Genomic DNA, 140,518 nt, shown 5'->3' with positions numbered 1-140,518 from the left:
AACTGGGAATACAAAGGTAGGTCAAGTCTCTGCCAAGAAGAAACCTATCTGGTGATGGAGAAAGATGATAAAGAATCATTTTAAATGAGTGTCCTTAAACACACCCCAGGTTGCTTGCAATCAGATTACTTTGTTTAGTCCCTTTAGTATCCTGTTCACACTGTGCTAGTTGTCTTTCCCAGCACATCTATTCTCCCCTACTTCTTAGAAATAAAATCCCCCAAGTTTTAACTGGGCATGTGGCTTCGTTTCCTAGTGTCCTTTGCCACTAGGTGGAGCCAGGTGACTGAGGAGTTCAGGCCAATAAAATGTAATCCAACTAACCAGTGCGTGGTAGCTGCCCAGAAACTCCTCTTAAAAGAGAGCTAGCCAGTTCTTTGCCCCTTCTTAATCTCTTCCTGCATCCAGCTGCATGGAATTTGGATTGTCACACTCCAGGCAAAATCAAGTACTAAGCTCAAAGTAAACGTGATTACTCGGAGCAACCATAACAATCCTAGGCTACCTGCCCTTACCTCCTGACTTCATTTACACAAGAGAGACAATTATTTATTCTTTACGCCACATTTATTTTTAGAGCACTTATCACAACTGAAGTCATGGTGTGCAACTACTTATTTATTGTCTGAGTTCTCACTAGCACATAAGCTTTGCATGGGCAGAGACTGTCTAACTTGTTTATCATTGTTTTCCAAATGCTGTAACATTAGGAGGTAGTCAATAAATATTTGTTAAATGAACAGAAGAATGAATGGAAGTAACTGCATCAGAAAGTGTCTGTTCAGGACAACAGACTTTGTTATCTTAGTCAAAGGGACTGGATGCAGGGAATTGATAACGTATTCAAAGGGCTGAAAGAGCATAGGGGAGAAAGAATAAGGTTGTAGTAGCAAAAGGGAGAAGGGAGTTATTATCCAAGTATCATGAAGGCACTACTCCCTCTACATTAGAGTCCACGAGCACACACATGTGGAGCTGCTGAGGGGAGCACCTATACCGTTAGAACTACACCATTGCTTTGGAGCAGGAACTTGTATTATTTCCTTAATTTACTTTAGCTTATTTTGAAATATTATAATTTTCATCTGATTTTGTGGGCATGTCTTTCTGAAATGTTTTCATATCATTAGGGATACTATTCTCCGTGTTTTCATTTTTCTTATAATAGCTTCATTATGAGATTTGATTGCAGTCCTTTCTGTTACTCATTTTTATGTGAAATTAGTTTTCCTGCATATTTAGGAAGGAGGGGCAAGTTAGGACAGCTTTACTAAATTCAAGACTCTACAGCTTCTTTTTCTGTTTTCATGAAGTGTCCAAAAATATGGCTTCAAACTTTCTGAGATCTCCTGGCTCTGTGCCCTTCCCCCACCTTCATCTGACTTGCCTTTTCTTTGCCCCAAATATCCCTGCCCTACTCTATCTGTATTCTATTCCCTGCAGTTTCTACTCTAGTGTCCTGGAAAGATACTTTTGGCTGGTTTTGAGAATTCTCAGGACCTGGGCTGCTCCAACTTCTTCAGACCTTACTTTGGACCCCTTGCACTCATCAACTGCAAAGTGGGTGGTGCCAAACTGCCCCCAAATCTGGCTGTTGTTCTCCTATTGGTCCACTGTACTTTCCAGGGAGTACCTCTTGGCTATTTTGAGGTTCTCTTATTTTTAGATTTCTCAGACACCCAGCTGCTGCTTCCCTCTGCTTCTTTCCACAAAAAAAATGCTGATACCATGCAGGTCTTTGAATGACTAGTGGTTCCACATGCTTGAATTTTGGGGTTTGTGGTGATATCTTGTCACCCAGTTTTGTTATAGATATTTTCCATAGGTTTTTTGGCTTTGCTATCCCAGATGCTCTGGTTTTGGGGTGTGTGTGTGTGTGTGTGTGTGTGTTTTAAGATTTCATTTATTTATTCATGAGAGACACCGAGAGAGGCAGAGACACAGGCAAGGGTAGAAGCAGGCTCCCCAAAGGGAGCCCAATGTGGGACTCAATCCCAGGAATCACACCCTGAGCCGAAGGCAGATGCTTGACCACTGAGCCACCCAGGCATCCCCCAAATGCTCTGTATTAATGGAAGAATTTGGGGAGATTCAAAAAATGCCATTGCCATATTCCCAGAATTATTTTCTCTTAAATCTCTTTCTTTTTTAAAGTAGGTTCCATGCCCACTGTGGAGCCCAATGAGGGGCTTGAACTCATGACCCTAAGATCAAGAATCAGATGCTTAAATGACTGAGCCACCCAGGCACCCCTTAAATCTTTACATGATGCCAACCAGTGAAATCAAACTGACAATGGAAAAACCACCATCCATTAACTTTTCTAAAAGCAGAGGTTCCAAGTGTAATAATTATCTATCTAAAATAGTTATCTATCTATTCTGGTTTCATTCATGGTGGCCGTGTTCCCAGCCAAAGAGCATTTCCGAGCCTTTCTTGCAGTTAGGGATGAGCACGTGATCCACTTCTTATCAATAAGATAGAAGCACAAGTAAAACTGCTAATTTGATTAAGCTATTGCTTTTTAGGGTTCTTTTACAGTTGAATACAATTCATAAGTGCTTCACAGGGGTCCCAAGAGCAGAGGCTCCTAAAAGGCAGTTGTTTCATGCTGGTCAGTTCATGAAATTTTCACTGATATTTGGTAGGTGAGGAAGAAAATGAACAAGATAATCAGCTTTTCAAAAAGCTATACTTATTCAAGTTTTTAGTACTGACATTATGTTCTTCGAGATTACTTGACATTATAGTGTCCTCTCTTTTTATAAAATAATGGTGCTAATTTATGGTGCTGGTTGTGTTTAAAATCCTTACTTAAAAGTTAAATCCTGACCTCTGTATTAAAGAATCTCTAAACATTTATTTTTATTTTTTTTAAGATTTTATTTTGTTTATTCATGAGAAACAGAGAGAGAGAGAGAGAGAGAGAGAGAGAGACAGGCAGAGGGAGAAGCAGGCTCCATGCAGGGAGCCTGACTCGGGACTCGATCCCGGGACTCCAGGATCACACCCTGGGCCAAAGGCAGGTGCCAATCCACTGAGCCACCCAGGGATCCCTTAACATTTTTTTTTTTTTAAACTTTACTAGTTACACCACACTTACAAGTGCTCAGTAGTAACTAAATTCCCTTTCAAATGTGGATATTTATATGTACTTGGGGAAAACTCACTGCTTTCCTTCACTTTAACACTTACACTTCTGTGCCAGGATATGTGGTTCTTCCACACCTAGACATTAACTGCCTGGAGGTAGTGCAGAACCCAAAGGGTAATCACACAGCCTCCCACTTCAGATGTCAATTGCAAGTAGTTACCCATGATTTCTGTCCCACTTAAATACAAATTGGAGGTTCCCACAGCTCCCTTCCTGGGTTTCATAATCTGCTCACAGAATCCAGGAAAACTCACTATTGCTGATTTATTACAAAGGATGTTTTAAAGGATATAAATGAACAGCCAGTTGGAGAGATACATGGATGAGGTCTGGAAGGGTCCCAGTGCAGGAGCTTCTGTCACTCTTGGAGTTGGGGGTATACCACCCTCCTGGCAAGTGGATGTATTCACCAACCTGGAAGCTCTCTAAACCACATTCTTTTTTTTTTAAGATTTTATTTTTATTCATGAGAGACACAGAGAGAGAGAGAGGCAGAGACACAGGCAGAGGGAAAAGCAGGCTCCATGCAGGGAGCCCGACATGGGACTCAATCCCAGGTCTCCAGGATCACACCCAGGGCTGAAGGCAGCGGTAAACTGCTGAGCCACCCAGGCTACCCTCTAAACCCCATTCTTTTGGGATTTTTATGGAGGCTTCATCACATCAGCATGACTGATTATTACCTCTATTTCCAGCCCCTCACCTCTTTCCAGAGAATGGAGAGTGGGGCAGAAAGTTCCAACCTTCTAATCATGGTGTGGTCTTCCTGGTGACCAGCCCCATCCAGAGCCCCACAAGAGTCACCTCATTAGAAAATAAATAAATAAATAAAAATGCTCCACTACCTAGGAAATTCCAAGAGATTTGGGAGCTCTGTCAGTATTACACAGGAAATAATAAGCGTCTTAGCAGCTCTGTCAGAAACTGTGGCAGAGGCCAATATATATATATATATATATATATATATTTATCATTTCACAATATACTTCTCTTCTTTATTGGAGAAAAATCCTGCCACTTTTGGTAAAAGAAGGGGAGGTAGCAGACAGCCTGTACAGGGAATTGATGGGATCCACATGTGTAAGAATCACTGCCTTGAGCAGCAGGAATTAAGTGTTAATGAAAGAGCACCAGGGTACTAGCTCAGAGGGTGACTAGAAGGTACAGACACCAAGTTCTCTGAAGAGTCCTTGAAGGCAAAAGAAACATTTAACTGGAGAAGACCCAGGGGGCACAGAAGAGCTGTTTTTGAACATCTGAAATCAACAAGGGGAAGAGAGCTCAGACTAGATCTGAGAGGCCCAGGGGTAGAGCTCAGACCAAGCAGTGAAAGTTGCAGAGGCACACACACAAATTGTTGTTCCAGGAGGAGTTAACGGCCTTGGAGATTGATCATGTGACTGTGGGATCCAGGGCATCAGGGACTGTGTCCATTCTGTTCACTGCTCCAGCCTCAACACCTAGAACAGTGATCAGCACTTAGTAGGTGTACAACCTCTATTTTTTACATAAATTAATGGGAGGGAGGATATCCTGCATTTGATGGGAAGTTTGCCAATATGACCTTAAGCTCATGGTAGCTTGAATTTGTGCACATCTTCCTTTTTTTGTGTGATCAGCCTTTTAAGTCCAAATGTGTCTTTGGAGCTATCTCAGAAATACACTGGAAATTCTTGTCCTGAAGAGGACAACAGAAACAGTAGGGAATCAGCAATCCTGAATTGCCAGAAGCCCAGCCTCCCAGATGATATGTATTTTGAATAAAAAGTATAACAAAGAATTTTTGAGGTGTCACTGGTTTCTCCCTTTAGTACACTCTAGCCAGGAATCATGTCACTTTGAAGAGGTACTCAAAGTACCCTAAATTTTTTTCTAAAATCTGTGTGTCAAAATATGTTGTAAGTGATCATGTTCTTCCAACCCTCTGTTCCATACTTATAGGAGAAAAACCTCCAATGTCCATTTTAACCCCCAACCCCGACAATTAGCATATTAAATAAATCAAGATTCACAACAGCTTCTCGCATACTAAAGATAAAACATCAAGGAAGAAATGCAGACAGACATTCTATGAGGTATTTATTTTGCAATAATTAGGTTCGGTTGCCCAGTGTCAAGTCACCAAAGTCAAATTTTCAGGCTCCCAATGAATTCAAACCAAAGTCCATACATTTTGGCCACTGTAGGATGGCAAGCATTTGGAGAGAAGAGGACCACCTTAGAGGAACATCTGTACACAATTCAGAAGAAAGTCCTCCCAAGTTAGGATGGATCCACTCACACAGTAAGTAAGGGCGGACCTAACATGAAGCATGTCATATGACAGCGAGAGGCAAATGGAAGGCACAACTACCACATTCCCTTGTATTTTGTTCCAAATCAGTGTATATAGTTCTGATGATAACTGACAGGTGAGAAAGAAGAGCTGAAAGACACATGTACTGAATAACATTTGATTACTGTTTGTTAAATTAGGTGATTAGACTTCAGTGTGGCCCCTTTTAGATGCCAGAGGGTGGTGCCATCCCATCAGTTTTCCTGCTGGCTTGGTCATTCTGCTTTCCTGCAGTAGATGCCATGGCCGAAAGAACCACACTCCAAAAAATAGAAAAGAGAACTGAAAAACAAAAAGAATAACTTTATGAAAAAGACTCCCCAACTCAGAAAGGAGCTAAACTGTAGGACAGGGTATTTGTTTGTATAGCTTCAATACCAGACAGACTTGAGCCCTGATTTATGAGCTCTCAAGAAGACTTATTATTAGAGGGGAGATGACATATTTAAAAATTTTCCTCTATTTCTTTGGAAACCCACTGATTTTTCTCTGCCAGATCCCAGAGCTACCTTGACCCATCCTTCTTTCTCTCTCTTCTTTGTGACAGCTGTGTTAGGTGCTAGAGGAGGAATAAAGTAAATATGGAGGGACATAAAAAGATTTGAGAACAGGAGAGCTCTTGGTGGTTGTTGAAACATGAGGTTATGCAGGGGACAATGGCAGGATACGAGGCAGGACAAATAGATTAGGAAAGATGCTGGCAATCCCGGGAGTTTAGATTTTATCTTTTAGACAATCAGGAGTCAAAAAAGAAAAGAAAAGAAAGTTTTTAAGTAGAGGAGTGATACAGTTTTGTAATTTTTCAAAAACCACTTTGGCTACACATAGGATGGACTGGAAGAAGGAAAAGAAAAGAGATAGAGAAACCCATCAAGTTACTATCACAGTCCAAATGTAAGATGATTGGACCATGAACACCGGGCATAGTACTGATAGGACACATCTGAGAAATATTTCAGTAGAAAAGACAAATCATGCTGATAGATAATATGTGGAAGGTAAGAGGGAGGATTCTACATTGATGATGAAGTTTCTAGCCTGGGTGACTGGATGGATTTTTTAAGTAATCCAACAAACACTGATTAAGGACTCATATGTCAGATGTGTCAGGTAAGTGATGAATAAGGCACACATGGTCCCAACTCTCAAGAAACTTACCATGTGGCAGTGGAAACTACATGGTAAACAAACACATAACATATTACGTACCTACAATTGTAAGGTACTGTGAGACAGGATAATAAAGAATCAAACGTGGTCTAAAGTCAGGAACAGTGTGGATGGTAGTGCCACTCACTGAGACAGGAAACTATAAGGAGGGCCTGGTTGTGGGTGAGATGAGTTTAATTTTGAAGATAATAAATTTGAGTTATCTGTTGGTACACCTATTTGGGAATTTGCAATAGATGGGAATTTGGAAAGAGAGGCTAGAGATATAGTGAAATCCAGGTCGGGTTTTAAGAAATGTGGCAGAGAGGCCATTTCCTAATAAATGGCCTTCACCCTAAGAGAATGTACCAGGCTGCCTTAGAAACCATCAGGCGATACATCACAAGTCGGAAGGTGGGGCTAATGCAGGGGCATCTGCCTATACCCGGCTCTAGAAAAGGGAAATGATGTCAGTAATGTATCTGTGAAAAGTGGTTAGAGAAGGATGAACACTGTGATTTGCTGGGCTGGAAGAACTTAAAGTCCTGACTGGCCTTCTGGTAAACATTAGCTCAGGTTTCTGAAATGCTAAATAAAGGTAGGGACAAACAAGCCCACAGGACAGACACTAAAGAGTTCATTTTCATAAACATGCTCTTTTCTCTCATCTCTCTAGCTGTTTGTTCCAAATTAATGTCAAGACCAGAGGAGTGTTTGAAGACAGAAAATGCACTTGCCCTGCTGCCAATGTTTAGTAGGTAGCATGGAAGACAGAGACTGGGGCTTCCTGGGGCTCAGGCCAGAGGGTGGCAAGTAAGAAGAGATGGCCCTTTGTGCCGGACTCAGTCCATAATGCCACTATCAGCCAGGGAGAGCTCTCTAGCCTTTTCCCCACCTAGGACTCAATTCCTGGCCACTACTGGCTCCCTACCTGGCCCCACTGCGGCAACAGCCTGCCCTGTGCCCCTTCGTGGTGGCAGCCCCTCACCCAAGCCTCTTTGGGGTGTTGCAATCCAAAGTTCCCAAAGTTAGGATTCTCTCTTGAATTCAGTAGGGCCTTCTAGTCTGTCTGATGCCTGCGATAGAAAATTGGGGTGTAAAATCAGGGAAGGTAAGGACTTATCTCCATTGTTCACCCCAATCACCCAGCAGACAGTAGCAAAGGGTGGGCTCTCAATCAATGAACAAATGAAAAGTGCCCAAGTAACCTGGCAAACAAACTGAACAAATGTGTATGTGACATGTGTATCAACTGTCAGTTGTGCAAAATCAAGCTTTCCCCGAGATGCCTGCTGGATGCTATGGTTATAGTGGTAAATAAATTACCACTCTCAAGGAATTCTTAGTCTATGTCACAGTTAATAAAAGAACCCTTTTATTATGTATGCCCTTATGGAGGAACACACAAAGAGCTGTAGGAGAGCACAGAGTAGTAAGCCATCCAAACTTCCTCAAGGACAGGGTATCTGAAGTGGTCCTCAAGACTAAATAGTGGGCTTCAAAGTAGACCAACCAAGGAAGGGAATTCCAGAACTTAAAAACCTTAAGGGATCCCTGGGTGGCGCAGCAGTTTGGCGCCTGCCTTTGGCCCAGGGCGCGATCCTGGAGACCCAGGATCGAATCCCACATCAGGCTCCCAGTGCATGGAGCCTGCTTCTCCCTCTGCCTGTGTCTCTGCCTCTCTGTGTGTGTGTGTGTGACTATCATAAATAAATAAAAATTAAAAAAAAAACCTTAAAAGGTTTTAAAGCAATATTTCCAGTAATTAATGGGAATGCTGTCACTGTGATTATTGGACTGTGGTGAGTTCCTGGATAAAACAATTAAGTACTTATGTGATAGTCCAAGTCTATCAGTGCTGGTATTGTTGAAAAGTGAGATCCTCTGTAGGTGAGAAAGGAGATACAGATAGAAGATAAAAGCAATTCTGAAAAAAATCTGCAGTGGTAAACAAGAATAGAAAATATGAGTATGAACTCACAATGGATTTCCTTTAAAGAAAACAAATCAAGCACACAATAGATGTATTTCCTGACTCTGAACAGTGGAAAGGCCTGTGAGCAACAACCAAGCCAACGGCAACAAAATGCCACCAACACCCAGACTGTGACCTGGTATTACTATCTCCCCACTGAACAGAACCAAGACTCCTTCAAGAAATGATTCAGTCTGGGTCTGGGACAGGAAATGTTCAGAATGAGCCTAGAAAAACCTGGAAAATGCTGTTGTAACAGATAACAAGGTAGTTATCAGAAACTCTTAGGGCCATCAGGACTTGGGCCAATTTGAAGAGGTTCCCATTAGCCAAAGAAGGGACAATTTCAGTATTGTTAAGTGTAATACTTGCAATGGACTGAAATTAACTGGTCATTGTTGCCGAGTGCTAGTTGACCAACTACTGTTTTGAAAATAGGTGAAAAAAAAAAAAAAGAACAGAATTATTTATCCTGCTTTTCTGCAGAAACTATATCACTAGATAGCCAAATAGTAGATAAAAGGGGGAATATTTTATGAAAGAAGTATTCTAATTAACAAAGAAGCAAAGATAGATTTGAAATATCACCATTTTGAAAATCCTAATGACTTAACAGATGTAGGCATGGCTTATTAATGGTCACTAGTATAAAAAAATAAGATAATTGTACATTATGAATTTATGGCTGAAATAACTTAACACCACATATCAAGTAGCTTTGCCAAAGCCAATCAACCAACCAATGCTGAATCTGATCAAAATTTAGATACAACTGCCAGTTTGCAGAAAACAAAAGACAGAGAGCAACATGGTAAACGACACCATAGAGATATAATCAGCAAAATCCAGATAGTGAGAAACTATAGGATAAATGATTCTTCAACAAATACATGGTAAAGGGAAAGAGAGAAGGGGGAATGGAGTGGGAATCTATCGTTTACAGCATATTTCAGAGATACATCCAGAAACTGCAAGATGAAATTCAAACAATGAAGTATATACAATGCCTCAGAGAAATGGTGGAGACATTCCAGACCATGGCAATAAAGTGGATACCACAATAAAGTGAATCAAATGAACTTTTTGGTTTCCTAGGGCACATAAAAGTTATGTTTATACTATACTGTAGCCCATCAAGTATGCAATAGCATTAGGTCTAAAAAATGTACATACTTTAATTAAGACATACTTTATTGCTAAAAAATGTTAGGCATCAATGGAGTTTCCAGCAAATCATAATCTTTTTGCTGGGGGAGGGTCTTGCCTTGATGTCGACGGCTGCTAATGGATGAGGGTGGTGGGTGTGAAGGCTAGGGTTGTGGCAATTTCTGATAAGACAGAAATGAGGTTTGTCACATGGATTGATTCTTTTCATAAACAATTTCTTTGTAGCATTTTACCTGCAGCAGAACTTCTTTCAAAACTGGAGTCAATCCTCTCAGACCCCGCTGCTACTTTATCAACTAAGTTTATATGATATTACAAATCCTTTGCTGTGTCCTTTCAACAGTCTTCATGACATCTTCACCAGGAGTAGATTCCATCTCAAGACAACACCTTGCTCAAACATAAGAAGCAACTCCTCATTCGCTCAAGTTTTATCCTGAGATGGCAACCATGCAATCCCACCTTCAGGCTCCACTCTAGTTAGCTTGCTCTTTCCACCCCATTGGCAGTTACTTCCTCCCCTGAAGTCTTGAACCCCTTCAAAGTCATCCATGAGGGTTGGCTTTCAAAGTCCTACTCATGCTGATATTTTGACCTCTTGTCATGAATCATGAATGTTCTTCTAAAATGGTGAATCCTTTCCAGAAGGTTTTTAATTTACTTTGCCCAGATCCACCAGAGGAATCACTGGAGCAGCAATTGCCTTATGAAATGTTATTTCTTAAATAATACATCTTGAAAGTCGAAATGACTCCCTGATACATGGGCTGCAGAATGCTTGTTGCGTTGGCAGGCATGAAAACAGTCATCTCATACATCTCCATCAGAGCTCTTGGGTGACTGGATATACTGTACTGTCAATGAGCAGTAACATTTTGAAAGGAATCCTTTTTTCAGAGCAGGTCTTAACAGGGGGCTTAAAATATTCAGTAAACTATGTGGTAAACAGATATGCTGTTGTCCAAGCTTTGTTGTTTCATTTACAAAACACAGAAAGCATAGATTTAGCATAATTCTTAAGGGTCCTAGGATTTTATGGATAGTAATGGAGCACTGGCTTCACGTTGAAGTCACCATCTGCATTATTAGCCCCTAACAAGAGACTCAGCCCGTCCTCTGAATCTTTGAAGGCAGGCACGGACTTCTCCTCTCTAGCTATGGAAGTGCTAGTTGACATCTTCTTCAACTATAAGGCTGTTTCATCTACACTGAAAATCTGTTGTTTAGTGCAGCCACCTTCATTAATGATCTGAGCTAGATCTTCTGGATAATCTGTTGCAGCTTCTATACCAGCACTTGCTGGTTCACCTTGTACTTCTATGTTATGGAGACGGCCTCTTTCCTTAAAATTTAGGAACCCAACTCTGCTAGCTTCCAACTTCTCTGCTGCAGCTTCCTCACCTCTCTCAGGCTTCACAGAATTGATGAGAATTAGGGCCTTGCTCTGGGTCAGGTTTTGGGGTAAGAGGATGTTGTGGCTGTTTTGTTCTTCCATTTCAGACCACTCACACTTTCTCTACATCAGCAGTAAGGCTGTTTTACTTTCTTATCACCTGTGTGTTCACTGGAGTAGCATTCTTAATTTCCTGCAAGAACTTTTCCTTTGATTCACAACTTGGCTATGTGTTTGGTGCAAGAGGCCTAGCTTTGAGTCTATCTTGGCTTTCAGTATGCCTTCCTCATTAAGCTTAGTCATTTCTAGCTTTTGATTCAAAGTGAAAGACATGTGGCTTTTTTTATTTGAACACTCAGAGGTCTTTGTTGGGTTATTCCTTGGCCTAATTTCAGTATTATTATGTCTTTAATAGGGAAGCCCAAGAAGAGGGAGAGAGATGGGGGAATGGCTGGTCAGTGGAGCGATCAGAACACACATAACCTTTATTGATTAAGTTTACCATCTTAAATGGGTACAGATTGTAGTGCCCCAGACAATTACAATAGTAACAACAAAGATCAGTGATCACAGATCACCATATCAAAAATCATAATAATGGAAAAGTTTAAAATATTGCCAGAATTACCAAAATATGACACAGAGACACGGAGTGAGCAAGCACTTTTGAAAAAAGGATGCCAACAGACTTGGCTCGATGCAGGACTACTAGAGACCTTCAATCTCTAAAAAACACAATTAACTGTGAAGCTCAATAAGCAAAACTCAATAAAATGAAGTCTGCCTATATTAAATAGTTACAATTTTTTTAGATGTGACTATGGTATTGTGATCATGTTTTTAAAAGTGTCTTTTATAGATGCAGAACTTAAATATTGATGGGTCAAATAATAGGATGTTTTAGACATGTTTCAAAATAATATAGGGGAATAGATGGGTGTATGGGTGAAATAAAGTTGACCATGAGTTGACAACTGTGCAAAGTAGAAAAGGGTACAGAGAGATTCATTCTACTCCTCACTCTACTTTTGTCTATGTGTAAAGACTTTCCACTAAATAAGTTTTAAAAAGAATAAAAAGTTACTGTATTGCCCCACTCTCCACCCCAAGTTCTCCCAATTTACTTTGAAGACAGAAAACCAAGAAGAAAACTGACAGAGAAACAGCACAGAAAATGGAAATGGGTGCCCTGAGCAGGGAAACTGCAGACATGGTGTAGACAAGAAGAAGCAGTGTTAGCCATGTGGGAAGTCATACAGTCCAGATGCTGTGTTAAAGAGGATTATAGCATTGAGTTAAGACTGATTTCAGAATAAAAGAACTGATGTGTATAAACGTAGTAAAAGGGTTTGTAGCCTTGGCTCATAAAATGAACTATTAGCGTGAGTGAGTGAAAGGATAATTGTACATAAGCCCTGTGTATCAAATCAGGAGGGTTTTTTAATTACAAAGGAATCTCCTAAAGCCCTTTGCTCATCTCTTATTAAAGCCCTATCACAGTGCAGTATAATAACCTGCTGGCCACCCTCCTCCAGACAGCCCCACTTGTCACCGCTCCTGGGAAGGCAGCCCTGCTCTGAATGCGGTCTTTCAGATACTCCCTCCCACAAGCCAAAGAAAGACTCTCAGGGTACAGTTTCTAGGCTTCCCCAGGGTCTTAGCTCAGAGAAGAAATGGCACTGGCCCTCAGATGATAATTTAATTTTTAAAAAATGAAGGAAAAGAGGGAAGAAGAAAGCTGGATATTCTAATATCTCAGTGTAGTTTCCCTGATCACAAGTAATTGGAGGCTCCTCTATGATCCTGAGTTTCCAGGGAGAGAAGAGGTGACTGTTCCTCCAGTAATCCATGCCAGGCTAAGCCCTCCAATGTGCAGATTTACATGAGGAAGGTTATCTGCAAGATTAGAAGCCATTCTTTTTCAGTGAAAGCTAGGAGCCTGGAGATTACAGCAGAAGGCACAGGCAGCTCATAAATCTGCAGTGCCTGGGGCTCTGGACAGCCCTCTCATTGGTAAAGCGATTGATGCTTCTGCCAGGGAAGCTCCCAAGAAACTGTTCATCACTATCTCATTTGGAAACTTGACACCCAAATGGAGACACTGACACCCAAGCTTATAGATCTAAGCAAAGCCCAAAGGTGTCAAATCTGTATAAATCAGGATGGGAGGTCTGTAAAGGCCCTGAGGACTAGGCTTTTCTCAAATGCCAGCTTGTGACTCTCTGAAGGTTTACAGCACCTGGGACATTGGCCTGGAGCCTTCATAACAAAATATAAGGAAGGAACTCAAGTTATAATGCAGGAACAGGCTACAAGAGCCCCTCACCAGGTCCATGTCAGGTGTTCTCAGTGAAGGCAGAGAGACCCAAGCAACTGTTGCCACTGTGGTCTCTAACTTTGTCTTCCAGCTGGGCTCAGATTTTCTCATTCTCAGTGATGTAAGCCCACATCACATCATTGTGTCCCAATGAACAACCAATCACTTCACCTTCCCAAATGCCATGGGAAGCCGACTACTCTCTTCAGAAAAACAGGTAATTGGTTGCTTCTGCTCAACCTTCAAGGCCTGGCTCAAACAAGACCCCTTCCATGAAGCCTTCCCTCAGGCCAAATGAGTCACAGCTTCTGTGCCCTACCCTCCATGCTCATCAATTCACAATCTGGGTAGGGCACTTCTCACACAGTCTGTTTATTATCTGTTTAGCTGTTTTACCCACATGCCAAGGCTCCTCAAGGCAGACTGTATTTGACTTTCTAGGTCCCCCATGCCTGGACCATGGAGGCCACAGAATAAGCTCAAGTTAGCACTGAGCAAGAGAGTAAATGATGTCCGGGACTGTGAGCCAAGATACCTCTGGTAAAAGCCCACATCCCACTCTTGCCTTAATCTTACAAAGGGTCTTACCTCCAACCAACCAACATTAACTGAGCACTCTGTCTATGGCAGGCAGGCATTAGGCCAAGCACTGGGGAGTTCAAATCCAATCAGACTCAGCCCCTTTCCCACGGGACCTCAATCTCAGGAAGAGCCCACCTCGCCCCAGGGCCTTCTCTGCTAACAGTCAGTGAAATCTATCTGCAAAAGGAGCTGAACAAGTATGTAGACAATCAAACATAAGGCAAACAAGCTACCACATGCTCATTCTAAAGCAATGGGCAGCAAAAACCACCCCCTGAGGTAATGAAAAAAAATTTTTAGAACTTCTATTATTAAAAAAAAAAAAGAACTTCTATTTATTTTTTATCAAAAATATTTATTTTTTATCAAAAAGTAAGAAATTAAGCCTTAATAGTTACTACATGGATTGACAACAGAATATGCAAATCCTTCAAATATACACATATTACTAGGGTGTGTGCTTGTGACAGACATACTGTAAAATGACCTCCACACAATGTATGCGTGTATCAAATCATTACGATGTATACTTTAAATATCTTACAGTTTTCTTTGTTAATGATACCTTAATAAAGCTGAAAAACAAAATAAAATAAAAATGCCTTCTGATAATCTCTGCCTCTAGGTATTCATATGTTAGGGTAATCCTCACCCCTGAGTGTGGGCAAGACTTGTAACTCACATCTAATCAAAAGAATACAACAGAGCTGCTAGAGATCATTTCCAGAGTTACTTCACATTATATATCTTTTGTCTTCCTAACAGACTGTCTATCCATTATCTCCATTTACAGCTTTGATGAAGTCGGCCATCCTATGGAGGAGCCTATGTAGCAAGGAACTGGGGATAGCTTCCAGTTGGCAATTAGCAGGGATGCCCTCAGGCTACCAGGCCATGAGGAAGTGAATCCCACCAACAACCTTGTGAGCTTGGAGGAAGATCCTTCCCCAGTCCAGCTTTCAGATGAGACCCCAGCCCAGGCCAACACTTTGTGTGCAGCCTTGTAAGAGAACTCAAAGGAGGGAACACAGATCAGTAATGCCCAGAATCCTGAGCCACAGAAACTGAATAAATGGGAATTGTTTAAGGTGCTAAGTTTGAGGTAATCAGTAGACAGCAATGGATAATTAATACAGTCCTCAAATTCTTAACTGAGAGGTTGTACCATCAAATAAGTATGGATTCTCTGAACTGAAGCATCTCTAGAAAAACAGAGAGGGGTTCTAAAAAAGAGGCCGAGGGAGCCTACAAATTTTAGCAGTAAAAAGATCATCAGCCTTAAAAGTAGGAAAGTAGAAAACCCTAAAGAATTGGCTTCAAGAACACCTGGGTTTCAGTCCCAGCTCTCTGCCTCTAAGAGTAAGTGATCTTGGTCAACTCAGACTTCTTAAGTTCAACTTCCTTATCTATACAATGAGATCAAGCAGGCTGGTGACAACGGACAAAGAGAGAGTGATCTAGAAACTATTTTGTAGAATGGAATGTGATATACACATTAGTTCGCTACAAAACTCTGGGAAGGCCTTGAACAAGGCACTGTTCTCTCTTGGCCTCAGCTCCCTTATGATAAGGAGGAGAAGCCCATCTTGTCTCCAAGGGCTCTGACCTTTGATTCTAACATCACATCCCCATGTGAAGAGAGGAAGAAGGGAAGGTGGGCTGTACTGTGAACTACAATACTTCCTAGGCATTCCATTGAGCAGGGCAACTGTCTTACCAACAAGACCACCAGAGGTGTCTTTGTTTAACCAACCACATCTTGTCAACTTGCAGGCTTGCAACCCAAATTCCTCATCTAAGAGGGAAAATCTATTTGTTTTACACAAAGGAAATAAAAGGTCCAAGTAAAATCAGTGAGAACCACCAAATTTCAACACAAATGTGGACCTACTCTCAGGTGGGCAATAGGATTGATTCTGTCACTGAGCACCTTAACAATGTGCCATCATAAACATGATCTCTAACCTTCACCAGTTTTATAGTATAGGTTATATCATCCTTCTTTCACAGTTAAGTTGGCTGAGGCTCAGAAACGGTAAGCTCCTTGCCCCAGGTACACTGCCAGTACATGGCAGGGCTGGAGTTTCATTTTAGTTCCACTTGACTCTAGAGGCCTTGGTCTTTGCACTACCCCCCTGTTGTTGCTCAGGAAGAGGAGCAAGTCACCCTCTGATTACAAAACAGACTAAAGGTTCTTGTTCCACAAGGAGATCACATGCATAGTGTGGCTTCATTCATTCACTCCGCAAACATTTACTGAGCACCCACTGAACACCAGGTCTCGTGGTAAGCAATGAGGATGCAGAGTAATACTCACTTCTTGTTCTCATGTTTCTGAGTCTAACTGGAGAGGCATACCAGTCCATGGAGGACAAGTGAATCAGTGAATGAGCAAATGAATATGCAGACAGACACACAAACAGTGAGCAATTAGTGCTTCGAGCACTAACATTCGAGCATTAACAGTGATGTATAATACAGGGTATAATGGGATCACAAAGTACGTGATGACTGTCAGAAGACAGGTAACATTCCAGGCATTGAAAGAGAATGCAAAGGCACATGTGTTCTGGCAATGGCAAGAAGTTCAACTAGAGCACAGAGGCAAGGAATGAGCCATGGAGGAATTGGCTCTTCTTCCTGTGCTCTCACCTACTGAGCTAACCACTGCAGTAGAATCATCCAAGAGGACAGAGAGCAAACCAGGCATGGGTATTTGTAAGCTTTGGAGAATCTATGAGTAAGTCAAGAGAAGTCACACTCAGGGTCTGAGGCCAGGTTGAGAGGCCACAGGGAAATTAGAAAAACCACCAGGACTGTAACCAAATAGAACAAACCCATACTGTGCTCTTGGGAAAGGGACAGAGAGCAGAGCAGAGGGGAGGCTGGGGCCAAAGGCAGGAGCTCCTCTAATGAAGAAGCTAAGAGCTCACATATCCCAAATCTATCAAGCCAGGACCATGTGGATTTCATGATCGAGGCCTTCGGCTGAAGGGACACATATATACAAACATGCTCGTGCACAAACGTCATAGTGAATCATACTTCCAGAAAGACAAAAGGGTCTGGCCTTCTTGGTTCTTTTTTTTTTTTTTTTTAAGATTTTATTTATTCATTCATGAGAAACACAGAAAGAGAGGCAAAGACACAGGCAGAGGGGGGAGAAGCAGGCTCCATGAAGGGAGCCTGATGCGGGACCTGATCCTGGGACTCCAGGATCACGCCCCGAGCCTAAGGCAGATGCTCAACCACTGAGCCACCCAGGTGTCCCTTGCCCTCTTGGTTCTTGATGCTAACAGTATTGGAAGTGATGCACCTGCCCACTTTTTACTGTACTAAACAGTAAAAAATATAATAAAAATATAATCTCTTACTTTCCTCTTTAGTTACTTGGCTGCAGCAGCTGTTTGGTTTGGAGCAGCTGTAGTTGCTGGGAGGTGGTGGTCCATCTCTGGTGCATCAAAAAAGTATGCCTGCAGGAAAAGGAAACCCATGATGGGAGTTAAACACGATGGTCTGCCCCAGTATTCTAGACTTCAGGCTAATAGTACTTCTGGGCTCTTGTGGCTCCTCCATTTCCCTCTGCCACACTTATCCCACCGAATCATGACAAATTCTTTTTCTGTCCATCTCACTCCCTCTACTATGAGTAGCTTTTAAAAAATGTAGCCACCCTGTACTGGCCACTTCCTATATATGACTTAATCTGCATAAGAACCCTGTAAGGCTGCTACTACTATCCTCATTTGACAAACGAGGAACTTAGGCTTCAAGAAGCTGTTTTGCAATCTGGTGCACACAGCTAATGAGTGGGAGAGTCAGGTCTTCCTGACTCCAAGGTTTAGACCCTCAATCACTATATCACACAGTCTCTCCTCCAGGGCAAAGACCACATATATCCCTTTTGTCCCCGTGCCACCAGCCTCTCACTCAGGACCTGGCACACAATGTAGACAACCACTACCTCATGAACTAACTACAACAGATTGCTGCTAAATCAGCTGGCTCTAGGTAAAGACCTTCAAAAGAAAGTGCCAGGCAGCCTTTACCTCATAATTCTTCAGGTTGGAAATGAAAGGTCTGGTAAGGGCTTCCACTCACAACTACAGTTTTACTGCCAAAAATCAGTAAGAGGTGAAGGGGTGGGGGGGACCAAGGGGGATCTTCCGAACTGTCTCAAGGTCAGAGAATCCTGACTTTCGCCCAGGAAAAGACCTGGAGTGTACAAAGTAAGGGGAATCCCTGAATACATCAGGGGTTTACCTCACACTTGTGATTCCCCCTTGGAGTCAGGGCAAGAGCAAAGTAAAAGTACAAAAAGCCAAAACAAGAAGCATTTCAGCAGCTCCGCTCTCTATCAGCCAGAAGGGGGCACCAAGATGACACATGGTAGCTTTCCCCAACACAATCCTATTTCGCAGGAACTCTTCAACATCCTTGTCCAAGTTTCTAGCTGCAGAGACCCCCTAGCTTGTCACATTCCCAGAGCAATCCTATTAGCTCTAAAAGCCTTCTTCCCAAGGCTCCTTCTGGCACCTGCTTTCTGAGGCGGGGAAAGAGTAGTTCCTGACATAAAGGGGTGGTGGCCAGGGGCCATGCTGCCAGTGTTGGGCCCCTCCAGTTATCTTGATGGTGCACAGAGCCACAAAGCCCCCCTGATGCGGGAACCATGCCTTTCTTGCAGGCTCCTGGAGGAGACCCTCATCTAATGCAATGCACCAAGAGGCTAGGCTTTCGTAAACTTGGTTCTGCTAGTAACTCACACTGTAGCTTTGGACAAGTCACTCCAACCCTCTGAGCCTTGGTTTTCTAATGTGTAAAACGAAAGGATTGGGAAAAATTCTAAGGGCAAACTATAGTCCTGCGACTCACTAGTTCATTAATTCCACAAATACATAGTAACAACCACAGTTATCATTTGGGGAGTGCCTACTGTGCACCAGGCACATACCTGATCATTAATCTACTCAATAATCTCATATAGGCAAATTTTATCCCCATTTTAGAGATGACCAAATAGAGGCTCAAAGAGATAGAGATGTTCCTAAGGCTATACAACCCTGTATCTGAGCTACAGTTTCAACCCAGCTGTGTCCGGCTCCAAAGGCTATCTTCTTGTCCTGTGCAGAGTGGCCTGCAATTTGGTACTTATCCTATGCCCAGTCTAGACCTAGGCACAGTGAGGCCTCAGGATGAATGATCAGGCTTTCTAGGAGTAGGGCTGGAGTGTTACCTGGCACAGAGTTAGGGCACAGGACTGTTACTAACCACCACAAACACAGGCTTGCACATCTCAAACATGCCAGCCAAGAAACACACCCTCTGGTGCATACTTAGTCATCCCCCACCCCCGGAGTGTCCTGCTACCAACTTAGAGCACAGCCGTGAGCACCGAGGGGCCCTCGGCAGGTAGAGGGCTGGCGTACGCTTCAGTACAATGAGGCAAAAACAGCAATCTATGCTCCCCAGGGCTGCTCACTGCCGGTGAGGAGCTGGTGCCTCTCCCCTAACAATTCTTCTCCATGTCCTTCCAATAAAAATAATGTCTTGCATTTGTACAGCTCGTGTTGTTCATGTTGACATAACATTCAATCCTTATGAAAATAAAGATGTTCCTGCAGTTCCGCTTTCCAAGCAAGGAGGGTAGCGTCCAGAGAGAGGAAATAGCCAGGGCAGAGGTGAGGGAACTGGGTCCGGACCCCATCTGCTCACTTCTGCTTCAGCCTCTTGCACTGACATCTCCAGAAGAGAACAGAGGAGGCTACCTCAGTGTGGAGAACAAAACCCCAGACACAGAGGGCCCCTGGCTAAACACCTGATCATAGAATACTCCCCTCCTCCTCTGCCTGCCTGCCAGGAAGGGGCCCCACACACCCTATCACTGGGGCACTCAGGAGGAACAAGCAGCAGAATAGCCATGGCAGCTTCAGATGACACAGGGCTCTTTTAGTAACGTCTTTACATCTAAAGAACCTTTCACAGTATATGAAGGGCTCTCACAGACATCTCACTGAGTCTCACAAAAGCCCAGATAATAGGAATCTCTGTGACAGAGGAGGAAGCCAAGTTTCTGAGAATGAGGGCACTCGCCTAGGTTCACAGTGGTAAGCCCATTCCCGTGCTCTTTCTACTTCACCATCATGCTCTCCTCCAGCAAATTCCTGGCAGCAAGATGGGCAGGTAAATCCCAATGTCAGTGTCATTTACTCCAAAAGGGAGTAACAAGCATAGGGGATAAAAGATCCTGCCACATGTACCAAATGAAATCAGTTTTTAATAATAATATTACCACCACCACCTCCCTCTCCAAAGTCTGATGTACTACGCTCCTCTCTATCATTTACAGAACTGAACAAAGCAGCACTTCTTCTGCCTCCTTCTCTCCATCAACTCCTCAACTAGGTATATACAGAAAAAAAATTTAAATGAGACATGGGGACATAGCAGTGAGAGGGCAACGGTGAGAAAGGACATTTTTCCTCAACAGACAGAAAGGTCAAGAAGGGTCGCGGCAGCATTACAAGGGATCAGCCCAGGAGCGCCAAGTACCAGAAATTAACAGTGTCACTCTGCCATGAGTCAAACCAACAGTCCTTAAGAGGTCTCAAAAATTTAAAGCTCAGACACATGGAAGGTGTATGTAAACCAGTTCTGTGTTTCAGAACTTGGCACTTTTTATGAGACTTATTCAATGATCAAGTATCAGGATCTTATGAATGATCCAGGGTATCTACACAAAAATATTAGAGATCAAATGGTGCCAAAGTAATATTTACTTCCACAACTGTCCAACCTGACCAAGGGCCTGGACAAGCGTAATGTGGATATCTTCCCACAGGCATGTCCTTTCCTTCATTGGTGACCTTAACATTCTTAGACTAGGAGTTCTTTAAAAACCTGTGTCAGGCCTTGTTGAGGCCATGGACAGCAATTTTTGTGTATAACGTGCACAGAAGATATAAAATCATGTCTCCTTAGGATCAAGAAAGGATTCTATTTTATTGGCATTGATGGGACAAGTTCTATATTAAATGTTTTACGTGTATCATTTCATTTTATCCTCAGAACAACCCCATGTGGCGGTTACAGATTAGGCATATTATGTCCATGTTACAGATTAAGACGTTCAGATTCAGAGAAGTTAGGTACCATGGCCGAGCTCACACAGCCAGTGAGTGACAGAGCTGGTCTCCCATCTGGCCCTATCTGACTCAAAAAAACATACTCCCCCTAAAAAGACATCCTAATACATGAATTCGAAAACTCTTCTAAATGTTATTCACCTTAAAAGTCTCTCCCCTTTTCTAATTTGACTTCATCTTCATGCTTTCCACCTATGGAACTTTAAATTTCAAAACTCTAGGTATGTGCAGAAAATCATCAAAGACATCCAAAGGCAAAACTCTCCCCCATCTCCACACTCCAACCTATTATATAGGCACTCATCCGGCTCTACTCTACTCTGAATCTGGCCAGACTCTGAATCTTAACCAAATTTCAGATACTGGGTAAAGCCAGAGATAACCACCAAATTCTCTTAAATTGATCACTTCTCACTTAGGACAGTCTATTTAAAACAGTATTGATTTTATGGGGCCAATTTTAAAAGAATCATTGTGAATAACAGCTTGAGGTCTTTCAGCATTTGTAGCTAAAGCACACAGGAAGATCACAGGAATGAGACCATACCAAGCAGCCCACAGAGAGCAGTGTGTGAAGCAACACAATTGTCACAATTGTGGCCAATGCGATGCGCCGGTTATCCTCACGAACAGCTGGCCAAAAAGTCATTGCCAAGACAGAGCCTGAGATACCCAGAGCAATCATGACTAGAATCCAACGAACAGCCTTCTGGGGGATAACCCACAGTACCTGAAAGAAAAGGAGGAGAGAAGGACTTTTTTGGAGGTGTTTGAGAGAGAGGCGTTTGTTCATTCCAGGTACCTGTGTTTAATAAAGCCCCCTGAGCCAATCAGCTGGGTGCCCTCTGCCACTCTGGTTTCTTAGTACAGCCTGGAGAAACACCCCAGCAGGCAGACTGAGGTGAATGCTTTCGGAACCAAGGACTTGAGGTCCAGCAAAGGCACTTGGCTCCCTATCCCCATTCCTACGGAACTTCTAAATTCAAAGGGCATTTTTCAGGTTCTCATCAGCGTTAGGCTGGAAATGAAGACACCGGTTGAATTTTCGACAAGCCCAGGGTGTCACTCAGAATGAGTGTGGTACTTACAGCTGTGGGGATATAAATGAAGAGCGAATATCCATAGACACACACAATCTCCAAAAACGAATAGGAAACGATGTTCATAACTTTGCTGTTTCTCCACATGAGGAAACCCCAGAGTGCAAGAGGAACCAGCCAGGCATAGGCATAGATGATGGTGGCTGCTATGGACACTAAGGATGACAGGACACAAGTGGTAATCCCCCATGTAATCATGCCTTTAATTACTACCAGAGCACTTCTAACACCTTCCCTGACTTATTTCTCAGCATGTCCACCTGCTTCATTGGATCATGGCATCGTGTCTTACTGGTCCTATTCCCTATACCTGGCACTCGAGGGTGGTGTTGAATTGGGGGATCTTCAGCATTGTCTTTGTGGTGATGACCAGGGTCTCTCATATGGTTTTTATAATTTGTTTAATAACTAACAATTAATAGTATTTAACAACTGTATCAAGCATCTGAAAGACTTCAGAGGCCCTCACTATAAGTGTTTATACATTGCAATCATTTCGATCAAATGAAAGCCAACTATCCCTCTAGAAGAACACACCCTCTTTCCTCATATAACAAGAGCTGATGCTGATTTCTTGAGCAAATTTTTTTAAAGATTTTATTTATTCATGAGAGACACACAGAGAGGCAGAGGGAGAAGCAGGCTCCCCACAGGGAGCCAGATGCTGGACTCGACCCCAAGACCCTGGGATCACACCCTGAGCCGAAGGCAGATGCTCAACCACTGAGCCACCCAGGTGCCCCTTCTTGAGCAAATTATTAAAATACCCTGGGCACAGATTAACTGACTCCGTATGCTATTTAGAATGCCTTCTGTCCCTGAAATACGGGGTTTCAGTTCATTCATGAATTGCTCAAAATATTCTTTACTTTCACTTTCTTCATTAAGTAATTCGTGTCTGTGCTGGAAATGCTATGCAGCGGCTCCTCACAATGGCAATGCTCAGTATTTTACTGTCCCTTCCTCCTCCTCCTCCAGTAGCACCATGCTCCAGAGGATTTCCTTTCCTTCTTTTGGAGTGGAGGACCAGTAAGTGTGGCTAAGCCCGTGGAACCAGCCCTTCCTACAGGAAAATCAGTAGGTAATGCACTTAATGCTCTTGGCAAGCACAAAGGCACCCCAAGCATTGTAAGTCAGACTCTGGTTAAGACATATGATTGGCTAAAACATTTTTAGCTCCCAGAGGAGTTTTTTTCACACAAGGAACTACCTCATTAACCAAATGTAATTCTGCTGATATACTGTCCGCCCCCCCTTTTTTAAATAACTACAGAAAGGGGAAGAAAATGACCTCTACGCCGACAGCCATCCACTAGGTGTCAGGCATTACACCGAGTGCTTTACTGAGGGGCAACACTGTATAATAGTCAAAGCACAGACTGCACATGCAGACTCCATGTGCCACTTATAGTTAAGGAATCCTGGGTGGTGAATTACTTAACTTTCCTGCCTTAGTTTCCTCCTCTATATAATGGGAATAATCATGGTATACTACCTTATAAGATTAGTAGGAGAATCAAATGAGTTAAAACAAATATACTAAGAACATTGATAAATAACAAATGTTCAATCAAGAATTCACTTTTTATATTATTAACCAATATGTAAATACATTATTTCACATCATATACATCTTCATTTTAGAGATAAAGAAACAGGATTAGAGAAGCTAAGTGGTTTGGTCAAGGTCAAATAATTAACAAGCGGTGGAAGCAGGATCTGAGTTTGTATGTGGATGTATACTCTTTACATAAAATGGAAAAAAGTTTAGGGGTGCCTTGTTGGCTCAGTCGGTTGGGCATCTGACTCTTGGTTTCAGTTCAGGTTGTGATCTCATGGGTCATGGGATCGAGCCTCATGTCGGGCTCTGCGCTCAGCAGGAAGTCTGCTTGAAGATTCTCTCCCTCTGCTCCCTTACCCTCTCATAAATAAATAAATCTTTTAAAAAATGGAAATATGCTTATTGATAGAGTCAATGACTATCTTACTGGTACATTCATATCATGACTCCCTTATATCATCAGCTAGCCAAGGAGGAAAAGAAAAGATACCCCCCTCCCCGCCGAGCTTCCAGACCTTCAGACAGGGTCATTGACTCCTTCTCTGTCAATATACCTACATATACATCTGATACAGAAATTAATAAATACCATTTACATCAACATTCATTTACCTGTCTTTCTTTACATAACCATTGAACAACTTGAAGGCAGGGTCTATAGCTCATGAATAACATTTATTGAGTTAAACTCAAACCAGAGTCATTTGACAAATGAGGCTGTAACTAAATCCAGGTCTGACTCCATGAGAATGGGCATGGAGGATAGAAGGAAGGGTACATGGAGACACATACACACACATGCAGGTAACTATATATCTCCCTATACACACATATATGTGCATGTGTATGAACTCTTTTTTGTATAAGGCATCATTCCAACCTCTTTACACACATCAACTCTTTATTCTCACAACAGCTCAATAATATAGGTATGATTATTTATTTCACTGATAAGGAATCTGGGGCCAAGAGAGATGAAATCATTTGGCCAACAAGTAGAAGCTAATAAGTGATGGACCTGGAACTTGAAGCCAGTGAGCTGGTTCCAGAGACTATGCTCTTGGACCTTCTCTCCACAGTCTCTCAATAGGACAGCAGGTAGTCAGGAGGGGTAGGGGGAGGGAAAGAGAAAACTGAGGAAGTGGCCCACATCAATCTCCTACAAAGCCAAAATTCCTCATTTTGGGGTGGCTGTCATCTGCAAGTCCCTAAAAAAGCTGTTGGTTTGTATAATTATCCAATACTGCCACAAGACAGGAAGTTTTAAAACAATGTCATCCACAAGCCCATCATTAGGACAAACTCATTTCTATATTCTCCCTTCCAGACCCTGACCATTTATAGACTTCTCTTTAACAAAGTTGCTAACAGCACAGGCATAATTGTGGATGATCAGTTTTCCATATTGTTCTAAGTGCTTCATAATTAGTGGCTACAGACCCAGCTAGTTGAGTCACCGTGACTTAAATAACAATGCCCCTCTTGTTTCCAACATCTGGATAATACAAATAATGCTACAATGGAGACTTTCATGCACACTGCTTTTTACTTACTTTGCACATTTTTCTTTGGATAAATTCCAATTGCTATTTGGCCTTGCCTTACAGCCTTCTGAAAGATATGTGGATTCACAGTACTGGGCATGTACTCAATGCTACTGAATTATATAAAAGAGTTAAAACAGCAAATTTTATGGTATGTGTATTTTGCCACAATAAAAAAAAAGATTATGCAGATTTATATAAATGGGTGGTAATTCTGAGATGGTAAGTATGTTTGAATCCTTAAATACAAAAAGCAGGGGCTGAAGCACCTAGAGACACAGGCCCAGGAGCTCAGTAAAAGGCACTCATGGTTAGAAATTGAAAGCATTCCAAATGAGTCAAGCTATTCACCAACCTTTTCGGAATTCGGGCACATAATGGTATGTCTTCTCTCCCAGATGGATTAAGAAGTTGGAAAGATTCCCACTAATTGCTATGGCAAAGACCAGTGTGGCACATATCCAAAAGGGGCCTGCAGAGAAAACCAGAAAATTCAGTCAAGAAAATGAAGCACCAGCTTATAGACTCTTAGAGAATAATTTCTTATCTCCCTTGCCCTATTCATGTAAGCAAGGGAAAATGAATTTTCGATGCAATCAATACTCATTTAATGGGAATTTCCTTTTTTAAAAGGTCAAACACACAACTCAGCAATTAGGTGCATTGAAGATGGGGAAGACTGAATGAAAAGGCCAAAACACCTTCTACAATTAGGTGAATAAAGACACTAATTTGTTTATAGCTTCTTTTATTAGAGGATCATCCAAAAGATCATGAACATTTTGTGAAATCTGCACCACCAGGATACAGCAAGCAAAGGTTACTTCCCTTATCTAAGTGCCAAATGGTAATTAATGCCAGAGAAAAAGAAATCAGGCAGGTCCTTTTGCAGTCTAAATGAAAGAGCAGGGCAAGCAAAGCACTTTAGGGAAGAGTTAGTTTAATCTACTGGATCATCATGGTTGTGTGTGTGCATGCAATGTGTGCTTAAGGCTTTTTTTTTTTAATGAAAAAGTAATACAGGCACATAGCTCAATGTTCAAAAGGCACGAAAGGGAATACAGAGAAAAATAAACATTCCTCTTTCTCTATTCCCTGGCTCTATGCATTTCTTCACCCCAGAGCTCGCCACCATCCCCAGTTTCTGGTGAATCCTGCCAGGGATTTCTATATACCTATAAACAATTGCATATTTTGTGTGTGTTTATACAAATGATAACATACACACATCTTCTTTACTATTTTCACTTTAATATATCTTTTTTAATTTTTATTTTTTTTAAGATTTTATTTATTTTTTCATGAGAGACAGAGAGGCAGAGACAGGCAGAGACACAGGCAGAGGGAGAAGCAGGCCCCATGCAGGGAGCCCGTCAGAGGACTCGATCTGGGAATGCCAGCAGCACACCCTGGGCCAAAGGCAGGCGCTAAACCGCTGAGCCACCCAGGGATCCCCTACTTTAATATATCTTAGTGATTCTACTATAGCTATTCATAAAAATCAACTTATTCTTTTTTTTAGTGGTTATCAAATATCCCACTGAGTTAGCAAACCGTGCTCTGCAAATCCCTTTCACTATTTTTACTTATTTCATGAATGCCACCCTTGTTTCTCCCTACCTAGGAAAAGTACTACATAGAACAAATAGAATTTTTCAATTGAGAGATTTCTTTTTTTTTTTTTCAATTGAGAGATTTCTAATGAATCTTATGAATTTTTCAACTTCACCAATATTTCACAACACCTTTGGGAATAACTACAGAAAGCTCGACATGTCACAAAACTCAGAAAATTACTGTGTCATGGGACATGCCTGGCAGAAATGGGTCAGCACTTCTCAAAGACAGGCTGGTTCCTGAAGGAAGGGAAAAGGAGCACAAGGATTTGACTGGGATGCTCCACAGAGTCACCAGCAGCAGCTTTCAATAAATTGGTGCTGACTCACTAGCCCACAACCTCTCTGGTACCAGACTAAATCTTGTTCACTGTATTATTCTGAGTACCAACCATACAAAAACTGTAGCAAACAAACCCAGACCAAAAAACCTCCTACAGTTTGACAATTAAAAAATCTCCCAAAGCTCTGCTGAACAAATGAACAAAACTGACCATGTGTTGTCAGTGGGCTGGGACCATCCAAGCATATGACAAGTGGCCAAAGTATTACAGTTCCTATAACTAAAAAGCAGAGAATGTCATATCCTATTGACCACTACTTGCAAGAACCCACTATCCTCTAGACCCTGGGCCAGGTGCTGGGGACACCATGATGCACAACAGATACAGTCGCTGTGTCCTGTGCCTGCCAGCACACAGGAAGGTCAAATTCCAGAGACACACAACACACAACACAACGCTCTTCTCAGGGTCTGCCAGGTTGCTTTATATGCCTTTTCTCTTCCTACTTTCTGCCAAATTCCTACTTATATTATGGAATGGGGTGGCAAGGAGCCTTAATTTAGTCTGCAATATGCATTTTTATATTACAAAATATTTCTAGGGCAGCCCCGGTGGCTCAGCGGTTTAGCACCACCGCCTTAAGCCCAGGACGTGATCCTGGAGTCGTGGGATCAAGTCCCACATCGGGCTCCTTGCATGGAGCTTGCTTCTCCCTCTGCCTGTGTCTCTGCCTCTCTCTTTCTCTGTATCTAATAAAAATAAATTAAAAAATAAAATATTTCTAACATACAGGAAAGCACAAAGAAGGATGAAACTAACACTGACATACCCATCATGCTACTTTTTCAAATCTTTCTAATGGGGTCATACTACTCATGCATCTTTTTACAACGTACTTTTTTTTCATTCATCTTTGTTCTGAGATCTACCCACATTGATGCTTCGACCTCTCATTCCTTCTTAAAAACTACAGATTCTGTGTGTAAACACACCACAATTCACTTCTCTCTTCTCCTGCTGATGAATATTTGGTGGCTCCTAAATATTTGCTATTACAAGCACTGCTGCTGCAGCGAATAATGTTCTCCTTTATCTTCTTTCATATTGGCGAGTTTCTTGAAGACCATACACATAGGAGTGGAACTGCTAAGTGTCAGGGTACGAGTCTCTTCGAAGGGCTCCCAGTCCTGTACCACTCACATCCCCACCAGGCATACAAAAGTTTCCATTACTGTGCACATTCTTGACAACTCTTGGTATCCATGTTTCTGAAGATCTGATTTAAGAGTATGCCACAAACCCTCAAATGGCTTCACACTCAAGTAAAAGCTGAAGTCCTCATTGTGACCAAGACTCCACACGACTTGCTCCCCGACATCTTCTCTCTGACCTCATCTACTAGGTCCCCTTCTTTCCTTTGGCCCGGTCACGCTAGTCTCTGCTGTTCTCAGAGCACACACTAAGCAAGGTCCTGCCTCAGAGGCTGTGTGCTTGCTGTGCTCACTGCCTCAGATGCCTTCCCCTTAGATATCCACATGGACTGCTGCCACTTCCTTCAGGCCTTTACAGTTAAATTCACCACTTACTTTTTTTTTTAATTTTTAAAAAAGATTTTATCTATTTCTTCATGATAGACATAGAGAGAGAGAAAAAGAGGGGCAGAGACACAGGCAGAGGGATAAGCAGGCTCCATCCCGGGAGCCCGATGCGGTACTCGATCCCGGGACCCCAGGATCACGCCCTGGGCCAAAGGCAGGCGCCAAACCACTGAGCCACCCAGGGATCTCCCCCCCCCCACCTTTTTTTTTTAATTTCAAATCCACCCACCCACCCAAACATTTCCTGTCCTTTAAATTTTTCACGTTGGCATTTGTCACTAGCATATATATTTGACTTAGTTTATTTATTGTTAAACTCAGTAGATTCTAAACTACCTTAAAACAAGGATTTTTGTCTGTTTGTCTCACTGCTGTATCTCCAATGCCTAAAATAGCTGAGTGCTCAGTATTTAATTAATTAAATGAAGACAAGCCAATTTGTACATGTTAGCTAAAATGATGAATATAATATGATATCTTATTTTGTTTTTATTTTCCTGATTATAGGTGGGGCTAAAGCATCTTTTCATATATTTGTTGGCCATTTGGGTTTCCTTTTCTGTGAATTGCTCATTTTCCCCCAGAACTTATCATTGGTTTTATTCTTATAATTGGTAGGAATTCTAAACATATTATTGCTTTTCCTCTCTTGTTGCTAATAAGAATTGCAAATATTATCTCTGGTTTTTTTTTCCCTTTGCTATGGTTTATTTTGTGATGTAGAAAATTTATATTTTATTTTACATGTAGTCAAATTCATTGATCTCTACTTCCAATTCTAGAGATTGGCACTTCTGTCATCTTTTTCCTGACCACCTGCCTCTCTCCCACCTCCCCCTCCAATGCCCAGTTCTCTCTGCTATCAAACACTTTACTTATATAGTATCTCCTTTTTTTTTTAACCATGTCTATAAGCTCATGAAGCTAATAGTGTTGTGGAAAGAAGCAAGCTTTGGGTTCAAATCCTGGCTTTGCCATGAGAGGCAGCAGAGCAGAATGATGAAGAATATAGGTTATGAGCTGAGCTCAGCCACTTACTGGCTATATGATCTTAGTCAAGATACTTAACCTCTCGTGACTCAGTGTCTTCATCCATACAATGAGGATAATAAGAGTACCTACCTTATAATGTTGGGGTTGCTATGAGGATGAAGTGAGTTATTACAGATTCTTCACCAACAATACGGGTACGTAGTAAGCACTGCGTATGTTTGCTGGTGTTGTTTTCATTGTTAATTCTGTGACTATGGGCAAGCTATCCTCTCCAAAATTCCATTTTTTCTTTTATAAGACAAGGCTACCTCAGAGTGTGGGAAATAAAACAGTAACACAGGGCTGAGCTCTTGCTGGTGAGGCACTCAGCAGATGTTAGTTCTCTCCTTTCTCTCTCCCTGGGGGTGGAGACTATGACTTTATCTTTGAATCTTGTCTATAACATAAAATAAGGTGCTCAAAAATTGCTGGCATGCTTACTCTGTGCCAGGCCTCTGCCAGGCACTGACAACACAGATCACTCAGATACACAACCTGTCTCTCAAGATCTCAGAAGAATGAATGAGAGAGCTAGGAAGAGAAACCGCTTTGGCAACATTCAGATAAGAGACATGGGCTATGTGCATTGCTTTGCACACAATGTTCCCTGGTGCTCCAGGCACTGCACCAACATCTTGCTGGAGCTTTGGGTGCCGTCAGAGAGAGAAACTATTCAGAAGGAGCCTCTCCTCAGCCTCCTCCACAGCAGTTCTGCTTTCAGTGGTTCCAGATATTGGACATCCATGCCAGTTGATAAAAAGGTCATGTAACTTAAAATCACCAGGCAAACAGAATAAAGATGGGCTTTATGTAACACTAAACTAGTTCTAGTTCTACCTTTTTAGTTTGATACCTCTCAGCCACGGTTTCCTCACAGGGAAAAATGTCTCGGTGTAAAGACTGAACAGGGTATGCAGTCACTGACACAGTAGATCCTCATGAATTCTTTCTCCTCTTATAATTAACATAGGTACAAAATATGTAACATATTACTCTAATATTATTTAGGATTAAGCATACATATCACTCACTGAGCCTCATGGCTACCTCATTTGAGAAATGGAGATAATAATAGCTACCCAAAAGGTTGCTGCAAGAATTAAATGTGACCACGTATGCAGAGCACCTGCACACAGAAAGCATCTGGAGCTGTTGGATCTCTTCTCCCTTCAAACATGGAAGTCCATGGCTGTTGGAGCCCTTTCTCTCAGGAGTGCTGTATGGACTCTGACTTTTTCTCAGACAGCAGGGAGGTCAAGGATGCCAGTCATGCCCCTACCCTTCCCTCTTACAGACTTCCAGTGCTGCTGGCTGAATCCCAAGGGGAGCCAGCTCATCGGAAGGCAGAGCTTACTTTAATTTTACTTTATTTAACTCATCTCAAGTTTGTAGTGTCATTTGAAGACCTTCAAATGGACATACTCCTTGTAACCACAGCATTTATATAACACAGAATTGTATTTTCCCCAAAGTTTTTTGCAAAGGTTGTTACTGACGTTCAAAAGAGTTGAATAAAATGTTGCATGCCCCTCCAACAGTGCACTTCCCTGACTTTTCAGGCAACCTGCATGCTCACCTGAATTCAACAGGTGCACAGTAAAGAATCAAAACGGTGCTATACATACCATAAAGATCTGGATTGCTGCGGATATACAGTCTCACAAAGTTTTTTCCTGGTATGGGCAAAAGAGACCCTTTTATTCTGTCAAAGACCTAGAAAATAACACAGCAATAAGTCTATTGAAGATTTCTGTAAAGTTTAATAAATTCAAATACTGCAAAATTGAAACTCTGTTATTACAATCTTTATAATGAGAGTATTTTCAAATGCCAATAACCTTTTACTTTTCTAAGACCATAACCAGTATACAAAAGCTTTCATGTTATGTGATTGTTTAACCATTAAAGACACAAGTCTCCATCACATGTGAAAAGAAAGGTGAAACTGGTTTACAAACCTGGTAAGTGTCTACATCAAAGAATGTTTGATAGTATTCAAATGTCCAGAAGGGGGAGCTTTTCTTCTGTCCAGCAAGTAACTGTCAGAGGTAAAATCAAATAAAATGAACACAGAAGCAGTTTTCTTACATCAGCCACGCAGACACTAGGAACTGATCTAATGGAAAATCAAGATGTATTGATTTGGAACTCTTCTGCATTCATCATCCACTTTGCAATAGCCCTGCCCAACAGCCTGATAGAAAACAAGCATCGGTTTTGAAGTCACACCCAAAGGTTTCAATTCCTGGTCTGTCCACCAGGGAGAGACTTGTCAAATCACTAGACTGGATTCTCTAAAAAAGTACAGTGAACAAGACCCACCTCAAAGGATTATAGGAAGGATTAGCTCAGTTATATATAATATGTATCAGGTATATAACATATATATATATATATGCATATATACACACACAAACATGTACATACAGAAGGCAGTCTATCTTTTACTACCCAACCTCCTCAAGATTCTTACTCTATCACCACTGAATTCCTAAAAATCTGATCTACTGATTTATTCTAACATACTTAAAACTTAAGATATACTTCTCTGACAAAACCCCCCCACAAAATTCCAATTTAGAAGGAGCACATATCTATCCCAACAGTACAGCTAAATAGCAGAATGTAAGCCCGTTGCCAGGTACTGTGATTGCCACTTCAGATCTTTCATAAGGATTCATACAGCAAAAGGCACAGATGGCCTATGAGGAGCTCTGCAGGACAAGGGAAGGTGCTATGAGGAGATGTTTTTTGTTCTTTAAAAGGAAAACTTTTGGGGCACCTGGGTAGCTCAACGGTTGAGTGTCTGCCTTTGGCTCAGGTCATGATTCTGGGGTCCTGAGATCAAGTCCCGCATCGGGCTCCCCATAGGGAGCCTGCTTCTCCTTCTGCCTATGTCTCTGCCTCTCTCTATGTGTTTCTCATGAATAAATAAATAAAATCTTAAATAAATAAATAAATAAATAAATAAATAAATAAATGGAAAACTTTTCCATAATTAAAATTGTCCAATAGTGGCACTGGCTGCTTTCCATGGTAATGAATAGCCCTCTTCTGGAGGTATTCAAGTGCTGCCTTTCTGACATATCACAAACAGCATTAATATCTTGGGAGGGAAGCTGAGACAGAGGAAACCGAAGGTTCTTTCAAATTCTAGTATTACAAGATATTGAACTCTAGAGACCCATGTTCCCTAAATTAGGACAAGGAATTAAGTATCTATCATAGACTATTGGTAACATCTTCCCAATTCCCAGACAAATTAAGATAATGGATAGAATGTTTCAATTTTAAGATTTTTTTCCCTTAATACATTTCTCAAACTTTTGATGCCTGCTGTTGCTCAGTGTGATGGTTAATTTTATGTGTCAATTTGTCTAGGCCATAGCACCCAGATATTTGGTCAGACATTAGTCTGGATGTTTCTGTGATGCTGTTTTTGGATAAGCTATACATTTAAATTAGTGGACTTTCTGAGTAAAGCAGATTGCCTTCCATAATGTGGGTGGGCCACGACCAATCAGGTGAAGGCCTGAACAGAACAAAAAGCCAACCTCTCTGAGCAAGAGGGACTTCTCTAGCAGACTGCTTTTGGACTTCATCTGCAATACCAGCTCTTCCTGGGTCTACAGCAGAATGTCTTTAACTCAAACTCAAACTCCTTCCTGAGTCTCAGCCTACTAGCCTTTTCCATCAGATTTTGGATGCACTAAGCATCCACAATCACATGAACCAATTTTTAAAAACAAACCTCTTTTGGGGCACCTGGATGGCTCAGTCAGATGAGTGTCGAACTCTTGGTATCCACTCAGGTCATGATCTCGGTGTTGTGGGATCCAGCCCACTTTGGGTTCTGGGCTCAGCACAGAGTCTGCTCTCTCTCTTTCTCTACCCCTCCTCCCACTGCCACTCTCTCTCTCTCTCTAAAATAAATCAATCTTTTTTAAAAATTAAAAAAATAAACCTCTTTCTCAAGGTACCTAGGTGGCTCAGTCAGCTGAGCATCCAATTTTTGGTTTCATCTCAGATCATGATCTCGTGGGTTGTGAGATCAAGCCCTGGTGGAGAAGTCTACTTGAAGATTCTCTCCCTCTACCCTTCCCCCCATGTGTGCACTTGTGTGAAATAAATAAATCCCTCTTTTTAAAAAAATTTAAAAAATAAACAAACCTCTTTCTATATTCACACTGTATTGGTTCTATTTCTCTGGAGAACTCTAAGTAGTTGCATATACTGAGGCAAGTTATTTAAACCTTGTGTCTCAAGTTTGTCCTTTGTAAAATGAGGATAAGAACAGTTCCTGGCATACAGAATTGTTTTGAGGATCAAATAAGATGATCCAAGTAAGGAATTTTAAATGGTGTCTGATAGCTATTAAGCACAGAATAAACATTTGCTATTGTAATGATAATGATGACAATGGTCAATATACTATTTTCTTATATCAGATGAGAAAAACCAATCATAAGGAAGTCCAAGTACCTTACCAAGACCACAGAGCTATTCCTACTGGCTGACCCAGGATTCAAAGCTAGGCTCCTAGGTCTAAGCTCCTGCCACAGTATCTAACATATAAGGGTATTTAATTTAGCATAAACTTCAGTACCTATTTTGACATTTCATGGAGTTTGACAAAGAGCACCTGGCACCCAAGAGCTAAACTATTTCATGAGTCTGTGGACTCAATGCTATAAACTGTGTGCTCCTCTAGAGTACCACAGTCATGGCTGCATTTATAAAATATTAACAAAAATACTATTTTTCTGGAACACACTAGCAGTATACATGGAAATAAATCTTTGTGATCAAAACCAGCCACCTGATATTCACTGTTCATCCAGATGCAGGAATCTAGAAGTGTTCCTGGAATCCTTGCTCTCTCTTCCTCACCCGTTTCCCACCAAGTCCTACTGAGCCACCTGAGCCACCCCCTAACCACCTGTGTCCAACTCTAGTTTTGGCTTCATCACTTCTAGCCTAGACCACCTTCACAGTCTCCTACCTGGCCTTCTGGCCTCCAGTCCATCTCCTTCCAATTTACACCCCACAGGTCACCCATACCTTTATCTTTAAACTCACCTGGCCATATCATCTAAAATATGTCAGTAGCTTCATCAGAAGCTTCTAGAATACAATTCCTACTCATTCGGTTGAGCCCTTGCAGAGCTTTGGAGCCTCACCTCCTGTCTGCACCTATATTTTGCTCCCAATATATGCAAAGATGGGAAATATGCTGCGTATACCATGTTTTTTTTTTAAAGATTTATTTATTTATTCATTCAGAGAGAGAGAGAGACAGGCAGAGGGAGAAGCAGGCTCCATGCAGGGAGCCCGACGTGGGACTCGATCCTGGGTCTCCAGGATCACACCCTGGGCTGCAGGCGGCGCCAAACCGCTGTGCCACTGGGGCTGCCCTATACCATGTTTTTTTGAGCCTCTTTGGCTTCACCAAAACAGCTCCCTTTGTCTGGATCACCCTTCTCCACCTTCTTCCCTTGGCTACCTCCTACCCTTGTTCCAAGACTCAGTTTAGTGATCAACCTCCAAAATACCCCCACTCTGCTCCCACAACCCCACTATTCCTTCCACCAGCACACTTCCCGTAGGTAACAACAGCTGTATGCCTATCTCTCCCTTGGAGGCAGAGACCACATGTGATCTACCTTTTGGGCTATCACTGCCCAGCTCTCTATGTGGCACACAGGAGACAGTGAATAAATGCATGAAGGAGGTTTTAAAACATTAAAAGGAAAACCAATGTTAAAGGCAAGTTCAAACCTCAGTTTTGTCAGAGTCATCATTTCCCAGCAACTCATCATCCTCTTCTCCCCCCGAGCCTCTTGGGAGTCCTGGTTGGTGCGTCGGGCTTTCACTAGGACCTTCGATGTGTATCGTAGTAGCACCTGGATTTGCTGCTGGAGAAGTGGCTGCATCACCAAATTCTGAAAGCAACTGGAGACCTTACTCACAGAGGAAATGCTGTACTTCTCATTTAAAGACGAACTGCTACAACCTCGACTTTGCTACAGACTATTTGATACAAATGGCAAAAAGCTCTGAAAAAAGAAAACTCATCTAGAAATCAAGCTGCCTTAGAAAAAGGATTATGAAGACAACACAATTTGCAGTCATATTTGGATTTTATTCCTGGCTCAGCCACTTATTAACAAAATGAGCCTGAGTAAGTAACTCAACCTCTATAAGCCTCAGTATTCTCATCTATCCAATGGGAAGAACAATATTTTCAGAGAATTTGGGGAAAGTTAGAAGTAAAGTCCTTCACAGAGTAGCTGCCCCATAGCAAATACCCAACCTAAACCTCACTTCTTTGATTCAAGTTCAAAAAAATTTAATGGAAGGTATTTTTTCCAGTAAGTCCTATGAAATCACAATGGAAAATATAGGGTCAAAAGTGAAAGTAGAAACCACAGAATAAATATCACTCATAGTCCTACTACATAAAGGCAAACACTAATAATTTTTGGTATTTTTCCATTTCTCTATATAGTGACTCTGTAAGATTTATGCCAGTGATGAACATTCATTCATTCAACAAATATTTACTGTATGCCTACAATGTGCCAAACACTGATCTAGGATGTGATACTATATAAACAATTTTGTATCCTGCTCTGTTGACTGAAGATTATAGAAAATTGATTTTTTCATTTTATATCAGTCTTTATAATAATCATTTTTATAACTACATAATATTCCATAAGCTAGGAGGTGGAGGGAGTAAGAGAGATTGTGAATTGGATGTTTGGAGTGTTTCCAACTTTTCGTTATAAAAATAACACTGTAAGAAATGTTTGCATAGAAAAAGCTCTTGAGTTATTATCTATGAACACCTATCACTGCAGTCACCAGGACAAAGGGCACAAATCATTCATAAGGCTCTTAAGCCAGAGTGATAAACTGCTTTCCAAAAGAACCTCAACTATTCACATCCACCAGCAATGATCGAGACTTCCTGTCTCCGGGTATTCTAACAAACTTTATTTAGCTGCTCTTGAATAAAACTCAAAGCATCTCTGAGTCTTGGCAGGATTAAATAAGAGTACCAGCAGGGCACTATTATAAAGTACAAGCATAGGGACGCCTGGGTGGCTCAGCTGGTTGAGCATCTGCCTTTGGCTCAGGTCATGATCCTGGGGTCTGGGATGGAGCCTCACACGGGGGCTACATACTCAGCAGAGAGTCTGCCTCTCCCTCTGCTCCTCCCCCCTGCTTGTGTGCACTCTCTCTCTCTCAAACAAATAAAGTATTAAAAAATAGAAATAATGATAAAAAGTAAAACTATAAGCATAGCATGAATCCCATGACTGGCAGTAGGATGGGGCTCTAGGATAATTGAGCCCACTCCTACTGTCTTTCAGCTATGTAAACAGTTTTATACAGAGAATCAGAGTGACTAAAATTAATTAGGTGGCTGATGTATAATAATTAGTCAAGCCTCCTTCTGCAATGTTAAAGCAGCATGAAGCTCTGGAGTGAGACGGTCCTTTGTTAAAGTGAGGACTAACACTCCATGATCTCTGGCAAATGACTCTGTATCTCTGAGTTTCTGTATCTAAAACGTAGATAACATCTATCTTACAGACAGATTTTGAAGATGAAATAATAATAAATATTGTCATACCTACCCCTTATTGACTGGACAGGACACTAACATTGAAAAAGATGGCCACAACTGAGGGTATCCAATAGAGGAAGGTACACTTAAGTCTCATATTTAAAAAACAGTACAGTTCAGGGCGCCTGGGTGCCTCAGTCGGTTAAGTGTCTCCCTTTGACTCAGGTCATGATCTCAGGATCCTAGGATCAAGCCCCACATTGGGCTCCCTGCTCGGTGGGGAGCCTGCTTCTCTCTCTCTCTCTCTCTCTCTCTCCCCTGCTTGTGCTCTCCCAATTTCTCCCTCTCAAACAAATAAAATCCTTAAAATAATAAATAAAAATAAAAACCAGTAGTTCAGCAGGCAGAAGGGCATGCCAGAAGGAGGAAGAGAGGGTCACTTTGGGGAGGAAAGGCCAAAGTTGTTCACAGGAGGATGATAACTCATCTATTTGACAGGATTAGGAAAGGCTTCTTGGAGAAGATGCCATAAATGGCAAAAGAATGGAAAAGGGGGATCCCTGGGTGGCGCAGCGGTTTGGTGCCTGCCTTTGGCCCAGGGCGCGATCCTGGAGACCCAGAATCGAATCCCATATCAGGCTCCCGGTGCATGAAGCCTGCTTCTCCCTCTGCCTATGTCTCTGCCTCTCTCTCTCTCTCTCTCTCTCTCTCTGTGACTATCATAAATAAATAAATAAAAATTAAGAAAAATGTATTTAAAAAAAAGATGGAAAAGGATGGCCAGAGATAGGATGGCATCTCACACAAGAACTAGAAGATGGAAAATGTGTCCCTTGTTTAAGAAACAGCAGGTAACACGGTTTGATTGGCATGTAGCATGCATGTACCTCTCACAGGATGACTGTCCCCACCTTCTGCTCCACATTAGTTATTCATGTCCATCTCAGCTCCTTGAGGGCAAGATTGGTGTGTTCTTTATTTCCATTCCACCAACATTCTCTGCTTCTACATGCTGGCAGGTCCTATGGTATGTGTGGCCTCTGTACGTTTCTTGACTCAATGTCTTCCACCTGAAGGGCCCTGATCGCCACTTTCTCACCTGAACTACCATCTTCCTCAGGTAAGCCCTTCTGGGATCCCCACAGCATCCTGCATCCTCTTCTAAAGAGCAAAGCCTTAACACTGTTTACCACATCCTTGGTGATCTGGCTCCTGCCTCATCCCCAACCTCACCTTGTGCTAGTTTGCCTTGCCATTTGGACTCTGCATGTTGGCCTTCCTTCAATTTACTTGGGAGGGTGTAGGGGTGGGGGTGGAGTCAAACAAACATCCTCCCTCCTCAGGTACTTTGCATATGCTATTCTCTACACAGAATTTTCTCACACCATACTCACAAAGGATGACCAAGGAGGGCCTCTCAAATGAACTGAGATTTGAACAGAGTGAGGGAGCAAGCTACATGGCTATCTGGAAGAAGAATTCCCAAACAGGAGGATGACACAAAAGCCCTAAGCTGTGAGTGTACTTAGTGTCTAGGAGGGGCAGTGACAGGCCCAGGCAGGAAGGGCAGAGCGAGAAACGGCAAGAGTAGCAGGAGAGGAGATTGGAGGGAGCGGAGGGCTGGACCATGTCTGGCTTTCACACCTAGTGAGATGAGAGCCACTGGAAGGTTCTGAAGGAATGATGGGATCTGACTTAGTTTTAAAGGACTACTGGCTGCAAAATGCAGACTGTAAGGGGGCAAGGGAGGAAGCAGGAAGACCAGAAGGAGGGTAAGGGCTATAATCCACACAAGACGTGATGGTGATCCTGAGCATGGGGACAGATACAGGTGATAAGAAGTGGTTAAATGCTGGATGTATACTGAAGATGGGGGTGGATTTTTCTTTAAACATCCCATCTCTTCCTCAGATAGCATTGGCTGTGACGTCAAGCTGTCTGGATCCAAACCCTGCTTTACCACTCATTAACTACATGACCTTTAAGGCAAATTACTTTATTTTTCTGTGCCTGAGTTTCCGCATTGGTAAAACGGGGAGAATAAAATAACTATTTCATAAAGCTAACACAAAGATTAGATGAGCTAATATTTGTAAAGCAAAACAGTGCCTCACACATAGTAAGCACTGTGCCAAGTGTTTACAAGACAAAAAAGTATTTGTCGATCCCAAGTCTAGGTCAGGCTCTAGGTTATGAGTGATGAACTGTTCCTCCAGTACTTTCATAGTTTGTGGATACATATTTAAGTGATCTTTACCAAATTAATGTCTCCCCACTAGACCGAAAACTACATAAGGAGGTGAACTGTCTTCCTCTCTCTTCTATCCCTGATTAACTAGAATAACTGCCTGGTTCATAGTCACACTCATAAGATACTTACTGTGTCAATGAAGGAATAACCTGATCACATTTCATCATAATTACCTTTTCACACTTTTATCTACTCCAGGTATGGAAAAAACTTCTCCTTTGTCTTTTTATTTCCTGGATCTAGTAAGTTCTGAGCCCAAAATAGGTGCTCAGTAAATGTGTGTGGAAATGCAGTAACTCTATAAACATTTTTTGCAATCACTGTATTAAATTAACGATGTTACCAATCTGAAAGGCTATTTGGCAAAAAAAAAAAAAAAAAAAAAAAAAAAAAAAAAAAACGCTGGTGTGGACAAAGAGAAAAACCTGGATGTGGCCAACCTTCTTTTACCAAGATGTCTGAAATAATCTCCTTGATATATATGGCAGTATATCAATGAAAACCCATCGCTGTGATGGTGGATATACTGATCATAAAAGGTAGGCACCCAACTGATGTACCTTCAAACTGCAAGTCATCTACAGCTGCCATTCAGCCAGTGGATCTTCTCCCAATTAAGAAGAAAATTTGCAGAGTTCTAAAAAGGAAAAATAAATAAACTTCATAGGATACGAGAATAAAATATACGCAAACGAATCTTGTTTCACTGTGAGAAACGGTACTGATTTCCCACACCTCCTTTTTTAGCGGGGTGAGGAAAGTCAGATATTATGAAAACTGTCATCAAGAAGCTAACCCTGGGAGGTCCAAAGGTTCCATCCAATTTCACTCACTCCGTAAGTTAAGGACCAGGCACAGGTGACGAAGGGGCGGCTGGAGTTTGAGAGGTAGCTATGAGGACAGTGCAGAGCGAAGGCAAGCCAGCCTAGCCAGTGGTTAAGGGCACAGGCTCTGGGGTCAAACAGACCTGGGTTTGATTCCCGATTCTGCTTCTCCTCGGTGTGGGACTGTGGGCTCCTCGGGGCCTCAGTTTTCTCATCTGTAAAATGGGTTCATAGTGGTACCGACTCACAACGTGTCAGAGGCCATTAAATGAGACGGTGAGTATAAGTGAGGCGCTTTGTGCACAGCCAAGCAATTAGTAGGCGCTGGAGTGAGGGCGACCCTGCAAGCCTGGGACACCCTGAGCCCAGGCAGGTCGGGGAAAGAGCTGCCCAGGAAGCAGAGGCAGTGTTTTAGGGGGAGGAGCTGGGCCGCAGCATCCCGGCTGGCGGGAGATCGCGGGCCCACTCCGTTCCGGGCCGGCTCCGCAGACCCGGCCGCCTCACCTCGCCGAGGGGCTCGGCGTCCAGCCGGTCCCGGGAAGGCTCCGGCCTCAGGTGCTCTGCGCAGGTTCGGGTCCCGCGGAGTTGCCGGAAGCCGGAGATCCGGGGGCGGGCGGGGGGCGGAACCTCCCCGCCTCCTCCGGGCAGAGCCCCGCCTCCTTAAAGAGACCGCAGCGCCGGGGGCGCTTCCTCCTGAGACTCAGCGGCCGCGGCCTACGGAGCGTGGTCCTCCCCCCCCCGCCCGCCCCGTCTCCCCGCCCCTCCGAGACGGAGGTCCGGGTTCTTAAAGAGATAGACTCCGCGGAGAGGAGGCGGGGTTACAGGGGGGGGTGGGTAGGGCAGGGAATTCTCTCGCGTGTGGGGTCTTCTTTCTGTCGGTTTATACCTCTTGCCTTACGGAAATATAAAGTAGCGTCACGAAGGGCGGTTGTCAAGAGACAAAGTCATCACCCCCTCGCGTCCTCTGTTGGCCGTAAAAATGCAATTAGCCTGTGACGGCGGGGGCGAGGCGAATCCTTTCCGAGTTGTGAACGAGGGATGGAGGGCAGGTGCCGTCTGCTCACGTGGCCGCCCCACTCCCGCCCCACTGCCCCCGGCGGGCGCGCGGGGGCGGGGGGAGGCCCAGGCCTCGCGCACCCCTGGGTCCCGCGGCGCCGCGGGGGCCCGTGAACGACGGACGTGCCGGCGGACCCGTGTTGATGCGCCTTGCCCGGCTTTGTGCTTGGCCGGGCTACGCCTACACAGCCCCCCGGACTGACCGTATTCTCCTGGCAGAGCCCCCTGCCTTGACCCGGGACCCCGCCAGGACCCGTTTGCCGCCGCGGCCTCCTGGGCTTGCCCCTACCCCCGCGCTTGCTGCCGCCAGCCCATCCTTAGCAGCCTGGACGCGCCCTGAGAGCACGGACCAGGCACGATTCCGGCCTCCGGGTGCCCGGGACCCCGCGCACAGTAGCTGCTCACTGAACGGGGACTGTAGACTGAAGGCCTTCTGGCTGTCTGAGCAGCCTAAGCCTGATTCGCGGCTCACCCAAGGTGGAAACTGTGACTTTGGCGTCCCCACACCCGACCCTGGTGGTCAACTGCAAAGACTTTACATCTGACTAAATCTGAATAAATAAATATATATGTATATGTCTTTATGCATGCAGGGTATTTCCTGAACTGGCATCATGATCGGGCTTTACACATGCACGATCTCTAATTCTCAGAACAATCCTGCGAGCTTGAGGTGATTGTCCTCAGTTTACAAAGAGGAAGTTGAGGCTTAGAGTACTGCAGTGTTCTTTGGCTGAATGGGTAGCAGGAATGAATCTCAGGGCACAAGTTCGGGTGTGCAAGTATGTCACACACCTCTTATACTTCATTTCAGATTCTCTTGGCCTCACTTGCTGCTTATTTCACCATCATGGATCTTATTGGGCACCAGCAGTTATAACCTAAGTGATCTTCACCCCAAGCCCAAGCCTCAGGCTTCTCATCAGCATCATGGCTTATGTCTTGGGGGTCATGGATCTGCTGGAACTAGTCAACACAGGGACAGGAGCAACCCAGAAGTGCGGAAGTGAAGAGTGGTTGATGCATCATGGGACACATCTTTGACTAATGGAGTCAACAACTGATGCTTCTCACTTTTTCCCTTCAGACTCTCCTCAGATATTTCATATTGTTTTCTAACTCTCTTGCAAGATCAAGCATCAAATGCCTTAGGAAGTGACCAGTTTGGTGCTGCATCCTTGCAATGGCTCACCTTCCTTCTCTGCTTCATAACCCCTGTCCTTCCCTCCTGGTTCTTGGACTCACACTTGCCAATAAAGTACTCAAATGAGGAACCTACACTAAAGGCATGCTGGTGCCAAGAGGGGCCCCAGGAATCAGCTCTCAGGTTGGAATTTTAGAGCTGGACTGCTCAACAGTCAAATGGCAAAAACCCATCACTGGTGATAAGTGTATGTGTTGCAGGGGGTGGGGGTGGGGGTGAAAACACCTAGGCTATATATTTCTTCTCTTAGAAACAAATAAAAGTTATATTGATATATTAGTCATCACAATATGTAAGTTTCGGCTCAAAATGAGATAAGAATCAAAGATTACTGGTTTAACTAAAACAGTGATTCTCAGCTGCAGGCTGTTTTGCTCTGAGGGGGTGTTTGGCAATGTCTGAAATCATTTTTGATTGTTACAACTGGTGGAGTGCTACCGGGGTACTCCTGGCCACCATACTTTTTTTTTTTTTAATTTTTATTTATTTATGATAGTCACAGAGAGAGAGAGAGAGAGAGAGAGAGGCAGAGACACAGGCAGAAGGAGAAACAGGCTCCATGCACCGGGAGCCCGATGTGGGATTCGATCCCGGGTCTCCAGGATGGCGCCCTGGGCCAAAGGCAGGCGCCAAACCGCTGCGCCACCCAGGGATCCCTGGCCACCATACTTTTGAACACCCTACAGGCCACGGGATAGCCCCTCACAATAAAGAATTATCTAATCCAAAATGTCAGTGGCGTCAAGGTTAAAAAACTGAGCTCAAATGTTCAGATGTTCCTAACTGGTCTGCCCAAGTAGATGAGCTCAACTGTGATGCTAATTCTACCTCTACTGCCCTGAGGGGGAAATGAACCAGGGAGAGATGGAAGCCACCCCCACCCTCCCTTAGATAGAATGAGGGAAGGAGAGGGGAAGCTGAGGTACAAGTCTTGCTCTGATGGACAGGGATGGAGGGGGTGAGTGGAGGGGCCACTCTAGTTAGACACTGTGTGATCCTGGCTTAGTCCCCCGGCTTTCTCCTGGAGACCACACAGCTGAGCCATGCTCCAAAGAATATCTCTTACACCTTCATGAGTGACACTCATCCCAAGGAGAAGGCTGCTGAGACTGTGGGAGCATCTCACTCTGACTCTTGGGGTTGCAGATGAGGGATGGGCAGTTGGTACCACTTTAATTGTTTTCTTTTGGATTCTCAACAGACAGTACTCTTGTCCTTTTTTAATGTGCCTGGTGTTACGGGCTAAGATTATTTGAAGCCACTATGTGGGCAAGAGAGAACTGGAATAGGCTGCCTGCACTTGCTCAGGATAGGCCAGAGCCACCCTACAACAAACAGGACACAAGATTCATATAAATTTATCCCCCTTCCCCACCCCAAAATTTGATTTTAAAAATGTATAAACTGTGTACATTTAAAAGACAAAACAGGAGGGGCACCTGCGTGGCTCAGTGGTTGAGTGTCTACCTTTAGCTCAGGTCGTGATCCCAGGGTCCTGGAACCGAGTCCCACATCAGGCTCCCGGGGGGAAGCCTGCTTCTCTCTCTGCCTATGTCTCTACCTCTCTCTCTGTGTCTCTCATGAATAAATAAATAAAATCTTTAAAAACAAATAAAAAATAAAAGACAAAACAAGAGACTTCAAAGACTTTATAAACTGAGTGGGCTAATCCCAGATACTCAGCAGCCAGCAGTATCTGGGAGGCAAGACTGAGAAGCATGGCCTGATGCTCTGTCCCTTAGAGTGGCTTGCATTCTGTTGTGTACCCTCTCTGGTAGGTTAAGTGATTCGGCCTTAGTCACACAGCTAGGTGGATGGAGTTCAGGCCAGTGGTGTGCTGAAGCATTCTCAAACCAGTTCATAAGAGCTGGTTGTTAAATTCTCAGAAATTCTGTGAGCCAGCCATTATTAAAAGTTAAATTATATAAACTTACAGTTAAAGAAATTATATAAACAATAAATTAACAGTAGAGGTAATAGTGTTCAAAATATGACTTTTAAATATTTTTCTACATTTTACCATTATCTATTCTCCTGAGGTTATACCTATTTTTAATTTATTTTTTATTTTTTTTATTTTTTTTAGGTTATACCTATTTTATATAAACAGTGTGCTTCTGATAATCACTTCCCATCTCCACATGCACAGTGGCATCACCTTGGTAGCTTTAAGTCTGCAGTGGTGTGGGACACCCGGGTGGCTCAGCAGTTGAGCATCTGCCTTCGGCTCAGGGCCTTATCCCAGGATCCAGGATCGAGTCCCACATTGGGCTCCCTGCGAGGAGTCTGATTCTCCCTCTGCCTATATCTCTGCCTCTCTGTGTGTGTGTCTCTCATGAATAAATAAACAAGCCTAAAAAAAAGTCAGCTGTGGTGGAACTAGTTATATCACAGAAATTGGCAAATGCTACACATCTGGGGTTGATTTATTGTTATGTTAATTGTCTAGACCAGGGCTGGCAATCTTTTTCTGGAAAGTCCAGAATAGTAAATATTTTCAGCTTTGTGGACTGCATAGTCTGTTGCAACTAGTCCACTCTGCTGTTGTAGCACAAAAGCAGACATAGACAAAAGTGTAAATGAATTGGCAGGCTGTATTCCAATAAAGCTTTATTTACAAAAATAGGCAGAGGGCCAGATTTGGCCATAGCCTACAATTTGCCAATCCCTGTTCTAAATTTAAGAAGATGATGGAGAAAATGTTGAAGTGCAGATTAAATATAACAGTATGTGCTATGCTTGTAGTAGTAATATTGTGAATAACACAAAAAATTAAGGAAGTATTCTTTGAGTATTTGAAAACAAGTTCCTCATATCATGAACAAACAAACCAAATTTTGACATACATGTTCATTTTTTCGCTTTTATCTTTTGCCTTAACTTAAAGGGAAATATTACCAACATTCATGTACAAACAATCCTGTTCATCAATTGCAGACATAGGTGAGCTGCAGAAAAGTGTTCGGCAATCAATGAAAACATCCTATGAGAATCAATTGGCTATGTGGAATTTGCAGTAACAAATATTTTACATATATATCTTTAAATATTTATTTATTTATTTTTGAGAGGTGGAGGAAGGGCAGAGGGAATCTCAAGCAGACTCCACAGTGAGTGTGGAGCCCCATGTGAGGCTCAATTCCATAATGCCATCATGACCTGAGCAGAAACCAGGAGTCGGATACTCAAATGACTATGCCATCCAGGCACCCCAGGAATATTTTATATTTTATTGTATTGTAATTTGTAAATTGTTCCTTTTTACCAATTTCAGTATCTTGAGAATTTTTTTTGGAAATTTACATGTCATCTCAGTTTACTGGTGTGTCTTTCAAATGTCATTTTATTCTTGAAATCTCTGTAGTGTCTGTTCTTACTAATGTTTATTTGAGAATTTTTCTTGATTAGATTTTGTTAGAGATTTATGTGTCTTACTAATCATTTCAAGGAATGAGTTTTTGAGTCCTATTTTTTCCCTTGTTGCTCTCATTGCCCCATTCCCAAATTCATTCTTTTCTTTCCTTATCTTTATTATTTCCTCCTGAGAGGTGCTTACTCTATTGTCCTTTTTCTGGCTATTCATTTGAGTCATTAGTCCTTTTATCATTCTTTCTTGTTTTATGAAAAAATATTTAAAGATCTGGGTTTTATTTTTAGTATTGTTTTAGTGATGACACACACTGTACTTTTACTGTTATTCGATTCTAAATATTTTATAATTTCCCCCAATGATTTCTTCTTGAATTCAAGGTTTATCTGATAGCATGCTTTATCGTTTCAAGGTATAAGGGATTTTTGAGCTATCATTTTGTTACCAAATTTCTAATTTAATGATGATATATGTCAGTAGTTATTAGTACATTCACAGAGCTGTGTATTCAGCCCCATTATCTAATTTTAATTACTTTTGTCACCCCCCAAAAAATCTTGTACCTATTAGCAGTCACTCTCCAATCCCTATCAACTCCCCCACAGTCCCTAGGAACCACTGATGTACTCTCTGTCTTTATACAGTTGTCTATTCTGGACATCTCATATAAGTGGAATAGTATAATATATAGTTTTTATTTTCTGTTGTTATTTGTCAATATATAGTTTGTATGTATGTATGTATGTATTCTAATATATAGTTTTTAAAGACTGGCTTTTTTCACCTAGCATATTTTTTTCAAGATTCTTCCATCTTGTAGCATGGATTGGTATGTCATTCCTTTTTGTTGTTAAATAATATTCCACTGTGTGGATATACTACAATTTGTTTATCCTTACCCCCATTGATGAGATTTAGGTTGTTTCTGCTTTTTGGCTATTGTGGATAACGCTGCTATAAACAATCACGTACAAGTTCTGTGAACATGTTTTTGTTTTTCTTGGGTCTATACCTAAGAGTAACATTGCTGGATCACATGGTTACTTTTCTGAACTGATGCTGTAAGATCTGTATTCTTTGTTGTGTGTGACTACTGAAGTCTCTGCTTGGTTGCTTGAGTGGGTAGCTAATAGTTACATAGGTTTTCTTAACTGCCTGGAACGAGTAAGTCTCCCAGATTTTGCTGAGGGTCTCTGTGCCAGTGTTGGCTCATGCCTTCAACACTCAGTCACACAGTGGACGGCTCTATCTTGGCCTCACTGCCTGCTGGTGCAGAGCCTCAACGTCAGGCCGAGATAGAGATTAGGGCCTCCTTGGGTCTTTCTTGTGTTTGCCTACAGGCCACACATGCACATGGCCTTCTGGATTCCCAGGAATATGTTGGAGCTTTGCCAGGGACCCCCACAAGGTCATCTCATTCCTCAGTTTTTCTTTTTTAAATTTTTTGGTCAGCCTCCTATTACCCAAAACTTGCATCACCACCTCAGGCAGTAGTAGTGTTAAAGAGTTGCCACTGATTTTTTTCAACAAATGCCCTGCTTTTATAGAGTGAGTTTTGAATCAGGTCAGACAAAGCCAAGACCTGAGAACGGGGCTTTCCAAAGAAGACATTAGACAAGTCAAATAATGGCCCTTCTCTGGGGATGGGACTTTTCTGAAGAGCTCCAAACCCGTTCGGCAACCAGTTCGGCAACCACCCATGTCAACTTGATGGCTACTTTTTACAGCAACCATGATTGCGAAGCTGTTGTTTTTCAAGTGGTGTTGGGAGAGGGGAATGGGAATAGAGCAAGTTAAAACATGTTCTTCCTAAGATTCAGTTCTTCCTAAGATTCAGTTGTTTTTCTTGAATAGACACTTTGCAGATTATTGCAAGTTTTTCTTTGGTTAATTTAAAGAATTCTGAAAAAAGCTGATTTTGACAGTTTTTGCTAGTGTCTTTATGAAAGAGTGGATTCCTAAGATCCTCATGTTTCCATTCCAGAAGTGCTTCTAACTTATTTACATTAAATGCAATTATTTTCTGTATTTAGATGTTTCAGTTGTCTTTTTTCACATTAAATATATCTTTATATCTCCTTTCCTATTTTTCATTAGCTAGATTAACTTTTTCTCACTAATTCAAAGTTATATATCTATTTTATTTTAATTGTTGCTTCTAATTCATCTTATTTTTTCCTATCAGCTTATTAAGCTTCTAGCATACATATACTATCCTATTATTGAACAAGAAAATACCTTAGCACATTCTTTAGAATTTTAATTCTGTATTATATACAGTTTGTTCTTATACTTGCTTATTTAGATGATAATAAACTTTACAAACATACTTACTCATTCTTATTTTCCTCAGCTCATTGGATTTTCCTGGATTCATTTCTCTTCTTGCTGAAGGACTTCCTACAATAACATGTTCAAGACAGGTCTCTGTGTGGTAAACCTTCTGATTGCTATACATGCTTTATAATATCTCAGATTTATTTTACCTCCATGTTTAAATATTCACTTAACAGGACATGAAATTCAGTCACTTTCCTTCAAAGAAGTTCTTTTCCTTCAACACTTGAAAAATATTACTCTATTTTCTTCTTGCTCCCAGTAGTTATCATTATTTTATTCTTTTGTAGACGTCTGCTTGTTTTTCTAGGGGGGGGGAACCTGTATATTGTGTTTTATTATATCGTACTGTATTACATTGTATTGCACTGTATTTTTTAGAGAAGCTTTAGGTTAGCAAAATTGAAAGGAAAGTACAGAGATTTTTCCTATATCCCTGTCCCTACATGTACAGTTTCCTCCTTTATCAACATCCCCCATCAGAATGGTTCTTTTACGGTTGATAAACCTACACTGATACATCATAATCATCTGAAGTCCATGGTTTACAATAGGGTTCACCCTTAATGTTGTATAGTCTTTGGGTATGAACAAATATGTAATGCCATCCATCCACCATGATAGTATCATACAGATTACTTTCAGTGCCCTCCAGATCCTCTGTGCTCCTCCTATTCATCCCACCCTCCTCCACCACAAGCCCCTGGAAACCCTTGATATTTTTCATTATCTTCATAGTTTTACCTTTTCCAAAATGTCATATGGTTCAAATCATACAGTATGCTTTTTAGTCAGGATTTCACCAAAATATTTTCCCCTATATTTGTTTCCCCCCTGAGTTCATGAATCAGGACAGGCTCGGTCATGCCACGATAACTGATGACCCTCCCCTCACTGCATGCTTTGATATAGGTTGCTCAATTGAATGTTTTCCTTTATTATAGCTGTACTCTTATAATGGTGTCTTATTTTTCTGGATGAACTCATACTCCCCTAGTAGTTTTGGTCCCTGTCGTGGTGACAAATACTTGAGAGAAGAGCCTAAAAAACTGTGTTCTATGGGATGAATTGGGAGGGGACGGTGTGGAGACCTACCTAAGAGTGGAAAGAGCTGATGTGTTATCACCGTCCTGGCATTGCTTATTGTCAGAACACTGTTCTCGTTAGCTATACCCACCTAGTCTTTGGAGGTATGGAGAGAGATGGCACAAGTGGGACCACTTAGGGCTGGCCAGCCTCCCTGAAAATGAGTTAACCATGCCCCATTCTAGTCCGGTACAGGCAGTAGTAGTGAGCTGGCTAGTGCATGTGTGTGTGTGTGTGTGTGTGTGTGTGTGATGAGAGGGAGTGAAATGTAAGAGACAGCAAAAGACAAATAGAAAGATGGAATACACCCTCCACCCTTTCTCCAGTCCCCAGTGCCCAACCACCTTCTCATCTTGGCTCTTCTCTACTCTGTCCCATGCCCTCACCAAGACCTGCTCACCCCATGTTGCCCAGGCAAGTTACCACCATGTTCACATTAATTTGACAGATTGATCAACCACTTCGGCTTCTGGGTGTTTCCAGGTGGCTCCATCCTCTTAGGAACTATAATATTTTCCTTACATCAATCACTTTTGAGGAGATGATGCCCAATACTTTATTTCGATTCTTGTTTTTCAATTCAGACAATATTTATTTAGATTTACTTATATGTTTCCAGTCTCACTGCCACTATTCCTGCTGGCATTTTAGACATTCCTCCTGGGAGCATTTTCTTTCCTCCTGAAGACTTTGGAAGTAATTTTAATGAAGTATGTAATTGTAAACTCGGTTTTTATTTATTCAGGAATATTTTCTTTCATCCCCATTCTTAGAAGACAGTTGAGCTGGGCACACAATTCTAGATTGCCAGTTATTTTTTTCCTCAGTAGTTTGAAGATGTTATGGCCTTGCCTTCTGATTCTGTTGTTGCTGCTGAGGACTCTGCTATGATGGATGCTGTTGGTACTAGATCTTCACTACTACCTGGTGCATCAATTTGCCACCTTCTGTGTTGACTACTAGTGGCTCAGAGCTCCCTTTTTCTCTGGAGAATTACCCTTAGCAGAACGATTCTGTTTTGCCTGGAAATGGCTCGGAGGTTACACACACAGCTGGTTACCAAGTGATATGTGTTTACTAATGGCTGACCCCTCTTTGCCTCAAATTGATATAACTCAGTGGTGCCATTCATGACTCAGAACTTCCTCATGGCATCAAGGAAAGACTATACTTCATCTGAAACCAGCTTTCATCTGAAAGAAGATAACTTAGCTTCTTCCTTTGTCCTATCCTATTTTCCTCTTCCTTACAGGTTCTCCTGAGAGCACTCCCTCAGTACATCATGTGCCAAAGGATCATGTCTCAGGTTCTGCTACTAGTAAAGCCAAGAGAAGAGCCTAAAAATCTCATGATTGCTGTCAATACATTTCTTATTTCTTTGTAGGTGATTGTTTCTTCCTTCTGACTTTTTTTTTCCTTGCTTGCTTGCTTTTGCCTATTTCCTGTCCCCCCATGCCTGCTTCTTTTAAGATCTTCTCTTTGTTGTTTTTTGTGTGTGTGTGTATGTTCCATAGGTTCACTAAAACTGTGTACTCATTTTTTTTAATTTTTAAAAAAATCTTTATTTTTTAAAAGATTTTATTTATTTATTTATTCATGAGAGACAGAGAGAGAGAGAGAGAGACAGAGACAGAGACAGAGACACAGAGACACAGGCAGAGGGAGAAGCAGGCTCCATGGGGAAGCCCGACATGGGACTCAATCCTGGGTCTCCAGGATCACAGCTTGGCCTAAAGGGGGCGCTAAACCGCTGAGCCACCCGGGCTGCCCTGATTTTTTAAAAAATCTTATTCCAGGAGCATGTGGGCGACTCATTTGGTCAAGCTTCCAACTCTTGGTTTTGGCTGAGGTCGTGATCTCAGGATTGTGGGATGAGCCCCATATCAGGCTCCAAGCTCGATGCAGTGGGCTTGTCCCTCCCGCTGCCCCTCTCCTACCCCTCTTCCCCTCCCTCCCCCCTTCCCCTCCCTCACTCACAGGCCTGAGCACTCTCTCTCTCAAATAAATAATTTTTAAAAACTCTTACTCTGAATTGATTAACTTCTCTTTCATGTTTTCAAATAACATTTTTTCATGTTTTTCAAATCCTTTGATTTGTATGGCATTCTAAGTACTTTCTTTATATACCATTCTAGTTTATTAATTCTTTCTTCAGGGATTCCTAATCTGCTATTTAAACCACCCCCTGAGTCTTTAATCCAAGAATTATGTGCTTATTTTCTAAAAGTTCTGTTTGGTTCTTTAAAAATCATTTTGGATAACTATGAATGCCTTTCTTTTTAATCCAGTGAGGCAAATACTTTAATAGCTTGTTGGTAGAAGCTGCATTGGCTCGTGTGAATGAATTAAACCTTTAATACATAGTTATAGTTATTTAAATGGTATGTATTTGATAATGCCAATGTCTGAAATTCTTGAGGATTTAAGTGTTGTTTTTTTCTGCTGACTCACTCATGGTGGTTTGTTTCTTTGTATGTTTCTTTGTTCCACTCATGGTGGTAATATTTGTGAGCTCATATCGGTTTCATCCTGATATATGGAAATCTTCAAGGTCTAAATATTTTGTCTTTTCTGAAAGTTCTATTTGGCTCTTTTTTCAAATGTACACAGTTATTGTTGAAACCAAAATGTAGGGGATACCTTTTCAGAGAGGAGTGACTATTGCTTCTTCCAGAAGCCAGAAGTTTCTAGTGATATGGGACCACTTTCATATCCTTCCAGGAGTCTCTGTCTTAATACAGGAACCTCAGATTAGGTGTTATATAGCATATTCAAGACTTCCTTGCACAATCACAGAGCTGATTTGGCATTTTCCCTCAGAACTGCTTAACTTTTGCATTTGCCCAAGACCATTTTGCCCAGTTTCCTATTTTAGTTTTACCCAGTGATATTATTTATGTGTGTGTACACTTATGTGTGAATGTTTGGAGATTTTCCTTTATCTCTTATAAAAGTAGTGCATTAAAATAGTTTTTTCATGGAAAAGCTAGCTATATTGTGAGCAAAGGCTGACATACTGTTAGAAATGAATTTTTTCAATTATTTTTTCTAGTATTCAAAATTCCAAGCATGCACAGAAAGTAAAGGATGATACCATGAAATCGCATATACCATCACCCACATTCACTTGGTCCAATTTTGCCATCTACCTCCTTTTCCTTCTTTCTTCTATGGTTTTGTGAGCTCATTTTTTAAACTTAAAGATACTTATTTTATTTTTTTTTAAGATTTTATTTATTTATTCATGAGAGACATAGAGAGAGAGGCAGAGACACAGGCAGAGGGAGAAGCAGGCTCCATGCACCGGGAGCCCGATGTGGGATTCGATCCCGGGTCTCCAGGATCGCGCCCTGGGCCAAAGGCAGGCGCCAAACCGCTGCGCCACCCAGGGATCCCCATCCCTATATCTATTTTAAAGAGAAACTTTAGGGATCCCTGGGTGGCGCTGCGGTTTGGCGCCTGCCTTTGGCCCAGGGCGCGATCCTGGAGACCCGGGATCGAATCCTACGTTGAGCTCCCGGTGCATGGAGCCTGCTTCTCCCTCTGCCTATGTCTCTGCCTGTCTCTTTCTCTCTGTGTGTGACTATCATATAGAAAAAAAAATAATAAAAAAAGATAAAGAGGAACTTTATGCAACTCCATGAAATGGAAAACTGTGATCACTTGCCATCAGTAGAATGTAGCTATAATAATAAACACAATGAAAACCAAAGTTATTAAAAATTAAGGAAATGAATAATAAAATATAAAAATAGGGATCCCTGGGTGGCGCAGCGGTTTGGCGCCTGCCTTTGGCCCAGGGCGCGATCCTGGAGACCCGGGATCGAATCCCACATCGGGCTCCCGGTGCATGGAGCCTGCTTCTCCCTCCGCCTGTGTCTCTGACTCTCTCTCTCTCTCTGTGACTATCATAAATAAATAAAAAAATTAAAAAAAATTTAAAAATAATAATTGATTTATACAAATACATATCTAAAAAGTTTTTTTTTCAGTAAGAATAATGGAACAACATATGATCAATCAGTAACAAACATCTCTTAAGCTCATGGTCTCTTTATTTAAGATGAAGATTAGTTTCTAGAATAATAAAATGATTCTGTCTTTTGTTTTCAACATTATAATACCAAGAATCCTAACCCTCAACACATATCTGCAACTGGAAAGGAAGGTGAAATATATTTAGGTCTCTTTTTAGGTTTCAGTGATACATATTTATACCTACTTTGCATTATGAACAATTGTCAGCCTCTGACATATCACTGAAAAGAATAAAAGTACTGAAGGTTTAAAATATTTATGGGAAAAAATAAAAAAATAAAATAAAATATTTATGGGCATCCTGTATAATATGGGTATCACAGATCCACCTCAAGATTTAAGGATCTATAAGAGGTCACAGAGAACTGAGCATATAGTTGTACAGCTACGCTTTCACAGTGAAAGAGTATAAAACAAAATCAGCAAAGGGACATGGGGTAAAAGTCCAGAGAAAACAAAGTTGTGACAATATGTGTGAAATTTTGTCTCCCAAGGAAGCTCATCAGAGACTCAATACTCAAGATTTTTATTGGAACCTGGTCATCACATCCCTAAATTTGATTACCAAGAAGGAAAGCAGGTGTTCAGTATCAAGTGTTCAGCAGGTGTTCTTATTGTTTTCATAAACAGTTTATGCACCATGAACCACTATTATCAGCGGTGAGAACCCTTCTAAAATCCCAAGTTCCCAGGCGCTAGTAAAGTCCTACTAAAAAAGGACTTCAAGTCCACTTAAAAAGTCCTGCCTACAGGACTTTTTAAGGATAGTAGTCTTAGATCTGCTACATTAACTCTTTTCTGAAGACATAGCTCACCACTATACTATCTACTTTGGTCTTATCCTAAGTGAAAATATCTATGAAATTACAGTTTTGGTGTGCTTTTTATGTGTAATTCAAAGTGAAATAAGTATATAACTATTAAAAGTTTAAATGTTGAGTACCTGGATGGCTCAGTTGGTTAAGCATCTATCTGCCTTCAGCTCAGGTCAGGATCCCAGGGTCCTGCAAATGAGTCCTACATCAGGCTCCCTGCTCAGTGGGGAGCCTGCCTTTCCCTCTTCTTCTCTCCTTACTTGTATGCGCTCTCTCTGTCTTTTCTCCCCTCTGTACCCCCCTCTCTCCGTCTGCCAAATAAATAAAATCTTTTTAAAAATAAAAAATAAAATTTTAAATGTTAATGTGTGCACTGTCTCATACCTATTGGGATGGCTACTATAAGAAAAAAAAAACTAGTGTTGGCAAGGATGTGGAGAAATTGAAACCCCTGTGCATTGGTGGTAGGAATGTAAAACGACAAAGCCCCTATGGAAAACAGTTCCTAAAAAAATTAAAAGTGGAATTACCATATGATTCAGCACTTCCACTTCTGGGTATATATCCGAAAGAATTGAAATCAAGGTCTTAAGGAGATATTTGTACACACATGTTCATAGCAGCATTATTCACAATACCTAAAATATGGAAGGAACCCAAGTGACAATGAACAGATGAAGAGATAAGCAAAATGTGTTATATATATATATATATATATAAATATATATATATATATATGGAATATTATTCAGCCTCAAATTAGGAATGAAATTCCTCAGTATGCTACAACATGGATGAACTTTGAAGACATTATGCTAAGTGAAATAAGTCAGTCACAAAAAAAGCAAATACTATATGATTCCACTTACATGAGGTACCCAAAATGGTCAGATTCATAGAGACAGAAAATACAATGAGGGCTGCCTAGAGCTGAGGAGAGTGGGGAGTTATTGTTTAATGGGTATAGTTTCAGAATTGTAAGATGCAAAGAGTTTTATGGGTGGATGATGGTGATGACTGTACAATAATGTGAATATTCTTTTTTTAAGATTTTATTTATTTATTCATGAGAGACATATATATATATAGAGAGAGGCAGAGACACAGGCAGAGAGAGAGCAGCAGACCTGATGCAGGGAGCCCGATGCGGGACTCTATCCCAGGACTCCAGGATCACGTCCTGGGCCGAAGGCAGACACCCAACCACGGAGCCAGCCAGGTATCCCAATAATGTGAATATTCTTAATGCCCCTGAACTGTATGTTTAGAAATGTTTGTGATGGTAATTTTTTTGAGAAAAATACCTAGAAAATTAGAAAAGAAGAAAAATGTAAAATTCATAATCTAAGCTTTCACTTTAGGAAACTAGGGGGGGAAAGGGAAAATTAAATCCAAAGTAAGCAGAAGAAAAGAAATAGTAAAAATTAGAACAGAAATTAATGAAATTAAAACAGGATATCAATAGAGAAAATAAAAACCAAGAGGTTTATTGATAAACCTCTAGCCAGCCTAACTAAGAAAAAAAAAAGAGGGAAGACACAAATTTCTAATATTGGAAATGAAAGCAGGGACATTACCACAAATCTCATGGGCATTAAAAGGATACTATAAACAGCTCTCTGCTCACCCATGTGATAACCAAGATAAAATGGACTAATTTTCTGAAAGGCACAATGTGTGTAAACTCATACCAGAAGAAATAAACAATCTGAATAGTTTATATATATTAAGTAAATTAAATCAATAATTAATAACTTGTCAAAACAGAAAAAGCCACAGGCCCAAATGGGTTTGCTGGTAAATTCTACCAAACATTTAAGAAAGAAATTACACCAATTCTCTACAATCTTTTCTACAAATCAGAAGCAGAGGGAATAATTCCTAATTCATTCTGTGAAGCCATCATCACCCTATTGCCAAAACCAGACAAAGGCATTACAAAAAAGAAAATTACAGACTGATATTTTTCTTGAATAGAAATGCAAAAATCCCCAACAAAATATTAGCAAGTCAAATCCAACAATGTATAAAAAAGAATCACACCCCATGACCAAGTGAGATTTATTCTAGATATATAAGCCTGGTTCAATATTCAAAAATGAAATAATATAATCCATTACATCAGCAGACTAAAGAAAAATCACACAATTATAGCCATACATGCAGGAAAAGCATTTGACAAAATCTAACACTCATTAATGATAAAAACTCTCAGCAAACTAGAACTAGAGGTAACTTCCTCAATCTGATAAAGAGCATTAACAAAAAACCTGCAATAACATCATATTTAATAGTGAAAAATAGATGCTTTCCCACTATGATCAGGAACAAGGCAAGGATGTACCTTACTGGTTTACAACCTGGCCCCTTCACAGAGGGCAAAGAGAGACTGAAGAGGAAGACTATTTCAGATTAGTAGGTGGCAGCTTCAGTAAGCTGAAAGGTTTAGAGGTTGGTTTTGGGCAGCCACAAGAGAAGTAGATCTCTATACTTACCCACCAGAATCTTAAAAATTTGTATAGAGGCCTTAACTGGGTTCAGTCACATATACCATCCAGATGGTCTCAACAACACATTACATCTCAAGGCTCTGTCCTTGGGCAGCTTCTAGTACAGGGTGGGCAAAGAGCACACACATTCCAAGGATATGGGAGGTGGAAAGGAGCCTCTGATTGCCCAGGCCCAGCTCATGCGTCGACTGGCAGTCATGTCCTCCTAGTAATCTCTGCCAATGTCCCTTCTTTTTTTTTTTTTTTTTTTTTTTTTAAATTTTTATTTATTTATGATAGTCACACACAGAGAGAGAGAGAGGCAGAGACACAGGCAGAGGGAGAAGCAGGCTCCATGCACCGGGAGCCTGACGTGGGATTCGATCCCGGGTCTCCAGGATCGCGCCCTGGGCCAAAGGCAGGCGCCAAACCGCTGCGCCACCCAGGGATCCCTGCCAATGTCCCTTCTAACACCACTCTTTTTCAACATCATACTGGAAGTCCTAGAGAATCTAATAAGGCAAGAAAAGGAAATAAAAGGTATACAGATTGGGAAGGAAGAAATAAAACTGCCTTTGTTTATAGATCACATAATTGTTTATGTAGAAAATCTGAATAAAGTGGCGAAAAAAACTACTGAAACTAGTAAGTGATTATAGCAAGGTCATAGGATACAAGGTCAATACACAAAAGTCAATCACTTTTCTATATAACAGCAATGAACAATTGGAATCTGAAATTAAAGTCATAATACCATTTATTTTTTTATTTTATTTTATTTATTTATGATAGGCACACAGTGAGAGAGAGAGAGAGAGGCAGAGACATAGGCAGAGGGAGAAGCAGGCTCCATGCACTGGGAGCCTGACGTGGGATTCGATCCCGAGTCTCCAGGATCGCGCCCTGGGCCAAAGACAGGCGCCAAACCGCTGCGCCACCCAGGGATCCCCATAATACCATTTATATTAGCACCCCCCCAAAATGAAATAGTTAGGTATAAATCTAGGAAAATATGTAAAAAATATATACAAGGAAAACTCTGGTGAAATAAATCAAGGCAGAACTTTAGAAATGGAGAGATATTCCATGTTCATGAACAGAAGACTCAATATTGTTAAGACGTCAGTTTTCCCCAACTTAATCTATATATTCAATACAACCCCAATGCAAATCTCAGCAAGTTATTTTGTGCACATCAACAAACTGGTTCCAAAGTTTATATAGAGAGACAAAAGACCCAGAAGAGCTACTACATTATTGAAAAGAAGAATAGGGATGCATGGGTGGCTCAGCGGTTGAGCCTGCCTTTAGCTCAGGACATGACCCTGGAGTTCCGTGATCGAGTCCCACATCACTCTGGGATGTTTCTCCCTCTACCTATGTCTCTGCCTCTTTCTTTCTCTTACTCTCTCTGTCTCTCATGAATAAATAAATAAAATCTTAAAAAAAAAAGAGAAGAACAAAGTTAGAGGACTGACACTATTAGGCTTCAAGACTTACTATAAAGATACAGTAGTCAAGATAGTGTGATATTGACAGGGGAACAGACAAATAGATCAATGGAACAGAAAAGAGTCACAGAAATAGATCCACAGAAATATAATCAACTGATCTTTGAAAAAGAAACAAAGACAATACAAAGGAGAAAAGTCAGTCTTCAAAAAATGATACCATAGGGGAGCCTGGGTGGCTTAGTCAATTAAGTGTCTGCCTTTGGCTCAGGTCATGATCCCAGGATCCTGGAATCAAGCCGTATGTTGGGCTTTTTGCTAAGTGGGGAGCCTGATTCTCCCTCTCCCTCTGTCTCTCCCCCTGCTTGTGCTCTCTCTTGCTCTCTGAAAGAAAGAAAGAAAGAAAGAAAGAAAGAAAGAAAGAAAGAAAAAAGAAAATCTTTTTAAAAATGGTTCTGTAACAACTGGACATCCACATGCTTAAAAAAATGAATCTAGTCATAGACCTTACACATTTCACAGAAATTAATTCAAAATGAAACTTAGACCTAGATATAAAACACAAAACTGTAAAACTCTTAGAATATAACATAAGAGAAAACCTAGATGACTTTGGGTTTGGTGATGGCTTTTTAGATACAACACCAAAGGCACAATCTGTGAAAGGAAGAATTAATACGCTAGACCTCATTAAAATTAAAAAGCTCTACAAAAGATATCATCAAGAGACTGAGAAGACAAACGACAGACTGGGACAAAATACTCACAAAGGGCTTCATCAAAGGGTTATTATCTAAAACAAAGAACTTCTTAAAATTCAACAATAGAAAAAAATTAACAAGCTGATTTTAAAATGAGGGCAAGATTGGAACAGACACCTCACCGAAGAAGATATAAGGATGGCAAATAAGTGTATAAGAAGATGCTCAATATCATTTGCCATTAGGGAATTGCAAATTAAAACAGAAGTGAGATAGTATTGCATGCCTATTAGAATGGCCAAAATTCAGAACACAGACAACACCAAATGCTGGTGAGGACATGAAACAATGGTAATTCTCATTCATGACTGGTGGGGATGTAAAATGGTGCATCCATGTTAGAAGACAGTTTAGCAATTTCTTTCAAAACTAACCATACTCCTACCATAAGATCCACCCATTGTGCTCCTTAGTGTTTACTTCAAATGGGTTGAAAACTTATGTCCATACAAAAGCTTGCACGTAGGGACACCTGGGTCCCTCATCAGGGTCCCCACGAGGAGCCTTCTTCTCCCTCTGCCTGTAGCTCTGCCTCTCTATCTGTGTCTCTCAAGAATAAATAAAATCTTAAAAACAAAACAAAACTCGCATCCAGTTGTTTATGGCAACTGTCTTAATCCATTTGTGCCACTACAGCAGAATACCATACTGGGTGGGTCACAGACAACAGAAATTTATTTCTCATAGTTTTGGCGGCTGCGAAGTGCAAGATCAAGGCACTAGCAGATTTGGTATCTAGTGAGGACTCACTTCCTGGTTCCTAGACAGCGTCTTCTTGTTGGGTCCTCACATGGATGATGCGTTGAAGGAACTCTAATCCATTCATTAGGGCTCCACCCTAATTATGTAATCACCTCACAAAGGCATAACAAAAACCCAAATATCATCCCTTTGGGGGTTAGGTTTCAACCTATGCATTTGGGGTCAGGGAGGGGATACAAACATTCAGTCTATAGCAGCAGCTTTATTCATAACTGCCAAAACTTGGAAGGAACCACTAGCTGGTGAATAGATAAACTGTGGTGTATCCAGACAATGGAATATTATCCGATGCTAAAGCAAACAAACAAACAGTTATCAAGTCCTGGAAAGATATGGAGGTTTCTTAAATGTGTATTACTAAGTGAAAGATGTCAAACTGAAAAGGCTCCATGCTATATGATTCCAATTATTGGACATTCTGGAAAAGGTAAAACTATGGAGACACTAAAAAGATTAATGGTGCCAGGGGTTTGGGGAGAGGTGGGAATGAATTAGAGGAGCACGGAGGATTTTAGGGCACCAAGACTATTCTTTATGATAATGTATGGTGGATGCATATCATTATGTATAGGAGTAAGCATACATGCATACATATCCCGTTACATATGGGGTTTGTCAAAGCCCATAGATTGTACAACACTAAGGGTGAAGTCTAATGTGATCTATGGACTTTGGGATAATGATTAGTTAACACAGGCTCATCAGTTGTATCACATGTACCACTCTGGAGGGATATGGAGAGTAGGGGAGGCTGTGGGATATGGAGACACGGGTATTTGAGTACTCCCTGTACTTTTGGCTTAATCTTGCTGTCCATCTAAAACCACTTGAAAAAAAATCCAGTCTATTTAAAACAAGCAAACAACAGAAATACTTTGTATGGCAAAATGCTATGCACGAGGGGTTACTACTGCTTAAAGAGGCAGGTACTATACTTTGGGGGCACAGCCTGGCATTTCAGTGAGATTCTTAGAGACAGAATATCTTTTGGAGCTGTTTTTTTCTTCTCTGAGTAAAGTCAATGTGCTAGAGGCCAAGATTAACACCTTTATGACTGTGGCAGCCAGCTTTCCTGTCTCCTTTCCCTCTGCCCTGACACAGCGGTAGGCAAATGCATCAGGCAGGGAAAGCTTGAAACTTCCCGAACTAACTCCTGGGAGAATTGTTAACTGCAGAACTGGCCTTGGGCCACCTCCCCCTCTGGGTTACTTGAAAGGAAAGTAATTTGAGATGTTTTCGAAACACTTTCCAGCTTTGAGCTTCTATGATCCTTCTTTTAATTTTTCCAGTGGTCCATGCATTCTCTGGCTTCTAGGCCTTCAGACATGTGGCTCCTTCCACTAGGACCACTATCTCCACTTGCCTGGCTAACTGCTGTTCTGCCTTTCTGGTATCACTTCGGGGGAAGTCCTCTTGGCCTCCCTAAACAGAATTAACTGCCCTTCTCCATGAGTGAGAGCCTTCACCATCATCTGTTCCTGTGCTTTTTTTTTTTTAAAGACTTTATTTATTTATTCATGAGAGAGAGAGAGGCAGAGACACAGGAGGAGGGAGAAGCAGGCTCCATGCAGGGAGCCCGACGTGGGACTCAATCCCTGGTCTCCAGGATCACGCCCTGGGCTGAAGGCAGCGCTAAACCTCTGAGCCACCCAGGGATTCTCCCTGTTTCTGTGCTTAAAATACTAAAAAATCAGTTTCCATTTACTTGTGTCTTCCCCACTCTAGACTCCCTACTGAGTGCAGAGTGTTGTAGGTATCACACACACCACACACACACACACATACACACACACACACTACACGGAGTCTCAGGTCCAGATTTTCTTGGGGATGGCCCAGCTCTGTCTCTGCCTGGGGAGCCTCCAGACCCAAGTTCTCTGGGGAGGGCTCTGCTTCCAGAAACACTCAAGCACCAGTTAGAAGCTGCGAGTGGAAAAAGATCTTTCATCAGTGAAGGAACAATTTCCATTATTAAAAGAATAATCAGTGTTAGAACTTACTTGCAACAGAGCCTTTCTAAAGGACCACGGAGTCACTTTAAGCGTGATCTCTCTATGTATTTGTTTTTAAAAATTTACCAGAGGGAGGATTTAAGATCTGCAGTCTCCTAGTCCAAGGATCTCTCAAAGGCTAAGGCAAAGGATCAGAAATGATAATAATTAGAGCAGAACTTTGAGCACTTGGTTCGGAATTTCCCATTGCATTGGCAGGAGGGCAGGCACCTTCTGTCCTGGCACCTTCCTGCTGTCTCGGGTTGGCCAGGTCCAGCCTGCACCTTTGTTCAGCTCCGCCCAGTACCGCCTGGCTGTGGCCTCTCTGCCCACCGGCCTCAGAGCCAGCTCTGCATGTGCCGAGATGGGGCTGCCCCGGCCAGTGCTGTGGCTGAAGAGGCTCTGGGTCCTCTTGCAGGTGGCTGTGCAGGTGGCCGTGGGCAAAGTGTTCCTGAAACTGTTTCCCGCAAGAGTCAAGCAACACATCGTGGCCATGAATGGGAAGAACCCCCACTTTTCCTATGACAACTGGGCCCCCACCCTCTACAGCATGCAGTACTTCTGGTTTGTCCTGAAAGTCCAATGGCAGCGACTAGAGGACAGGACTGAGCCAGGAGGTCTGGCCCCCAACTGCCCTGTGGTCCGGCTCTCGGGACAGAGGTGCAACATTTGGGACTTCATGCAAGGTCAGGAGACTGTTACAAGTTTGAAATGTGCTTGGAATTGGGGTGCCAGAGGTGGGTGGGGAGGTGGGTTGGAAAGTCCTGAATTCTCCTACTCTAGCTGCTTCTTTTTTGGGTGCTTATCTTCTTCTCACTTCCTGAAACTGGGACTTCTAGATTCTGTTCTTCTGAGTGGCATCACCACCTTCCCAGACCCTTAACCCACAAACCAGCCACCCTGGCCTTCAGCTCCTGCCACATGCTCTTCAGCTCTGTGGGGTCAGCTCTTGCTTGCCCGTCAAACTGCTGCTCGGCGACACTTCCCTGGCTCCCCCAGACTAAGCTAGCCCCTCTTCTATGCTTTCCGTCCTGCAATTTTCTTTATTTATCCGACCTGGTAGGTAGTGATGTGTGGGTGTTTGGTTCATGTCTGCCACCCTCACTGGCCTGCACACTCTGAGCAGGCGAGGCCCATGGTCTAACCCACTTTGTGCCCTGGTGGCTGCTGCTCCACAGTGGCAGGTGCTCAGTGAATATATGTTGAAGCTCTCTCTCTCTCTCTCTCTCTCTCTTCCCCAGGCATACCAGTTCTATTGATTTGGGGTGTCATCGACCTCTCTTTCCATCCTCACAGTTCTTTTCCTCCTGCCAGGCCGCCTTCCTCCTCCTCCCCCTCTTCCCACCAAATTTGTGACTGCCTGCCAAATCACCCTTCCACAAGCACATGCCTGGCTCACCGACCTGCACTCAGAAGAAAGCCTGGGCCCAGCTCTGTGTTCAAAGCCCTCCCTGGGCCAACTCCCACTTCCCACCCCAGGCTCACCTGCAGGCTTCCCCTCATGCTCTAGCCTCCACAGGAACTCCTGGGCCTTGCGTGCCCCTGTGCTTTCCCTTCTCTACTTTGCTGATGTTGGTTCTTCCCCTCAATCACCAACAGTCCCAGAGCCCTCATCTTCAGGGGCCTGCTCCCATCCACTCCTGTCCCATGAGCTGTCTCAGATCCCTACAGCTAGACATGCACTCTCTCTGCTGAACTCCTGGCTCTGTGTCTGCCCTCTCCTTGGACTCTGGTTCTTCCCACCCAGCATCTGGCTGCCGAGAACAAGTGCTTTTTTTCCTGCCTGATGGGGAGCCTTGTGACAGAACTGTGTCTGATTCATCTCTGAATTCCCAGGACCTGGACCCAGCAGATAGAGTGGAGAAGGTCCCTGAGGCAGTTGACTAATCTAGGATTTTCCTTCCTTCCTTCCTTCCTTCCTTCCTTCCTTCCTTCCTTCCTTCCTTCCTTCTTAAAAAGATTTTATTTATTTATTTATTTATTTATTTATTTGGCAGAGAGAGAGGGAGAAAGAGCACAAAAGCAGGGTGGGGAGAGGGAGAAGCAAGCTCTCTGCTGAGCAGGAAGTCTGATGTGGGGCTTGGTGCCAGGACCCCGGGATCATGACCTGAGCTGAAGGTGGACACTTAACTGACTGAGCCACCCAGGTGCCCCAATCTAGTATTTTTCAAACCACATTCTTTAGAAGCCAAATACCACAGATATGCTTTGCCACATTAAGTTTCCTGTTTGAAGTAATTTGGGAAACCCTGCACATCATACTCTCCTCCTGGAAATTCATAGAGCACACAAATATTTAAAAAGCTCTAAGAAGCCCTGAAGCTTAAAAACTAACAAAACTTGGAAAAACTGATAAAGTACTGACTGATTTTCCTAACATCCCCTCCCCCAACTCTCCATCTGAGGAAATGGCCATTGTCATCACCCAGGTTCCAAAGAACACCCTTTAAGAAACATTGACCTAATCCAATCCTCTCACTTTAAAAATTTTTTTTTAATTTTATTTATTTATGATAGGCACACAGTGAGAGAGAGAGAGGCAGAGACATAGGCAGAGGGAGAAGCAGGCTCCATGCACCGGGAGCCCGACGTGGGATTCGATCCCGGGTCTCCAGGATCGCGCCCTGGGCCAAAGGCAGGCGCCAAACCGCTGCGCCACCCAGGGACAATCCTCTCACTTTAGAAGGGAGCTGGAGAACACCAAGAGGCAGAGGTAGCAGATCCAGGGAGTGACCAAGTCAGACCAGAGTCTGGGCTTCCTCATTTCATTCTCTCTAGTGCTCCTCAGCAAGCATTCATGAGCACCTCCTCTGTGCCTGGTGCCCCACTAGATCCCAGGCACTCGGAGTTTGGTAAGAGCTTGCTCCTTCCACGGGTTTATGGCTTCATTGCACAGAGGTAGATGTGATAAATAAATCCTCACAGTCCTGTGAGATGTGGGACACTGTAAAGGTATATAAAGTTTGCCTGCAGGGCTTGGGAGCTTTCCTGGAGGAGGTGGTTTTGGAACTAGGCCTTGAAAAATGAGAAAGACTTTTGTAGTTTGGGAAGGGAAAAGTATTTCAAGCAGAGGGAAGGGAAAGAGTTTTTGCTCATGACTTTACAACTGCACTACACAAAGGACCTCCTTTTATTCAACAACCACTAAGTGACCACTGATAATAGGAGCTATTGAGAATAACAGCTAAATTTTATTGAGTGTCTACTATGTGTCAAGCACTGTGCTAGCACCAGGTCAGTTCACTGGATATCAATCATCTGGTGACCAGTGCCATGAAGGCCAACTTGCCTCATGGTCAGTTTACAGAAGGTACTTGCTTCTTTTAACTCTTCACTTTCAATGGACCAGTTTATGTTTTAAAGACTGTTCCATTTGTCTCTGGTCCCGGCTATTGCACCTGAGACCCAAGAATGGAGAGAGAGGGGACCAAGAGACAAAAGAAAACTCTACCTGTAAAACAGAGTTGACTTTCAGCACATTGATCCAGAAATAATTGTACTGAATGGTCCGGAAATAGTAGGTGCTGGTGGTACAGAAATCAATATGACCGGTGTCTCCCCTGGAAAGTCTCAAAGCCCAGAGGGGGAGATGGTACAGTGAGAGAGGTAACCAGAGGGTTCTGGAAGAAGTGGGATAGGGTAGGGAGATGGTCAGAGGAAGGCCTCTTGGAGAAAAGGCTGGTGAGCCAACTGTATAGGGACAGTGAAGCCTTGGGATGGGTAGGGAAGAGGGAAGTGGCGAGCAAAGCAGGGCAGAGGAGAGGAGCCACAGAAGTCCGAGGTGTGGAGGAGCATTGGTCAGTTTGGCAGAAGCGGGACTGTGGGAGGCATGAGGTGGTGAAGGATGAGGCTGAACACATGATCAGAGACCAGTGCTTAAGGGACCTTATGTGTCTTGCTGAAGACTCTAGACTTCATCCTGAGGGTATTGGTGAATTCTAGAAGGATTTTCAAGCAGGGTGTTAACAATGATCAGGTCTACTTAATAGAAAGAGGTCCTATAACTGCTTTGGAAAACCACCAGCCACTAAAAAACTCTGATGTATACTTTGGATATAAATCTGAATTCATTTTACAGCCACAGACTGAAATGTCTAGAAGATTCTATGGATAATCTAAAGCAGTTCTTTTGTTTTTCAGATGTGAAGGCCCAGAGAGGTAAATTCCTTGCTCAGTCAGTCATACCAGGAGTTCTTATAGAGTCTGACCTAGAACTCGTGGCTTCTGACTCTCTTAGCTAGTGTGCCTTTGGTTGTTGGATAAGACAACAGAGGCTCAGAGAATTCCCAGCTGCCTCCTCTCTTCTGCATGTTCATGCACATGTACACACATGACACACACACACTCCCAGACACACACACACACAGCAAAACATGGACTGACTGGTGTGTTGTGATAGGAAGGCAAGTCTAGATAACTTATTTTCTAGGTACTTGGGAGTTTATATAAAACTGGATTTATTTCAGTCCTATTTATTATCTTCTAAAATCTGTACTTAGGAGGTGTCATCTAGTAACGATAAATGGGCTTTTGTCTGCTGACAGAGAGCCTCGTACAGGGGTTCATTTACTGGCCTGGAGGTCATGATGGTGGATTCAAGACCAGCTACTACAAAGCTGTTTTCCCATTTACACAGACAGGTTGGACTTGACAGTACTAGCCCAGTATTTGAAATGGTGTTCTCTGCACCGTGACTTGTGCACACAGGCAGAGTGCCAGTCCTCTGTACCATCACCCCCTTGCACTCATCCTTCCTCTCTGCTATCACAAAAGTGGGGAACTAAGTTTAAACTTTGCCCTTGATACTGATCACTGTACCCAACCACACTATAAATAATTAAACACAAGGCTCTGTCTCTTCCAGTTTCCTAATTAGCGAGTGTTGAATTTTCTTTTTTCCAATTAAAAACAAAATTCCAGATAGCTAATATTTAGCACTGGTCCTGACCTGACGACTTTTGGGTTCTTATCTAAAACATGATTTTCTGGGGTCACTGGAGGCCAAGGGCTGGCCACTTGGCCTTAACTGGCCTCTGAGCCTACCCTGTGAGGCCTGGCAGCCCTGTCACATGGGCGAGGGCTTGTGTAATCAACCAACAGGAACTGGGGCCCACTCAGTGCCCCGTAGGGCCTCTTAGGAGAGAATCTATAAGCCAAGGACAAGGAGAGCTTTGTATCTCCCGGTCAGCTTTCTCTTCAGGTATTGAAAAATGAGGACTATATAACCAATTGTTTCTGTCTTTACATGGCCACCAGGAAACTCAAATGTTAGTTCAGTTATAATGAATGCATGGGGCCTTAAGACTGCTGTATTTGTTTTTCATCTTTCCCTCCTGATCTCTGCTTCCCAGAAGGGCATGATTATTTTTTTATTAAAAAAATATTTTATTATATGTGTAGGCTGCTTCAAACTCATTGCACAATAAGGTGAGCATATAACTAACGAAAATAACCATCAGCAAGCTAAGATGCCCTCTGTTCCCCTCCATCAGCAAGTCCTGTCTGTTCCATCTTTCACCTTCTCTGCAGCTTACACACTAGCCCGGGCTCCTGTTATCTCTCATGTGCGTTTCTCTGACACCCCCTAACTGGATGCTCCCCAATTCTATTCTCATCCTCAGGCCTTTCTCCATAGAGTGATCTTTAAGTGTAAATCCAACCATGTTTCATTATACATCCCTACCGTAGGAGTCAGGGTTCCAGCCTGCAAGCCGCAGGAACTCACTCTGGCCTTAGTCACACACCTATACATACAAAGAACACATTAAACAAAACAAAAACAAAAACACATTAAGTATGTGTTGCGAGATCCCCAGAATCAACCACAGCTGGAGCACTGGGCCGGGTCTGTCTTTTTGCATCAAAAGTCTGCTGCCAAGGTGGTTGCCTTGGGAATCAACTGCCCCCACCCCATCCCCAGCCCAGGACTCACCATCCCAGACAGGGGCACTGCCACTGGGCCGTGGATGAATTCTGCTGTGTCAATTACTCCAGAGCCAAAGAGATCTCTGTGGGATGGTCCAGTCACCCCAGCCTGGGTCACCGCTTATTCCTTGGCTGCCCGGGACAGAGAATAGACCAGGACCCTCTGTCCTCTGTCGAGACAAACCCTCGATGGGAGAGCCTGCCTCCCTGGCCCGTACCTACCTCTCTCCAGTCCTGCCACTCATTACCCACCCTCCCTTACTTCCAGCCCCCTCCCCCAGCCTAGCTCTGGTCATAGTGGCCTTGCAGGTCTTTGGACACGTGCCAAGCTCTGCCTGCCTCAGGGTCTTTGTACAGCATAGAGTCCTTTGGTCTGCAATGCCCTTCTCCCTCTGCCCATGGCTGGCTCTTTCTTAGCCTTCACTTCTCAGGTTAAATGGTGTCTCCTCAGGAGCCTTCCCAGACCCACCTGTCTAAAGCAGGTCACTCCTTTATAGACTCTTTTGTAACACTTATCACAAGTTGAAATGACCACATTTACGTGTTTACTTGTTTTTTTTTGCCATGGAACAGACCTCAAATGGCATGCAGGCCGAGACCTGCTGGCCTTGTTCTGTGCTGAATCCCCAATGTGTGGCAGAGTGCCTTGTACACTATAAGTGCCACATAAATGCTTGGAGGCAGAAGGAGAGTGTGCCTGGGGACATGAGGATGAAGGAGGGGCAGGCTCTGCCCTCAAGGGGTGACAAGTAGCCTGGTTGCATTAAGCTGTCTTCAAATCCTTAATCATTTTACCTTTGAATTTGCATTTTGTAAGTGAAACCTGTTGGGACAGTAGAACATGCCAAGGGGGTTGGAGCTGGGCTCATGCAGGATCCTGCCCTCTTACTCCCTAGGAATGTTCTCCATGACCCCCCCTTCCACCCTCAGATGCAGGGCTCGTCCAGCCTTATCCCCACTCCTGCCCTGTGACTGCCCTCGCTTTTTGATCCCAGAGGGGCCTGAACACAGGCACAGCAGAGGCTGGGGTCAGGTGTATGCATCCTGCAGCATCTCATGGCAGGGCGTGGAGGCAGCTGTCCCCCGCCTGGGCCCACAGTGCCAGGTGCAGGTTGTCAAGTGATGGGGTAACAGGGTAGGAGAAGCCTCTCGTCCCCTCTCTGCCCCCGTCAAGTGACCCAGCATGTCCCTGAATGCACTTGTTAGACCCTGTGGGGTGGGTGGTGGGCATATGGATAAATGTCTAGCTCAATTCCTGTGCTCCAGGCCGGGGCAGAGTGTGTCAGTCTGGTGGCTGGAGGGAGAGGGAAACCAGTGGCCCAAGGCCATGTCACACACACGTGACCACCGAGTTTGGGGGGTGCTGGGTGACCATGAGGGTCCACACTCACCCTATGAATATCCCTATGTCTGTGCAGCACGCAACACTAAATAGTAGCTAGAAAATACCATGCCAGTGCAAGAGAGAAGCCATGGAAGCAAAGCAAATCTTTTTATTTTCATATATTTAGTGGCACTTTGCTCCCTACTTTGTGAACAAGGGATCCAGGCTTTACATTTTGCATTGAGTCAGCAAATCATGTAGCCAGTCTTGCCACCCTCCCAACCCCGGCCTTCATTCTCCATTGCTGCCTCTTCCACTTGGAAACTCCAGGACCAGATAGCTGATACCAACAACTTATATTTATTGAGTACCTACTATGGGCCAAGCACCATTTTAAACCTTTATCTATACTACCTGTAATCCTCATAACAACCCTATAAGGTAAGTATTATTATGCCCTCTTGTGAATGAGGAAACAGGTGCTTTGAATGAGAAGAACACTGAATTGAGAGTGTAGAAGCCACAGTATTAATTTTAACTCCACCATTGACCAGGTGTGTGACCCAGAGCATGTCTGTAGACAAGGAGAAAAATTGCTTACATTGCAGTACACTAATCTCATCACACGAGAAAATGGATGTGTGCGTGCCTTATAAATTGCCCAAGAGGGACTCTCATTATTTTAATTACTGCCTAGTGGCTGCAGGGGGTGTCCACTGAGACCCCCTGATGAAATCCCCTCATTGTGGAGCAGTGAAAACTGGCTCCAGCCTCTGCTAAGTCATGTTCTGTAGGCTTCAGACCCCCACCATGGCCTGGCTCCATCTTCCAGGGAAAATAAAAATCATAGAAGTGAGAGCATCTGGAGCAAAGGGGAATCAATGTTGTGTGTAGGGGATTGATGGTTGATGGTTCCGTTCCTGTTTCAGGCAACAGGCCATTGGTGCTCAATTTTGGAAGTTGTACCTGACCTTCATTTCTTTTCAAATTTGACCAATTCAAGAGACTTATTGAAGACTTCTGCTCCACAGCAGACTTTCTCATCATTTACATCGAAGAAGCACATGCATCAGGTACAGAGAGACTCCCTGTCCCTGCCTCTTCCTACCTCCTCTCTTCACCCCCCCCCCCCCCCCCCGGCTTTCCACAAGTACCCCACCCCCACCCCAAGGTTGGGAAAGGGAGAGGAAGAGGAGGGAAAGAGCCACTATTTACTGAGATCTGCTATTTTTCAGTTCCTTCTGGATTTACCCACCACTTGCTAGCTCCCCAGTCTGTGCTTCCAGCCCGGTACACAGAGCAGAAAACCTAGAGGGGGGGCCTGGGTGGCTCAGTCAGTTGAGTGTCTTACTTAGACTCAGGTCATGATCCCAGGGTCCTGGGATGGAGCCCTGTGTTGGGGCTCTGAGCTCAGCGGGGAGCCTGCTTCTCCTTCTGCATCCCTCCCCCTGCTCATTCTCTCTCTCTCTCTCTCTTTCTCAAATAAATAAAAATCTACAAAACAAACAAACAAACCTGGAGTGACAGGTCCAGCTAGCCAAGTTCCCAACATTTTGAAGGGATGAATAGGAAAATCAAAGGAGAGAAGCTAATAGGAGGAATTTAGTCCTGAAATGTCACAAGTGAAATGACTGCTTTATGTCTACATGTGAGATCCCTCCTAAGATTCTCCAAGCTCACAGGGACACTTTGGTTCATCCTGGTCAATTGTTCCCAATTGGTTCTTTTTTTTTTTTTTTTTTTTTAAGATTTTATTTATTTATTCATGAGAGACACAGGCAGAGGGAGAAGCAGGCTCCCTGTAGGGAGCCCGATGTGGGACTCAATCCCTGGTCTCCAGGATCACACCCTGGGCCGAAGGCGGCGCCAAACCGCTGAGCCACCCAGGCTGCCCCCCAATTGGTTCTGATTGAGCATCTGATGGTTCTGATTGAGCATCAGAAGCAGGTGGAAGGCTTGTTAAAACAAACTGCTGGCTCCCCACTCCAGAGTTCATCAGTCAGATCTGGGATGGAGCCTGAGAATTCACATTTCTGACAAGCTCCGGGTGATGCTGAAGCTGCTGGTCTGGGAACCAACCTTGGAGAACCCCTGCCCCAGGCTAGCTTTCACCTAGGACAGGCATTCTTCCTTCACCCCTGACGGGTGGTCATACACCCTCATTACTTCACAGGATATCTTGTTCCTTTGCTGGACAGCTCTGTTGGGGAAAGCTCTTCCTGAAACCCCTACAGCCTATGGTGTAAGCCCCTTAACTTCACAAAATGATCAGATACACCACTGTCTCTCCAATTTTCAAGAGGATTGAACCCATGAGAGTGGCCCAACTCTAAAACCCAAAGATTGAAGAAGGCAAGAAGTCACGTGTGGCTGGGTGGGACAAGTGTCATGTACTCGGCATCTCCCACAAGATTCGTCTGTCTCCCAGTCCTTGGCAGACCCCGTGTCGTGGAGCTCAGCAAAAGGAGGATGAGCGAGTGTGGTTAGGCCAGTATTAGCTTTGCTGGTTTATCCGTGTGTTAAGTGTAGGTTGCTTCCATTATCAGCAAAGTTGGTCCAACAGTGTTTTCTCCAGTACAGTCCCTGGATCCCTGATGTCAGAGCCACATGGTGGCTTGTTAAAAATGCATATTCCAGGGCCCCACCCCAGGCCCATTGCATCCGGATACATCCAAAGGATTGAGAACTTCTTTCAACTTAATACTCTGTTCACTTAGCTGGCAGCTAAGAAAGAGCATTTGGGCTCTGTCAGGTATCTGTGGTCTTCATGGCTGAGAAGACATGATGCCTTGATGTCATCATAGCTGACAGCATTTCTCCAACTTTGGCATGTGCTTCAATGACCCAGGGACCTTCTGGATCAGCAGGGCTGCAGTGCTATTCCCCATGTGATGATTATGCTGCTGGTCCAGGGTCTGCACTCAGAGTAACAAGATCCAGCTTTAATCTCCAAAGGAACAGGTTGTAAACTGCAACAGGAGGGGTGGATCGTCACAGAAATTGTTTCTGGTCCTGATACCTGCCTCCTGACCCATTTCTCCTGGGATCAGCCAGGACGAAACTTTCCAGAACCCAGGGCTGTCTATCTCAAGTCAATGAGTAAAGAACTTCCTGACCCTGTTCTGATGCAGACCAGTTTCTTGCCTCTGTGCTCTGCCAATCCTTGTTCGGGCATTTCTTCCTCCTCCCCACCTCCTTCCCCAGGGTATTGTTTCTGTCAATCAGATGTAAGTGGGCATGGCTTGAGCCCCAGAATTAAAATGCCCAGAGCCAGCATCCACCAGTCCCACAAGGTCTTGGGTCTGTGGCCCAAATCAGTTTCCCATACAACACATGTTTGTCCAGGGGAGTTATAGGAGGCATGAAGCATGGTGGGAAGAACATGGACTTCGGAGTTTCAGACCTGAGTATGGGTCATAGCTCTAACACGTGCTGGCCACATGCTGGCCACAGGACCTTGGGCAACTTACCTTCTATGCCCATTTTTGTGACCCTGAAATAGGATGATAACACCAACTTCACAGAGTCACTCACCTGACAATATTTAACGAGTACCTACCATGCGCCAGCCCTGTGCGGAGCCTAGGGATATTGAGAGGAAAGATACCCACAGTTCCTGCCTCTCAGGAGTTCGCTATTAAAGCTGGGGAAGTGAGTCACTGCTCTTCTCCAAGGCTCTGTATTCTCAGCTACAGAATGAGGGTGGGAATCCTAGCTTGGCCTCCCCTAGGAGGTTGTTGTGAAGCTCCAAGGAGCTAATGGTTGCACAAGACAGACTACCTCAACATGATATAAATGTAAGCTGGTGTTATCATCATCTACAGTTTTCAGGTCTTGGGATGGGTAATGGTTACTTTAAACTGTAGCCAGGCACTTGTATCTTGGTGTGAATTTCTCCCGAAAGCTGGTTTTTCTTGGAGGGAGTTTCCTGAGCAGGGGACTTTGAAGCACTGAGGAGATGGAGCCATTTCCGCCGATAGACTTAACTTTCTACTGCCCTGGGAGGCAGCTATGACTGTAAAGACAGACCACATAGCTTCTGAAGGAACTCATGACCACCTTACCTGGGCCCCAGGCTCCCCAGGAATGGGGCAAGTAGAAGGGCAAGGTCAGTAGCACTTTATGGTTATTTTTTTCAGCCCATTAACTAATTAGTACCACTTCCTGTGAGGAGACAGAAGGGCATGTTGGCAAATGAGGCCAAATGAAAAACCCCTTCCATTTAAGTTAAGCAGCCTTAAGTGGGTTCGGTTGGGGCACCTCCAGAGCAAAGTAGCAGAATACCTGTGGTATAGAATAAAAACTGGGAGCTTTCCCACCTGTCTGTTATTTGGGGCAGTGAAGCAAAATAAACCAGCATTTTTCAAGCAGCTTCTGTGAACCAGAGCACTGTGAATTCCATACAAGTTGCCTCACAGCCAACTGCAACACTGGTCCTATTAATACCATAACGGATGGGGAAACTGAGGATTTAAAGAGATTTCAAGAGCTTGCCCAGTATCACAGAGCTGAGTGTGTCAGGGAAGGCTTCCCAGAGGAGGGGGTGTTAGAGCTGTGGTTCTCAAAGGAGGGTAATTTTGTCCCCCAAGGGACATCTGACAATGCCTGGAGACGATTTTGGTTGTCAAAAACAAATTGAACGGGTGAGGGGGCTGGTGCTACCTATATCTTGTGAGTAGAGGCCAAAGATGCTACTCAACACCCTGTAACACACAAGATGCCGCCCCTACCACCAAACACCAATAGTACCAATGTTGAGAAGCCCTATGTTAGGGTTGAGGCTTAAAAGGACAGGAAGGATCTCAAATACAGAAAATATGGTAAGGAGACAGGAAAGGGGGAGGTCAGCTTCATTTGAGGAGGAGTCACTTCAGCTTGATGTGGAAGGACCAGCAGCAGTCATGACGAGAAGTGGGAGGGGGGAGAGACGGTTCGGATCATTACGTGTTTGCTAAGGCGCTGGTTCTGTAATTAGTTTTTAAGCAGAGAAAAAAATCTGATTAAATTTTGTGTAAATAATCATTGTCAGAGATTTTTGGATGATGAGTTAGAAGGTGACAAGATCAGGAGGCAGGAATATTTCTTAGGAGTTGAAAGTAAAGGTCCTTGTCTGGGTCGCAGCTGTACTTGGCTAAGAGCTCACCCTAAGTGGCAGGCATCGTGAGGCCCTCCGTAGAGCTAATATCAGCTACGGCAGCAGAAGTCCTAGGAAAGAGAAGGTCCTACTCTCCTCACACTGTGGATGGAGGCAGCAGGAGGACAGGGTGGAAGTGAGGGTTGTGGGGGTTGTGGGTCAAGGAATCCCAGGTGTTTCACCCACCTGGCTGGAGCAGAGGCTGGAGGAATGCAGGTGAGACAGGCCAGTCACTGAGGAGCTTGGGATTTATCCTGAGGATGATAGGGAGCCATCAAAAGACCTAAGCAGGAGAGTGACACTGTAAGATGTGCATTTCGGGAAGAACATTCTGGTGGAAAATAATTAGAAGAGGGAGATTGTCTAGACTCTAGAATGATAGTTCTCAAACTTCGGTGTGTTGTTAAATCATCTGAAAGGCTGTGAAAACAGATCAGTGGGCCCCATTCCTGGTCAGTCTAGGATGGGGCCTGAGAATTACCAACAACCCCCAGGTGATGCGGCACTGCTGGTCTGGCCAGAATGCACGTAGAAAACCGCGGCTCTGGACACTTGCCTCTCAGAGTGTGGTCCAGGGACCAAGTAGCCTCGGCTTCCTGGGCACCAGCTAGACCCTCAGCGCTTCCCTCAATAGACTGTGTCAGAATATTCCTTCTACAAGATCCTCTGTGGTTCAAATGCACATTTAAGTTCAAGAAGCACTGGCCTAGTGGACTCCCTCCTGCTGAAGAGCCAAGTTCTTGGAGTCAGGAGCCCTGGGCTTCAGTTTTGGCTCAGTCAGTAACTCCCTATGACATCTCATGTATTCACCTGTAATAGGACAGTGGGCCGAGTCACGGCCATGGGCTCCCCTACCTGGGACTCTCAGTTCAAGGGGGTGGGGGTGGGGGTGGAGGCATGTAACCTGTAGGAAAATGTGTTGAGCCTGTGAGCCCCCCCCTCCCCCCATCTTTTGCTTCTGTAGATGGCTGGGCCTTTAAGAACAACGTGAACATCAGGACTCACCAGACTCTCCAGGACCGCCTGCAGGCAGCCCGCTTGCTGCTGGACAGGGCCCCCCCATGCCCCGTGGTGGTGGACACGATGAGGAACCAAAGCAGCCAGTTCTACGCGGCCCTACCAGAGAGGCTCTTCGTGCTCCAGGAGGGCAGGATCCTCTACAAGGTGACTGGGGGCGAGGGGCCCAGGAAGAGCACAGGCAGACCTGCATTCGAGCCGCTGCCCAGCCATTAACTGGCCATGAGACCAGGGGCAAGTCCTCTCTTAGAGTTTCAGTTTCTTTTCCCACAAAATGGGGGTGCTGCCCCCCACCTTACAGGGGGTGAAATAATTCACAGGGATGCCCCTAGCATTTGTTTTTTTAAGATTTTATTTATTTTTTCATGAGAGACAGAGAGAGAGAGAGAGAGGCAGAGACACAGGCAGAGGGAGAAGCAGGCTCCATGCAGGGAGCCCAACGTGGGACTCGATCCCAGGTCTCTCCAGGGTCATGCCCTGGGCTGAAGGCAGCGCTAAACTGCTGAGCCAGTCCGGCTGCCCAGGCCCTAGCATTTGGACAGAGCTGCAGCCTCTGGCTGCCTTCTGAACCCAAAAGATTGGCCTAGCCCTGGTTCAGAGAAGGACACTGACTTACCCAAGGTCACACTGCACCCAGCTCTGATTCCAATTCTAAATCCTTCAGATGGGATGGGCCAGGAGTAGGAGGGTGTGAAGCTGCTCATCTCTGAGGCAGGCCTGATCCTGGAGGGGGTTGTGGGAGGTGGGAGCAGAACAAACCTGGGGGATCCCTGGGTGGCTCAGCGGTTTAGCACCTGCCTTCAGCCCAGGGCATGATCCTGGAGTCCCGGGATCAAGTCTCGTGTCGGGCTTCCTGCATGGAGCCTGCTTCTCCCTCCTCCTGTGTCTTTGCCTCTCTCTCTCTCTCTCTCTCTCTCTGTTTTGTGTGTGTCTTTCATGAATAAATAAATAAAAATCTTAAAAAAAAAGAGAACAAACCTGACAGTTAGGAGCTGGCAATACTGAAGCAGGGATTCAAGGCAGGAATTGAGTCTTGGCTTGCTTTCTGGTGATTGTGCCCGCTCAGGGCTTCCAGCCTGGCCGGGGTGGGGGATGCAAGCACATCCCCTAAGAGGGCAGAAACTGTTTCATAGCTGCTGAAGGGATTTCAGACCTTGGAGAGCACATGAAGCCCAACCAGGTGGCTGCTCCTCAGTCCATGGGTCATGCTACTTCTGCAGATGAAATGAGTGACAACGTGCAGATGAATCCCCAAGATGCCAAGGTCCACAGCACAAGGACACTTCAGGTCCTTCTTCCTTTCTTCTCCCCAGAGACATGCTCTAAGATGGCATGACTGAGGCCAGCGGGGTTAGGCCCTGTGGAAGTACTGGCAACACAGAAATGAATTGAAAATGGCCTGCCTCTTACTTTGAGTCTAAGGGTTAAAGGAAGATCCACACAGAGTGCTCCAGTGTCCCAAGGACTGTGAGACTCCAGAGCAGGGATCACCAAACCTTTTCTGCAAAGGACCTGCTTATAAATATTTTAACTTTGTGGGCCAAATAATCCCGGGCACGACAATTCAATCCTACTGTTATAGCACGAAATCAGCACAGACGAGATGTGAATGGAAGAGTGTGAGGCATCAGGACAGATTTGACTGTCAGATCGTAAATTTCCTGACCCCTGAGGAAGGGTAGGCTCTTCAGAGGTGGTGACAATTGCTTGGGCCTTAAAGGCTAGAAAGCCAGCCAAGTGAGCAGGGTGAGTGAAAATCATTACAAATCTAGGGAAGAGGATGGGCAAAGGCACTGAGGCATGTTAGGGCACGGCATGAATGGAGAATTGGGGGCATTCGGTGACAGGGGTCTCATTCTGTACCCAAGAAGTTGAGCCTATCTCTTAGGGCAAAGGAGAGCCATTGACAAGTTTTGAGCAGGAGAGAGGCATGATCGGATCTGTATTTTATTTTTTTAAAGATACTTATTTATTCATGAGAGACACACAGAGAGAGGCAGAGACATAGGCAGAAGTAGAAGCAGGCTCCCTGCAAGGAGCCCAATGTGGGACTCCATCCCGGGACCCCGAGATCACAACCTGAGCTAAAGGCAGACATTTAACCACTGAGTCACCCAGGTGCCCCTGGATCAGTATTTTAGAAAGATCATGGGCTACTGAGTGAGGCATGGACAGGAGGGAGCAGGGACTGAGGACGGGGATAGTCAGGAGGCACACAGCTGTCCAAGTAGGAGGTAAAGAGGGTTGAACTAGGGCATTGGGACGGGGAGGCAGAGGTGGTTCTGACGTAGAATGGGTGGAACTTGCTATGAGGGGTAGAGAGGATAAGGCCTGTCTGAAGGTCTAATTATGGAAGAGCAGCTTATTTGTATAGACCCCTTTGTCCTTTTGAAACTATTCACTTTACCCCCTCCAGTTCTCCTCCTATATCTCTGTCCAGTGTGCCCCTTAAATGTTGGCACCCCTGCATACCCTCTTCCTGGGTGATCTCATCCACCTTACAGTTGCCTCTGCCACTGACGACAGCATTGTGACAAGTCTTCCATAGCCGTCACCAGCCCCGTTCTCTCAGCTAAGCTCCAGAGCTACCTATTCCTGCGGGGCAGAAATCTGGGAATGCTGATTCATTTCTCTTGCAGGGTAAACCTGGCCCTTGGAACTACCATCCCGAGGAAGTTCGTGCTGTTCTGGAAAAACTCCACAGTTAGCCCGGAAAGATCCCCCAGTTCTATAGGTGATCCACAGGAGGGCTCCTCAAGTCCTGGCTCTCCTCCCAGCCCAGGTGGCTTTTACCTCTTGACCCATGTCACTAGCTCAGATTGGTCTGATCTAACCAAACAATTGTACTCAGGAAACGAAGCAGCGAGTAAGCTGAAGGTTAAAGACCCTTCACCTCGATGCTGCCCCCATGGTGGAGACCACAATTGCACACTGTCCCCATGTGAGAAAGGTCCCTCCCCTCCGGCATACTGCTGGGGTGTGCGGTCTGTCTCCAGCCACTCTGATCCCACGTGGTCAGATACAGCAGTCCTCATGTGAGTCAAACTCATTTTACCAAATCTGCCATTTATGGACACCATCATCTAAGACACTAAATTGGCTGTTAGAACCCAGCATGGGGAGAATGCCAGTTGCTTAGAGAGAGAGATGAGGAATTGAAAGCTGTTGTACATTTATGCAGAAGCTCATATTCGAAACTATTTCTCTGATTTCTTTGCAAGTCTCCTGATGGTCATTTGTGTTAGATTACATCAGACCAATGGACAACCATTGGTATTCATCTGTTTTAACTCTGCTTCTTTTCATGTTTGTCTATGATGGCCACAGCCTAAAGCACACACAGCTGTGACTTGATTTGAAAGAAAATGTTTTAAGATGCAGCAAGCTAATACAGAATGATTAAAATATCTCAGGCTATTTGAGATGGCTTCGGGGTGATCTTTACATTTTCTTTTCCAATTTGTGTCAGCCTGTTTTATCTTGAGTTATAGCCCAATGTAATTTGATCAGCAAAAATACCATATGCTGGAAGCGCCTCATTTGGTGGGAAGAACATTCATTCTCCGTGGGTTACATATCAAATGTCGCTTTGTCTTGTGAACTCCAGCTAAAGAATGTTTCACATTGGAATCCAGCTACCTTCATAACATGACATAAAAGAATGGACGTGGGAGACAGTTTTCTAGCATGAAAACACATTCTCCTTGGCTCTGCCTTAAGTGCTACAATGTTAACACTATGAATGTTGCTTATTTTATTCTTTAAAAAAACTTATTAATTAATCATCTACCAGGTAGACCATGTTCAGATATGTTAAGTCATCTAATCTGTATTTATTTCAAAGAGGAGATTATTATCCCCATTTTATAGGTGGGAAATTAAGACTCAGAGCTAAGGAATTTGTGGAAGGTCTCAGAACTAGTAAGCAACAAGCTGAGATTCCAACTCTACCTCTCACTTCAAGCCAGAGTCCTGGCTCTGCTCTGTGCTAGCTTTGTGACTTTGGCTAAGCTGCACTGGTACCCTGAACTGTAAAGAGGGATACTGGTGGTGCTGGCAACATAGAGGAATTGTGAGTAAAGCACTCAGAACTGTGCCTGCCTTGGAGAAAATGCCATGGGTGTGCTGGCTTTTATTATTATAAGTCCGTTCCACAACTGCCTCCTTGGGCCCCCTTTTTAGGGAGTTGGGGATGGAGGGAAGGCAGGACAGCAGGGGCCCTGAATAAAGTCTTCATCCTGCCCAAGCAATTGCAGGAATGAGTTTGTGAGGGTCCACTGAGGGGGAGTAGCTGTGCAAACAGCAGGACCAACGTACAGCTGGGGACTGTCCCTCCAACGTGCTGATTCCATACAAGCATTTAGGAGAGAAGACCATGCTTCTCTGGGTCACTCCTCAGATGGTCTCCCGATTCATGCCTGGACAGTTTTCAGAGGAGTTTTCAGAATGTTAAAATAGACCCCAAGCGTCCCAAGTCAGTTCTCTTCAGCTTAAAGCTTCAGGCATTCATTGGGCCTTGATTCTTTTTCTGGATGCTAAGAAATGCCCAGAGGGACCCAGTCCCACGTCACCCCACGGGAGACAAGGCACACACGGCAAAGACCATAATTCAAGGTGCGTATGATGGGGAAGTGCTGAGATAAAGGCTAGCTGCTCGGGGAGTACAGAGGACAGAGCAATCCTGCGGAGCCAGCTGAGTTTGGGAAAGCCTGGCAGAGGTGGTGGCCTCTGGGGTGGGCTTCGGGGGGGCCCAGGCCTTCCACATTCTGTGATGGGGACCTGGAGAGTACAGGAAGGGCAAAGGACACTTGTGGAGAGAACTGCATGGCCGAGGTCGAAAAGAACATGTGCAGGCGGCGGCTCAGGGGGTCTGGACTCCAATCTGCTAAACTGGCCTCGGACTATTTCATGCCTGGTCAGCTCAGGCTGGAGTTTAAGCAGGTCTGTTAACATATCTCATGCAGCGTGGTTAGGTGTCCACTGAAGGATTCAGCATTCCTAGTCTGCCACAGAGATGACATCATCGAGAGTCTCAAGTAGTTTTTCCAAGAAGGGCACATGGGGGCGCCTGGCTGGTGTGGTTGGCTAAGCGCCTGACTCTTGATTTGGGCTCAGGACCTGATCTCAGGGTCTTGAGATCAAGCCCCATGTTGGGCCCCGCGCTCAGCGGGGAGTCTGCATGAGTCTCTCTCTCTCCCTCTCCTCTGCCCCTCCCCCCACTCTCTCTCAAGTAAATAAATCTTTTTTTTTTTAATTTATTTTATTTTATTTATTTATGATAGTCATACAGAGAGAAAGAGAGGCAGAGACACAGGCAGAGGGAGAAGCAGGCTCCATGCACCGGGAGCCTGATGTGGGATTCGATCCCGGGTCTCCAGGATCGCGCCCTGGGCCAAAGGCAGGCGCCAAACCGCTGCACCACCCAGGGATCCCTCAAGTAAACAAATCTTAAAAAAAACAGAAGGGCACCTGGATGCTGTACTCCCTGACATCTGACATGCTCGCACCTGCCAGCCTGTTGTCTGGAGCCTGCAGGACTGCCAGCTGGGATTCAGACTTGCTTTACCGTTGTCTAGCAGTCTTGATAGGAAGAGTCTGAGGCCAGCCTGACTGATTTCTCACAGCACCCGAATTGCTTTTGTCCTACCTGAAAACCTGTCAGATTCCTTCCTTATACTTGAGGTTCAGTAACTTCACCAAGACATAGTCCAGTGTTGATCGTTCTCATATCAAAATTTCCCGTAATACTGCTAGAGTCTTATTTGTCTCCCCCCAGATTCATATGCTGAATCCTAAAGCCTGATGTGACAGGATTAGGGTAGGACTGGGAGGAGCACTGAATGAATCACCGCTCAGGAGGAACCCCTGAAGAATTAGATCAGTGCTGTTATAAAAGAGGCCCCAGGGAGCTAGCTTGCCCCCTTCCACTGGGTGAGGATACAGAAGTCAGCACCCTCAAAAGACTGCCCTCACCTGACCTTGCTGACACCCCAATCTCAAAGTTTCAGGCCCCAGAACCATAAGAAATAAATTTCTATTGTCTATAAGCCACTCATCTATGGCCTTTTTGTTATAGTGGCCTGAACAACTAAGGCAAATACAATATCCTCTTCTGGTCCTAAGATTTAATAATAATAATAATAATAATAATAATAATTCTTCATATCAGGGACATTCTCTTCAGTTGCCTAGAACATCTTTTCTATTGTATTTTGTCCTACACTCTTGCTCAGGAACTAGAATTATGGCTATGTTGTATCCTCTGTTCTTCCATAGCTGTTACTTTCTCTAGAACTTTTTTTTTTTTTTTTTTTTTTTATGATAGGCACACAGTGAGAGAGAGAGAGGCAGAGACACAGGCAGAGGGAGAAGCAGGCTCCATGCACCGGGAGCCCGACGTGGGATTCGATCCCGGGTCTCCAGGATCGCGCCCTGGGCCAAAGGCAGGCGCCAAACCGCTGCGCCACCCAGGGATCCCTAGAACTTTTTTAAAGTCTGTGTTCTTTTCTTTTCTTTTTTCTTTCTTTTCTTTTCTTTTTCTATGTTCTTTTCTATTTCATTTTGTGATTTTTCTCAAACTCTGTCCTCTGACCTGGATTTCTCTTAAACTGAGTTTATCACTACACTAGATACAATTTGTTGGTTCTCACCATTCCCATTTGCCCACAGAGCCGAAAGCCTGAAGGTTGAATTCTGGTTAGGTTCTGCCAGAGGGAAGAACTGGTGGGAGATTAGAAGTTGGGTGGAAAGGAGAAGCCATTTTTTTCTTTTCACTTCTGGCTGGAGAGATGGCAGGGGACTGTGCCCCCTGGCTGCTATCACCAGCCAAGGCGGTGGGGGGCTTCTGTTCAGAGACAGTGATGGTGCCTCCACTGGTTAACAGTGAGTGTGGCTCATGGCTGCCACCTCTGGGTTACATCCCCATCTCCTATTTGCTTTCCCAGACTCTTCCACATTTGTAGCAGATTCTCTGCATTATTTCCCTCTCTGCTTTAAATGTAATATCTGGAGCAAATGCAGTTTTCCTAACTGGATGCTGACTGCTATGATTTCCATCATCATCTCTTTGCTTCTTATGTGGCTTTACCTCTGAAACGGTTTTCTTTTTCTCTTCTGTTTCTTACTTTTTTTTTTTAAGATTTTATTTATTTATTCATGAGAGACACAGAGAGAGGCAGAGACATAGGCAGAGGGAGAAGCAGGCTCAGGGATCAGGGATCCTGATGCAGGACTTGATCCTGGACCCCGGGTTCACACCCTGAGCCAAAGGCAGACGCTGGACCACTGAGTCACCCAGGCGTCCCTCTTCTGTTCCTTAGCATCGGCAGCTCACTGTTCATCTTCTGTGCCTTATAATTTTTTTCTTTAGATCCTTGTATCTCTTCTCTGATCTCTTCTTGTCTTTTTAAGGGATAATCCTGGGTCTCGGTTCTTGTGTTCTTTAACTTCCCTTGCAACATACGCTGTGTATTCACCTTATTTTTTTTTCTTCCATTTCTTTTAGTTGCTAGTTACAGTTCCCTATAGTACAGTGAGTGGTTCTCAAACTTCAGCATGCATCAAAATCACCTGGAGGGCTTGTTAAAACACAGATTCATGGGGCCCAACCCCAGTATTTCTGACTCAACAGATCTGCAGTTGGGATAGGAAATCTGCATTTCTAACAAGTTATCAGATAAGGGGCTGCTGCTTCTGCTCCAAAGACCATACTTTCAGAAGTGTTGCTATAGTGGATGTTGTTGGAGATCCACCCAGATCCCTCTCACCAAGCTGGCACCCATCTGCCAGCTGCAGTGAGTGTTGGCTCACAGATGCCCCTTTTCCTGAGAAGGTTCTTCAACAGGAGCTATGTTATCCAGAAATTCCTGAGAGATTGTGTTCCCCTGAGGGTGACCCATGGTCCAAATGATTGATGATACATTTAGAATACAAAGTCCTGGTCCCTTGCCTCAAAGTGACAGTATACCTCTCTGGTGCCGTTCATGGTGCAGAACTCCCTAGGGGATCAGGCTGGGGCTTCAGTTGAAGCCATATCTTTTTTTTTTTTTTTTTTAAGATTTATTTATTTTGAGGGGAGGGAGGGAGGAGCAGAGGGAGAGCGTCCTCAAGCAGACTTTCTGCCAAGTGAGGAGCCCAACAGAAGGCTCCATCCCACAACCCTGAGATCACAACCTGAATGGAAACCAAGAATTGGAGGCTCAACTGCCTGAGCCACCCAGGTGCCCCTGAAACCATATCATTGATTAATTTTCCCTCTTGCCTAATCCTGCTTCCTGAGAGAGTTCATTCAATAAATCACTCCTTCAAGAGTCCCTATTTTGGGCTCAGTTTCTAGAGAACTTGACCTAAAGCAGTCCCCTTCTGTGTCTGTTCTGATTACACTTTAATAGGGCTTATTGTTTGCTGGAACAGAGCGTAGAAGGATGAGGAGGAGTAAATTGGGGCAATCTACAACTGTCTTAAATACCCTCTTATTAAGTTCATTAACTCCTTTGCAGTGGGGCTCCTAGAAATCCCCTTCAGTCCCATTCTCTCTGCTTCAACTGCCTTTTCACCACCTGCTATGCATAGATTTTGTAGGGTGTAACTCTAACCCCTAATGTGACTGTATTTGGAGACAGGGCCTAGAGGTGGTAATTAAGGTTAGATGAGGTGAGGCTAGGGCACTGACACAAAAAGGATGGGTGTCCTTTTAAGAAAAGACACCAGAGAGGGGCGCCTGGGTGGCTCAGTCAGTTAAGCACCTGACTTGGGCTTAGGTCATGATCCTGGGGTCCTGGAATCAAGCCCTGGGTCAGGCTTCCTGTTTGGCGGGAAGTCTGCTTCTTCCTTTCCTTCTACCTCCCCCTCCCTCACTCCAACCCCTATTCATACTCTCTCTCTCAAATAAATAAAACCTTAAAAAAAAAAAAAAAAAAAAAAAAAAGAGCCCAGAGAGCTCTTTCTCGTCTGTATCAAGAAGAGGTCAGGGATCCCTGGGTGGCGCAGTGGTTTGGCGCCTGCCTTTGGCCTAGGGCATGATCCTAGAGACCGGGGATCGAATCCCACATCAGGCTCCCTGCGTGGAGCCTGCTTCTCCCTCTGCCTGTGTCTCTGCCTCTCTCTCTCTCTCTCTCTCTGTGTGTGTGTGACTATCATAAATAAACAAAAATTAAAAAAAAAAAAAAAAAAAGAAGAGGTCATATTAGCTCATAAGGAGATAGCGCTCATCTACGAGCCAGGAAGAGAGGTCTCACCGGAAACCAACTATGCTGGCATCCTGACCTTGGCCTGCAGTCTCCAGAACTGTTAGAAAATAAATTTCTGCTGTTTAGCGCCCTAGCCTGTGGTGTTTTGTTACTGCAGCCCCAGCTGTCCAAGGTGCCCTCCTTCACCATGCCTCCTCCAGCAGTCTCCTCTGTTGTATCTTGTCTCTCTTTCCTTCAGTTCCATCTCCCTGACCCTCTGGGGACATTCCCCCTCCTCTGAAGTTACCTGCGGGGTGAGATGGCTCAGTCTAATAAATAGTTGAATCAGACCTTCATGTCTGTGACATGTTCAAGGTCTCTAGGTCTGGGAGAGCATAGCCGTTCTCAGCTTCCTTTTCACCAAAATCCTGATTTCACAGTACTTAGTGAAAGTCCTTTCCAGTTAGAGGTTGTAACTATTTCCTTTAAGATGAAATTCTTTTTTCTTTCTGTTTATAATTCTTTTTGTTGTGAATAATGAGTTTTGAGAAAGGGGATGGAGTAAAAATCTCTCTGGTTATTACTAACACGTATTTCTTTCTTAACTTATCATGTATATCATGCTTATTGATATACATGGATATAGGATGGATATCCATCCTATATTTAGGTATCCTATCCATCCTATCCTCTTTAGAATATGTAAATATCCATCCTATATTTACATATGATTTATATCCCTTTATAAAGTAGGATATTTGATGTCTGTATAAATGCTTTCTAATGTATGGATGCATAGTTGTTTCCAGTTTCCTGTCCTGTAAATAGCATTGCTATCAATCTTTTTTCATTTGTCATTTATCTAATTATGTCATTAGGATATATTCCTAGAAATGGAATTTGTCAAAAGCTACGTGCCTGTTTAAAACTTTGCGCACTGCCACATGTTAATTTTTAGAAGGTTTGGTATCAGCTACAAAGGGCTACTGGAGCATCACATAGAAGGTGAAGCCTCCAAAGGATGCCCTCCATAGAGGGGCATTTCTGAGACAAAACCATAACAGCAATGCTTTTTTAAAAGTCTGTATAAATGAGTGAGATTCTCAAGAATTTTCATTTATGTAATATTTCTCTGCTCTGTTTGAGTACATGGTTAAAATGTCATTAGATTTTTAAAGTAAAAACCTGGGGTGCCTGGGTGGCTCAGTTGGTTAAGTGTCTGTCTTTGACTCAGGTCATGATCCCAGGGTTCTGAGATTAAGCCCCGCATCATGCTCCTTGCTCAGCAGGAAGACTGCTTCTCCCTCTCCCTCTGCCCCTCTCCTCCCCTGCCCCTTGTGCTCTCTCTCAAATAAATAAAATATATATTTTTTTAAGATTTTATTTATTTATTCATGAGAGACACACACAGAGAGAGAGAGAGGCAGAGACACAGGCAGAGGGAGAAGTAGGCTCCTTGCAGGTGCCTGCCCAGGATCATGCCCTGGGCCGAAGGCAGACGCTCAACTGCTGAGTCACCCAAGTGTCCCTCAAATAAATAAAATCTTTTAAAAAAATGATAAAATTAAAAAGTAAAAATTTGATACAAGGCACTGTGGTAGGCACTGGCCCATAGTACATAATCCAAAATGCATATTTTATTAGCTAGCTTTATTAAAAACTCAAGGATGGCATGAGACATGCAAATAAATGAACATTTATTTAGTCAACACATTTTAATTGATAATCTACTATAGGCTGTTCTAAGGCCTGAGGATACAGTCATAAGCAAAAGCAATAAATGTTTCCTGTCCTCATGGAATTTCAATTCTAGTGAGGGAAAGAGACAATAAACATGATATACATGATAAGTTAAAGAAAGAAATACGTGTTAGTAATAAGCAGGGCCATCCCTAAAAGGTTGTGAGAGCCAAGGGCAATTCAATCAATTTAGCCCCTACCCAAGATATTCACCCTGGAAAGGGGACCACACTGCCCTCATCTTTCACAGCACACTTGGGATATGATTAAAGGGGAAAAAAATCTCAGTTGAATTTTAGTGGTTGTGAGAAAAGAGGAGGAAGGTACCAGAACCCCTGAAGCACAGGACACAGGACACAGGGTGGCTACTCCCAGAGCCAAGATGAAAAACAAGTGGAAGGAAGACCAAATGTGTTTATGCAGCAGTGGTGTGTGTGGGTGGGGGGTGGCCACGCTGATGAGACAGACTACTTCCCCGAGGGGATTTTGTGGAAGCATCTGAAGTCGATGAGGACAGCAATACAGATACCTAAGGAAAGAGCCCTCCAGGCAGAGGAGGCAAATTCAAAGATCTCGACTACACAGTACACGCAGCATAATGGGTCAGGAGTCAGTAGGTAGGTGGAGAGAAATCCAAATGAGGGATGAAGGAGATAGAAGAAGCCAGCTGGGAACAAATGAGACTTTACAAAGATGTTGGGCTTCAGCAGTGAAGAAAAAAGAAAAAAGATAAAGCCGCATATTATTATACCTATTGCTTGAAACTTGGAGAGGTTTTTTATAAGGTGAAATTAATTTTTAAAGGCCAGGAAAATGAAGGTGAAAGAATGCTGTTTTTAAGTGTCATAAAGTGGTATTACAAGCTCTACATTGACGACTTGTTCTCGGCATCCACAGGAGACAGACACAGAGAAAAAAAGACTTAAGAGATAATTTACTAGGCCTGTGCCAAAGAGATCAATCAGACAACCCCCGGAGATCCCTTCCAGCAATCTGTGAGCCTCAACACTGTTTCTTACACAAAGAATCATTGACATTTCAGTTTAGGAAGTTGGCCAAAAGAAAATCCTAAGCGTTTCATTTTATTGAACACGAACACAATTGCTCTAAGTCACCTTCCTTCTCGAAAACCTTAAATGGCTCCAGTGTTGAGGGAAAATGTTTGAAAGCATTAAAAGCTCTCTGTGATCTGGCTGTAATGTGTGGGTTTAGTGTTATTCTTTGCCCTAGTCAGACTTAAATATTCATCACTTTCCAAAGGTGTTTGATGACAGAGTACTCTTCTTCACATCTTCAATCACACCAACATTGCTCTTGAAATGCCTTTCTTACTCTCCTCCATTTATCTAAAACCTACCTTTCTAAGAGTAAATTTGTTCAACAAGTGTTGATAAATGGCTTATCAGAAAGTATTAAGAACCTTAAAACTGTTCCTAACTTTGACCAATTCCCTTCTGAGAATCTCCTCTAAGGGAATCATCTGAGGGGCAGGCAAAGATTTATGCACGAAGATACCCTCAGTAGCATTATTGATTTTTATTTTTCTATTATAAAGAATGTCAAGCACACACGAAGACAAAGAGGTGGGTATAGTGGAATTCCATGTATCCACCACCCAGATATAATCATTTATTGCCATATTTGTTTCAACTAACACTTTTTTCCCTTAAAAAAATCTGCTGAAGTATTTTAAAGCAAATCCCAGGGGATCCCTGGGTGGCGCAGCGGTTTGGCGCCTGCCTTTGGCCCAGGGCGCGATCCTGGAGACCCGGGATCGAATCCCACGTCGGGCTCCCGGTGCATGGAGCCTGCTTCTCCCTCTGCCTGTGTCTCTGGCTCTGTCTCTCCTTCTATCTCTCAAAGAATAAATAAATAAAATCTTAAAAAAATAAAATAAAATAAAGCAAATCCCAGATATCAGGGCATTTTGCCCCTTTATATTTCTATATGCATCTCTGAAAAATATGAGCATTTTCTTATCTAACCTTAATGCTCGTAACACAGCTAGCAAAATGAACAATAACACCCAACCCATAAGTGTATTTCCAAATGTTTTATTTTCAGTTGCTTTACTCAAAAACATCCAAATAAGATCCACTCATGGCATGTGGCTACCAGGGTTCTTATGTCTTTTTGAATCTAGAGTGGACTCCTTCCTTAATTACCATTTTTCATGCCACCAACTTGTTGGAAGAAACCAGGTCACTTGTTCTTTAGGATTAGCCACATTCTAGTTTCATCTGTGAATCAGTCCGGATAGGCCAGTTTATACTCCAAATTTCATTTGGTTAAAACAAAGAAACCCTATTTTTCCTCCTGTATGTCTGTCTCCCATTGACTGAGAGGTCTGTTCCCTGCTATCATCAGGGTGACTTCCAGAGACAGACTGGTGAAGTAGTTAGCGTGCAGAACATCATTGCTGGTCATCATGACAGAGAAAGAAAACAGCTTTGAGGGGTCTCATGCAGGCCTAGTTATCACTTCTCATCTCATTGCCCACAACTGGTCACCTGGCCCTACCCAAACAAGGAAGGTCAGAAAATATATTCCGCCACGTGCGGGAAAGGCATAGATGTGGGCATTTCTGTGAGCTACAAAATGGCTACTAGTCTATTTGCTTCCCTGTGGTGGCATTTTCCTTGTTTTTTCTATCCCTTGTATTTCCTGAAAAATGGAAGTTTACTCTAGAACTTGATTCAATTCAGGCTCAGGAATTCTGGTGGAAGATTTCCAAGGTTGGCCTGTGTGCTTAATATCGCATCACATCAGGAGCATATAGTGTGTAATTGTAGTAGATCATAGTAATAGCCATTGCCTCCTTCTTTTCCCATCATGTATGTGTATATATGAAGACAATCAGAAAGAGACAGTGAGAGAGATTAATTTGAAGAAATTGGCTCGTATGATTATGGAGTTTGGCAAGTCCAAAATCTGTAGGGTTGGCTGACTGGGCATCCAGAGAAAGAGCTGTTGTTGTAAAGTCTGAGGGCTATTGGCAGAACTCATTCTTGTCCAGGAAAGGTCAACCTTTGTCCTATTAAGGTCTTCAAAGATGAGATAGGGGGCAATCTGCGTTACTCAAAGTCCACCAATTTAAATGTTAATCTCATCCAAAAAATACCCCATACATAAACATCCAGGATGTGTGAGCAAACATCTGGACATCGTGGCCCAGCCAACATTACACATAAAATCAACTATCACAAACTAAGATTATGTTACAGGTTGAACTATTGTCTGAAAAAGACACATTGAAGTCTTAATCCTTGGTACTTATGAATGTGACTTTACCTGAACATAGGATTGTTACAGACATAATTAGCTAAGATAAGGCCATACGGGAGTAGAGTAGGCCCTGATCCAATATGACTGGTGTCCTTAGAGAAGAGAGGAAGAGACACAGATATGTACAGAGGGAAGATGAGGTGAAGACATACAGAGAGAATGCCGTATGATGACACAGGCAGACATTGGAGCTACACAGTGCCACAAGCCAAGGACTGCCAAGCACTGCCCACAACTCCAGAAGCTAAGAGAAAGGCATAGAACAGATTCTTCCTCAGAAACTCTAGTAGGAACAAACCCTGTCAGTACCTTGATTTCTGACATTTAGCCTCTAAAGCTGTGAGACGATAAATGACCATTGTTTTAAGCCACCAAGTTTGGAGTACATTATTATGGTGGCCCTAAGAAGCTAATATGAACCACAGAAACAAAATACTATGTTCCAATGCCATTGTTTCTTGTGTGTTTATCAACTTGAGATAGCATTTGGTTTGTGCATTTTTGTTTTCAGTATTCTGGAATTTCTTTTTTGTTTTAATTTTTGGCTATATTAGTTATTTATGTTTTCAAAGTCGAGCTAAGCTAAATAACAAAGTATATTCAGATAAGTTTTATTTCCCTCCAATCTGTCCTATGCTGTTTCTTTCTTTCTTTCTTTTTTTTTTTTTTAAAGATTTTATTTATTTATTCATAGAGACGCAGGCAGAGAAGCAGGCAGAGGGAGAAGCAGGCTCCATGCAGGGAGCCCGATGTGGGACTCGATCCCGGGTCTCCAGGATCACACCCTGGGCTGCAGGCAGCACTAAACTGCTGCACCACTGGGGCTGCCCCCTATGCTGTTTCTTACCTTCCCAACGCATACAAAAAAAAAAAAAAAAAAATCAACTACTATCTACAATGGTTGTCCCAGGGAAATCAGATTATGTTTTTCCTAATTCTCTTGAGATTTTCAAATCAGGGCAAAAATAAAATTAAAAGAAAAAAATAAAATTATTCGTACAAGGCCCAGCTCAAGTTCTATAGCCTTCATGAAACCTTCCCATAAGTATTTTCTCTTTTCTGAACTCATACATTTACTGTATATGTTGCTCACTTAGTCCTTTTCATCAACCAATCAATACATTAAAAAATTAATGCACTGAACCTAAAAAATATTAATGCACTGAGATCTAAAGGGCACCATGTTAGATGCCATGAGGACACAATGTATTCAGTCAAGTTTTCGTGTATAGGCATTTCCTTTATTATAGCTGTATATTGAAGTGAGAGCTTCCTTGTAGCCTACATGGTGGCCAATCACTCTTGACTAATGAACCAAATTCCTTTGCACAAAATCTTGAAGAGAAAATAAAAACTGAAGCAGATTGATACAAATCTCTTTAATAAAGTATATCAATGACAACTTCATGTTTAAATAAATATATTGTTAAAAAAATCATGCAAGAGTATTCTGTTCTAATTACTAAGAAAGACTTGAGACTGTTATTCCCTCTGCAGAAACACTATGCACAGATGCAAAGTGATCAAAGGCTGATATAATAATGAATCTCAAGTAAGTGGCATGGCCGTCTCGTGCCTGTAAAGAAAAAATCAATATGGAAGCTTTTAGCAATTCTAGTTAACTGTTAAACAGCAGTCAGCAGAAGAAAGGGTTTGATGCAAGAATGATATCCTAAGAATATAATATGTAAGATATAATATTCAGAAAAGAAGCCAGATGCATTAACAGTACCGCTGCTTGGATGTATTACCAGGCAAATATCAGCATTGGTTTGATGAAAAATAGCAAGCAGAGCTAAAAATTGCAATTTTACATTTCTGATTAGTTTTTTAAAAGTGTCTTTCTAAAGTATTTTTCAATGTTAGGAGATTTCCTTTGTTTGATGATTCCTCTGACTCTATTACCCTGAAACATTACTATACTTTCACATTTATATGTTTCTCTGGAAGGCAATTGGGCAATATATACACATATATGTGTGTGTGTGTGTGTGTGTGTGTATATATATATATATGTGTATATATATATATATACAGCTATAAATATGTTTACACTGATGAACCCAGTAATTTTATTACTTGAAATTTAATCTTAGAGAATAATTTAAAAGGTGAAAATCATGGTGGTGAGAACATGCATAAGATGTTCCTGTTGTATTACTTACAATGACAGAGGGAGGAAAAATAAAATTAGCCAACATTTGCCTCTTTTCATACGTTTCATTTTAAAATTATAATTATAAAACTTGTAACAATATTGTTTAAAATTCTTCATTTTTTACTACTTTATGTGATGCACATTGACACTAGAAGAAAATAAGTATAACAAAAGCTCTTGTGGCAGGGAAATAAAATCATGGGTGACTTCCAGCTGCCTACTCCCCCTTACTATTTTCTAAATATTCTGTAATGTTGCAATGCTCCTTGATTCACAATGAGCCCTGATACAAAACACTTAACAGAGGCTTACTAATCATAACCCATTAGTAAAGATGGAGAAAAACAGGCAGATAAAATTCAGTCTAATTAATTACTTTTCTGGCCCCCATTGGCCTCTCCAGTCATTGGGCACATTTGGTGGAGAAGATAATTAATAGCATTCAAAAACTTCCTACAGAATCTTTTGAAGCATGGATTTCATAGCAGCGCCCAGCAAGTTGTGAAGAAGGAAACTTAATGGACAAGGTTCCTCGTTAAGCCTCATTTAGAGAAAACTTAATTAAACACTACCACAAAAAGAGAAAGAAAGAAAGAAAGAAAGAAAGAAAGAAAGAAAGAAAGAAAGAAAGAAAGAAAGAAAGAAAGAAAGAATCACAAAAAACCCCACATATTCAGTTGTTTCACCTTTTTGTGTTTGTCTAAAACCAGGGCCTGATAAACTACCAGGAACAGAGAAACTCCTGATGAGGCAGCAGCTTCCTCATCAACAAGCATTCATTCCACTTGACAAGCAAAGCCCAATGGAATGTTGTCGAAAAATGCTGGTTCTCTTTCCACCTCATCTCTCTTTGGCTTATTTGTTGCTGATCCTATGCTCCATTTCCCCTTATGTGAATCTCCCTTGTCCTTTCATGCTTAAATTAATTAAGCATGATTTTGGCATCTCAACCTTTTTTGATTCCTATTTTAAAAGGCCTACAGAATCAAATGAAAGAAAGCAAAGCAAGTAAATACTTCAAAATAAATGAACAAAATAAAAACAAATAAGTGAATTGTCTTATTCTTGCTGTTATTCTATGATAGATAAAAGCCTACCTTATGAATGTATTTATAGTATTATTGAGATTTACATTATAGTATTATTGAGAATAACCTTCTCTATTGGTTGATTAGGTATAGAACCTCTAACATATCACAAAGGTATTTATTAATTTCATGACTGAGAAGATATAATTAAAATGTAAATAGATTATGCTGGCTAAAGATAATATTTATCTCTATAAAGTATATCGACTTACCATAATTTCTTCATTTTGAAGCTGCCCCTCTGTGTGGACTAGATCTAAAGCACAAATGTAACAGAAATGAGTTAGGGATCAAAATGCATGAGGACAGCTACCGAAATTTATATTCACCAAAACATGATGTCTGGTAAACTATAGTTAGATCAGACTTACCAGAGCTTGGGGGTTAAAATTCAATATCAAAATGAGAATATTTGATGTAAAAGGCATGAAAGATAAACTGTGAGTTCTAAAACATCCCTAGCAAGTATAAACAAAAGGAAATGTAAATTACAGAAAGGATCAAGCCACTAACAGTTATATTACAGGCCTGATAGGAGCCATCTTATTACCACTCTCATGGGTAATGACTACAACTCAGTTTCTCATGCTGAATTTATACTGTGATGTTGAATTATGCTGCCCATGAAGTGATCTTTTCTGGTATCCAACTTTAGAAAACCTTTACCTATATAATTTTAAAGCAGATTAACTTAATTGCTCAGAAGTTAATCATATCAAACATTCTTCTAGAAATATGAAATATTTGGTTGATATAATAATAAATACTGACCTTATTCAGAAATTAATTTTATTTGTATCAGCATAGTCGGTGTATGTGATTTTTTAAAGAAACATACTACCAACAGGGTAGTCTCTGGGAAGTAAGATGGTGCATGACTTTGTTTCCTAAGATCTCTCTGAGGTAATGAATAGTGATCCCCTGCTTGACCCTTTCCCCTCCAGTCCTACTCCTGAGTGGCAAATGCTTTCAACTCCTTCAGCTTTTTTTCCTAGAAGGTTAACATGTTTATATTCCTTTTCTTGATTTGTAGTATTTTACTGACTTTATAGTATGGTGGGAGAAAATTTGGGTCTCTGAGATCAGTATCTTCTTCCTCTTCCTTCAACCTTTCCCTCCTGCCATCCTCTCAATTTTGAAATCAACACTTGACAGTTACATTATCGCCTACGTAAATGTTATTTACTGCTAAAATAAGTATTGAATTATGATCCCATTTTCTTTCTTATACAACTCCTCCTCTACTAGGAGTTAATAATACCTTCTTTCATTTGCTTAGTTCTTTAACTATGAAAAATTGGAAAATCTCATGCTGACATCAAAGAAGACAGGGTATAATTCCTGTATATTTACCCATCATCTTGATTTTAAAATTACTAACATTTCACTATACTTGATTTATGGAATTTTTTTGCTAAAGCATTTTAAAGAACATGACATTTTACCTCCAAATATCTGGCTATCCATCTCTAAATAATAAGGATATTTTCTTACATAACCATAATACCATTATCAGGCTAAAATTAAAAATTGCTTTAATATCATATAGAACCCCATCCACATTCAAATTTCTCAATTGTCCCCAAAATGTCTTTTTATAAAAGTTAGTTTATTCAAATCAGAATTAAGTCTCCTTTAATCTTGGACTGATTTCTCTCTCCCAAACACATTTTTTCCCCACATCACTGACTTACTAAAGAGACCAGGTCAGTTTTCCTGTAGAATATCCCACATTTTGTCATTTTGCCTCTTTAAGGTCTCATTACATTTATTCATCTACTCTCTGTTTCGTATATACTGGAGTTAGAGCTAAAGGCTTGATTATATTCAGGGTTTGAGGCCTTCATCAAATGTCTGGTGATCTTTGGCTATCTTTTGTTACTTAATAAATAAATCATTTGAAAACTATGTGCCATGAACCATGCTCACTGACTCGGACTTCCAACAGAGCAGCCAGGAATGAGGTCGTCTATGTCAGTATCCATAGATCTTTTTTCTGGAGCCACTCAGTTTCTCCAAAAATATTTAGTCTCCTGGCCAGGGCTATATTCTCGGTTGCTGTCATAAATAGTAGAGCACAGAGGTGTTCTCACCATTCAATATGCAGGCTTCCACTTAAATCTCCTGTACTCCATGTCTCACTTACTCTCTCTTCTATGTCTGGTCTCCCTGAGTTCTGAGACTTAACACTGGGTATTCCTCCTTAGCCCCTGCAGACGGTTTGTGGGAGGAAGGAGGAGTCCTCTAGCTTTGTGTGATAACAGAACTTACCTAGGGTCAAACACTCTGTATACAGATGTTCAACTATTCCCTCTTGTTTTCTGGTCCATGCCCCACTCATACTTTCTATGGTACCTCCTGCCTTCAAATTCTAGACCTTTCTGGGGTTTTGTTGGGCAAACTGTCTTGCTTCACATTGACGTTCTCCTTGGAGGGCACTTAGGTTATAACCTACTCCATTCAGCTACATTAGTCTCTTCTACCTGTGTCCTCTCTTCCATAATTTAGATGGATACCTCACATCCTCTTTGGTCTCCTATAGGTTTTTTGGTTTGTTTTAGTTTTTTTTTTTTTTTTTAAATTTTATTTATTTATGATAGGCACACAGTGAAAGAGAGAGAAGCAGAGACATAGGCAGAGGGAGAAGCAGGCTCCATGCACCGGGAGCCCGACGTGGGATTCGATCCCGGGTCTCCAGGATCGCGCCCTGGGCCAAAGGCAGGCGCCAAACCGCTGCGCCACCCAGGGATCCCGGTTTGTTTTAGTTTTGTCCTTGTAGGTTTATGCCTCCTTTTATTCCTTTACTATTATTTTCATGGAATTTTGGGAAGGAAAGGAAATAGACACACAAAGCCAATTTGTAGTGTTTTAACTAAGGGCAATTCTGCTGATGACATTTATGTATGTATGTATGTATTTTAAAGATTTTACTTATTTATTCATGGGAGACACAGAGAGGGGCAGGGACATAGGCAGAGGGAGAAGCAAGCTCCCAGTGGGGACCCTGATGCAGGACTCGATCCCAGAACCCCAGGATTACAACCCGAGCCAAAGGCAGACACTCAACCACTGAGCCACCCAGGTGCCCCTCTGCTGATGATATTTAAATAGTACCATTAGTACCATTAGTTAATTAAGAAGGAAAGACAAGAAACTAATATTTATTGTCTACTATATATGATATGGTAGACACTATATTTACAAAACCCTAAAGCATGGGTTACCATCCCCATTTTTCAGAGGATTTGGAAACTCAGAAAAATTAAGTATTAACATGCTAACAGTTATATAACCAGGGATCCCTGGGTGGCGCAGCGGTTTGGCGCCTGCCTTTGGCCCAGGGCGCGATCCTGGAGACCCGGGATCGAATCCCACATCGGGCTCCCAGTACATGGAGCCTGCTTCTCCCTCTGCCTGTGTCTCTGCCCCTCTCTTTCTCTCTCTCTCTCTGTGACTATCATAAAAAAAAAAAAAAAAAAAAAAAAAACAGTTATATAACCAGTAAGTGAAGAAGTAGTCTTGTATTCAAACCTGGGTTTTTCTAGGCTCTAAATAAGTCAACAAGAGTCATCTTTTCTTCACCAAAATGCAGCTCAGTTGGAAATACAGAATCAAAGGACAACTCTACTTCCTCATGCCCAGAACAATGCTGGTGAAAAAGCACAGGGCAGCCTGAGGGGCTCAGTGGTTTAGCGCTGCCTTTCAGCCCAGGGCGTGATCCTAGAGACCCAGGATTGAGTCCCACATCGGGCTCCCTGCATGGAGCCTACTTCTCCCTCTGCCTGTGTCTGCTTCTCTCTCTGTTTCTCATGAATAAATAAATAAAATCTTAAAAAAAAAAAACAAGCATATACCTTTTTCAATCCATGGCTCAAAATCAACTGGCTCTTTAGATGTGCTCTTTTCAATCTTCAAGGTCCTTACTGATGTTATAAGGAAACAAAATAAATACAGGGTAAATTATCTATCTGATCTGATGTTGCTATCCCTATATTCCTTTTTTTCTCTATATCAAAGTGTCAAGCACTGGTGGGACTGAACAAAGTACTGGGATCAGAAATACCATGTTCTGAAAATCATTCACATGCTCTGTTTTTCTATAGGGACCTATGGTAAAACGCAGCCCTGGGTCACTGTAATCTTACAATGTTTGCAAAGCACACAATACAGTTAGTAGAGTCTTTTTAAATTTGGTATCATCCAGAATTATTTGTATACTGATAATAATAATAATACTGTTAGTGATCTTGTTTATAAACCTTTATGAAGAAACTACTGTTAAGTCAGGCATTTATTCATTTACTCTTGACTATAATCTTATAAGAAAAAGTATTACTAATCCACTTTACTGATTAGGAAACAGGCTTAGAGAAATCAGGCACCTTAGAGAAGTCAGGCAAAGTGTTCAGAGATAGAGAGCCAGTAAGGGCCAGAAGTGCAATTCAAACTTTAGGTATGTCTGTGTCTATGAGCTTCTACAATTAATGACAGTTAATAGACTTAACCAGAATGCAGGCATCTTCCTTCAGAACTGTTTTTTCCTCTATTACCCCTAATCCAGACCCTGCTACCCCAGAATCCCCTGTGGATTGCATCACTAGATACTGGTCAGATTTGGTCAATGGGAGGCACTGGGAGGAAACTGGAGGGCAGTGGTGAAGTGAGATCACGTCGTTTTTTCTCCACTCCCTTCCTGCTTCTGTGCCATGTCTTTGACAGTGGTTGGGTCCCTTCATGATTACAGCTGCTGCTGGGCAGGTCCTTAGCCACAGACTACAGTTCTCACTGGGCTCCAGTAACACAATTTCCATCCCTTATCCCAAGAGTGGTAATGGCTTATTGCTGTGGCTAGTTTCAAGGCATTCTCACCATCCCTGGTTTGTTCCCTTACCCAGACCATAATTTTGTAAGTAATCCTATCAATAAAGTCTTCTCATTTGAACCATCTGGGATGTATTCTTTCCTGCCATGATTTTGTCTGAAATACTTTATCCCTAAATAAACACAAGACAGGATTAGAATGATGTTCCAATGGGAGAGTGTCTTCCTAAATCCCTCAGAAAATGCCATTATTAATAGAAGAATCAAAATTATCCAATGCAAATAACCAAGGTTATCAGATTTTCGAGAAGAATTTGACAGAGAACCCCAAGCCAAATGAATCTGGAATAAAGATGTTGAAGAACCTAGTGTTCTGGCAAGCTGGCTTCTTATGTTCATAATAGGGATTTTTGCCAAAGATTTTCACATAGTAAATTGCATGGAAATTATTATGCGCTTTGGAAGGGTTTCAAATTTGCAATTTTAGAGAAGCTAACTGTGCTCAAGGCAGTTAACCCGTACTCCCCACTCTCCCATTCCAGCCATAAAACTGGATTCCATGCTGCAAAGGAAAGTTAGTGTTTTGCCAAAGTTTACATATGTGCCCTCTGCCTATGGGAAAAATAAAAGATGATGAATATTAATGTATGATTTGCTTACCAAAGTAACTTTGAATTATAAGCCTTTCAATCCTTACATGTTTGTGAAAACAAATAATGAACTCTTGGGGAAACATTCCTGTTGTGGTCCAAAATGTTTCTGGATTCCTATTGTTAATTTTAAAGAAAAAGAAAAAAGAAGAGCCAAATGAAAATGTTTAATCACAAAATTCTAGTGAATAAGTATTTTAAATAAATGACCCTGGATTCTTGAAATCCCTTTCTATCTCTTCCTTCTGCCTCTAATCTCTCCCCAACTTTAATAATTCTTCTTTACTACTAGCAGATACATTTTTAAAAAACACAGAAACAGAATTGATGTCACTCTTGTCTAAAAGCCTTCAGTGGCCTCTTATTTAAGCCTATAAATCTGACTGTGTAGTATGGCATTTTATGACCCTATACTATCTCGTTGCATTATTAAAGTGCTTGGTCTCCCGTCATGGTATCCTCTCCCGTTATTGTAGTCACATTGGGCCAATTAAGATTCTGCAAACACGTCATACAGGCTTATGTTTCTGTGCCTTACTTGATCATGAGGTTCTCTTGACCCAAAAGCCTTTCCTCCCTTACAAGTTTATTTGCTCTTCTGGTCCCATCTCTCAACCTCAACAAATCAGAATCACTTCCTCAGGCCTCCTTTGCACTCAGCATCCATTTTTACATTGGTACTTGTGTACCAATGTAAAAACCAAAAAATTGAAACTGAAAACCATAAAATGTTTGGTAAATGTGTCTCTGCTTCTCTCTTTCTCTCTCTGTGTCTCTCATGAATAAATAAATAAAAATTAAAAAAAATAGATTCCTTAGTTTTTTGTATATTCCTATGAAATATATATTTTTAAAGATTTTATTTATTTATTCATGAGAGACACAGAGAGAGAGAGGGGCAGAAGCAGGCTCCATGCAGGGAGCCCAATGTGGGACTCGATCCCAGCGGGATCACACCCTGGGCCAAAGGCAGGCGCCAAACCATTGAGCCACCCAGGCATCCCCCTATGAAATATTAATACAATCTATAAACAGACAATTTTACTCTAATTTTTATCCTTTTATGTCTTTTTTGGGGGGCGGCTTTATTGCATGGGCTAACACCTCCAGAACAATGCTGAATATGAACAGTGAAAGCAAAAATTCTTGCTCTCCATCTAATCTCAGGGGGAAAGCATTTATTATTTCACCACTAAGCTGAACCTGTTTAGTGGATGCCTTTATCAGATTGAGGAAGTTCCTTTCTCTTCTTTGTTTCCTAAGAATTGTTATCATGAATGAATGCTGAATTTTGTCAAATGCTTTTTCTTCATTTATTGGGATGATCATGATTTTTCTCCCTTGTTCTGGCAATGTGGTGAACTACCCTCAACCTTGTATTCCTATGATAATGTGGTAAATATGCCAACCTTGCATTCCCAGGATTAATTCCATTTGCCAGATTCTATTTATAAGGATTTTTGTGTCTATGTTCATAAAGGATATTGGTCTTTAATTTCTGTTTTCATCCTTTTCTTTCCTTTCCTTGTAATGTCTTTTGTCAGGTTTTGATATCAGGCATGTTGTGCTCACAAAAAACAATTTGAGAAATATTTCCTGCTCTATTTTTGAAAGATCTATATTATTTTTTCTTCTAAATATTTGATAGAATTTATGCAACAGATACATGACTATTCCAATTTTCTATTTCATCTCTTGTCATTTTTATAGGTTGAGTTTTTTAAAGCAATCTGTCCATTTAAATTGTCAAACTTATTAGCCTAAATTTGTTCTCTTTTTTAATTAAAAATATTTTAAAATTGAGGTATAGTTGACATATAACATATTAGTTTCAGGTATACAATATAATGAATTGATATCCTAAATATGTCCTTGATAGTGACTCATTAATCTTTTAGAAACTGTAGTGATACTGTTTCTTTCATTGCTGGTACTGATAATTTATATTTTCTCTATTCTTTCTGGGTCAATCTTCTTGGACGTTTATAACTTTTAATAATCTTTTTAGATAATCTATTTTGGCTTTGCTAATCTTTTTCTAATTGTCTGTTTTATTGATTTCTGCTCTTAACCTTTATTTTCTTTTACCTTTTTGGGTAAAATTTGCTCTTCTTTATCTAGTTTCCTATGTTGGAAATTTAATTATTGGTTTTTAAAAATTCTTTTAAAGATAAAGTATTTATGCTATAAAAAATTTCCTTGGAAGCATCACTTTGGCTGCATCCATAAATGTGGATATATTGTATCTTCATTATCATTTGGTTAGAAATATCTTCTAACATCCCTTGTGATTTCTTCTTTGACCCATGGGGTTATTTAGAAGTAGTACCATGTTTAATTTCGTAGTTTCAGGAATATTTTTCCAGATTTTTTTTTAAATTTACTTATAGCTTAATTACATAGGGGTCAGAGAACAAATTCTTTTTTTCTCCAGCTTTATTGCAATAAAATTAGCATACAACATTGTGTAAGTTTAAGGTGAACAACATGATGATTTGATATACTTACATGTTGGGAAACCATGTAGAGTTAGTTAACATATCCATCATCTCAAATGTACCATTTTTAAAAATATACATTCCCTAAGATTTCAATCTTTTGAAATTTATTGAGACTTTATGGTCCAGCACATTTCAGTGAATATTTAATGTATACTTCTTCCATGTGCCATTGTTGGTTATAACGTTGTGTAAATGTCAATTCAGTCAAGGTGACTGACAGCGTTGTATAGATTATCCTATCTTTACCATGTCTTTACTAACTGTATCTTTAGATTTTGTCTGACTGCTTCATCATTACTGAAATAAAGGTGTTAAAATCTCCAACTATGATTGTAGATTTGTTTATTTCTCACTTTCATCTGTCAGTTTTTGCTTTATGTGTTTTGAAGACTATCAGGTCAGTATACTTTAGGATTATTACCTCTTTCTAAAGAAAGGATGCTCAAAAATTATAAAATGTCCCCTTTATCTCTGGTAATTCTCCTTATCTTACATTCTACTTTGTCTGATATGAATAAGCCACAGCCACTTCTCTGTTTAGTGTTTATAGGATGCATCTTTTTCATCCTTTTATTTTCAACCTATTTGTGACTTCATATTTAAAGTACACTTCTTACAGACAGCATATACCTGTGCTTTGTATTTTGACCCAGTCTGACAATTTGTCAATTTCTATCATTTAATTGAAGTGTTTAGCCTACTGGCATTTAATATAATTATAGATATGGCTAGGTTTAAGCCTACCATCTTGCTATTCATTTTCTATTTGTCCCTCCCAACTATTTTTTTGTTCTATTTCTCTTTTCCTATCTACTTTTGACTAAATAAAAAAATAAAAAATAATTAAAAAAACTAAAATTCCATTTAATTTTCTTTTTGTGTGTGTGTCTATTCTCAAGGTCATAGAACCTCATGATAGTTAATTTACATTGAACTCCACTTTTGTGCCATTATTTTCACATATTTTATAGTTATTTATAACATTTATTACATATATATAATAAATCCCACAGTACAATGTGTTTCATTCCCATTAAGTGGTCAATTGACTTCTTAAAAAATTAAAAGAAAAAGGATATTTTTTTTACAGTTACCATTTCCAATATACTTAATTTTTTGCTGTAGATTTGAATTTCCATCTAGTATTATTAACACTTCAATGTGCAGAACTTCCTTTAACATTTTCTGTGATGTAGGTCTACTTGTGGTGAATAAAATGTCTCTATTTCACCCTCATATTTGAAGTACATATTAGTTAGATACAGAATTCTGAGTTGACAGTAGTTTTTTTGTTGTTTTTCTTTTCAGCATTTAAGATATTGTTCCATTGTCACCTGTATTCCACTGTTTGTGATACAAAGTCAGCTGTCACTGGTACTACTGTTCCCCTGTAGTTAATGTGGTTTTTTTTTTTTTTGTTTTTATGCAGCTATTTAAAATTTTTTTCTTTATTTTTCAGCAGATTACAGTATGATCTATTTATATGTATCCTGCTTGGGGTTTGCTGAATTTCTTGGATTTTAAGTTGACATTTTTTAATAAGATTGGAGAACATTAAGCCAAAAAGTAGAAACATCCTGAATATCCATCAGCTAATGAATGGATAAATAAAATATGCTATACCCATACAATGGAACATTAGTTGGCAATAAAAAGGAATGAAGCACTGATATTTGCTATAATATGAGTGAATGCTAAAAACATGTAAAGTGAAAGAAGCTAGTCACAGAAGACCATATGTATGATTCCATGTATAAGAACTCTGAATAGGCAAATCTAAAGAGATATAAAGTGTATTAGTAAGTGCCTAGGGCTGGTGGGGATAGGGGAAATATAAGGGGCAATGTTTTTTTGGGGGTGTAATGAAATGCCCTAAAATTTATTTTGGAGATGGCTGCATAACTCTGAACATGCTAGAACCCAATAAATTGTACATTTTAAATGGGTGAATTGCATTCTATGTGAACTATGTGTCAATAAAGCTGTTACCAAAAACAAAACAAAACAAGTCCAACTCACAATTCTGGATATTTTATATGATGCTTACTATTCACAATTTATTTTTTATTTATATGGTTTTAAGTTTTATTTATTTAAATAACTTATAATTGCCCTCTGTTTCTCACATGATTTTAATAAAAATGACCAATATAACAACACCAAATAGCATGTAGAGATGTACTGGTTTTAAAAATGACACAGGGATGGCCTGGGTGGCTCAGTGGGTTAAGCCTCTGGCTCTTGATTTTGGGTCAGGTGATGATCTCAGGGTGGTGAGACCAAGCCCTATGTCAGACTCTGCACTCAGTGTGGAGTCTGCCTGAGATTCTTTCTCTTCCACTGCCTCTGTTCCTCACCCTGCTCTTTCTCTCTCTCTCTCTCTCAAAATAAATATATAAAATCTTTTTAAAAATGACTTATATGATTATATAGTCAATTAATCTCTGACACAAAAAGGGCAAGAATATACAATGGGAAAAAGAGTCTCTTCAACACATGGTGTTGGGAAAACTGGTAGGCTAAATATAAAAGAATGAAACTGAAACTTGCTTACACCATACCCAAAAATAGACTCAAAATGCATTAAAGACCTGAATGTGAGACCCGAAACCATAAAATTCCTAGAAGAAAACATAGGCAGTAACACCTTGACATGTGTGGTAGAAACATTTTTCTAGATATATCCCCTTTGGCAATGGAAACAAAAACCAATTTAAACTATTGGGACTAAACCAAAATAAAAAGCTTTTACACAGTGAAGGAAACCATCAACAAAATAAAAAGACAACCCACCAAAAGAAAGAAGATACCTGCAAATGATATATATCCAATAAGAGGTTAATATCCAAAATATTGAAAGAATTTATACAACTCAACAGCAAAAAAACCCCAAACAATCCAATTAAAAATGGGCAGAAGACATAAGCAAACACTTCACCAAAGAAGACATACAGATGGCCTAACAGACATATGAAAAGATGCTCAATATCACTAACCATCAGGGAAATATAAATCAAATCACAAAGAGATATCACCTCACATCTGTCAGGATGGCTAAAATCAATACAAGAAACAAGAAGTGTTGGCAAGGATGTGGAGAAAATGGAATGCTCGTGCACTGTTGGTGGAAATGCAAACTGGCACAGCCACTGTGGAAAACCATATGGAGGTTACTCAAAAGACTAAAAATAGAATCACCATATGATCCACTAATTCCACCACTAGGTATTTACCCAAAGAAAAAGAAAACACAAATTTGAAAAGATATGTGCACCCCCACATTTATTGCAGCATTATTTACAATAGGCAAGATATGGAAGCAACCCCAATGTCCATCCATAGATGAATGGAAAAAGAAGATGTGATATATGTACAATGGAATAATAACCATAGAAAAGAATGAAACCTTGCCATTTGCAACACATGGGTGGAGCTAGAGAGTATAAAGCTAAGTGAAATAAATCAGTCAAGAAAAGACAAATACCTTATGATTTCACTCATATGTGGAATTTAAGAAATCAAGTAAGAAAAAAAAACAGACTCATATAGAAAACAAACTGGTATTTGCTAGAGGAGAGGTGGGTGGGGGGATGGGTGAAATAGATGAAGGGGATTAGAGTATACTTGTGATGAGCACTGAATAACGTACAGAATTGTTGATTCATTGTATTTCACACCCAAAACTAACATAACACTATGTTAAATTATACTGTAATTTAGAAAATAAATAAATTTTTAAATGACATATAACTGAATTCTCATATGTATAATGAAGTTATTAAAATGGTAGTTTTAAAGATTTATTTATTTTAGAGAAAGAGAGTGTGTGAGTGTGAGAGCATGGGGGTGTGGGAAAGGGCAGAGGGAGAGTCTCAAGCAGATTCTGTGCTGAGCATCTAACCCAATGTGGGGCTTGAGCTCATGACCCTGGGATCACAACCTGAGCCCAAACCAAGAATTGAATGCTTAACCCACTGTACCACCTAGGCAAACCAGCAGTTTTCTTTTAAATAAAGCTTTATAGCTAAAAACTATTTAACATCTATTACCTCATGCGATTTTTTTTCACTACTCCTATGTAGTCAGGAAAGGTGGTGTTATCCCCATTTTTCAGATCAGAAAAGTGAGGCTCAAAGAGTAACACATATGCCTTTAGTCCAAGGTAACATATATAGTTCACTTAACCAAGAATTTTAACTATAAATCTAGTATCCTACTAATTCTCTCTTCTACTTTTTCTTTTAACTTATTTTTTTTCCTAGTATAGAACTTCCTTTCTCTATTTTCATTGACATATTAAATACCAGAGAGCAAAAGTAGAGTCAAAGGTAAGTAGAAATATAATTACTTTCTTTAACTCTTCTTTCTTTTTTTTTTAAAGATTTTATTTATTTATTCATGAGAAACAGAGAGAGAGAGAGAGACAGGCAGAGAGAGAAGCAGGCTCCATGCTGCGAGCCCAATGCAGGACTCGATCCCGGGTCTCCAGGACCAGGTCCTGGGCTGAACCACTGAGCCACCGGGCTACCCTTTAACTCTTATTTCTGAGGAAATTGAGAATTGGGAGAAAACTATCTACTGGGGGGAAATTTTATGGCACTGTTTTCTCCAAATGATTATATGGTTATTTCCATTTGGACAAACCAACTTATGAGCAAAAAATAATTTTTAATATTTACTATAAAAGTCTAATTGTTATTTGTCGGAAATGCATATACATTAAAAGTCTCTGATATGTTCTGTTCAATTATCAGGTCAGTATATACTTTTATTCTATATAGCTTCTATATAGTTTTCTATACTAAGGGTTAGTCTCTAAATGTTATGTCCTTAATCGTTCAGTAATATGGGCTAATCTTTGGAAAGATCTCTGTTTCTTTTTTTTAATTTTTAAGAAGATTTATTTGAGAGAGAGAGAGAATGAGTGAGGGAAGGACAAAGGGACAAGCTATCTACTGAGCATGGAGCTCAATGTGGGGCTTGATTCCAGGACCTTGAGGTCATGACCTGAGCAGAACTCAGATGCTTAACCAACTGAGCCATCCTGGTGGCCCAGAAAGATCTCTATTTCTGAAAACAATTTAAGGTACATCTCTAGCTACCTGTGCATCCTCACAGCAGTTCCCACATTAATTTCTCTACTCCAAGGCAGAGTGGGATAAATAGCTATTACCTGAATTTCAGGAAATAAAAAACTAAGAAGGATTAAGAGGCACAGGTGAAAAACAGATGCTAAGTTTTGGATTCAAACCTAAAATCTGAGTTATCATAGTGTAGTACAAAAAACCCCAAACTGGGAGTTAGAAGACATGAGTGTTAATCTTGATTCCACCACTTGGTTATCTGTGTCATTTTGAACAAGTCATCTTTACCTACAATTATCCTTTTCCTCATCTTTACAATAAGGTTGAAAATACATTTTTAAAATATTTTACCTTATTTCCCAAGCTTACAGTGAGGGTCAAATGACATAACATCTATGAAACTACAAAGCCCTGTGCAAATATAAAATATGTGCATATATATGTGTGTGTGTTCTCAGCTACTTTCCAATATTAATTGAGTTTGATTAATATTTGATGGTCTAATTCAATAAGCTACTCAAAAACTATTTTAAGACATTCTAGAGTCAGGGATGCCTGAGTGGCACAGTGGTTGAGTCTCTGCCTTTGGCTCAGATCATGATCCCGGGGCCCTCCAACAGAGTCATATAGCCGGTTCCCTACAGGGAGCCTGCTTTTCCCTTTGCCTATATCTCTGCCTCTCTGTGTGTCTCTCATGCATAAATAGATAAAATCCTTAAAAAAAAAGGACATTCTGGAGTCAAAGCTGAATAAGTCATAGTCTCTAACTTTTAGGAATTCATAGTTAAGAGAGGACACAAATATTAAAAATAATTATACAAAAAAGGGACAAAAAGATAATAGATGCATATAATAAATTCTTTGAGTCCAACAAAAAGGTAAACTAATCCTACATGAGGCCAAAAGGACAGATGTCAGAGAGGAGATAACAAGTAGGCTTAAAGGAAGCGGTTGAGTTGCTAGAATTTTATCCAGATACATGGAATTCACAATAGAACACAAAAATACCACAAGATCTGTGTTATAACTGGCTCTGCCTTTAGTTAAAACTAGTACTTGACCTCTTTGGACCTCTCTTACCACAATTCTAAAATGAAAGGTTTAGATAAGATACAATCCTAAGTCCTTCCAACTCTAAAATTATATGATTCTATGAGTCAAACTCTGGTCATTGTACAGATGCCAAGAAAGAGAACTCAAGAGAGTAATAAAATAGTCACAACTATTAAAAATGTTTTTCCATTAACCACTTTTTCTTGGAATTTAAAAGCCTAAGAATGATATTTATCTCTACCTAGAATAAGCTCTAACACAGTAAGGAGAGGAAATTGGAATGGTATCAAGAAGCTGAGAACCAAACAGTACAGGTGGAGAGCAGGAGGTTAAGCCTTCAGTTCAACAAAGATGTTGCTTAGACCACTAAGGAAATAGGCAATACATGAGAAGTTATAATGTTTTTATTCCTATTTACTAAAAAAAAACTTAGAATAAAATCATAACCAGATATTAAAATGTACTCTTCCATAAAATGAGGTAGTTGTTGTTTGAAGTTTTGTCTTGTTAAACTACTTCTTAAAAAACTACTTACATAAGAGGTCACTTTTAAAATTATAAAGAAAAGGATCAAAAACCTAAGTATACTCAACTGAATTTGTTTCACAAATGGTACCTAAGGTGGATATTGTCAAGTAATGTACTTCATCAAACATTTATTAAACTATGTTTAAAAGTTCTAGTTGTTGTAAAGCATAATCCCAGTACTCAGGAGGTTCACTGACCTAATATCAAGACTTTAAGGAAGAAAAAATAGTAACTCTTACCCATCAATCATATTTTCAGGTGGGTGTTTTTCATCACTTGATGTAGCTAAAATCACTTCAGCCCCCTCAGAGCTCAAACATAGATCAATTTTTCTCATCTTCAAGTGTTTAATCTGCAAGTAAAACAATAATAACGAAAGCAAATTCTTGACTCTCTGAACTTCATCGGAGTAAAGGGAGAAAGAAAGCCTGTTGCCTAGCACACAACTTAACCACCAAGCTATTCAACAAGTGGGAGGGACTCTAACATGTTTATTTATGAAAGTAAACTTCTAACCTCTCCCAGGAATAATCTGTAAAATAGTGATTATTTCCACCACTTTACTTCACAAAAGACAACACTGACTACTCTGACAACATTTTTCTGATTCTAAAATTGAAAGTCCTCAATAACGATACAGAAATAGTTAACAGGCTAAGATAATATGAATTAATGTGTAAAATTTTCAAACTATTTATATCATTATATTTCTGACATTAAAAAATAATCTGGAGCAAAAGAACAGATGTTTTCATGACTGCTGTGTTTTTTGTTTTTCTTTTTTTTAAGTAAGCTCCACACCCAGCACAGAGCCCAGCACAGGGCTAGAACCCACAACTGTGGGTTCAAGAGTCAGACTTTCAACCAACTGAGCCACCCAGGCACCCCACATGACTGTTTATCCATACATTTATCAACTGAAGTAGCAAATAATATTAGTCACATGTTAAAAGATATCTTACCATCATTACTTTTTGGAGCAGAATGTAAAATAAGAGAGAAGAAAAACTTTTGCTTATTATTAAATTCTAAATCAGTCACTTGGGTCATGGATTGAAAGACATTTCTATCGTATGGTAATATTTTCGATTTAATAAAAATATATGTAAAAACATTGTTGAACTCTAACATGGACCCCGGTAGATTAGACAAAGAAGACTAGATAAGATTCTATCAGTCACACTCACCCTTCTCCTTGATCTGGTGGTAACAGGGCACAAACCAATATATAGATGCAAAGTGACTATGAAAGCTGTATCTATAAAGAATGATAAGACAAAGAGTGTTTGGAAAAAGGAGGAAGGCTTCCAATACACTTCATACCCTAGCCTCTGGCTAACTTTAAAAAAAAAATGAGACTATTTCAAATAATCAACATAGTACAGAGAATGTCACATATCAAACAACTATATACCCACTGCCTAGATTTAATAAATGTTAACATTTTTACCCATCACCTTCCTGATTCAAAGGTAAGAGCTATTCTGGAGTTGATGAATATCCCTCCTTACTATGTATTTATACTTTTATCATATACATATCCATAAACAATATGTACTGCCCTTTTTTTTTTTTTTTAAAGATTTTTTATTTTATTTATTTATTTTTTTTCAGTCACAGAGAGAGAGAGAGAGAGAGGCAGAGACACAGGCAGAGGGAGAAGCAGGCTCCATGCACCGGGAGCCCGACGCGGGATTCGATCCCGGATCTCCAGGATCGCGCCCTGGGCCAAAGGCAGGCGCCAAACCGCTGCGCCACCCAGGGATCCCTGTACTGCCCTTTTAAAACTTAGACGCTTCCTCAGTATATATATCCTTGCTTTTTTAATTTAATATTATATTTTCAAGTTTTATCATGTTGATACATATAAATCTATTTTGTTCATCTTAACTGCTGTCAGGTATTTCTCCATTTCTCTAATGACGAATATTTAGGTAAGTTTCCAATTTTTTGCTATTATAAGCAAATTTGAAATGTACATCTTTGTATATGTATCCTTAGTATATAGAGGAGAAAGTGTTTATGATAAAAGTCTCTTTCTTTACAGAAGTAAAATTGCAGAAACTTAGAATTAGCATATCTTCAAGTCAATAACTGATCAATTTGATCTTGAAATTTTAACAATTTACACTACCATCAGCAGTGTATAAGTGTTTCTGCTTCCTTATATTCTCACGAACTTGGTATTATTAGACATTTTGACTTTAGCTCATCTCATTGATGTGAAATGGTATCTCAATAAGGTTATAATTTGTATTTCCATGATTATTAGTGAAACTGAATACTGTTTCATATGATTATGGGCCATTCAGTCCTCTTTTTCTGTTATTTGCTTTTCCTCATCCTTTGCTCATTTTGCTATTGGGGTGCTTTTTAAAAATTTTGTTGTCCTTTTCCTTTTGATTTACAGGAATTTTTCAAATAAAACATTCTGGATACAAATCCTTTGTTATATGTGTCACAGATATTTCCTAGTCTGTAGCTTGAGTTTTCTTTTTCTTTTTTTGTTTCCCCACCCCCACACACTTTTTAAAATTACTGAACTATAAAACATACATAAAGAAGAGAACACAAATCAGAAGTATTAGAGCAATACATTTTCACAAAGTTACCACACCCAGGTAACTATTCCCAGGGTAAAGAAATGGAATATTACCAGCACTTGAGAAGTCCTCCGCATGCCCCTTCCCAGTCACTTCCCTTCCCTCCTTCCCAAGATAAGCATGGTCCTTATTTCTAACAGATTAATTTTGCCTGAAATTTATATACATAGAATCATACAGTTTGTATTCATTTGTATCTGGCTTCTTTCATTCATCATATGTTTCTGAGATTTGGCCTTATTGCTGTGTCATAAAGTGCAACTAAGTAAAGCTGCAACCTAGCCCCAACCCAGCTCAACCCCTAATAAGATCAGAGAAAACATGCCCTAAGTGGAGCTTCACAGGAAACTGGGCATATGAACTGAAAAGCAAAGAAAGGTTTCTGTGATCTTGGGTACTTAGCTCCCAAAGCCCTGATGGAGGAAACTGATCTCACTTCCAAATATCTGAAATCAAATGTAAACTGAAAGTATTTAAATAAAATTATAACTCAGTTTAATCCCTAGGTAGACCAAAGTGATCTGCCCCTTACCCTGGCTGCAGGGCAAAGAAACTGGTGTGTCTTCTCTGGGAAAAAGCATTATTTACTTCAGTGTCTATTTTACATCCAATATACAAAATCACTTTAGCAGATCTATAGATGATCCAAGTACTGGAATTAGCAAAGATAGCTACTATAAATCTATAGGGATTTATTGATCATATTATCAACCTGTAGAAAATATAGGCTTGTAGGGAGCCTGCTTCTCCCTCTGCCTATGTCTCTGACTCTGTCTCTCATGAATAAATAAATAAAATATCTTAAAAAAAAAAGAAATGGCAAGAAGATAGTTTTATTTTTTTATTTTTTTAAGAAGATAGTTTTAAACACAAGTGCACTGATTATTCTATTAAATGTTAACAAACTAAACACTACATTATCAGACTGAATTTAAATAAACCCAACAGATACTCTTTTCAGAAAACACTGTAAATATAAGGATAGACTGAAAGTAAAAGGATAAAATAAGTCTTACTTAACATTTGATAAAGCAAATTCCTCTACTTAATTTTCAGAATTCTATGTTTTGTATCTTAATTATTAGAAAGATTTTTAAATTACAGAAAAATGGGGCACCTGGGTGGCTCAGTTGGTTAAGCATCTGCCTTCAGCTCAGGTCATGATTTCAGGCTCCCTGCTTAGTGGAGAGTCTGCTTCTCCCCCTCTCTCTGCCCATCTCCTTACTCATGTTCTATCTCTCTCAAATAAAATCTTTGGGGAAAAAAATGAACTAGAGGAAAAAAATTTCTTGAGATGTTGATTGTAATTTTGTTCCACATACAGATTAATTGGGAGAGAATATCATGTTTATGATAATGAGTCTTCAAATACATGAACCTGGCATCTCTTCATTTAAGACTTTTTTAAAAGATTTTATTTATTTACTCATGAAAAAGAGGAAGGAAGGCAGAGATAGAACCTGAGCCAAAGGCAGATGCTTAACCAACTAAACCACCCAGGCAACCTTATTTAAGACTTCTTTTAAGCTTTGAAATGATTCTCTAGTTTTCCCCAAACATATCTTCACCTCTTTTGTTAGAGTTATTATTAGGTGTCTTATGGTTTCTATTGCTATTATAAATGGGACATTTTAAAAAATAACATTATTTTTAAAAAGTCTTATTCTTTACCATACAAGGAATATTTCCAACATTTCACCATTAAATTTGATGCTCACTGAAGGTTTTGTTAGACACTGTTCATCAGGTTATAGAAATTTCCTTCTCTTTTGGTGTCTTAGGTTTTATTTTTCCATGAACAAACACTGAATTTTATCAAATGCTCTTCTAACATTTACTAAGATGATCATTTAGATTTTTCTACAGGTTGATAATACAATCAAATCAAGATTTTCTATTGTTATCATATCCCCAGTTCCTAGCATAAACTCAATTTACATGGCTAAGATATATTATCATTTTCATCCATAGTTGGGTTCAGTTTGCTAACATTTTATTTAGAATTTTTACAAATACATTTCTAAGTGAGATTGGTTATAATTTTCCTTTGTTATTCAGTCCTTATCTCTTTTTTTTAAGGTTTTATTTATTTACTTACTTGAGAGAGAAAGGGCATGGCATAGGGGAGGGGCAGCACAGGGAAAGAGACAAGCAAGAGACAAGCAGACTCTAAGCTGAGCTCAAACAGACTCTAAGTTGAGCTCAAAGTGCTGAGGTGGTGGCAGAGAGGGGACAGAGGCTTGATATCACAACCCTGAGATCATGACCTGAGCAGAAATCAAGAGTTGGATGCACAATGGACTGAGCCACCAAGGCACTCCTGTATCTAGTTTTATAATCAAGACTGTACTTCCAACATAAGTTAGAGAGCTTCCCCCTTTTCTAGTTGTTGGAGCAATTTGTATAAGACAGAAGGTTATTTGATCTTGTAAGCCTGGTAAAATCTTTGTAAACAGAATTTTTTTTTAATATTTCAGATTTTTTTCAGGTTTTCTATACCACCTTGAGTCAATTTTGAAATTTATATTTTGTAGAAATATTACCTATTTCTTCTTAGTTTTTATATTTATTGGCATAAGGTTCATTTTTTACTGGAATTTTAAAATCTACTATGATAGTGTTAAAAGTCATGACTGGTCAAGAAAAAAGGCATATGTTCTAACATTTTCTATTTGTGCCTCTTTTCTTAACTTTTTTTCTTGCATTTAATACTATTGATACCAGAGAACTAGTGTTAGATGAACACTGTTAGTCCTTAATTTGAAGATGATAAATTCCTAGAAATACAGATTGATGAACTCAGATATTAATTCTCAACAAAATTCTAACATTATTAAATTTCATTATTAAAATGATAGCCCTAAAAACAAAACAACAAAAAAAAAATGATAGCCCTGAAAACGTAAATGAGAGTAGTTGTACAATAGAAAGCAGCACTAACATTAGTTCACAAAGGTTATACCAAACCTATACATTTCTTTTTGCTTATTTGATAGAGTTACTAACCAATTAAGAACATGTTCTGAATATTTCAACAAAACTTTAGACAAAGCTTCTCAAGATTCCTATATGGACCAGACAGAGAAATGTGGATCGGGTGGCAGGCAGTACTTTAGGTAAATATTTATCTCTTTGGCTATGCTCAAAGAATGATGATTAATGGGACAAAATTAACTGTGAAAAACCTCTGTCCTCTCGCCTTTCAACATTTTTATGAATTAAAGATAGAAAAAATATCATCAATTTTGCAGATGACACAAAGCTGGGCTATCAGCTAACATGCTAGATGACAGAATTAGCACATAAAAAGATGTGAGCAGCTAGAAAGATGAGATATGATGAACAATATATTTAATAGGGATAACAATAAAGGCCTATACTTAAAAAGTCAATCACACAAGGATTGGTCTTGACTGGGGTGGCAGAGCCAAATCTAGTCAGCCATTTGTTTTTATATGGCCTATGAGTTAAAGGATTCTTTTTATCTTAAAATACTATTTAAAATTAAAATAATATTTTATGACACATGAAGATTACATGAAACTATATGAAATCCATACTTCAGTATCCATGAATAGTTTTATTGGAACTTGGCCATGGTCAACCATTTATACATTGTTGATAGCTACTTTTACAGTGACACAGTAGTTGTGATAGAGACTATAAGGCTCAGAAATATTTATTATTTGGCCCTTTACAGAAAAAGTTTGCTGACCCTTGATCTAGATGTGTAAAACGTATACGTTTGGTTCATTATAGAGTCACACTGTAAGGCAAGAGTGTACCATATCTGCCCCCAAAGGTAAAGGAATATAATCTTAGATTATATAAACTCTTTAGAGTTAAGGAGGAACTACATCCATCAAAATTTTTATTTATTTATTTTTTTAATTTTTAAAATTTATTTATTTATTTATTTATTTATTTATGAGAGACACACACACAGAGAGAGAGAGAGAGAGAGAGAGAGAGGCAGAGACACAAACAGAGGGAGAAGCAGGCTCCATGCAGGGAGCCCGACGCGGGATTCAATCCTGGGTCTCCAGGATCTTGCCCCAGGTTGAAGGCGGCACTAAACCGCTGAGCTACCTGGGCTGCCCTCCATCAAAATTTTCAGATACCAACTAAGGACCAGGCACTGCACTTGCTAGTAACGCAAAGACAACTACAACCTAAGATAGAGACGGTGACTAACATTTAGTTTTTGCCTTCAAGCTCAGAGTCAAGGAAAATGAACATGCATGCAACTATTATAATAATGTTATGTGCTAACAGTGTGAACTACATCCAGATACTACATCATTCTGGATTGCATAAGTAGGACACTGTCAGGTTTGATATTGTCAGGGGAAAACAAAAAGTTCACAAGGATCTATAAATTATCACATGGAGGAAGCTGAAAGAATTAGTAACTGAAATATTTCAAAAAAGAGATGAGAGAAATGTGATTAATATCACAACTGTTCAAAACGGAAAAAGGATTAGAATTTTTCTTTTAGAAGTCCAAGAGGGAGAATTGGACTCAACAAACACAAATTTTAAGCAAGAAGACATCACAGATAAAAGAACTTACTGGCAAAGTAAAGATGTTAAGTCTTTTCCATTCCTGAAAGTGTCCAAGAAGGGTAGATGATAATTTATGAAGGAAACTAAAGCAAGGATTTCTGCATTGTGGTTCTTTTGGACTGGATCAAGTTCTACGAGAGACAGATTGAGAACAGATAAGGAAGGATCCTAAAAGCCAGGTTAAAGACAATGGGTTCTATCCTGTTGTTTTCGACAGGGCTGGGAGTGACTTTGCCCCCCCGCCCCCCCAAGGAACATTTGACAATTCTGAAAGACAGTTTGGTTATCACAACTTGGGGGGAGGGCTGCTATTGGCATCTAGTGGGCATTTCATGATATTTCTAAATATTCCCATGCACAGGACAGTCCCCCACAACAATTATTTAGCCCAAAATGTAAATAGTACAGGGGTGGAAAAACCCTATGGTAATATATTTGGGAGTGCAAATTAGGGGTTGGAGACTAACAGAAAGAACTTGCCTTTAAAAAGTTATATTTTAGGGGAGAATACCCAGCATTGATGTGTAGTATAAGGAAAAGAATATACACTCTAGGGGCCCCTGAGCGGCTCAGTGGTTGGGCAGCGGCCTTTGGCTCAGGTCATGATCCCAGGGTCCTGGGATGGAGTCCTGCATCAGGCTCCCCGCAGGGAGCCTGCTTCTCCCACTGCCTGTGTCTCTGCCTCTCTTTGTGTCTCTTATGAATAAATAAAACCTTTAAAATATATATATAGTCTCTAAATGTTCTTTTCTTGCCTCGCATTCTTATTATCTACATCGTCTGAGGGAAGCCAGCATGTCCTTTAACACAAAACTCGTTTCATACCTCTTATATCCATCACTGTCCTTCCTATTTCCTGTGTTGGGTATAATTATTTAATGGCAGAAGCGGAGTTTTCATTAAAGTTCCCTGATTATGGTTAAGAAGAAAGAGGCATATCAGCCCCAAAGAAACCCACAGATAATGTTGCTTCCTTCCACTCCAAGGGTGCAGGTCTGCATTGTAGTCTAACGCCCCACCCTGGGATACCTTACTCCAAATAAATACACACGTATCCCCTCAAAGCCTAGATTATTAATGGGGGGTGCCCTCCTCTGCATTTTTAAGGTCCCTACCCCTGGACTTCTTCCCCGCTGCCTTATTCTGTAGTCTAACCCCAGGGCCACTTTTAGCCACCCTTTACTCTCCAGGTCACATGCCCTTTCTGGCCCTTCTTTCTGAAAACCTCGAGGGGTCAAGTCCACATTACTGATGGGGACCTTTTGTGTAAGTCAGGAAACAGCCAGGGCCCTCGGCTGGGTATCTCACTAGAAAGGCAAACCAGCTCTGACACCACCTCCTTGCCTCCGCCCCAGGTCATTCCTTTCAAGACCTCCCAGGGTCCTCAGGGCTCAGGTTTGTGGACGCCCCACCCTAAATTACGTAAAAGGTATTAAGCGACCCCACATCCTACACCAACTATATGGTTCCTAATATACGGGTCACGTGGCACTTGAGGGGTTACAGTTTGGCAGGCTTACTCGTTTCGATTTGCAATTGCTTTTCCCTTTGGGGAGTGAAAACATTATTCAGGGCTCAAAAAAGTTGGTGGATTGGCACTGGGGTCTCTAGGGCCGCGGGGGAATTAGACATCCCCGGTGCCTGTCCCCGCGCCGTCAGCCAGCTCATAGCCCCTCCGCTAGGTCCCCGCCCCGCCGGCCGCACGCAGCCCCGCTCCCACCGCCCCCGCCCCCGCCGCCGCCGCCGCCGCCGCCGCCGCCGCCCCGCTCGCCTGCGCCTCCCGTTAGCTCCAGGCGCGCGGACAGTCCGGGCTCGGGATCTTCCTTCCGCTCCGCGCGCCCCGCCCCCGGCCCCGCCCCCGGCCCCGCCCCTCCCCGGCCTCCCAGGAGCTCCCGGGGGCGCGCACCTCTCGACTCTCCCGCAGGCCCCGCCCCGCGCGGCCTGACCCGGCCCGGCCTCGGCCCCGCCCCCGAGGCGCGCGCCCCTCCCGACGCTCAGGCCGCGCCCTGTGCTCTCCTAGACGGAGCGGGGCGAGCCGCGCGGCCCCACCCGAGGGTCTTTCCCCAGCAAGAGCCGGAGCCCGCACCGCCTACCCTCCCCGGGGCTCGCAGCACCCGGGGGACCCGCCTTCGCGCCAGCACGCACGCGCAGTGCCCACCTCTCCCGGATCCGAGCCCTCGGCCCTCGGGTCTCCAGCCCAGGGCCCGGCCCCGCCTCCGGCCCGGCCCCGCCTCCGGCCCGGCCCCGCCCCTCATGCCGGGTCCCGCGCACGCGCATCTCCCCAGCCCAGCCTGGCCCCCCCGCCCCCCCGCCCCTTGCCAGCCCCGCGGTCCCACGGCGCCAGGTCGACCCCAGCCCCCTCCCTCCTCCCGAGCTCTCTCGGTCCCACCCTCCCTAGCTTTGTGCCGGCGGCGCCGAGCCGCTTCCCCCATCAGCCGCGCCGCGGGAGGAGGGAGCCGCCACCGCGAAGCTGCCGCTCGCAGCCCCGGGCAGGGGCACAGGTAGGTGGCGGCCGCGGGCTGGGCCGCTCACGCAGCCCGGGGCTGCGAGTGGGGGCGGGGGCGGGGTGCGAGGGAGGGGCGGGGTGGGGGAGGGGTGGGCCGGGAGGGACGGGGTTGGGGTGTGGTTTGGGTGAGAGAGGTGAGGAGGAGGATGTAGGGTGTGGGAGATGGATTGAAGGGTGGGGTCGGGGTGCCGCGGAGGGTAATTGGGGGCAAGGTGGGAGCAGGGTTAGTTTGGGCGGGCTCGGGGAGGGGCGTGCGTGGGAATGGAGGGAGGGAGGGAGGGAGGGAGGGAGAATTGCAGTACTGGCGAAGAGGAAAACCGAGGGGGATCTGAGAAGTGTAAGAAGGGAAAGATTCAGGCTTAGAATGGAAGGGGTGGGGTCTTGGGGGTGGAGAAGAAAAGTTGGGGCTGTGGGTTTTGAAGTTGGGCATAAGGAGGCGTGAAGGAAGGGGATTTTGAAGGTTATAGACAGAAGACAAGAGGAGAGAGAGATTGGAGTCCTAGGAGACTAGGAAGAAGGGAAGAAGAATACTTGGTGAAGGACGGAGGAAGAGTGCCTGGGGGTGGAATCAATGGGGATGGAACAGTGTGGGGCAGGAAGGAGAAGCAGGTGGAGGTGAGATTGGGTGTTTGGGACCAGGAACCTCGTTTCAGAAGTGCCTTGGAAGGATTGGAAGGGCCTGAGGTGTGAGAGGCCAGGACAGGGATGTTGGGGTGGGGGGCGCTGTCAGGATTTGGGATTTTATATGGAAAAATCTAGAGTTGGCTGGTAGAAGAACTGTTAATTTTAAGAGTGTCAGGATGTAGGAGAGATTGGCATGCTCCTGGAAGGAAGTAGGGAGCTAAGTCAGGTGTGGCTCTCTGGAGCTTTGGGGGAGGGAAGGGTGTGGGTGAAAAGGCAGGTAGGAAAGTGCACACGCTGTAAGGTAAAAATAATGAGAGGAGTGGAGAATTGAATAATGATGGTGGCACAGAACAATTAAGGTAAGATCGTTAGTTAGTTATAGGTGGTTTGGAACTAATTTCCGTTCAAGTTTTTGTGTAGAAATTTTCTCAAGAATGCTGCATTTTCAAATAAACCAAGGGTGTCTGAAGCCTGGGATGAAGGCCATGGCTTGACAGATGTTTTCCTGGTGTGTGGATGTGGGTAATTTTTGCCCTGGCAGAGGGAAGAAGGGAGGCCTCAATGTAGCTCTGTCCTGGCTCTGTTCCCACCAACTCTTTCCTCAGATGTCCACTGGTTTTTATCTCCTCCCTGCCCCCACCCCTACCCCCAGCTTAAGCCAGTGAATACCAGAGGATCAAACAGGTGGGTGAGATTAATTTTTAACATCTTTTTTTAATCCCTAAGGCTGATGTCATATTTTTATTCTTGAGAGACAGCATCATGCAGTGGAAAGAGCTAGAGCTTTGGAGTAATACAGCCTTGAGATTGAATTCTGGCTCTGCCACTTACTAGCTCTGTTCCTTAAGTAAATTACTTTACTTCTCTGAGCCTTTTTACCGGTTGAATGGCAATCTTGACCTCAAGGGATTGTTGAGGGTTACGTGAGATCACTTAATTGAGTGCTTAGCACAGTACCTGACAACTGGTATCTGCTTAATACATGGTAGTTATCACACCCAGTATCGTGATCATCGTCACCATTATTACTATGATTTACTCTTTGGGAATTGTTACTTTACCTACTAAAGTTAGGTGCTTTTTTTTCCCCCCTTCAAATTAGAGAGCCATAGACCCAGCTCACAGTTTTAATCCTGTGGCCTCTGTCTCTGATTCCTTCCCTCCAGTCCACTTAATTGGTATGGTCCTGCTTCTTGCTTTGGCAAACTGGCTTCAAGATCCAAAAAGTTGTCATGTTTAATTATCAATTATTTTATTTTGCCTCTTATTCAAAGAGGCGATAGAGAACTGAGTTTGTAATGTAGTAAGTAAGGTTATGTTTTATTCATAAGATGAAATGATACGCTTTGTGGTAACTTTGGCTCCTTTGTGGTGACTGAATACTAACTAGAACATGCACTATGTAATATTTTTCTGTGCAGTTGTACGGTTTACAGAACTGCCTCTCTGGAGACAGGCTGGGAGACCATCAGAATGCCCTGTACTCTGTTGATCCAATATAAAATATAGTTAATGCAAATCTAAGCTGGACTTTCTTGCAGATACTAATTTTAATTTTCCAGTTTGCATGGGATTTTTGCCATGGTGTAGAACAGGCCTCGTTGTTTGAGAGCCCATTTATAACCGACCACCATGTACAGCCAGGCATAAGCAAAGCTAAGTATGGAAGCTTTATGTGGAATTCTCTTGCCTTTATGGTTCTTAACCTTGAAAGGTTTAAACATTAAGTTTATTCTTAGCTCTTTTTATAGTACCTCACAAACTTTCCGGAAGCTTCTTATTGAGAGGATGTAAGATGCACAAATTTAATAGAAATCAAAGGTTACCAGGATTTCTTGAACCAAGGTTAGTTCCTCAAGTACCTTCATTGAAGAGCAGAGGAGCCTTGGGCCTTCTGGACAGATAATGTGGTTTTTTACTCTTCAGGAAATACTGGATTTTTTTTTTTCATAATTTAGAAAGACAACTAGCATTTGAGTAATTTAAGAGTAAAAAATAGCCAGTACTGCCTTATTTGAAAGCGATCCATGCAAAGAGAAGCTGCCAGGATTTGGGGCAGCCTGGGTTAGCGTCCATATTCTGGTCCCAAGACGCTTGTGCCCTCTGCTGGATGGAACCAGACCTTTCTGATTTTCACCTGAAGTGATCATTTATCCATTTGTCCATTTGACTCTAAAGTTTGTGGAACACACTGTTGGGAGTGGGGGTCAGGAGAAATACAGACCCTGTTTCGTTGTCAGGGAGCTTATAGTGTGCTGATACGTTATAATATGTTCTCTTCATAGAATTTGCCTTTCTATTATTACAGTCAAGTCATTCCTTTTTAGGGCCATTAGGGTGGCTAATTTCTGATCCACAGGTAGAATAGGGCTCTGAATGTCCAAACCAGAGATAAAGACAGAGAATCTGCTTTATCTCCTCATCAGGATTAACATCTGTGAGGTTGAAGGGGCCAGATACTTACCTCTGCTGAAAGAACAGCTTAGAATAAGTGAGGCATCTCCTTAGCAGCAGTCACTGAATACTGGCAAGAGTATGGGTTATTAGAGCTGGCACCGTGACAGGAATTTTTTTGTCTGGGTTTTAGGGTTTTTTCCCTCCCCTGGTAGTACCAGTAGCAATATTCTCCCATCATTTGCTTTGCTTCTACCACCTGCAGAAGGGTCTGGCAAGTGGGGGAGGAGTCTGCAGCTGTTGCCTAGAAGAGGAGCTGGCTCCTAGCAACAGTATCAGCAGGCCCTGCAGTTCAGAGCACTGAGTCTGTCCCTTTGAGGTCTCACCCTTCTTCTTATTCAGTTCAGCATGTATTTGTTGAGGGCTTACTCAAGACTAGGCACTGTGTTGGGCCTGAGAAAAAGATGAAAAACATAAATACCATGCCTTCAAAGATCACAGCTCTGGGAACGTTAGCAAGTGAACATAGGACACGGTGCTAAGTGCTATATATAGAAGAGACACTGGTGCTCTGGGAAAACCAGACAGGCATGCACTGGTGCAGGGGTTAGTGAAGATTTCCCAGGAGAGGGATCGTGGTTGAGCTGAGTTTTAATGATGAATAAGGATGAGCTAGGTCAGGAAAGCAGAAAAGGATGGTCCAACCAAAGGGAGCAGCAGAATGGGCAAAGACCAGTGGGACAAGAGAGCACAGCCAGCTTACTTGGGTAGTATGGCATGGCTGAAGAGTAGGGCATAAGAAGCCGAGCAGGAAAGGGTGAGGTTGTCAGGCTAGTCAGGGCCCTTCTTTCTGATGTGCTTTTACACACATAATTATCCTCAGGAGAAACGTGGATTGTACTGCTGTCCACAAACAGGATCACTATTTGATCTCTAGAGACTCAGCATTTTTGATCACTGACTTGATTGTTTGCTGACACTTTTACGTGGCATCAAAACTACATCCCAGCCCTGCACTGATGCAGAAGAAGCTGAGTTCACTCTGAAAGTTAGTCTTTTAAAGATAATGGCAGCTATTTGACATATATAGAATTTTAACTCTCAGTTCTCTTTAGATCATTGTGTTGTTGCGGAAATGATAATCAGCGGCTTTCATTTAACATCGCAATCTCAGTTTCTCAGGAAAACAAATGTTTATTCCAACTAATGCCTGAGCACAAAATGTCAACCATTGCATAAATGCCTACTGTGTTTGGTGTCTTGCCTCACCTCAAAAGTGTCCTAATAGAGCCCTAAGAGATAAGATGTTTCCAAGAGGTAGAATAGCTTTTTTTTTCCCCCCAGCTCTTGTAATGGAGGTCTTTGTAGATCCAAAAAAGCCTATTGCTGGTGGTCTGTGTAAGGTTTGGCAAATTAGTAAACTTTAGTCTAACAAATATCCACCCAGGGACTGTTAAATCCCAGAGCACTATGTTATATCCCAGAGCATCCCAGAGTCTGGATGAATTAAACCTGGTCCCTCTCCTCAAGGAACTCAAACCAGTAGAACACAGGCCCAGAAATAAATCAGTAGCAGAACACTGAGTCAACAAAGTATGTGGAAGGTGCCAACGTAGCAAGGAAGTTATGTTTCTGGTCTTTGTTCTGTGTGTAAATACATTTTTTAAAACAGAAATAGTAAATTTCATGTGTACTGTTTGTACATTTGTAACTTTCAAATCAATAAAAATTTTATGATTTTAATGGCTGCATAACATTCCATGGTATGGATGTATCATAATTTATTTAATAATATCCCTGCTGTTGGACATTTAGGTTGTTTCCATTTGTTTTGTGATTATCAGCTATGCTGCTGTGACTTTCTTTGTTCTTGTAGATGACTCTCTGCTTCTGTAACTTCCCCAGGATGAATTGTAGAAATGAGATTCGAGCTAGCTTTTGGAAGATGAGTAGGAGTGCACCAGATATAAAGAAAAGGGGGAAAGTAGGAGATAGCATTCCAGATAGAGGCAGCCTGCAGTGCCAGGTTCATAGGCAGCTGGGAAGCTTTGTTTCCCCACACCAACCAAAGGGCCTTCCTAGTAGGCTCGTAAAACTCTGGGCACAGCAAGATGAAGTTGCATGTTATAAATGGCATTTTAATTGGATTTGCTTCCTTTGTGCTTTGCTTTTACAGCTGGAAGCAAGGCAATGTCTTACTACCTCAACTCCGAAAACCACCTGGACCCAGGACCCATCTACGTACGAGAAAATGGTCAGCTGCACATGGTCAATCTGGCCTTGGATGGTGTCAGGAGTAGCCTGCAGAAGCCAAGACCTTTCAGACTGTTTCCCAAAGGCTTCTCTGTGGAGCTTTGCATGAACAGGGAAGATGATACTGCGCAGAAAGAGAAGACTGATCATTTCATCTTCACATATACCCGGGAGGGGAATCTTCGGTACTCTGCTAAGTCTCTCTTCAGCCTCGTCCTGGGCTTTATCTCTGACAACGTTGATCACATTGATTCCCTTATTGGCTTTCCTGAGCAGATTGCTGAAAAGCTCTTTTCTGCTGCGGAAGCCAGACAGAAATTCACAGAGCCAGGTGCAGGGCTGAGGGCTTTACAGAAATTCACAGAGGCCTACGGAAGTCTGGTACTTTGCTCCCTGTGTTTGCGAAACAGGTGGGTGTTCTGATTAGAGTATTGAGTATTTTATTGGATATGTTCAGTCTGTCTAGTTCTGGGGCTTTGTGGGCTTGGGGGCATTCCCCCATCAAATAGCACTTCAGTTTAAAACTTCTAAATAAAAAGTGGCCGGCCATTTTGAGAAAAATCACTGTCTTTCTCTCTACCCACCGCCCCCACCAGAAAACACAGCTTTATTTTGAAACCGCTTCACCACTGCTTGATTGTCACCACTCCTCCATTCAGTAAAAAAAAAATACTTGTAGTCTAGTATGAGAAAAGACAAGATACAATCTGCCAAATATCTCTTGGTATGCTCTTGAGGATGTGAAGATTAGTAACCAGAGTTCTGGGCCGATTCCAGTTTTCAGACCTCTAGATATTGGGCATTGGATAAAAAAGGAACTTTAAAAGGTGATTAAAATTTCAAGTATCCTGAAATATGGAAATTTTCAAATATGGTCTGTTCACTTTAAAAATAGAAACTGGCAGCTATTTTACCAGCAGAAGATGGGTTTATTGAAGAATAAAAGAGCACTGCAATCTGGGACAATCAAACTATTGGAAAACCACAGGCAAGCCTGGGGGAACAAAGGAGATGCATACTTTTTTCAGGAGAAAAGAGAAGTTGGGAATGTTGTTCCAAACTTAAAGTTCATTGGAATAAACTAGGAGTTCAGAATGGGGTGGCTTTTCATTGGTGAAGCTCTTGTCAGAGGGGAGGAGGAAAGAAGCATTTCTTCCTTTGGCTGGGAGTCATAGAGTAAGACTCACACATGAAAGGTCAAGTCCATGTAAGGTCAAGTCAGGCTTTTCACTTCGGGTCCTCTGTTGACTCTGAGTGGTAGGGAGTGAGAGCTCCCCTTGCTGAAAACCTGACCACTCTCATTTTAGTGAGGTTTCCCATGACTCATTTTGTTGGGTCCCAATACCAAACTCTGTTTTCTAACAGAACAAATGTTTTCTCTTGTGACTTGCCTTTGCTTTTATTGATTTATTTAAAGTTTTTAGAGGTACCTGTGTGGTTTTGTTGGTTGAGTATCCTGGACTCTTGTTCTCAGCTCAGTTTCAGGTCTTGATCTCGGAGTCATGAATTGAAGCCATGCTTTGTGCTCCACTTAAAAAATAAAATAGATAGGGATCCCTGGGTGGCGCAGCGGTTTGGCGCCTGCCTTTGGCCCAGGGCGCGATCCTGGAGACCCGGGATCGAATCCCACGTCGGGCTCCCGGTGCATGGAGCCTGCTTCTCCCTCTGCCTGTGTCTCTGCCTCTCTCTCTCTCTCTGTGACTATCATAAATAAATAAAACTAAAAAAAAAAAAAAAAAAAAAAAGCATCAAAAAGCATAAAATACTTAATAAAATTTAAAAAAAAATAAATAAAATAGATAAAATTTTTATTTTACCATTACCTAAAATTATTTTTAAAGCATCTACTAATTTTTAAAAAAACCTTTAGCGGTGCCTTGGATAGCTCAGTAGATTAAACACCCAACTCTGGATCTCAGCTCAGGTATTAATCTTAGGGTTGTGAGTTCAAGCCCTGTGTTGGACTCTGTGCTGGGCATCGAGCCTACATAAAAAAACAAACAAAAACTAAAAAATGTGCATGGAAAATAATTCAAACACAGAAAGGTATACAGTGAAACATGGCCTCCCTCCCATTTTATCTCCTTTTTCTCCAGAGGCAGCTACTGTTCACAGTTTCTTTTATGTCATTCCAGTGACATCTTGTACAGGTACATGCATCTATAGCTCTCCCCTTTGTTATACAAGTGGCAGCACACTGCTTACACCATTACACATCTTGCTTGCTTTATATATTTTGGAAATCATTTACTATCAATACCTGTAGATTTTAAAAGTAACTGTGTAGTGTGCCATTACATGAACTTTTTTGTGATTAGAAAATGTGAAAAGTTAGCTTTCTATTAAATGCACCATCAATATGACCATTCAAACAAGGCTAAAGTAGAGCATGTAAGAGGAGAAAGTCATGTCAGAAAGCATAAGGTAAATTCATACGCCTTAAGAAACAAAAAAAGGAGGAGTGCCTGGGTGGCTTGGTTGGTTAAATGTCTGACTTCAGCTCCGGTCATGATCTTGGGGTCCTGGGATAGAGCTTTGTGTCGGGTCTCTGTACTCAGTAGGGAGCCGGCTTCTCCCTCTCTCTCTCTGTCGCTCCCTCTAGCTCATGCTTTCTCTTCCTCTCTCTCCCCCCAAAAAAAAAAAATCTTTAAAAAACAAAAAAGAAGGATTCTTTATTTAATTGGCTCATAGAATTAATGGCATCACTCTGGTTCAAATATTGTACTTTAAAAAGACAAGGCATAAACATACATGTAGACGGGAGCAGAACTGTGGACTTAGGAACTGAGCAAGCACCTTCTAAAAACTCTGTCTCCATGCTATGGTTAGTTACAGCTGAGCCTGGGGCTGTTACCAGTAGAAAAAAGAATTACCTTACCTAAATGAAAAATCCAAGAAATATTTCACTGTAGCACATATATTTAAAATATATTTTACCCCTTCATGTTTTGTTTCAAGTTATTTATGTTCATTGTAGAAAAATTGAAACATGAAAAGTAGAATTATGATAGATGCCTTGTTTTAAAATTATTTTATAACGGCAGTACAATTTGGGAAATATATAAAGCTGTAATTTTAAGTAATTCATAATCCCACTATTCATGATAATCATTTTCAAATATATTTATGCATTTAGGAATATACTATATATAATCTGTATTCTGTTTTCTCCCCATCTATCGTTCTAGCTTAAGTATTTCTCATGATAGTGAAGATGCTTTTTATCCATTTGTGATATCTATATACTGCCATTGGTCAGATTGGATGAGAATAGCCCTTTCGTTTATGTTTGGTGAGCACAGAAATTAGCATTTCTGGAAAGCAGCTTAGCAACATGTATCAAGAGCCTGAAAAATATCCATTCTGTTTGACTCATTAATTCCATTTATTGGGAATCTGTCCTAATTTTTAATGTAATAACTCAGACATGAGAACAAATACTTTTATATAAGGTGTACATTATAATACTATTTGTAATAGTGAAAACCTGAAAGCTGAATATACAACAACTGGAAATAAGTCAATTATGGCACATTCATATGGTGAAATATTATATAGCTATTAATGTTCAAAGATTACTTAAAATGATGTGAAATGTTTTTATATGATACATTTAAAAGGATTAAAATTGCATATGCTATATGATCCAATTTTTTTAAAAACGGGAATTTTTATATGCATTGCATATGTAGAAAAAGTCTTGCAAAATGTAGATTGTGGGATTGCTATTCGTTTAAATTTATAATTTTTCACATTTTCTTGATTTTTTTCTACAGGGAGTATATATTATTTTTATGATCATAAATATAAATATAAGAAACATTTTTAACGTCTTTATTGCAAGAATCCTAAACTTTGCTGTCTTGTTCAGATACAAGATTAAGATTTTCAATTGTGGGGGCATCTGGTTCAGTTGGAAGAGCATGCTACTCTTGATCTCAGGGTCATGAGTTCTAGCCCCACATTAGGTGTAGAGATTACTTAAAAATCTTTTTTTAAAAATGATTTTCAATTGCGATCCGAAACTTCCCTTCTCCTTTTGAATCCCCAGAGAAAAATAGGAAGAGGACAAGAGATTTGGGTTTGCATTTACAATCCAGGGCTGACGCTATAGGAACACAAAGGGTTCAGATCAAAGAGAAGGAGATTGAAAAAATTATTAAAAATAAGTAATTGGGGAGGTTCAGGCACTCACTGTCTTAGGGTGGGTCACAAAGCTGCTTGTTAGATGGAGAGCCAGTGTCTTTGCAACTGGGTTCCAACTTATATAAACTATTTCCTTCCTGTGTTGAAAGCCCAGTGGTTTTTAATCCAAGTGGTTACAGGAGGCAAACATGTTTTCCTTAAAATATCACCCTGTGTAATGAAGTGATTATAATAACTACCATGAAATGAGATGAGGTTCTATTAGATGCCGTGTGCTTTTGGAATATTGTGTCTAGTTTTCTTATCCTTAAAAGAAGTAATCAGTTGCCGCATTTTCAGTGGTAGAAATTGAGGATCTGAGAAGTTAAGTAACTTTTCAGAGTCACACAAGTAATTAGGATTGTTACAATCCAAACTCAATTGTATCTGACACTAAAATATGTCCATGTACTTTCTCTGCTTCTCCATTACACGATTCTAAACTCATTAATTGGAAGACGGGTGTTGAGCAAGACCCTAGAGCTTTGATCAGGTCCTAGATAAGCATCTAGTAGTGTCTGTTGCTTTGCATGTTGGTTTCTCAGCCTTGATTTTTGTTCTGTTAATCACATTATACATTGTTATGTCCTTTGCGGATAACCCTTGTTTCAGAATTACTAAAAATCTTTTGGTTAATTGATCAAAGGATGTGTGTTTTCCTTTCTCTGATTGCCAGTAATCCCCCAAATCCCCATTAACCCACTTCAACTCTGTGATTGGAAGATAGAAAACAGCAGCTTTATTTACAGTGCAATTAAAATACGCCTGTGTAAATAAGGCTCAGTTGTGTATCCAGCTGAGCTCTGTCACCAGGCTGCTTAGAGAGGGTATCAGTGTCCCAGGCCATCTGTACCTAGCAGTCAGGCCAGTGACCAGCTTTCAGTACATCTTATTTTGATTGGAAATAGGAAGAAAAGAGATCTAACTTCCCTCTTGCCTTCACGTTATCCCATCTTCTTTGTCTTTGGTAATTATGATCCTATTGCCAGAAAAGAGAAGTGACCACTTTTAAGTGTAACTCCACTGATTCTAGCATACCATTTTGCTGTAGAAACTTCTGGATATCCATGAGGAAAGTGGATGAAAAAGTCATTGTCTTGCCACAAGTCAGTTTTCCTGTTTTCTTATGATCTTCTCTTCCCTATTTCCTGTCACTCCTAATCCTTTTTCATTTTTTTCTCACTGATATCATCTGAAATAGATGAACAACTAGAAAGCAGGGTGGAGGCCCCAGCCTGGGCTGTGGAATGCCCTTTTCTTTTCCTCTCCAGAGGCCTCCCTGATGCTTCCTGATAGCAGTTTGGCAAGGTGCTCCATTGTAATTAAATTGTGCTCATAGGTTTGTCTTAACCATCTAGAGGAGACTAAGTCTTTGTAGTTTGTCATACTGCACGAACTTTCAGAGTGAAGTTAACAGGCTCAGTGGAGTGGGCAGCTACTGAAACGTGTTTGAATAGAAAAGATAAAATGTGATCTGCCAAACATCTCTTGGTATATTCTTAGGGATGTACAGAGATTAGAACACAGAGTTCCAGGCCATGTTCCAGTTTTCAAGCTAGTAGATACTTGAGCATAAGATAAAAGGCAACTTCAAAAGAATGAATGATTAATTTTTTGAGTGTCCTAAAGTTTGGAAATTCTCCCATCAGGCCCCAACACCAAGGTCTGTCTTCTTTTTTTTTTGTTGTTTTGTTTTGTTTTGTTTTTTGTGGGTTTTTTTCAAGGTCTGTTTTCTGACGAAGATGTTTTGTGTCTTGCCTTTGCTCATATATTTTTATTTTTATTTTTCTTAATTTTTTTTGTATATTTTTATTTAAAAGTTTTTATTCCACTGTCATGTAAAAAGACTCAAAGCATTCACTAGTTAAAAAATTCACCCTGGGCTCACATAGTAGTTGGTGAAGTCTGCTTATTACATAGTTCCTTGTACTGATGGAATGTTGACTATATCATGAAGCCACAAAAGGTAATGTTTTAAAAGAAGGAAAAGAAAAGCTATTGATTGCTCTCCATGCCCCACAGATACCTGGTGATTTCAGAAAAACTTGAGGAGATTAAGTCTTTCCGGGAGCTGACCTGCCTGGATCTTTCCTGTTGCAAGCTTGGAGATGAGCATGAGCTTCTAGAACATCTCACCAATGAGGCCCTGTCTAGGTATTGACCTGCCACCACTTGTAGATGGAATTTTTTTTTTTTTTAAAGATGACCCAGTGGGATCATCTTGAAGAATGCTAATCACTTTCCAATCCTGTGTTTATTTGCTAATTTTTTTTCTTTTCTAAAACATTTTAAATCTCCTTTACTAGGCACAAGCAATATAGATTGAACAGTTCTTAGGAAACCAAGTCTGTTGGTTCATTTTCTAAATAACCTTTATTTCAACATGCAATACACGAAACAACCTGGGGTGAAAATGATTTTGCCCTTAGTTTTCCAGTCCTAGTTTATTCTAACAAAAATCATCCTTTTGTATTTTAACTATCAATGAACTATAAATTATTTAAAAAATAAACTATTGAAGACCGCCTCATTCTTTGCAAGAATCATAATTTAAAGAAATCACCCAGTTTATACCATTTGCAAATAGTCCAGCTGACCTCCAGTTGCTCAGTCTGGCCAGCAGAGAGGAGGCCAGATGGATTCCTTTGTGGTTTCATAAACAGCCAGAAGCATAACAGTATGACAAACTCAAGTCTAACCAGCTTCCTGGGGCCTGCTTCAGACAGTGACACCTACACACTACCCCATACAAAGGTATTTTTGTGTGAGGTTTAGTAAAGGTTCAGATGTCTTGTGTGTGGGACAGTGGAGCAAATTAATACCCTAAAATTTCAGGTTAGCTGGATGGATTGGGTGATGGGTGTACCTAAAAACCAGTCTGAAAATCTAGATTTATAAAGCTAGGTTAAAATTAGAGGATTGTTTGCTTTGCAAAAAGAATTCTCCTAGGAGTTCTTTAGTAGACTTTCCTGACCTATTTAGAGTGTTTTTGGTTTTCAAATAGGATTTTTCATGAATTGAATGTAGCTTCTGTGTTAAACAAGATATATTTATCCCCTTAATGAAGTCTCTGTTTACCTCATTTGACCATATAGCCTTAGTGCCCTCTGCCATCAGAGATTAGTACTACATGACACTTCCATTCCTAACTTAACCCTCAACTAGTAAATAGCACCAAAAGGTTTATAATTCCATTAAATGCATTGGGTATGAGATAACAGGATGTATTTTTAGATGAAATTTATGAAAGCATGTTCTTGTGCATAGACTTTCTCAAACTCTGATTTATCTGTGGACTTTGTTTCCCTAGCGTAACTCAGCTCCACCTGAAGGATAATTGTTTATCTGATGCTGGGGTACGGAAAATGACAGCACCAGTTCGAGTGATGAAAAGAGGCCTTGAAAATCTAACATTATTAGACTTATCTTGTAAGTTTTATTAGAAATTATAGTTCTTAATGTTGGAATAGTGGTTTTAGAAATCACCTAGTTCTTCCCCCATCATTTTAGAGGTGATAAGATTAAGGGTGGTAACTTTCCTAGATGCCACAGCAAGTTAGTGGCAGAGCAAGAATAAAGCCAGAGGCTCTTGACTCCTGGCCAGGTACCTTTCCTGGTTTGCTGCCCCCTCTTTAGGGTAGGAAGAGCCTTTCCAGATTCATCTGGACCACTCACTGTGTGCAGACAGGGCAGCCTTTCATCCTTCTCATGGCATATATAAAAGACATATGGCTCACCTTTACTTACCTTGAGTTGCTGATACATAGTGTCTGTCAGCTAGGTCTTTTAATCAATACTTGCTTGATGAAAATCTTGATGAATTCACAGTTGTGATAACTTACTCAGGATTAACCAGATGTGACTTCAGTGGTAAAAAGTTGATAGAGATCATTTACAATTTAACTGAGTGTCCATTCAATATATGGCAGGATGGTATGGTGTCAAAAGAATGAAAGGAACAGGGGTTTAAGGTCAAAGGACACTCCTTGTTCTACATTTTTTAATAGCTGTGTACCCCGAGTAAGTTATTTAGCCTCTCTGAGCCTCGACTTCTGTAAAACGAAGACCGTAGTGAATATCCAACCTCCCTCCCAGAAAAGTGTATTTATTCAGCAAATATTTTTTGAGCATCTGGAATGTGCTGGGTATTGTACTCATGGCTTTGAGGACTCAGTGCTAAATGTAATACTCTGATTTGAAAAGGTAATATGTAAGAAAGATTTCTGAAGACAGTGCAAATTAGTAAGAGTAGTAACAGTCTCTGTGTCTAAAAACCTTTGAAAATCTTTTAAAAATCCTTTTACTTTGGAGGTGAAATAGCCACACACAAAGTCCGATAAACCATTCTAATACATGTTTATGGATGCTGTTTTTATAGGGCTCCAGATTAAACCCTTTGGGTTAACTTCCTGGTTCATTTATTTTTCTGCTAATCCCCACCTCCTAGAAAGTTAGAGCTATAAAGGATCTTAAGGGTCATTTGGTGTGGCTGTTCCCATATTACAGACAGGATGAAGATAAATAAGATCTTTGTATCGTTTTCTCTGAAAAGTTTGCTCACTCGGTACTTTATATTTTATCATTGTTTGGCCTTTTTCTGAGCTTATTGTTGGACTTTAGCAGTAGCTCTACTGTATACTGTTATATAGCCTATGTTTTTGACATCTAGGTAACCCTGAGATCACAGATGCGGGAATTGGATACCTCTTCTCTTTTAGAAAACTAAACTGCTTAGATATTTCTGGGACAGGGCTCAAGGTAAGACATTTGCTTGTTTCCCAGACTTATAATTAGATATTTTTTGCTCCTGCTAATTGGTATTTAGAAAGGACTGGTGTTTGTGATGGTATTTATTTCCCACTGAAAGCAAGCAAGAATTGACCAGGTGTGTGCTTTCTTGTTCTTTCCCTTGTAGGACATCAAAGCCGTCAAACACAAGCTCCAGACCCACATAGGCCTTGTCCACTCCAAAGTGCCTTTAAAGGAATTTGATCACAGTAACTGTAAGACAGAGGGCTGGGCTGACCAGGTACTGCAGATTTTTCTCTCTCACAGTGCATATAGCTTTTCATTTTAAGTCCAAGTGCCTTAATCAACACTTTGAACAAACGTTAATTTTCTGGGTAGTCTGGCTAAATTATCATCTTCACATCAGATCAGAGACAGTAATGGCCTATACCTGACCCAGTCCTTAGAGATCATGCTCTGGTCACTATATTGTGGCTCATCCATATTTGCCCTAGGAGAAAATGCCGTCGAGAAAATGCCATCTTGAAAACGACTCAGAAAATAAGTGAATTCTGGCCTGCTATGCAAAAAAGCAGTATGTCCAGCTGCAAGAGGACACATTCTCTTAGCGGCATTAGATGCTGGAAAAAAAAAAGTCACACCGATAAGGGTTCAAATCTCACTCTTTCCCTTAGTGTGGGCAAATTTCTTACCTTGTAGAGCTTTGGTGAGGAAATGTCTTTTTTGTCCTCTCACTGAGTGAACCCTCCCATTTTCAGCTTCTTGGCTGACTTTCCTTTGCTTTGGTCTTATCTTCTTGGTGGTTTTCCTCAACTTAGTATAGACCTAAGTAGGAAATTAGAAGGTAAGCAGGTAGTAGGGCACCAGTAAATTGCAGTTTGCCTATGGCTGGTGCCCTTCTTCTTCAGATACTGTTTCTTGGTAGAGGCCTCGAGGACCCACCTGTTTTGTTCTGGATTCCTCCTTGGCTCCACTATAATGCATGATGGTGGACCTATCCAAGTGCCTAATTGTATCATCTCCCTGTAAGTAATCAAGAAGGGGTGAGTCAGTATTTCAGGAGCACTTTTGTGTTTGTACATAAGATACATGCTGAAATCGTTATAACAGTTTGTAGCTGTGGATGAATCTTAAACATATATCCAGTGGACTTGGGGCAGGTGTGGGATGATCATGCAAAGGCTTGATGAAGTTTGGTAGCAGGGGATGAGGGGATGAGCATAGGCTGTGGAGTTAAGAAGCCATGGGTTTGGGATCCTGGCTGGACAACACAATAGCTTTATGACTTAAGACAACTTTGAGTTGCAATTTCTTCATCTATATAAAGGAACCAGGATTTCTTACAGAGCTTGGTAAGGTTGAAGTAAAATACCTAGCAACCTGGCTTGAAAGCACAGATTATACCATAGAGATACTGTGGGTGTGGTTCCAGACTGCCACAAAGAAGCAAATATTGTGGGGTGCCTGGGTTGCTCAGACTCTTGATTTTGGCTCAGGTTATGATTTCAGGGTTGTGGGATTGAGCCCCATATTGGGCTCCATGCTCAGCAGGGATTCTACTTGAGATTCTTTTCTCTCCCTCTGCCTCTCCCCACCACGCCCTCTCTCTCAAATAAATAAACTTTTTTAAAAGCACAAGTATTGCGATAAAGCAAATCAGATTATTTTTTTGGTTTCCCAGTACATATAGAATTTATACTGTAGTCTGTTAAGTGTGTAATAGCATTATGTCTAAAAAATAATGTACTCAATGTTAACTTGAAATATTTTATTGTTAAAAAAATATTAGCCATCTGGGGATCCCTGGGTGACTCAGCGATTTAGCACTTGCCTTTGGCCCAGGGCATGATCCTGGAGTCCTGGGATCGAGTCCTACATCAGGCTCCCTGCATGGAGCCTGCTTCTCCCTCTGCCTGTGTCTCTGGCTCGCGCCCTCTCTCTCTCTCTCCCTCTCTCCCTTCCCCCTTTCTCCCCCTCTCTCTGTCTCTCATGAATAGATAAATAAAATCTTAAAAAAAAAGTTAGCCATAACTTGAGCTTTCAGCAAATTTATGAAAAAATTTGGAATGTCACAAGCATTACCAAAATGTGACACCGAGACATGCAGTGAGCAAATGCTATTGGAAAAATGGTGCCAATAGACTCGTCTTTATGCAGGGTTGCCACAGACCTTCCATTCGTAAAAAACATGGTATCTGCTAAACATAATAAAGCAAAGCTCAGAGGCATGATGGGGCTCCTTCACACATGCAGCTTCGTCCCATGCACATGAGTGGGCCCCCCGGGCACAGCCATAGCATTTGGACCATCTCTTGCTGACCCCCTATTGAAATGTCTTGGGGCTCACTCTAGGCTCCTGCTGTGCTCTTTGCAGGTGACACAGACCAATGAGGCCAGATAACACGAGTCCCCTTACTTTCCTCCCTCTGTCTCACAATATCTCCCATTTCTTCATATCCCACTTCCCTCCTGTCCCAGGGGTCAAGTGTGCCGTTTCATTCCAGGGCTGAGCACTTGAATATTTTTCAGTCCCAGTCCCTGAGGTCCTCAGCTTTCGCTGGGATATTCCACTTATAATGATTTCCCTCTCCTCCCCACCCTTTGGTGTTCAGTCTCATGCTGTGTTGGCTGCTTTCTTTACGTGCATAAACATACCTTACACTTTCTTGAACGTGGTCTTCACCCCCAGTGCGGCTGTGACATGGTTCCTGTGACCTTGTCCACCTCCTTGCTGCCTACTCGGTTCTTAATCCCTTGTGCTCTAGGTCTAGCCTTCCCTGCCTCGCAGCAGGCATTTTCTTGGACATGGCATCTGACCCCATTCTCCATCTTCCTGGCCTTTCGCCTTATTCCACTCTTACTTCTCCTGCCAGCTCTGGCTGATTCCTCACTGCCTCCTTTCACTGTCCTGGGGATCTCCAGTGTCCCTGCAGGGAAGATTGTACCTTCTCTGACACAGATCCATTCCTAAATACTGTCTGTAAATCGCTGCCAGGCACCCCAGGTTCAGCATGTCCAGAACCAAGCTCATTTTCTTCTTCCCTGTATCCAGGCAGCTCTTGGAATTGACATACATATTTCTGTTAGTGAAGGACTATTTTCCATATTGCCCACTGAATCACCAGGTTTGGTTTATCCTGGTGTTCTCTTCAGTCTGACCCATTCCCCATAACTAGAAAAGTTTTGTAGAAGGGATGACATCTAGTATTTCCTGCGGCTTTTTGTGTGCCAGACACAGCCACACCCCTCATTTAATCCTCACAGCAGCCTGAGGGTATTAGTATAGTATTATTAATATTAATTTACTGATGAAGAAATTGAGCCCCCCAAAATAAATCACTTGCCAAGGGTACCCTGGCTAGAGGTGGTGTTGCTAAGTCTGGAACTATATTCTTAACATTCTGTGTTGTCCTATCTCTGAGTCCTGAAGTGTTTTCCTTGACTTTATGATCATTTTATTGCATCCTATAATGAGAAATATTAAAAGTTCTTGTTACTTACAGTATATGTAAAATAATTACTTTATTTATAGTTTATACTCAGCCAGATTTCCAAAAGAATTTTTAGTAGCTTATAATAAATATATATCTGTAACAGTTTTGAAAAATGGAAACTGATCATGAAATGTAAGAATATGGGAATGTGGTCATTTTATACACATACAAGAGTTTGAATTATATTTGGTATATTTTAAGGCATGAAAGTGAGTCTAATAATGTGTGAAAAATATTTTGACTAAGGTTTTACATTTTATTATTTAAGGATATGCACTTTTTTCTAGCTTGCAATAGAGATGAAGATAGGGAATCAGTTTTATAGATTTTTCCTGAGTCATGCAAATACATATATCTAGCATGTTTGTATTCTGATCAACTCTTGCATTTAAGGATATGCACTTTTTTCTAGCTTGCAATAGAGATGAAGATAGGGAATCAGTTTTATAGATTTTTCCTGAGTCATGCAAATACATATATCTAGCATGTTTGTATTCTGATCAACTCTTGCATTGGTTACTCTTTCACCTATCAACTGAAGTAAGATTACCACAAGGATTTGTATTTGTGGAAAGGGAGCTAGGGGGAACAGGAAAGCTTGAGATTAAAAGCTCGAGATTTTGTTCAGATTAAAATCTTTTCAAATACATTTTAGATTGTTCTGCAGTGGGAGCGTGTGACTTCAGAAGCTGTGAAGCCACAAGAATCTGGGGAGCCTCGAACAGCAGCTCAGCACTTCTGTGAGAAATTCTTTTTTCTTTGGAATTTTTGCTGTTAGGTTATTTGCACCCGTAAAGCAGTCAGCCCATTTTCACTCAGTGGGAAAAGTAATTATGATAGTATTGACTTAAATAGATCATCAAGACTTGTATTCTCTTGACATACTACAGTGTAAGTTCACACTTAGCTTTGAGCACCACCACCAGGAAAATAGCTCATTAAATGTACGTATGTATGTATGTATATTCCCTCTCGTTCCAAAAAGGATTTGCCATGGCACAAAAGTAGAGAGAGTACTATAGAACATTAAAAAAGGAATTAAGACTAGCCAAAAGATAGAAGCATTCCAGGCGTCCATCAAAAAATGAGTGAATGGGGGGTGCCTGGCTGGCTCGGTCAGTGGAGTGTGCCACTCTTAATCTTGAGGTTGTGAGTGTGAGTCCCATGTTGGATGTAGAGATTAGATAGAAATAAAATCTTCACAAAGAGGAGTTGATAAAAGGATAAACAACATATAGTATTTCAATACAATGGAATATTATTCAGCCTTAAGAAGGAAGGAAGTTTTGACATACATTATGACATGGATGAAATTTGAAGAAATTATGCTAAGTGAAATAAGCCAGTCAAAAAGAAACATGTTGAGAGATTCTTCTTATAGGAGCTTCCTAAAATAGTCAACTTCATAGAGAAAGAACGCCTGTGTGGCTCAGCAGTTTAGCGCTGCCTTCAGCCCAGGGCCTGATCCTGAAGACCCAGGATCGAGTCCCACGTCGGGCTCCCTGCATGGAGTCTGCTTCTCTCTCTCTTTCTCTCTCTCTCTCTCTCTCTCTCATGAATAAATAAAATCTTAAAAAAAAAAAAGAAAAGAAAAGAAAATAGAGTAGTGGGTATCAGAGCCTGGGGAGAGGAGAAGGGAGTTCCTGATGAACAGTTACAGTGTTTCCATTTTGCACCATGGAAAAGTTCGGGAGAGAGATGGTGGTGATGTTTGCCCAAGGATGTGAATGAACGCAGTACCTCAGGACTCTACACTTAAAAATGATGAAAGTGGTAAATTTATGTTATTTTACTATAATTTTTTTAAAGGAGTTAAGTGATAAAGTCAAAATGAAGGTAACAAAATTAGAATTCACGGCATACCACAACTGTAGAATAAAGTGGTATCATTTGCTAAGAGTTGTGCCCTAAACTTGGCTCTTATTTAGAAGCAAAGTCCTGATTTTGAATAATAAGAGGTAACCTTTTCTGAGCTTTTATTATGTGGCAAACATTGTGCTGAACACTTTATATGTTACCTTATTTATCTTCACATCATGCTTATGAATTTGGTTTTATATCCTTACGAAGATGAGAAAACAATCTCAGAGAAGTTACTTGCCCGAGTAACTGGATAAGTAGGCTTATCCAGGAAGTGGCAGATCTGGGATTTGAATCCAAATCTGTCGGACTCCCATGTGGGTATGTTCCTTCAGCCTATGCTAGTGCACATGCCACTGTTACTTGCTAGGCTGTTCAGAAGAGAATAAACTTAATCCAAGCCTCTCTTTGTTTGGGCCTTTGTCGTTTTCCTTGGATTCTCTTTCTGGACTTGAGCACGCGTTTGCACACCAGTGTAATCATCTCATGGCCACTCCCTTCTGTCACTCTTACAGATGGCAAGCGGGCTCGAACAGAAGCCCCCGTGAAGTGTCCACTGGCAGACACCCACGTGAACTCTTCTGAGAAACTCCAGTTCTATAAAGAGAAAGCCCCAGACTGCCATGGACCATTGTTAAAGTGTGAAGTTGTCTCAAGCCAGGAGTCAAAGAAGAGCAAGAAGAGAGCTTTTGAAGAGCCAGAGAAGGAACAGAGCAATGCTTCGCAGTCTTCAAAGCAGAAATATGTGTGTCTTGCTGTGGAAGACTGGGACTTGTTAAATTCCTACTGATTGGTAGATAGGAGTTGACCTCTTTCCCCCTGACTCTGATCTGATGTATGAGGAAAGGGGGCTGATGGTGTTTTCCTTTTTGTTTAACTTTACCTATGGCATTAGCATAGCAAGCGGATATTTCTACTTTTGTGGTGGGGGAGGGGAATGCTATGGAAGTATGTAATAATTTCTAATGTATATTTTCAATACATAGTAATTTTTTCAAATAAACGTTTTTGCTGTCCTTAAGTTCTGCTTGTGAAGTGTAGACTGAAACCTCAGGAAATAACACTTTAGTTTGGGATAGAAGGCCATTTGAAATAAGGCAGTTTAGCATGGCTTAGTACAAGATGGCCCACCCAAGAAGGGGTGTGTGTCTACCATTATTGAACACCTCCTGTGTGCCACACTCTGTCCCCACAACAACAATGGAAGATAGGTATTAGCCCCACTTTAGAGTTAAGAACACTCTGCCTCACCTGGGTGGCTCAGTTGGGTAAGCATCTGACTCTTGACTTCAGATCATGATCTCAAGGTTCTGGGATTGAGCCCTACATCAGGCTCTGCTCTCAAGGGGGAGTCTATTTGAGGATTCTCTCTCCCTCTCCCTCTCCCTCTACTTGTGTTCTCTCTCTGTTTCTCTCTCTCTCTCTCTCTCAAATAAATAAATCTTAGAAAAAAGAAGAAGAAAACTCAGCCTTAATCTAAGTGAGTTGATTAAGGTCACAGAATTTATACTTTCTGTCCAACTCTAAAGCCGCCTCTTACATTGCCACCTTAAGTAATAGCTACCGTTTATTAAAATCTCAATTAAGTCTATAGAGTAAACCACCAAGAATCTTCATGATAGTCCTGCAAAGCCAGGATTATCACCTCTGATTAGGAACCTGAGACCAATGACTTGCCTTAGAGCAGTGCTTAAGCTTTATCCTGCTTATAAATTACCTGGGGATCTTGTTAAAATGCAGATTCTGGTCAATAGATCTGGAATGGGGCTTAAGATTCAACATTTCTAACAAGTTTCCAGAAGATACTAGTGCTTCTAATTTGTGGACCACACTTAGAATAGCAAGGCTCAGGACCTTCCCTGTTCCATACAGTAGCCCCTAGTGACATGTGGCCATTGGACACTTGAAATGGGACTAGTCCAAATTGAGATGTGCTATAAAATACGCACTGGAGATCATATCAAGTTACAAAATATGAAAAAAATCTCCCATTCTCAAGTATTGATTACATGTTAAAATGGTAATTTGGGGGTTAAAATACTCATTTCACCTGTTTTTATGTGTCTAAAGTGACTACTACAAAATGTACATGTCTTACACTTCTGATTCGCATTATATTTCTATTGGACAGTGCTGCTGTGAACCATATTGCAGCCTTACAGTGAGTTTAAAGCAAGACTTAACTGGTGAGTAAAAGGAAGGGAGTGAAGGGCAGCCCTGGTGGCGCAGCGGTTTAGCGCCTCCTGCAGCCTGGGGTATGATCCTGGAGACCCAGGATCGAGTCCCGCATCGGGCTCCCTGCTTCTCCCTCTGCCTGTGTCTCTGCCTCTCTCTCTGCCTCTCTCTCTCTCTCTCTCTGTGTGTCTCTCATGAATAAGTAAATAAAATCTTAAAAAAAAAAAAAAAAAAGAAGGAGTGAATACCTCAAGGATACAGGGGTCCGTCCCTCCAGGTGAGCTGTTCCTCAGTTAAAAACAACCCAGCATACATGGCATGACAATGTTAGTGTGACCAGTTTGACATGTGGAAATGCTTTAAGTTTAACCAGGATTTTAATATGGGCGGATCTTGGGTCTGATACATGTTTTACTTGCAATTCAGAGCTAGGCAAGCTGCCATGTCTGTAAAGGCCTGTTGCCCTGCATCATACCAAAAGTTCTGATTCTGAAATTTGTAAAATGAAAAAGATTAGATGCAGAATGCTTTTCTTTGTAGAAGTAGAGTTTTGAAATGTCATTGGGGTGGACAGTAACACACCTTGCCAAATTCCTAGTGCAAATATACAGCCTTCCTTGTCAAACTTAGCATATGTTGTTAGTCAAACAAGTCTAGTTTGATGGTCACCCCCAAGACCCCCACCCCACCTTGCTGCCGTGGGGCAACACTGTCAGAGGGGCATCTGGGATTCCTCTTCAAACAGCCACCTGTTCTCATCGTTTTGGAGGGCAAATCTTCAAAGCCCCTTCTCATTACTTCTCTTTTGTAAACACAGTATACTTTTGAAGTGAACGCTTCATTTTCTCGAATACTTTTTTTCTTTCAAGGATCTCATTTTCCTCTGCTGGTGATGCCTTTAAACAAACACTTCTTGTTTGATCTGAGCAATTCATTGTAGTCATTCAGGTGGAGTTATGAAAGTCTAGGCTTCGTTTAAATGATTGAAACAAATGGTTGAGGCCAAGAATTTATAACTAGCATAAAAGAGACAAGGTAATTTGTATGTGTGCTTTGCTCTCTGCGAAGATTACTTTTAAATTAGAATTTCTTGTTTCCTCTTCGGATTTACTTGCTCACTCTTTGTGAACTTTATTTTTTTTTTCAAGATCTTATTTATTCATGAGAGACAGAAGAGAGAGATTGAGAGAGAGGTGGAGACATAGGCAGAGGGAGAAGCAGGCTCCACACAGAGAGCCTGATGCGGGACTTGATCCTGGGACTCCAGGATCACACCCTGGGCTGAAGGCAGGTGCTAAACCACTGAGCCACCCAGGGATCCCCCTCTTTGTGAACTTTAGACAAGTGACTTAATTCTGCTGATCTTCAATTTACCACTTTAGGCCATCTACCTATTTAGTGCATGTAAGAATGAATAAATCAGTATTCTCAAAAGTATGGTCCTTGGACCCCTGCCCTGCATCTAGGCCGGGTGAGTAGGTATTTGTTAAAATGAAAATCCCTGTGCCACAACTGGATTTGCTGAATCTGAATTTTCTGGTTTATTAGAGTTACATAATCTGACACGAGGCCAGCTTTTCTTCTCATACATTCACATTTTTTAAATGCCAGGTACTGATTTATTCACATGGAAAGGTATCTATTGAACATTTAATGTGTGCTTGGTGCTGTGGA

The 140,518-nt window shown here is 41.6% G+C and overlaps 4 protein-coding genes across 18 annotated transcripts; 2 read left to right on the top strand and 2 right to left on the bottom strand.

Moving 5' to 3' along the window:
* Positions 1 to 5,216: 5,216 nt before the first annotated feature.
* YIPF1 (Yip1 domain family member 1) lies at positions 5,217 to 41,242 on the bottom strand. 2 transcript variants are annotated; one of them, XM_026007040.2, is made up of 11 exons: positions 41,105 to 41,239; positions 40,744 to 40,815; positions 40,337 to 40,413; positions 35,728 to 35,891; positions 31,908 to 31,988; positions 31,575 to 31,662; positions 25,775 to 25,891; positions 22,303 to 22,469; positions 21,762 to 21,944; positions 17,447 to 17,545; positions 5,217 to 5,771 (listed from the first exon to the last, which is right to left on the bottom strand). In XM_026007040.2, the coding sequence occupies exons 3-10, from the start codon at positions 40,365 to 40,367 to the stop codon at positions 17,459 to 17,461; spliced, it is 918 nt and encodes a 305-aa protein (XP_025862825.1). In that variant the 5' UTR covers positions 40,368 to 40,413; positions 40,744 to 40,815; positions 41,105 to 41,239; the 3' UTR covers positions 5,217 to 5,771; positions 17,447 to 17,458. The 2 variants fall into 2 exon arrangements, with proteins under 2 accessions (XP_025862825.1, XP_025862826.1); XM_026007041.2 differs by lacking the exon at positions 40,744 to 40,815 and having other exon boundaries at positions 41,105 to 41,242.
* Positions 41,243 to 62,065: 20,823 nt separating this feature from the next.
* Positions 62,066 to 78,782, top strand: DIO1 (iodothyronine deiodinase 1). The gene is made up of 4 exons (XM_026007039.2): positions 62,066 to 62,646; positions 70,139 to 70,282; positions 75,308 to 75,507; positions 78,000 to 78,782. The coding sequence occupies exons 1-4, from the start codon at positions 62,325 to 62,327 to the stop codon at positions 78,066 to 78,068; spliced, it is 735 nt and encodes a 244-aa protein (XP_025862824.1). The 5' UTR covers positions 62,066 to 62,324; the 3' UTR covers positions 78,069 to 78,782.
* IFT25 (intraflagellar transport 25) lies at positions 67,678 to 116,828 on the bottom strand. 11 transcript variants are annotated; one of them, XM_072730865.1, is made up of 8 exons: positions 115,430 to 116,268; positions 114,612 to 114,735; positions 108,623 to 108,693; positions 107,675 to 107,787; positions 98,280 to 98,386; positions 96,653 to 96,721; positions 93,011 to 93,054; positions 67,678 to 67,704 (listed from the first exon to the last, which is right to left on the bottom strand). In XM_072730865.1, exons 4-8 carry the CDS (start codon positions 107,770 to 107,772, stop codon positions 67,693 to 67,695), a joined length of 330 nt encoding a protein of 109 aa, XP_072586966.1. In that variant the 5' UTR covers positions 107,773 to 107,787; positions 108,623 to 108,693; positions 114,612 to 114,735; positions 115,430 to 116,268; the 3' UTR covers positions 67,678 to 67,692. The 11 variants fall into 11 exon arrangements, with proteins under 11 accessions (XP_072586966.1, XP_072586965.1, XP_072586959.1 ...); XM_072730864.1 differs by lacking the exon at positions 67,678 to 67,704 and adding an exon at positions 70,348 to 72,178 and having other exon boundaries at positions 115,430 to 116,269; XM_072730858.1 differs by lacking the exons at positions 67,678 to 67,704; positions 115,430 to 116,268 and adding exons at positions 87,828 to 88,121; positions 116,763 to 116,828.
* A 16-nt stretch (positions 116,829 to 116,844) lies between these two features.
* On the top strand, positions 116,845 to 137,690 carry LRRC42 (leucine rich repeat containing 42). 4 transcript variants are annotated; one of them, XM_026007033.2, is made up of 9 exons: positions 117,546 to 118,093; positions 118,387 to 118,418; positions 122,305 to 122,791; positions 128,589 to 128,720; positions 129,877 to 129,995; positions 131,236 to 131,324; positions 131,482 to 131,595; positions 135,465 to 135,549; positions 137,185 to 137,690. In XM_026007033.2, the coding sequence occupies exons 3-9, from the start codon at positions 122,319 to 122,321 to the stop codon at positions 137,457 to 137,459; spliced, it is 1,287 nt and encodes a 428-aa protein (XP_025862818.1). In that variant the 5' UTR covers positions 117,546 to 118,093; positions 118,387 to 118,418; positions 122,305 to 122,318; the 3' UTR covers positions 137,460 to 137,690. The 4 variants fall into 4 exon arrangements, with proteins under 4 accessions (XP_072586955.1, XP_025862818.1, XP_025862815.1 ...); XM_026007032.2 differs by lacking the exon at positions 117,546 to 118,093 and adding an exon at positions 118,153 to 118,242; XM_072730854.1 differs by lacking the exons at positions 117,546 to 118,093; positions 118,387 to 118,418 and adding an exon at positions 116,845 to 117,105.
* The last annotated feature ends 2,828 nt before the right edge of the window (positions 137,691 to 140,518 follow it).

Source organism: Vulpes vulpes, chromosome 12, assembly GCF_048418805.1.
Source record: "Vulpes vulpes isolate BD-2025 chromosome 12, VulVul3, whole genome shotgun sequence".
Taxonomy (NCBI): domain Eukaryota; kingdom Metazoa; phylum Chordata; class Mammalia; order Carnivora; family Canidae; genus Vulpes; species Vulpes vulpes.
The sequence above is the reverse complement of the archived record's forward strand: the minus strand, read 5'-3'. Positions and strand labels throughout refer to the sequence as shown.

Coding starts and splice junctions, on each gene's coding strand:
- IFT25 (XM_072730858.1), bottom strand. CDS start 107,772: ATGAGAAAAATTGATCTATGTTTGAGCTCTGAGGGGGCTGAAGTGATT. Junction 96,722..98,279: donor TATAATTCAAAGTTACTTTG/GTAAGCAAATCA, acceptor TTATAACATCAG/TAAGGACCTTGAAGATTGAA. Junction 93,055..96,652: donor TGAGCCATGGATTGAAAAAG/GTATATGCTTGT, acceptor TTTGTGCTTTAG/ATCTAGTCCACACAGAGGGG.
- YIPF1 (XM_026007041.2), bottom strand. CDS start 40,367: ATGGCAGCTGTAGATGACTTGCAGTTTGAAG. Junction 31,989..35,727: donor ATGACTCTGACAAAACTGAG/GTTTGAACTTGC, acceptor TACCTCTGACAG/TTACTTGCTGGACAGAAGAA. Junction 22,470..25,774: donor TGTGCCCGAATTCCGAAAAG/GTTGGTGAATAG, acceptor TGTCATCCTTAG/TGTCCATAGCAGCCACCATC.
- LRRC42 (XM_072730854.1), top strand. CDS start 122,319: ATGTCTTACTACCTCAACTCCGAAAACCACCTGGACCCAGGACCCATC. Junction 122,792..128,588: donor TCCCTGTGTTTGCGAAACAG/GTGGGTGTTCTG, acceptor CATGCCCCACAG/ATACCTGGTGATTTCAGAAA. Junction 131,325..131,481: donor TTTCTGGGACAGGGCTCAAG/GTAAGACATTTG, acceptor TTTCCCTTGTAG/GACATCAAAGCCGTCAAACA.